At 40.6% G+C, this 132259-nt stretch overlaps 2 protein-coding genes, 1 long non-coding RNA gene and 2 pseudogenes across 4 annotated transcripts; 2 read left to right on the top strand and 3 right to left on the bottom strand.

Annotated features, from left to right (window-relative positions):
- Window positions 1-2121: 2121 nt before the first annotated feature.
- LOC145714919 (centriole and centriolar satellite protein OFD1-like) lies at window positions 2122-34967 on the bottom strand. The gene is given in 17 exon segments (XM_081794450.1): window positions 2122-4014; window positions 4561-4672; window positions 5223-5353; window positions 6541-6730; window positions 7968-8059; window positions 9362-9435; window positions 11993-12112; window positions 13886-13992; window positions 16025-16198; window positions 16732-16868; window positions 18835-18942; window positions 27763-27793; window positions 27881-27949; window positions 29954-30154; window positions 34530-34628; window positions 34805-34847; window positions 34849-34967. Coding segments are annotated over 17 exon segments (2538 nt in total). The 5' UTR covers window positions 34929-34967; the 3' UTR covers window positions 2122-3244.
- Window positions 34968-35073: 106 nt separating this feature from the next.
- LOC145714920 (uncharacterized) lies at window positions 35074-87587 on the top strand. 2 transcript variants are annotated; one of them, XM_081794451.1, is made up of 4 exons: window positions 35074-35392; window positions 73587-73651; window positions 76901-77166; window positions 87493-87587. In XM_081794451.1, the coding sequence occupies exons 1-4, from the start codon at window positions 35384-35386 to the stop codon at window positions 87501-87503; spliced, it is 351 nt and encodes a 116-aa protein (XP_081650577.1). In that variant the 5' UTR covers window positions 35074-35383; the 3' UTR covers window positions 87504-87587. The 2 variants fall into 2 exon arrangements, 1 of the variants encoding a protein (XP_081650577.1); XR_014137057.1 differs by lacking the exons at window positions 35074-35392; window positions 76901-77166 and having other exon boundaries at window positions 73543-73651; window positions 87493-87585.
- Window positions 51401-52030, bottom strand: LOC145714894 (ras-related protein Rab-9A-like; annotated as a pseudogene).
- LOC145714921 (uncharacterized) lies at window positions 85078-87803 on the bottom strand. Its single transcript, XR_014137058.1, has 2 exons — window positions 86758-87803; window positions 85078-85455 (listed from the first exon to the last, which is right to left on the bottom strand). It is a non-coding gene; the product is annotated as an uncharacterized LOC145714921 (long non-coding RNA).
- A 7657-nt stretch (window positions 87804-95460) lies between these two features.
- LOC145715081 (elongation factor 1-alpha 1 pseudogene) lies at window positions 95461-97018 on the top strand (annotated as a pseudogene).
- Window positions 97019-132259: the final 35241 nt, after the last annotated feature.

The following is a 132259-nucleotide window of genomic DNA, read 5'->3' on the forward strand; positions in this document are numbered from 1 at the left end:
AGAGGAGAAAGCAGGAAAAGACCTGACCTCAGCCATAGCAATTTCTTACTTGACACATCCCCAAAGGCAAGGGAATTAAAAGCAAAAATGAACTACTGGGACCTTATGAAGATAAAAAGCTTCTGCACAGCAAAGGAAACAACCAATAAAACTAAAAGGCAACCAACAGAATGGGAAAAGATATTTGCAAATGACATATTGGACAAAGGGCTAGTATCCAAAATCTATAAAGAACTCACCAAACTCCATACCCAAAAAACAAATAATCCAGTGAATAAATGGGCAGAAAACATGCATAGACACTTCTCTCAAGAAGACATCCGGATGGCCAACAGGCACACGAAAAGATGCTCAACGACGCTCCTCATCAGGGAAATACAAATCAAAACCACACTCAGATATCACCTCATGCCAGTCAGAGTGGCCAAAATGAACAAATCAGGAGACTATAGATGCTGGAGAGGATGTGGAGAAACGGGAACCCTCTTGCACTGTTGGTGGGAATGCAAATTGGTGCAGCCACTCTGGAAAACAGTGTGGAGGTTCCTCAAAAAATTAAAAATAGACCTACCCTATGACCCAGCAATAGCACTGCTAGGAATTTACCCAAGGGATACAGGAGTACTGATGCATAGGGGCACTTGTACCCCAATGTTTATAGCACTTAGCTATAAACACTTAGCGTCATACCCACATGCTCACTCACATACTCACATGCTCACTCTCAACAATAGCCAAATTATGGAAAGACCCTAAATGTCCATCAACTGATGAATGGATAAAGAAATTGTGGTTTATATACACAATGGAGTATTACGTGGCAATGAGAAAGAATGAAATATGGCCCTTTGTAGCAACGTGGATGGAACTGGAGAGTGTAATGCTAAGTGAAATAAGCTATACAGAGAAAGACAGATACCATATGGTTTCACTCTTATGTGGATCCTGAGAAACTTTACAGAAACCCATGGGGGAGGGGAAGGAAAAAAAAAAAAGAGGTTAGAGTGGAAGAGAGCCAAAGCATAAGAGACTCTTAAAAACTGAGAATAAACTGAGGGTTGATGGGGGGTGGGAGGGAGGGGAGGGTGGGTGATGGGTATTGAGGAGGGCACCTTTTGGGATGAGCACTGGGTGTTGTATGGAAACCAATATGACAATAAACTTCATATATTGAAAAAAAATAAAAATAAAAAATAAAAAATAAAAATAAATAAAAGTAAAAATAAAATAATTAAAATAAAATAAAAAATAAAATAAAATAAAATAAAAAATTAAAATAAAATAAAATAAAATAAAATATAAAATAAAATAAAATAAAATAAAATAAAATAAAATAAAATAAAATAAAATAAAATAAAATAAAATACTCCCATAGAGCCTAAGGGACAAATTCTTGACATACACCGGTGACTTCAACATATCACCTAAAAGAAACCTCCCCAGCACCCACACCAGTAAGTCAATCAGAATGAAAGCAATTACCAATGCCGTAACTGAGGCTTCTGGTGACAAGGAATAATTCAAACCCAAAGGTGCAAGCACTGAAAATATACAGGGAGAATTATTTCCCCTCTTTATATGAATTTTTATGGCTTGGCAGTGAGCCCAACCAATTATTACTAAAGCCTATGGGCAAAGGCTCAAAGCCAATGTAAGACACTAGGTGAAGCCTGACTCCTTCCCAATCAGATTAGGATGGCACAATGGGTCTATCACTTCTTGAAACATAGCAAGCCCAATGATCTAGATTCATTTCCAATTCTAAGGAAGCCACAGTAAACCCACATCCAGAAAATTATTTTTATGGGAAGATCTCTCAAATTATAAGGATGTACTCCTCCACATTGTGGGGACTTTTCTTACTGTTCAAAAGGCTCTTGAAAGAAATGACATGTGGCCCACCATGAAGATGCTCACCAGACTCAGATTGTATAGTACAATGATTAGCCACAAAGCCAGCTCTCAGTGCCAGACCCTACATACCACCTCATAGACATTAGCCCACCTCAAAAACTATATAGCAAAACTGACAACTTCAAGGTGAAAAGAACAAACCAAGATGATAGAATGATAGATTATAACATATATCTCTCCGTAATAAAGAAACCCACTAGACAACTATCAATAAGAAAATAAATTATTTATATCATGGGCATTATGTGCAACCCAACAACTTGTCATCAGATTATATACATTGTTTTTTCAAACACAAATAGAATATTGACATAAACTACCCACATTATGTTAACAGAAATTCAGTACATTTGTTAAAATATCAACATTTACAGATTACAACAGCTGAATATAGTAAACTTAAATTAGAAATAACAAAAATTTAAATTAAAAAATGTAAACAGGTATATTTTAAGACAGTACAAAACAGATTTCAGTTTATTTATTTTATTTTATTTCAGAGAGAGAGAGAGGACACAAGTAAGCAAGGGGCAGAAAGAGGAGGCTCACATGGAACAGAGCTCATGCTCATAAGGGCAGGGTTTGATGTCACCCACAGTGGGGCATGAGCTCACTAGGAGCAGAGCATGAGGTCACCTGGAGCAAGGCTCAAGGTGAGGAGAGGGGCTCCAGCTCAACCAGAGCCGGGCACATGCTCACCCAAAGCTGGGTTCAAGCTCACGCAGAGCAGGACTAGTGCTCACCAGGAGCAGGGCACAAGCTCAACAAGAATGGGCTTCCAGCTCATCTGAGGCAACACTCATGCCCACTGATGCCACTTTCATTCTCACCAAGAGTGGTACACATGCTCATCTGAGCAGGGCTCTAGCTCAAGTCAAGCAGGGCTCAAGTTCATCTAGGCACAGGACTCAAGCTCACCCTGAGTGAAGTACGAAATAACCAGAAACAGGGTTCAAGGTCACCTGGAACGGGGCATGAAGTCACTCAGAGTGGGAATTGAAGTCACAGGGAGCAGGGCTAGAACTCAACTGGAGCAGGGCTCCAACTCACCTAGAGAGGGGCACAATGTCATCCAGAGCTCAGCACCAGCTCACCCAAAGTGGGGACAAACTGAACTAGAGTGGGGCTTGAGGTCACCAAGAACAGAGGTTGAACGCACCCAGAGCAGGCTTGAGGTCACTTAGAGAGGGGTACCAGCTCAGATGGAATGGGGTTAGAGATCACCTGGAACAGGAACCAAGATCACCCAGAGTTGGTCACATGGGCCCACTCAGGGGGGCTTGAGATCACATAGAACAGGGCATGAGGTCACACAGAGCAGGGCACGAGGTCAGGCAAGTGGGGCTCTAAGTGACCCAGAGGGTGGCTTCTGCTCACCCAGTGCAAAGCTTGTGGTTGCTGGCTCCTTCCTGCTGTCCTGGGCAGCACTCTCCCTCGGTTCAGAGGCCCTCTGAGCACCAGAAGCTTCCAAATGCAGAGCACCCCGCAACCCTCTTGGCAGCTCACCTTCCAGATACGCTTTAGCAAGGAGGCTGCTTTCGGCCTTGGGCAGGGGAGTGGAGGAGAGGCGTCTGGAGGGCATGCCCCTGCACGGCCGCGCCTCAGAAGCGGAAGTGCTGCTCCTGTCCTCCTCAGCGGTGCCTGCCAGAGGCTGTTCAGAGACAGCCGCGTCCTCTGCGGAAGTAGGTCTTCCAGGGGAACTGGAAGTGGCCTTTTTGGGCATTCCTGTCGCGTGCGGGCGTGGTGGGCTCATGGTTGCTGAAGACCTACCCGTGGGGCGTGGATGAACTCTTGGATGGTAAGTTCAGAAAGCTTTCTCCAAACGTTCGGCCTCTTCCTCTAGCTCTTTCACCCTTGCCTTGGTCTTGGCTACAAACTCCAGGTCAGAATCAGGGGAACTACTTCCGGTGCTTGCACTTGGGTCACTTGCAATCCTTGACAGCACCGTGCCTGCCGTCAGCCTTTCCAGTCTGAAAGCATTTTTCAAGAAATCCCCGCTTACATCGTCTCGAGGCACCACTACATTGCCACCCAGTAATCCGCTGATGGACCGATCGAGCAGAGAATTCTTTGGGTTGCGGTACACCTCGTTCTCTAGGGCTATAGGTTACAAAATGACAGTGTGAGAAAGGATGGGAAAAGGTGGAGGATAGAGTTAAAAGAGATCAAGAGCATTACCTTGCAAAAATCAAAGTATTCAGGACAAACTCGCACATTCAACATTTTTGGAAGCTGCAGTCGTGAGTAACATTTATCAAGAGAGTGCATATACCAGTTATGGCTTCACAGGCCTGCTTTCTTCACACAGAGGGGGGAGGGGGAGGGAGAAGGGGGGGATACAGGATCCTAAGCAGGCTCCAGGCTGAGCTGTTGGCACAGAGCCTGACATGGGGCTCGATCCCACAACCACAAGGTCATGACCTGAGCTGAAGTTGCACGCTTAACTGACTGAGCCACCCGGGTGCCCCAAGACAAGAGTTTTACTTCTAAGGTGACACATTTCTATAGCTTTTCCCTACTGTGAGAATTACAACTTCACTGAAGCATCATCATTACGTGTTCACAAGCATCAGAAGCTGCTCGCATTCTCTCTCCCACGTGTGCACCCACACACCCACCCACACACAAGTTAAAGAGGTGTCTAACCCGTCTGGGTTTGTGTCAGTTGCAATTTCAAATCGGCCACCTCTCTCGTTAACCTCTTTACAGAATCTTCGTAATCGAGGATCTGGGCTTTCAGCTGTGCAGAACGTTCAATCTGCCAAGATTTAGAGAAGGAAAAGAAATCAATGTAAAACCAATCACACAGCATACTTCCAAAGGCACAATTCTCTCATTGGGCTGATGTTCTTTGTCGATTTGGCCAATTCTCAGCAGCCAGACACCCATCACCCCCGGGGTCCCGATGAAACAACAACAGAACCCACTAGCAAGTTCCACAGCTCCTTTTTCACTCCTCTCCAACAACAGCTACTCCAGCACAAGAGGCAGACATCAGAAAGAGCATCGATACTGTTGCATCACAGCGGGGGAATCAGGTACTTTTACCAGGGAGCACCAACAGGGATTGGAAAACTGCGTGTTTAGGGGGGTTTACTTTCCTCTCGGTTTTATTACTATGGGGAACCTAAGGTCACACAACAGCTTGACAGTTTTCTCCAAGGACAAAGAACACTGGGGGAGTAATCAGCAGACTGGGGACTCATTTCTGATGCCACCGGCTGACTGGTGCCGGTGTGGCGCACACCGAGTCCCCAGGCCCACAGAGCGGCCCGCCCAGATGCCTGGGTGAGCCAGGCAGTACTCACTTCACTTTGCAGCTGCTTCTGCAGGGCCTGCCTGTGGGTCTTGAACTCCTTATGCTCACATGCAATAGCGTTGTCTGCTTTCTTTAGTTCTTTCTGAAGAGCCACCAGCTCTGGAGAAGGCTGAGCCAGGTCTATGAAGGTAAAAAAGCCTGCTCGTCACCAGCCTCACGTTTTCTCGTTTCACCTAACAAAAGCAGCTCAAGAGGCTTTACGTTGTTCTTCCCTTTGTACACGATAGTAATTTTATTAAGTAGACTAAGAGCAATCTTGACTCACAAACTTCCCAACTAAAGAATTACTTTAAAAAAAGTTTATTTAAGTTTACTTATTTTGAGAGAGAGGCCGAGCACGCGTACGCACACAAGCACTGAGGGACAGAGAGAGAGGGAGAAAGAGAGAATCCCAAATAGGCTCCGCACTGTCAGTGCAGAGCCCGGCACAGGGCTTCCAACTCATGAACTGCAAGATCATGACCTGAGCCAAAATCAAGAGTTAATCACTTAACCGACTGAGCACCCAGATGCCCCAGAACAAAAGAATTTAATGCACGTGACTGCACACTTTACAGCTCTCCAGGATTGTACTCCCAGTAAAAGAATTCTTTCAAATCCAGAAATTAACATGAAAGCTCACCAATCTGCCCTACTATGCACAGAAGGCACAGGAGGAACCTGTCAGAACCTGCCAACGACTGCCCTGACATCCAGTCCGACCTGGGCATCTGTCAGCAGCACTCAGGGTCCAGGCAGAAAGCAGATGGTGTCCCCAGTTCGGGTCATTGGAAGATCCTTTAATAAAGGGACTCACATCGGATGCCACAAAGCCACAAAGGATGGTGTAGTTCCCTGGACTGCCGGGGCCCTGTCCTCACCACTCCTAGGGCCTAGAGGGTCAGGAGGGGAGGAATTCCCAGACCTGGAGAGCGCGAGCAGGTACAGAGCCCTGAGAATCCAAGGCCTGGGCTCCTGCCTGGGCGGGCCCTGGGCTACTTCACAGGAGGAGATGCAGAAGGGATCACAGCCACCTCGACCTCACTCTTTTCTCTCCCTCCAAGCACGGGAGTGTGTCCCCACTGGCCAAACCCAACCAGCATTGAGAGGGAAGGAGAGCCAAGGGCCACCCAAAGAGGCATATTTATACAGTTGAAAACTTGTTAGTGATGCAATTTTGCGGCAGCGAGTGAAAAGAATGTACCTTCAATCCATGAAATTTTAGAAAATCTTCTCAATTGAAGCGTCCCTTACAGGACAGAGAAGTTTTGGAATACTCAGCCAGTATTAATCACAAAGGCATGCCATCCAGACAAAACAAGACTTACGGTTTAGAAGGCGCAAGTTCTCATTTCTGGTCTCTCCCAGCTCTTGTTTAAGTAATTTATTTTGCGCCTGAAGCTCCTGTTTTCCTTGTTTCAGTAGCGAATAGTCACTCATTTCTTTCACCTTTTCATTCAGCAGGTGGTTTTGTTTGCTTATTGCCAAAGACTGGGTTCTGACCGACTCTAACTCAAGCTGGAATCGAAACAGAAACACCTGTATGTGAATGGTGACTTCACACTTCTAAGTAAAAATTGCCAGGCTGCCTGAACACTGAGTGCCACAATTTAATGAAGGTCATCTGACCAAAGTCTGTTTCTCTGCAACAAGACCCGAACTCCAACAACTCTTTTGCCCAAGAGCTGGGGCAGGAGGAAGCTCATCCAACTGCACCTGTGGAAGACCTGGTCCTACCAAGCACTAGCTTGGGGAGTCTGAAGATCCCCATTTTCCAGATGAAACTAAGGGCCCAAAAAGGCAACCCCAGATTGCAACAATACATTTCTTAAATACAAAAGGGTGATATTTCACTAATACACTGTGGTGCTTTCCTCTTCTTAGTGCAAATATAGCTCAAGTGTGAGAAGCCTACAGAATTCTCTAGTAAGTAACTCCTTACAAAATATGTTCTGTATGTAAAATGCTACAAAAATATGTTCTGTGCATAAAATTTAAGTACCTCAAGCTCCGGCTCTGTCCTTCAGATAGCACACAAGTTTTTGTAATGTTTGTTTGCTTTTTTATTTAAGAGAGAGGCAGAGAGAGGGAGACACAGAATCCAAATCAGGCTCCAGGCTCCAAGCTGTCTGCACAGAGTCTGGCACAGGACTTGAACCCACAAACTGTGAGATCATGACCTGCGCCTAAGTTGGACACTTAAACAACTGAGCCAGCCAGGTGTCCCGTAAACACACAACTTAATACAAGTCAAGTAACAATGGCATTTGAAAAGTGCATCTCATCAGGTTTTAAACTGGGAGATCCTGACATCCTGACAGGAATTTTTTCTGCCCTTGATGGCAAGGGAGAAGAGGCTGAGGTAGAAACTAGTGTGTACAAGCCGCATACGACATGCAAAACTTGGCTCCCCCAACTCCCTCCACAACCATGCATGGAGGGAACATCCCAGAGTTTACACATGAGGAGTCTGAGGTCACAGTGCTTGCCCAAAGGCACACAAGCAGAAAGAGAGAGACACAGGATTCAGGCAGGGATTAGGCCCCAAAAGACATCTTCTTCCTATGTTTCCCCAGGAGACTAAGATGGAAACAAAGAACTAGCAAATGAACTGAAGTGCAGCCATCACCTTGAGTCACACGGTAACAAGACCCAACACATCAAGAGGGTAACTTAAGATAAATCACACAGGATTGAAGCTCAAGTTTCATATATTGTCTAATGTCTAAATCAAAAGAAAAGACTTCACAATTACCTCAAGCTCTTTGACACGATTTATACAATGACTGAGTTCTTCCTTTTTTGAATCAATAGCCATCAGCTCCTCTTGCAAACGTATAGCTTTTTCTGAAAGAAAGAGCCAACCAATTAACATCATCGGGTTTTCCTAGTGAATACACAAGTCATTTAATAATTTGTGGCCAGTATGTCAGACCTATGACCATTATTTCATTATCTGAATAGCAGATGTCAAGGTCAAAACAAATCAGCAGGAAGTAGGAAATAAGCTGCGTTACTCAACAGGTAACAGGAAGTTAGTGTAACTGTCAGATATGTAGCAAGCCTCGTCCTGCTGCAGAGAAGTCACCACTTATACCATCGGCTCTGAGCACAGGGCCCACATGCCGACAGGTCGGAATTTCTTTAAAGACAGATTTGTCCATTGTGATTTTGTACTTACTATTTTGTCATTTTCACTTCATCTAACAAGGTCTATGAAGATGTATCATCAAAACCCTAATGTGCCAAATAGGTGATGGCACGGATAACTAAGTATCAGCCTCCACAAATTAGCTGTGGAGGAGCAGACATATACTGGGTGACCTGGCCTGTCAGCATCATGTGCCTAGCCCTGGTTCACTCCCAAGAGTCCACTTGAAATTGTCACTAAAAGTTCTTCTTCTTGTCATCAACAAAGTCCTAGAAATATATTAAGATGTCAAATATCTCAAAGACTGAAAAATTATTCAACTTTCCTACTCCCAAGCTGATGTATACAACAGTTTAAGAGATTATATGTTAAGTAGGGGTGCCTGGGCCACTAAGTTGGTTAAGCATCTGACTCTTGGTTTCAGGTCTGGCCATGATCTCACAGTTCTGTGAGTTCAATCCCCACACTTGCTCAGCACTGATGGGGCAGAGCTTATTTGGGATTTTCTCTGACCATCTCTCTCTCAAAATAAAAAAAAAATTAAAAAAAAAGATTATATGTCAAGTGAAAATATCAAGAAGCATAAAAATACATCAGAAGTAAAAGAAGTAAGAAACTGCATCACAGCGACACAGAAGTTAAAATTTTCCTGAAGTAAAAAATGAAGTGTCTTATGGTTAAGAGTAGTATTTACCAGATAGCAAGAAGTCACTGGCACCTTGTTGATAATCACATCTATCAAAATACACAGAAATAAAGTTGGATAAAACCCTGCTGATAAATCACTAACCTTAGCGAATATACAAATGATTACACATAAAGGTTCACAAAAATGTAGTAAAAAACAGTATTTTTTTATTTTGTAAAATTAACAAAAACCATGTCCTTTTTGCAGTAACACGAAGTGTAAGCAATGGCTTCTTTAGAATACAGAATAGACACTAGGAAGTTAATAGCCTATGTTAGCGTGGAAAAATACAGCTTGCCCCCAGAGTCACCTTTATTCTTCCTTTCATCTTCTATCAGCCTGTTAGTTCTAGCAATATAGTCGTCCTTGAGTTCAAGTTGATATCTGCAAGTCAGAAAAACTAAAATGAGGGGCGCCTGGGTGGCTTAGTGGGTTAAGCGTCCAACTTCAGCTCGGGTCATGATCTCATGATTTGTGAGTTCAAGCCCTCCATTGGGCTCTGTGCTGACAGCTCAGAGCCTGAAGCCTGCTTTGGAATGTGTGTCTCCCTCTCACTCTGCTCCTCCCCTACTCACACTCTGACTCTCTCTCTCTCCCAAAAATAAACATTAAAAAAAAAAGAAAAACTAAAATGAGCTTGTCACTCTCCTGGATGGACTACTATCAATACCCGAGCTTATCTACAGGACCGGGGCACCAAAGGGCACTGAGAGTGACCACGTGCAAACCTCAGGCTCTCTCAAGATGAGAGCCAGGGATCTGAACTCTGAACATGAAAGGTCCAGAGAACTCTGCTGTGACCCTGTAAATTCAATTCTCAAATGCAATCACACAAAATGAAGGGTCCTGTTCTTGTGAGGGAACCAAGGACAATTACTTCCCTGTTGGTCTCAACCGACACAAGGAACTAAATGAAGTTAAATTTCCAGTGTGCATGACAGACTCTAAATCCCAAATGACAACTGAGTCAGTTGGTTATTCACCTCTCCAGTCCTGCAATTCACCTGTCCTGTCTCCCCTCCCTAACAGAAGAACTTCTGCCCTTAGGGGCTGAGTACAGTCCTGAGAGACAACGGCCAACAGCATTAGCACTGAATTAGAGACACCCAAAGGCTCATCTTACAAGCTTAAGCCACCTCCACCAGCTGTTACCAGCTGACTTTCTGGTTCAGAGGTCAGAGAAAGCAGAGAGAGGCACTTGCGTGATATCCTCCCAACTTGAACACTTGCTGAAGCCATGAGTATGCCCAAGGCCAAATGATACCCAACAATTCACTGTATCCATTGCTACACCAAGTTCACATATACAGTTTTCATTTATTTCCCACCATGTAATGACTATAGCTACTTCAGTGTTCACTACTATGTTAGAGGAGTGGACATAAAACCCATCATTTCAAAACTGATACAATGAAAATGGTGCTACTTTTTAACAGAATTTTTTTAAACAATAACCTCCAGGGGTGGCTCAGTTGATTGAGCATCCAACTTTGGCTCAGGTCATGGTCTCCCAGTTCATGAGTTTGAGCCCTGTGCTGGACTCTGTGCTGACAGCTCAGAGCCTAGAGCCTCCTTTGGATTCTGTGTCTTCCTCCCTCTCTCTCTGCCCCTCCCCTGCTTGTGCTCTCTCTCTTTCTCAAAAATAAATAAAAATATTAAAAAAAAAAAAAAAAAAAAAAAAACAGCCTCCAGAAACCTTTGTGGGTACTATGTAATGGCATATCAATGACAAATTATAAGCAAGGCAATAAAAATGAGGCCAATGACTAAGAAACACCCAGGGAAGCTTAGTTGACTCCTCTCTTCACTACACATGCATTTACTCAATCAATATTAACTGAGCACTTATTATGTGCCAGATGTTATACTGTGCACTAGAAAGTTACCATATGGGCTTAATGTCTTTGCATGAAGAGGTTATTCAGTGGGACACAAATTTCAGGCTACAAGAAAGCCACAGTGATCACATTCTCCTTTCCTATATTGTTTTTTGCTTCACAGAATTAACTGGGGTTTTTTTGGATTCTGATTCTGCAGAAGCCTGAAGAAATACAAGGCACATGTTCACTGACAAACACTATCACCAGTAGAAGACCAATGTATAAATCATTAGCTAGCCCCATCTTAGTGTCAGTATAATAAAAGATAACAGAAAGTGATTTTAGGGGTGCCTGGGTGGTTCAGTTGATTTAAGCATCTGACTTCAGCTCAGGTCATGACCTCACGGGTCATGGGTTCAGGCCCTGCATTGGGCTCTGTGCTGAGAGTTCAGAGCCTAGAGCCTGCTATAGATTCTGTGTCTCCCTCTGTCTGCCCCTCTCCCACTCACACTCTGTCCCTCTCTCCCTTTCTCTCTCTTTCAAAAGTAAATAAATATTTAAAAAAATGAAAATAACTTTAATTTCAGTGTTATAGATTCTCATCTGCGCAAACTGAGCAAGTCTTAAAGTCCCCTAAAAATTAAAGCAAACCACATGCCCTCAGGAAGTGTCAGAGAAGCTACAAGTAAGAATGAGGGGTGCCGAGTGGCTCAGTTGGTTGAGCGTCCAGCTTTAGCTCAGATCATGATCTCATGGTTCATGAGTTCGAGCCCTGAGTCAAGCTCTATGCTGACAGCTCAGAACCAGAAGCCTGCTTCAGATTCTGTCTCCTCTTTCTCTGCCCCTCCCCCTGCTTGTGCTGTGTCTCACTCTCTCAAAAATAAACAAACGTTAACATTTTTTTTTTTTTTACATGAGCAGAGAATGCTATTCTCTATATGTACCTTTTCAACCTATCTTAAATACTCACGAGAAAGGCTGGACTACCAAATAAAAACACAGATTTTTTTCAACACCCAATTTTGCCATCAACTGTCAGTCCTATTTACTTCATCAGCGTGGTTGTGTTTCCAGCAACTTAATTCAAACACAGGATTTCTTTAACAAGGCCAAGTAATTACCTGAGCAGCTCATTCTTGAGCTTTTGGTCATAGGTCTCCTCAATATTCTGGACATTCAACTCCCGTTTCCTAAGGGCGTCAGTTGCTCTTTTATTTTTTTCTTCTTGTAGCCACTGAGCCCTGCAATTAGCCAAAGAGAAAGAAAGCAGGTAAAACCCCAACATCTGAAGTAACACATTCAGAGGGAAAAAACACCCTGTGTTTTTAGCTCTACAGGGTAAAACCTTCACATGGCTTCCGTGCTGAGAAGTGAACTGAAAGAGCCAGAAGTCCATCTACTTTACGAACTTAGTTCATTAGCTAGTAGATGGCCTTCTATGGCGGCACCTGGCTAAGGGGAGTGTCAACGTGTGGTGACCAAAATGGTTTCTTACTTTTCTACACTTACAGGAGAGAACCCACACTCAAAAAGGGGGGTACAGGGGACAAAGGGTCACAATCAACTGAGGGGTGAAAGGAGGATGCTTTTAGTTACAAAGCCACAAAGCCAACTTTAGTGTACCTTAAGTGTTTGTTTCTTCTAGACTGTTATTTATAACTGTGAGAGTTAACTGGCCTCTAAAAATTAGAGGTGGAAGATTCATTTTGGGCATCCCTTATCTATTGACTGAAGATGCCAAAAACAGAAGGTAGGTCCATCAGAACCTCCAAATCCGAAGAATGGAGTGCTTTTCGTGGGAAGACCCTCAATCACCTACAAAACCAATTCCAGAGCCGGGAATCAGGTTCACAGGCACTTAGACCAAACCACAGGGATGGGAGGGCTCCCAGCCAAGCATAAAGGCTTGGTGTTAGAGCTCCCTCTGCTGCCCCATCTGTTCAGCAAAGGACGAGTAAATCCATTCACTTCACTTAATGTGCTTACAAGAGAGAAGCAGGGCAAACAGAGGTTAAAGAAGTGGTTACATAATCATGATTATACAATCCAGAATCTGCCCAAACTTTGTCCCTTTTCTTTTCTCTCACATTAGCAAACTGCCACTTGAGAATTTCCAAAGAGAGTAAGGTAGGAAGAAATCAAATGAACGGAACCTACGTAAATAAAAAACATTAAGACAAAGACAAACCTCTTAAATAAAATAGGGTTCCTGGAATATTTCGAGTTTCAAGACGCCAAATGGGAAAGAAAGCTTAATTCCACCCACTACAGACTGGGGAGCTTGCTCTTAATCCCAGCTGAGATTTGAAGGATATATATGTGAGCACTTAGGGAAAGGAACACACACACCAAGAGAAATGGTCTCACCCAGGGGTGCCTGGGTGGCTCAGCGTGCGGCTAAGCGTCCGACTTTGGCTCAGGTCCTAACCGTGCGGTTCAGGAGTTCAAGCCCCTGGTCAGGCTCTGTGCTGACAGCCAAGAGCCCAGAGCCTGCTTCAGATTCTGTCTCCCTCTCTCTCTGCCCCTCCGCAATTGGTACTAAGAAAAAAAACAAACAAACAAACAAACAAAACCCACCACCAGTAGTTTCTTCGCCCAGTAGGAGTTGAGTCGGAGCCACCGTCTTCCCCCTCCCCCGACAGCAGCAGTGCAGGAGAGGGCGGCAGGTCCAGGTATCTGGAATTGTTACTTTGCACACATGCAGCTACTGGATGCGAATGACCGGATGTAAATGAGAAACATGGCATTTGTTCAAGCATTATCAGCTTCTTCAAGTCACGTGTCTGGTCATACTGTAGCCCGATGATGGCGTCTCACTCTGCTTTTCATTCTAATGTGTACCAGTTCATAAGTGAAACCCTAGTCTTTCTCTTCTTTTGTGCCTTTTAAAGCTAGGTGGGATCCCCTTTACAAGTGAACACTCTATTTGGCAGTTAACATCAGACTATTAAGACGCGTATTTAGTTCTTGTGAATCGTCATTCTGAATATCCCAAACGAACACACGTTACTCACAATTCAAAAGCTTCCATTCTTTGTTTCAGCTCTGCTTCTCTGCCTCTTAGCATGTCTATATCTTTGAGGAGAAGTTGTCTTTGAGCATAAATCTCCTTGGTTTCAATCTGTATACAGAAGCATTAGTTTTCAGCAAGCAAGCTAAAGAAGATACAACAGATCCGAACTAATATAGTGCTTCCTCGATTCCAGAGAACTACAGATACTTAGGGTTACAATTTCACTTTCAAGAGGTTCTGATCAGGGTACTCTTTTTGCCTATTTAGCTACCCAAACATGTATTCCGTCCTTCAATGACTGTTCAGTTCCATTATCATATATTCCTAATATTCCTGCTCTATTTATTCTACCTAATGGACATCTCTCAGACACTTAACATTTGGACAAGTGCATCAGCATGAGGAAAATGACACAAAATGTGCATGTAGCAATAAAACTTCCAAAGAATAGATTTCTCTTGGTTCTGTCGTCTGAAAGTTTCAGTTCATAGGTTATTCTGATTCAGGGTTAACAAGCTGAATGAACAGGCCACACTTCCATTTGTGTGTTCACTGAGCAAGGCTTCATGGAGTACCTGGCATGTGTCTAACAGCACACTCAGAGCTAGAGGAAGACGAACAGATAGAGTTCCAATCTTTCCAAAATTCAGTTTAGTCAGGGAAAGAGAGAGAGAGATTATCACACTAGGATGTGATGACTTTTATAACTAAAATACTTCAGGACTGTGGCAGGAACAGCATCTGAGTGAGTCAGGGAAGGCATTACAAGGAAGTGACACAGAAGCTGGATTTTGAAGGCCAAGAGGGTTTCATCAGGGGCACAAGAAGGGCATTGCAAGTGGTGGAATAAAGCCAGGATGCTTGGCATGAGGATGGCCATCTTGTCCAGAGCCTTCAGAGAATCAGCAAACTCAATGAATATTCTGGTCTGGTAACTGATCTGAACTAGTCAGTCACCCATCTTGAGCATGCGGTTGTTAATGTAAACATCATCCAGTCATCTCAAAGACAGTGGTTCCAACATCGATTTTTCTAAGAGCCCCATCAACAGAAATCATACACAAAATCGTATCACATGACTGGGTCTTTCTGAGAAGCCATAAGCAAGGATGGGTGCTGGGAGGGAGTCCTTCAACTTTTGAGGTCTCCACATAGCAGTGGTTCCAGCTGGACACAGGAAACTGTGTCCCAAATCCAGGCTGGTCTAAGACAGCTGCTTGGGAAAGGAAACAGTTTTTCCTGAAAGAGTGGACCCCATCCCTCCTACCACTCCTTGCCCTTTCCACCTCCTGTCCAGTCACTTTCCGGGAAAGATCAAATGACCATTACACAATCCTAGACTCTGATACTCCAGGGACCCTCAACCCCAAGGGCAGCATGCTGCACTTTGTTTCTAGTCTCCACACAACATCTCAACCTGCAGCCCTGTCCTCTGGGCCCACGCTTACTTTTCTGTCAGTGTCCTGACATCTCATCCTGGATGCCTCGGAGACTGGACACAGCCCTGTCTCCCTCCACCCTAGGTTAGTAGTCACCCACCGTCCCCCCTGGCCCCTTTCACTATCCCACCAAACCCCAATGTCCTCAATCCAATAGGCTGCACTTCTCAAGCCAAATAAACTCAGCTCTGTCGGGTCCACTCCCCAAGCGCCTCCTCCCTCGCTAATCTTACAGACTCTACCACACCAACTGCCTACAATCAGTTGGTTCAGTCCACTACAGCTGCAGGCTGCCCGTGTCACAGCCAGGTCCTCCACACAGCTCTGCCACTCCGGCCTGCTTCAGAGGGCTGCTAGGCCCCCAACCCCACGCAGCCATTCCACACTGATCCTCTCCTCAAGGCTGCCCCCCAGCCCTCCGATCTGCCCGAGAGGAGAGAGCATGTTCAGCGGGGAGTTTTGCCCACTCCCAACATGGAAGCTACCACCCGCAGTCCCTTCCTCTCAGCACTCTCAGGGGAGGAAGTCTCCATAACCTTTTCAAGGCCAGTCCTACCACTTGTGCTCTTGACCTCCATCCCTCATACACCTGTAGGGCTTGATCTTGGCTAACCAACTGTCACAACCCACTCTAGGGCCTGAAGCCCATCTACAAACAGCCGCAGGAAATAGACACCCGGCAAAGAATTTTAAAATCTTACCTCTTGGTGCTTCTGAATTCTCTCAAGAGACAACTTTTCCCGAGAAATAAGGGCATCAGATTTTGCTTGAGAAGCTCTCTCCAATTCATTCCGGAACTCAGCCAATTCCCTCTCAGACTTTCTTTTCTCTTCCATTTTAATTTTTGCTATTTCAGTATCTTTAAAATACTTTAACTGCCAATCGATCACAAATTATTGTAAATACCGAAACTATACTAAGAAAATAACTTCTCTCTTCATGGTTAGGTTTAACACTAATGCTCTAAGTAAATATACTTAGTTTAACTCATCTTTAGTTTCATCTCATTCACTGTACCTGTAGGATTCACTCAAAAGACATAAAAAATGACATCGGGTGGAAAGAAAAATCATGTGTAACAGTATATCACATTTGTTAATAAAAATTCTCTATTTTTCCCCCCATACCCAAGATGAAGACACCATAGGACACCTGGGTGGCTCAGTTGGTGAAACATCTTGACTTTTTGATTTCGGCTCAGTTCATGATCTCATGGTTCAGTTCATGATCTCATGGTTCATGAGTTCAAACCCCAAGTCAGGCTCTGTGCTGACAGTGTGGAGCTTGCTTAGGATTCTCTCTTGCCCTCTCTCTGCCCCCTCCCCTGCTTACACTCACTCGCAAAATAAGCTTAAAAAAATTTAAAAAAAGACCTTCAAGACAAGCACAGCAACAAGATACAGCTCACCTTTTGACACATTTCTGCCCGAAGTTGCTGTTCCATTTCTCTCTTATATTCATTTAACTTTACTTCTAAGGATTCTAACTTTGGATGCTGAGGGTAAGCACCTGCAAACTGATCGTCAATAAGCTGAAGCTTCTCCACTGTTAAAACAACATAGGAAATTAGCATAGAGAACTGCAGTCAGTTGAGCAAGAGGCTAGAGCTCTGTTTAAAAGCAGAGTATACTTAGGGGCAACTGGAGGGATGTCTGCCATTTACTTTGAAACCCCACAAAATTAAGATGGATTAACGGATGAGTCGGATAAGCGATCAGGCAAGGAGGACACAAATTTACCAGGTAAGTCTAGGTATACAAGTGTTCACTGTACAACCGTTTCCACCATTCCTTACATCGGAAATTCTCACCATCCAATGTCAGGGGGAAAGAAAGCCAAGAGTGCAACTTAAGTCAGAAAACACTGGCATCTCTTCCCAGACCCTAAATGCCAAGGCAGAGAGTGCTTTTATTGGACTGTGGTTAAAGTCGACTGACATATTCAAAACACGGACCTTAAAATAAATCAAAGATCACGTATTTTGACTCCTCTGCTTTGCAGAGAAGGAAGCAGATGCCTGTGCAGTTTAAGTGAGTCCCATAGGGCTAAGCAACTGTGTAAGGGCAGGACTGGGGCTGCAAGCTCGTCTGTTGCTGGGCTGTCATTCTAGTGCTCTCTCCAGTAGACCCACAGCCCCCACAACAGCTGCGGGCCAGCATCAACCGACCGCAAACCCGGACTTGCAGGATGAGCTCAATCGTGGAGAACACCACCCGCCAAAAAGGATGCACCGGACAAGGCGGCTGACACAAGTAGTTTAAAAAGATTGGCAGCGTCCATCTTTTTAGAGAACTTTCAACAGGTTTTCCATTTACTCTTCTGGGTTTTCCAAATGCTTTACAATTGTGCCGTCCAATACAGGACTCTCTAGCCACATGTGGCCACGGGGTACATGAAATGGGACCAGTTCGAATTGAGAGGTGTTCTAAGTGTAAACACCAGATTTCAAAGATGGAGTATGGAAATTTTATATAAAATAATACCATTAACGTTTTTTGTATCAATTATATGTTGGAATATTTTGGACATACTGGGTTAAATAAAATATATTAAAATAAATTCACCTGTTCCCCCCTGCCCCCACTATGGCTACTAGAAAATTAACCGTTACATATGTGGCTATTATTGGACAGAACCACTCTAGAGTAAGCATGTACCATGTTCCCAATGGAATAAAACGTAGCCCAAAAATAAAGACCTAGTCATACAGTTTAGCTTTTACAAATTATAGACTTCTCTTCTTACATGTTAAAAGTACTCCAGAGGGGACAAGAAGACTCAGGAGGGGCCAAGAAACTGATTAATCACATAATTTTAGACAATTTGGACTCTAGGGGTGCCTGGGTGGCTCAGCTGGTTAAACAGCTGACTTCAGCTCAGGTCATGATCTCCTGGTTTGTAGGTTTGACCCCCAGGTCAGGCTCTGTGGGCTCTGTGGACAGCTAGGAGCCTGGAGCCTGCTTCACATTCTGGGTCTCCCTCTCTCTCTCTCTGCCCGTCTCCTGCTCATGCTGTCTCTCTCTCTTTCTCTCTCAGAAATAAAGAAACATTAAAAAAAAAAAAAAAAAAGAAAAGAAATTTGGACTCTACTATTAGTTCTGACCCAGAAGGAGTGTTTCCAAGTTGTGTTTCCTCTGGGGACCCCCACTTTCTGAGCTCTAAACCAAAGTGATACACGGCTGACTTCTCTAGTTTTCTCCTCAAGGCACGCAGTCAAGGATTTCCTCACTTAGTGGCTATAAATTCAAGTTAGAGGAGACCTAGGGAAGAACCTCCCAGTTGAACCCAACACACAAAGAAGCACTTGGGCCTTCAGAGAGGGGAGGGCAGTGCAGGCGAGCAGTCCTGGCTGCATCCTGTGAGGCTTCCAGAGGAAGCAGTGCGCCTGTGCCCCCTGGGGCTTGCACCCCTCCAGGGCAAGGAACAGACCCACAGTACAGCACATCAGGTCCTTTCCTTCATTTGAGGAGAAAACAGAAACATTAAAATTCTGAAGGAGAGCCACAGTTACCAAGAGAGTCTTTGCTAGGAAATGTTGAACTTGTCTGAGTTCCCACATCACAGCTCTTTCTGGACTGATGATATTCTTTCATTTCTCTTAAAAACTGCATGAGAAAACCTACAAGACACAAAGTGTATGATACAGTTTTGCTGCGTAACTTTTCTCATTCAACCATTGCATCAACCTTGTTTCTATGATCTTGGTTTTTAAACATTCTAGATCTTCTAAGAATAATTTCTTCTTGCAAACGTGACACAAAACCTACGAGCAATAATGAGAAATATTTATCAAACAATGAAAGAATTAGAAACCTATATGGCATGAAATGAAGTCAAAAGGCAAGTGATACACTGGAAAAAAGTATTTGTGAGGATATGGAGACAGAGAAGTAATTTTCATAATATCAAGGAGCTCTTATAAGTCAGAAAAAAATGGAAAAATTAGACAAAACATGGAGAAAGTTTATGCAAAAAAAAGTGTCAGAAAAACATGTCTAAACCAACAAACACTGCACTATTCATGCAATGCAAACTGCTGCAGCTGCTCTGGAAAACAGTGCGGAGGTTCCTCAAAAAACTAGAAATTAAACTACCCTATGACCCAGCAATTGCACTACTAGGCATTTATCCAAACGATACAAAAATGCTGATTCATAGGGGAACATGCACCCCAATGTTTCTAGCAGCACTATCAACAATAGCCACATTATGCAAAAAGCCTATATGTCCATCAATTGATGAATGGATAAAGAAGACGTGGTGTGTGTATCTGTATGTATACGTATATAGTGTATACGAATACACACGTGTATGTACATATGTATGTATGTGGTGTATGTATAGTGTATGTATACATATACACAATGGAATATGACTTGGTGATCAAAAAGAATGAAATCTTGACATTTACAACAACCTGGATGAAACTAGAGTGTATTATGCTAAGCAAAATAAGCAGTCAGAGAAAGACAAATATATAATTTCACTCATGTGGAATTTAAGAAATAAAACAGATGAACACAGGGGAAGGGAAGGAGAAAGAAGATAAAAACAGTTTTTTTTTTTAAAGTTTATTTTGAGAGAGTGGGGCAGGGGCACAGAGAGGTGACAGAAAGAATCCCCAGCAGGCCATGCACTATCACTGTGAACCCAGATGTGGCACTCGAATTCACAAACTGTGAAATTATAACCTTAGCTGAAACCAAGAATCAGATGCTTAACCAACCAAACAAGTGGTCCTAAGGCCACCCAGGAGTCCCAAGACTTTTTTTTTTTAACATTTATTTTTGAGAAAGAGAGACATGGCACAAGTGGGGTGAGGGGCAGAGAGAGGAAGACAGAATCCCAAGGAGGCTCTGCACTGTCAGCACAGAGCCCAACGTGGGGCTGAGTCCCACGACAGTGAGATCCCAACCTTAGCCAAAATCCAGAGTTGACGCTTAACCGAATGAGCCACCCAAGTGCCCCACAATAAGAGACTCTTAAAGACAGACAAATGAATGTTGCTGGAGGGGAGGTGAGTGGGGGGAATGGACTAAATGGGGGATGGGCATTTAGGAAGGTACTTGTTGTGATGAGCACTAGGTGATGTATATAAGTGATGAATCACTGGGTTCCACTCCTGAAATCAATACTACACTGTATGTTAACTAACTTCAATTTAATAAATAAATTAAAAAAAAAAAGACCATATATAAAACACAACTAGCATCATACTCAGTGGTAAAACACTTAGAACTTCTCCTCTAAGATCAGGAAAAACAAGTATGTCCCTCTCATCCCTTTTATTCTACATAGTACTGGAAGTCCTTGCCACAGCCACTGGACAAAAAAACATCCAAATTGGTAAGAATGAAGTAAAACCATCACTATTTGCAGATGACATGATAGCATAATATAGAGAAAACTCCAACGATTCCACCAAAAAAACACTAGCACTGATAAATGAATTCAGTAAAGTCACACAATACAAAAGTAATATACAGAAATCTGTTGCATTCCTATATAGGAACATCATATAAGAATACATAGTGAAGTAGCAATAAAAGAGTGCCATTTATCATTGCACCAAAAAAAAACACAAAAAACAAAAAACAAAAAAACCTAGAAATAAACTTAACCAAGGAGCTGAAAGACCTATACTATGAAAACTCTAAACTACTGATGAAAGAAACTGAGTATAACAAAAAAGAAAATGTTCTGTGCTTATGGACTGAGAGAACCAGTATTGTTAACATGTCCATGCTACCCAAAGCAATCTACAGACTCAATGCAATCTCGATTAAAATATCAAAAGCATTTTTCACAGAACTAGAATAATACTAAAATTTGTATGGAACCACAAGAGATCTCCAAAGAGCCAAAACAACCTTCAGGAAGAAGAACAAAGCTGGAGGTATCACAATTCCTGATTGCAAGATGTATTACAAAGCTGTAGTAATCAAAACAGTAAGGTATGGCATGACAACAGGCATGCAGATGAATGGAACAGAATAGAGAGCCCAGAAATAAACCCACTCGTACATGGTCAATCTAAAACAAAGGAGGCAAGAATATACAACAGGAGGATAAAGTAGTGTCTTCAGCAGATGGTGCTGGGCAAACTGGACTGCTACATGCAAAACAATGAAACTGAGCCACTTTCTTACACCACACACAAAAATAAACTCAAAATGAATAAAGTCCTAAATGTGAGAGCTGAAACCATAAAAATTCCTAGAAAACATAGGCAGAATTATCTTTGACATCAACTGTAGATATGTTTTTCTAGATAGGTCTCCTTAAGCAAAGGAAACAGAAACAACAACAAAAACTGACAGGACTACAAAATAAAGAGCTTCTGCAGAGCAAAGAAAATCATCAACAAAACAAAAAGGCAACCTACTGAATGGCACAAGATATCTGCAAATGATCTATCAAATAAGGGGTTAATATCCAAAATATATAAAGGACTTCTACAATTCAACCCAGAAAACCAATCTGATAAACGAGCAAAGGACCTGAATACACATTTTCCCAAAGATACTCAGATGGCTTAACAGACACATGAAAAGATGTTCAACATTAATGATCATCAGGGAAATGCAAATCAAAACCATAATGAGATATCACCTCCCACCTGTCAGAATGGCTAAAACCAAAACCACAAGAAACTAATGCTGGTGATGATATGGAGAAAAAGAAATCCTCTTGCATGTTGGTAGGAATGCAAACTGGTGCAGCCACTGTGGAAAACAGTATGAAGGCTCCTCAAAAAAATAGGGGTACCTAGGTGGCTCAGTTGATCGAGCATCTGACTCTTGATTTCAGTTCAGGTCATGTTCTCATAGTTGTTGCATCAACCCTCCCACTGAGCTCCATGCTAGGTATGGAGCCTACATGGGATTCTCTCTCCCTCCGTCCCTCCCCGTTCACATGCACATGCTCTAGCTCTCAAAAAAAAAAAAAAAATTAAAAATAGAATTACCATATGATCCAGTAATTCCACTACTGGGTAATTATGCAAACAAAACAAAAACACTAGCTTGAAAAGATATATGCACCCCTATGTTTACAGCAGCATTATTTACAATGAGCGAGATATGGAAGCAATGCAAGTGTCTGTCAACAGATGAATGGATAAAGACGTGGTATGTATGTGTGTGTGCATGCATGCACGGACGGACAGACACACACACAGTTGAATTATCACTCAGCCATAAAAAAGAATGAAATTGGGGCACCTGGGTGGCTCAGTCGGTTGAGCGTCCAACTTGAGCTCAGGTCATGATCTCAAAGCTCTTGAGTTCAAGCCCTGCGATGGGCTCTGTGCTGACAGCTCAGAGCCTGGAGCCTGCTTCAGATTCTGTGTCCCTCTCTCTCTGCCCCTACCCCACTCACACTCTGTCTTTCTCTCCTTCAAAAGTAAACAAACATTAAAAATAAAATAAAATAAAGAATGAAGTCTTGCCATTTACAATAACACCAATGGAACTACAGGGTATAATGCTAAGCACAATGTCAGAGAAAGACAAATATCATAGCACTTTACTACAGTGGAATTTAAGAAATAAATGGAGAAACAAAGAAAAAAGAGACAGACTTAAATACAGAGAACTGGTGGCTGCCAGAGGGGAGGGGGCAAGGGGATGGATACAACAGATAAAGGGGATTGAGAGTACAGTTATGATGAGCACTGAGAAATGTATATAATTGTTGAGCCGTTATATGGCTGGTATATTATTTGAAACTAATAGAACACCATATTAATTACACCTGAATGAAAAGTAACAGTATACTCATTCAATGGAATACACAGCAATTAATATGAACAAACCAATGCTAAAATAGTGTGAATCAAGCTCATAATGTTCAGAGAAAGCCATACTCAAAATTATACTGTAAGATTCCATGTATATAAAGTGTAAAAAACAGGCAATAATAATCTATGGGGCCAGACATCAGAATAGCAATAAAGACTGGGTAATAGGGAAAGTGTAATGATTGGGATGGATACAAGGGGAGCTTCTGGGATGCTGGTATTGTTCTAGTTCTTGTGATGGAAAGTACTTCCTGGGTATATCTATTTTTTGTTGGTTAATAAGCTATGCAATTGTAATTTCTGCATCTTGTATTGTTCTATTTCAGTTACCATTTTATTGAAAAATATGGATATACAACAACATAAAGAGGCTAGGGGAGGAATACCAGGCAGTGGGGGGTGGGGGGGTGGGGGTGGGGGCAGGTGGTAAAGCAGAGAGCACACACAGTTAAGTTCTTCATCTTATACTGGTGTGGTTCATGGTGCCCCAAAACAATTACCCTAGTAACAAAGATTCCTGATCACAGACTCCCCCGTAACAGATAAAATAACAAAAATTTAAAACGTTCCAAAGATTACCAAAATGGGACAGACACAGAGTGAGCAAATGCCATTGGAAGAGCGGCACTGATGGACTTGCTGGACACAGGCTTGCCAAAAACCTTATGTTTGTAAATCCTGCAGTATCTGCCAAGTGCAATCGAGTGGAAATGGAAGAAAGTGAAGTTCGCCTACACTGGAAGTGCTGCCAGGGGAATGCGGAAACAGGCACGTGCCAGGGAGAGGTGCCAGGGTTAGCAATGTTCAGATGCACATGCCCCTCAACCTAGTTACTCCGCTTCTGTAAACACACACAGCTATACTTCCACAGGCACACACAGCGGACTCTACCTGCCAACGGCTTCCGATGGCACAACACAGTACAACAATGAAATCTCCATCAATAGGGGTTAAACACATTCTTTGAAAGTAAGAGTCTGAGTCCACAGTTATAAAGATACATTGGTGAATAAAGTAACTGCCAAACAGTATCTACAATATGATCCCTTTAGGACTAGATGTGTTTTTAATCACATACACAGACTTGCTCATTCACAAACTAAATTCTGGTAAACAAAGTGTTCATTGCAGTTATCAGTGGAAAGGGAGATCAGAGAACATGGCAGCAATTTCCACCTTTCTTTCACTTTACACCTTTCCAAATAGTTTGAAACTTTTTTTAAAACCAGGAGTAGAAATTATTTTAGAAGTTTTTAGTGTTTTGGGGCACCTGGGTGGCCCCACCACTTAAGCATACAACTTCAACTCAGGTTATGATCTTTCAGTTTGTGGGTTCAAGCCCTGCACCAGGCTCTGTGCATCAGCTCAGAGCCTGGAGGCTGCTTCAGATTCTGTGTCTCCCTCTCTCTGTCTGCCCCTCCCCCGCTCATGCTTGGTGGGTGTCTCTCTCATTCTCTCTCAAAAATAAATACACATTAAATAAAAAATTAGAAGCTTTAGTGTCTTAAAACAATTTAAAGACTCTGCTTCTGCATGAATCAAGTTAAAGGCCTCCCCACCCCCTCACCCCTCTTCTGAAGATTTTAAAATCTGGTTTTCACTTCTTCTAAGTAGATGCACACTCCATTCTTTCACATTCATTGCTTGCAGTTCTTTGGCTCATCCACTGATCTTCTCTTGCCCTTTCTTTCAGTTGGCCTGTTCTCTCCTCACACCCTCCTGCTACTGTTATGCTTAGGCATGTCTGCTCTGCCTCTGGAGACAAGGTAGACACACTACAGGAACTTTCTCAGAGATGCTGCAGTAGATAATCTTTCGAGAGGTGCTCCTCTCCCTCACTCACTGTAACAGGGTCACCACTTCACAGGTCTGTGGGACTTCTCACGGACCCTAACTACTTCCACTTCTTTCTCCCTTCCCCATACACAAACCCCTCTGAAAGGATTGCTCTGATCTCCCCATTTATTCAACTGTTCTAGGTTTGACCCTTGGAGGCTCCTTCACAGTGTCTTTGTTTTTTTTATTAAGCATTTACTTATGTGTAGAATTAGAAGATGCTCCAGGCTCTTCTTGTATATTCTCTGCCCTGGTAGTAGAATCGGCCATTACTCCGGGGAGCCCTGGTTCCTATTATTAAAGAACAGTCCTATTATCATAGAAACCAAATTTTAGTGTTCCACACTGGGCACTAGGTGTGCACATTGCTACTAGGATGTCTTTGCTTCTAGGCCCTCTCAGCCTGCAAAAGGTAAGTGAGTGTTCTACAAACCTGTGCAGATACATCGCTATAGACATCTCTATATATTTTCTGCACATGTATGAAGCTAAACCTGAGTTCACAGTGAGGGGTCTAATAAATTCATTATAGCCTCCTCCCCTACCCAACTGTAAAATTGCACTCTAACAGGGATAAACTTGGTTCTCACCCTCTACTCTCCATTGCATTAGTTGTCCAAATCCAGTATCCATGTACAATGGTTTCAGAGCGGTTAACCAGTACCCCCATGAGAACCAGCTATCACTCCACATGCAGTGTCTATATACAGTTTCATTTGCCTTTAGTCATAGAATCTTCATTTCTTACCTCAGTGAGCTCAGCATTGTTTCTTCCCCATCCCCTCCAGGGGGGTTAGGACAGACCATTTTGTCACTGTCTGCAATCCATCCTGGGGGTACCTGACCTCCTAAATTTGCATACATTAAGCTTCATCCTTTGTGCTAGGAGGTTCTACAGGCTCTGACCATTATTGTATCTGGTTGCTATAGACCCTACCACTGTCATAGGAAACACACTCACCTAAGAAATGTCCTGTGCTTTACCTATTCAACCCTTCCACACACCTCCCATCCCTCTAAATCCCTGGCAAGCACCGATCCAGTCAGCAGTTCCATGCTTTGCCCTTTTTCAGAAAATCATATATATGAAATCATACGATATGTACCCTTCACAGATTAGCCCCTTTCACTAACAATATGCGTTTAAAGGTAACTTATATTTTTGCATGGATTCACAGTGCAAAATACCATCATCAAAATACTCACTAGTATTCCATTGTCTGGATGTACCACAACTTCTTTATTCATCCTCTTGCTCAAGAACATTTTGATTATTCCCAATTTCTGGCAATCATAATCAAGTTGCCACAAACATTCCTATTCGGGGATCTACGTGGACCTAAGTTTTCAAGTCAGTAGGGTAAATACCTAGGAGCATCACTGTTGGATGGGAAGAGTATGCTTAGCTTTGTGAGAAAACACCCATCTGTCAGAGTGGTTATACCATTTCTTAAGATCCCTTCAGGCGCCAAGTTTCCTTCCCACAGAGTTAAGCTACAGATACCCACTATATACCTGAGGCCCATGCTCTCCAGTATGACCACTATTCACATGTGGCTACTGAAATTTAACATTCAGTTTGTTAGCCACACTAGCCACATTTCAAACCTTCAACAGCTACACATGGCTAGCTGTATCAGATGCACAGGGATAATCATGTGCTATCACATCAGATGGCACAAGGATAGCCATTCCCATGACTACAGAAAATTTACATGGAACAGTACTGCCTCGGCATATAGAATACAGGATCACTTACCATACTCAACTTCAGTATGGATGCCCTACTTTGCAGGCATTCTAGAAGGTCTTGTGATCTGATTTATTCATCCTCTGCTGACATCACTTTCAAGAGACTAGGCAATTCAGTCACAGACTAATGGTTGGCAGAAAGTAAATACTGAAACGTTTGTGGAACGCTAAGTTGTAAATTAATGCCCGACTGGGGATGTTAGCAATGCTGGCAACAGACAAAATCCAGGGGCACACCAACACGAAAGGGCCATTACCTAATATTACAGGTTATTTAAAAGACCTAAAGACTATGTATTACAGGCAAGTTACCAGCTGAAGTTCATGCTACAAAGTCCGTAGGCAAGTCCAGCCCACAGTCTGTACCCGTGGCAGTTACAGAATGGCCTCTAGGATGGTTCTTATCAAGGCCAAAATTAAAGCAGTTTACCAGGCCCATATCAACACTTAATAAAAAATATTTATGTAACACTTATTACTAATCAGTTATTTCACTCTTTAAGCAAATATTAATAATCTTTAAGTTGTACTTTATAGATTTGTACTTTATAAAGGGGGAGATCTAGGATACAAAGATACCTAGAGCCTTAACATTGTTAGTTTGTGTGTGTGGAAATGTTTCCAACAGTGGGTATCTTTACAAAAAGTAACTTTCAAATCATTTGTTGGGTTCTACAGTGGTAGTGGTTTCTTTTTTGAGTATCTAAGAGCAATTAAGATGACTGAAATTTGGAGAAGTGATCTACATTTGTCAAAACAGATGAATCATTTTATTTATTTAAAAGCTTAGGTATCAGAGCACCTGGCTGGCTCAGTTGGTAGGAGTGTCCCACTCCCGATGTCAGGGTTTTAAGTTTGAGCCCCGTGTTAGGCGTACAGATTACTTAAAAAAATAAAATCTTAAAAAAAAAAAAAAAAAAGGTAAGGTATTGTCACAGCATAGAAAATCAAATTCAAATTAAATTCCCTACTCTTACCCCTCAAGATTATTACGTTCAGAGTTTTACAGTAAAAACTGTTGCTATTTTCGACATATGTGAAGGCTCCTACCTGTTTTGTTTTCATTATCAAATCCTGAAATCTGTTAAAAGAAAATATTTTACCTTTACTCAACGGTTCAGTTATAATTAACAGACCAAAGCAGGTTATAAAAACTAAACAATCCTACCAGTGATTTGTAGAGACTGGATTCAGGGTTGATTTTGAGGAGTTGTAATATATTTTGTATAGTAAATGCCTTAAGGGAAAAAAATTAAGTAGACAGATTTTTACACTGATGTTTAAATGATAAATTATGATGTCCGTAAAGTATAAGAATAATTCTAACAATGTAAAATTGAAGTATTTCCTTATACTACTGATAACAAACATATTCAAGTCACAAGGATAAAATATTTTTCCCAATCACAGAATTAACCTCCAACTATTCATATCAAAGATAACGGGTCTTATAGAAATGGTTAATGCCTTACAGATTACAAACACTCAAATCTGACAAAACAATGAATACATCTGTGAATTCCAGGGTTTATTAAAAATGCAATTTCAATTGCAATAAAGTTTTTAAAATACTACTGCTTCAAAATATAAAGTTTCACTGTCTTTACAATAATGACTAACAAAAGCATATCTAAAATAGTTTTAAACAAACAATTTGGGTAATTATTCTTAATCTGTATTTCTACTACGATACGTATCATTTACTAGGACTTCCCTCAGAACACTGATATGGTTTTCCTTTAAGGAAAATATTCTGCACAGCATTTTATAATAAAAACCTTTAAGTGTATGAGCAGGATTAAGTATTGTTGGAACAGCTATGTAATTGACTTGTTACTCAGGCAATAAGCAAAATTGTGACATGTAATTAGAAACTTAAGGGTACCCAACTGGCTCAGTCAGTAGAACATGTAATTCTTATTCTTGGGATCATGAGTTCAAGCCCCATGTTAGGCACAGAGCTTACTTTAAACAAAAAACCGTGGCACCTGAGTGGCTCAGTTGATTTAGCATCAGACTTCAACTCAAGTCATGATGTCATGCTTCATGCATTCGAGCCCCATGTCAGGCTTTGTGCTCACACCACAGAGCCTGCATGGGATTCTCTGTCTTCCTCTCTCTCTGCTTCCTCCCCTGCCTGTGCTCTCTCTCTCTCAAAAATAAACTTTAAATAAAAAATAACAACAAAAAACAAAAAAACTTAAAAAACTGATACACCAAATAAGAATTCCTAATGTTAATAAAATTTGGTCATTAATGAATACAGCATATTTAAATTTTCTGATACTAATACTGTACTTATTTTGTTCAAACCTCTGAATATAAACTTTTGGACAATTATAAACAAGGTAAAGAGTAAAAACACAGAGAAAACACCAAGAGTCAAACTATGGACTTCAGCAGAGAAGATGTGACCATGTAGGTCCCGTTGCGGAAATGTATGTAATAAAATATGTCACTAGTAGGGGAGGCTGTGCAGGTGTGGAAGCAGGGAGCACATGGGGTATTTTCCTTTCTGCTCAATTTTGCTCTGAACCTCAACCACTCTAAAAAATTAGTCTATTAAAAAAATAGGCAGATTGCTTAAAATAATCAAGCATGACTAGATTTCTCTACCATTCCCATTGAACAGAAAGTAATTAGGAAAGTGGTAAAAATAGGTGTTTTAGTATTTGAGCATTGCACAGGTTTTTAAAAATGATTGTATCCTTCACTACTCTAGTGTAATCCCAGGGAACATAAATATCTGAAGAGACTTTAACTTAGTAAAAAGAGCACACTTCAGAGATCTAGGTTTACTGCCCTTCATCTATATTTACAAATCATGTGACCTTGAGCAAAATATGTCACCTCTGCAGAGGATGGTTCCTCCTCCGCAATGCAGAGGACACCAGCTGTGTCGCCAGTTTGGTGACAAGCTTCCAACAGTCAATGTAAATGGCAACTCTGCATCTTAGCAGACTACATGGATTGGGAAACTAATTCTAGCTCCAAAACATTTAGTGACTCTGCACATCATGATTTTACCCAAGACTAATGGAGCCTCCATGGAATTGGTAACAATAAACCAAGTTTAATACTCCTTTGTTCCATTACAGAACAAACATAGGATGGGAACTCAAAGATGAAGGAGAAATGGACCTAGCTAGCTAAGGAACACTCAGCTATTATGCAGCACTTATTATTACCTAGAAAGAAGCTGTTAACAGAAAACTCAAAAACACAAGAGTAAACACTTTACCTTTTCTTTGGCCAAATGAGTTTCCAGAAAGAAAACAGAAAGTGAATACTCATAGCCACAGCTCTTCATGTGATCTGCCACTAGAGCGTTGGAAACACCTGTTAGAGCGGCACTCCCTTCCACTGTAACAGACTGGGGTTGCAGCTCTCCGTTCAAGACAGGGTGCATCAATTCATGAATCAGCTGCTTCCGGAGTTGTGTCTAGCTCAAACAACCAAAACCAAACAGGAGGGAAAACGTTTTCAGCAGAATTGCTCCACTGGAGGTAGGATTCACCCATGAATTAGAATCCTCATTTCCAGAACAGTTCTAGGTCCAGGACCCAAAGTCAGGAACCTTCCCCTATACTCGGTCTTATCCTGTGACACAAGTAGCCCATGGGGTTCTGGAAAAAGAAACTTGTTTTCACCAGCTTCCGAGCTAAACTGGTGGTTAGCCGGAACACAGGCAGATTCTAACTTCACTTCCCCAGGAGCCCATCTCAGTTTTTAATCAGAATATCAAGTAGAGGAGACAATTCTGCCCATTTCTCACCTCTCTGTGAACTGTTGGGAGGGTCTGAAGTGGAATTCCCAAAAGGGAAATCACATATGCAAGAGAAAGGAGTAAACCCAAAAACTTTTTAAGATGTACTTTCACATACAGTATTTACATCTCAAGACACTGAAGTACAGTAATTTTCTCACATTTTCTAAGCAAGAAAATTATGGTTCAAAGTAGTTCATTTTCTCAAGGTTTTAACACTAACATTATTTATTTGGGTTTTAACAAAATTCCCTAAATTATTCAGACTACTGGGTGTTTACTGGGTGATATTCTGCATATCATCTGGAAACACACAATTGGGCTGAGTTTAAAAGTACGGTGCCTAGGGGCACCTGGGTGGCTCAGTCAGTTGGGCATCTGACATCAGCTCAGGTCATGATCTCACAGTTCATGGGTTTGAGCCCCATGTCGGGCTCTGTGCTGACAGCTCAGAGCCTGGAGCCTGTTTTGGATTCTGTGTCTCCCTGTCTCTCTGCCCCTCTCCCCACCCTGTCTCAAAAATAAATAAACATTAAAAGAAAAGAGTATACCACATAGACTCATGGGGTTCAGCACGAAGTATTATCTAATGAATTCATATTAACAGAATACAAGAAACAAACAGAGTACTTGTACTTCTTTTATCCTTCAGCTCGAGGGTAGAGCAGTAAATCATTACCAGTACAGAACAGGACTATAGAAGTCCCACCATAAAACAAGACATTTATACTCAACAGAATATACATTCCCTGCCTCATCTAGTACAACTCAGTAATGGAGACAAAACGAGAGAAATTATAGCATTCTCCACCAGTAAAATTTAGAGGTGATTTAATTAGATTTATAACATACTGAATAACATATTTAGATCCGACTTACTCTGATGTTTGCTCCCTAGTCTAGCTTGTGAGATACAAGTTTTGACAAAAAGATCAAACCACCAGTTTAATATATTGATTTGCATGTATACTCTAAGTAGAAGTTCTATTAATGGTGAACAAAAACTGAATTTCCTATTTCTCAGAGAAATGAAAGCATACATCCACATAAAAACTTGTAAATATTAGTAGCAACTTTATTAATTACAGTCCCAAACTGCAAACAATCCAAAGTCCACCACTGGGTGAATGGATTAAAAGGAAACATAAACGTCAAAACATAGAGAACTTCCAAAAACACACTGAGTGAAAGCGATATAAAAGATGGCCCCATGTATACACAGTTGTTGCAAACCATCCTGACAGAGCAGATTAGCAGTCACCTGGGGATCAGAGGTGGAAGGAAGGATTGCACTGCAGAGGGAAATGAAATTTTTAGGACGATGGAACCGTAATAACGTATCTCGGTTGTAGGGTGGTTTCATAGATGTTATGTATTCTTTCCAAACTCATTAAGCTGTAAATTTTTAGTAACTATCATTTATTCTACATAAAAGTATGTCATAATAAAATTGATTTAAAAATTGAAAAAAAATAGGTCCAGCTTAAGAAAATGATTTAGGGTAAAATTTAGAGAAGGGACAGAAGGAGAAAGTAAAATAAGGGTAGAAAAAAAAAAGAAAGGGCATTACAACAAACACAAAAGGATGCCATCCAGCACTTGCTGGAAGGAATCACAAAACTGGCTGGGGGCTCTCCAGCAGCCAATGCCAAGAGGAAAATCCATTCAGAATTAATGTTCCTACAAAACAAGTAGATACAATTATTGTGAAGAGACTTGTGAATCCTCCATTCATCTCTCTTAGAAGTTAACAGAGTAGACTCAAAGTAAGGAAAAAGATTTGATAATCTCTAAGAGATCTGACTTTGTACTTCATTGCAAATACAATTTCTTTTCAAACACCTAAATGGAATGTGAATTAGGCCACTAAAAAATTCAAAGGATTTTAAGAATTAAAACCCACTCAGGCCACAGTCATTGAACTGAGAAAATAAAAATGAGCTCAAATTTAGGAAGTAAAAATCTGTCTTGCCATTGGTTAGGCTGGAATAACAGAACCAAAAGCCAGCTGCAAGAAAAGAAACGCTATTTCTCCAGCAGATACACTACATTTGTAAAGTGAACAAGGCTAGCATAATCCTGATACCAATCCCAAACCAGGACAGCTTAAAAAGGGTAAGGATAGATCAGTATCAATTGTAACTGCAAATATGAAATAAAACACCCTCAAATTGAATCCAGAAGTACACTAAACGAAAATATGCCATAGCCAGAAATCCAAGGACCATTCCACATTAGAAAGCGTATTAATGCCTTGTATACAACAAGTAATTCCAAGTGGGTTAAAGATTTAACTGTAAAAAAATAAATAAAGCCTTTTAAAAAACTTAATGAAAAGTGAATATTCATTCTTTTAATGGAGAAGAACTGAGAACAATCAGCAAAAAAAATTTATCAATAGATTTGGCCACATTTAAAAATATAACATTAGGATTTTTAGAACCAGATTAAACTTGAACACCGAGATAAAGTATCACTGCAAAAATCGAACAGAGGTTGTTTCTACTAAAAGACCTCTAATTCATTAAGAAAACATCGCTGGGGGGGGGGGGGGTGGTGATGGGCAAGGAACATGAGTTGCCAACTCACAGAAAACACATGAATACCCAGAAATATGTGCAACCTCATTAACAATCAAAAGAATATTAAAATAAGGATTTTCTGGGGCGCTTTGGTGGCTCAGGCGATTGGGCGTCTGACTCTGGTTCAGGTCATGATCTTCCTTTCCCAGGTTTGAGCCCCAAGTCGGGCTCTGTGCTGAAGGCTCAGAGCCTGGAGCCTGTTTTGGATTCTGTTTCCCTCTCTTTCTGCCCCCCTCCCGCTGATGTTCTTTCTCTCAAAAATAAATATACGTTAAAAAAAGTTTTTAAGAAATAGGGTTTTCTAATGCTTAAAAAATGTCATAACATTGGAGAGCTAAGCATTATCAAATTGCTGGTGGAATATATACTATTACAATCTTTCTAGAGCAAGACCGATATACCAAGAGCCTTAAAAACGGTCATGCTTTTGGGTCAGTAATGCCACTTAACCTATCTTAGGCAAAAAATGAGACATAAAATTGAAGGAATGTGTATAGACCTGGGTATAATGTAAATCTTCAACAGGGGCCTACTATTGTTACACATTCACAGACAAGCCTGGTGTCACTGAAAATAAGGATTTCAGGGACTTTAAAGGATACAGAAATATGTTCACCATATGATATTGAAAGGGAGGGGTGCCTAGCTGGCTCAATCAGAGGGTGAGACTCTGGTTTGTGGGTCTGAACCCTGCATGGGATATAGAGATTACTTAAAAATAAAATCTTAAAAGAAAAAAAAAGATACACAATTGCGAATTAGTTGTTGTACTACAGATGACATTTCTCCATGTCCTTTTTTTTTCTCCATGTTTTTTTTTTTAATTTTTCAGATGAAAGGTTTAAATTACCAAAACAAAGAGGGAGGAAATTTTTTAAAAAGATCACTTTTCCTTAATTTGACATTTTAAATATAAAATATACTTTTGAAATGTACACAATAATTAAAACATGAGCTAATCCTACTCCTTGCTGTTCATACAATGTGTACTAATATTTTCTGCCCAAATATTGATGCATTTCAATCCATTTTAAGGAAGAAATTTCTTATTCCCCAAATTATTCTATGGTAAGGAGTACACTTAATGTTTCCTGTAGAATGCCAAATCCCTCATTCAAGAGGGAGTACTATTACAAAACCACTTAGTCATTCAGGACTTGCAAGCTAGATTTATAAACCAAGTCCAACTTTACCAAAATGTGTTCATTTTATAAAGTTACCCGTACTACCTTAATATCAGTCTGGTAAACCTATTATTTGAATATGCTCTTTTAACACGACTCAAACTCTAAACTATTTTCAAGACTTCTGTTCCAGAACAAAGAGTTTTACAGGAGCAGAAAAATGTAACTCACCAATACAATCTATGTCCTATTTTTAAAACCCAAGATCTGGATGTATTTAAATGGGAACTACCTGCTACAGATTACACTTGGAAAAGTTATGTGACAGACACCTAAAAGGGATACCTTGAGCGTATCCAGTATACCCCGATCCTTAAACATCTGGTATAGCCTTTTTCGCAGTTCATCCTGACTCAACACGTCAGATGTGGGGGGCATGGCGAACTGGAAGAAAGAAAGGTTATGGGTTATCTGGCGTACGAATTTCTGAGAACAGACAAGTGGCCTCCCGGAAAATCCTAAGAGGACAAGCGGGTAGGAGGGGGAAAGAAAGGAGCTATAAGGAAAGCAAACAAGAGACCCCTTTTCCGCCGGTCCCGAGGAGGAGGCAGTGTATGTACCTGAGACATCAGGTGCGGGCTTCGCCCGAACCCCCGCCCCTCCGCCCGTGATGTCTCGGCCGAGTTGACAGCCAGCCCCAGCTGCAGGCTCAGGACGAGGGGAATCCCTGCCTTCTGAGCCCATTCCCTGCCTGGAGGGGGCAGTCGAGAACAAGACAGCTGAACTTTTTACTTCGCTTTCGACTCTAAACCAGCAGAGACGCACTTCCTCTCTCTCCGGTTCTCACGGGTGGGCGGGGTCGCGGATCACGCGTGACTTTCCCACGCAACTGGAGGGCGGGGGCCGGTACTGAGGCTACGAGAGAAAACAAGGTACGACAGGAGTTCGTGGAGCCCAGCGCTGATCCCACCCTTCCCGGACGCCGCCAGACCAAACGGCAGTTACCCAGAGAGTCAAGGCGCAAGCATTTTACCGCGCGCTCCTCTGCCCGGAAGCTACTCCGACATCTCGTGAGATCTCAGCGGCGAGTCTCGCGAGGATTTCCCAGAGCGTTCCCAAAGATGCTGCAGAGCACTGACGGGTCTGTAGAGGGAGCTGAGATGGTGTTTCCGTAATCGGCTTCGCCGGGTGGGTAGGAGATGGAGCAGGTAGGGGCGGGAGCTCCAAAGGACATTTCGGGTCACGCGTGACGCGGGTCTTGGCCCAGTGTCTCCACTCCGCGGGGGGGCATCCGGGCCCGATCTGGTCAGCCCCGGGTCGGCTGAGCTTATCACAGGCCACCCGGCCAGGGCATATCGCGTTTAGGCCGGCAGGCGTCGGCCAGCTCAGGAGCTTGGCTTTGTCTTGCCTTTCACTAAATTCATTCAGCTAACCGGGTTTTGTTTTGTTGTTAACGATACGGTTGTCATTTGGAGCTAGAAAATTAATCGTGGGCACTGTCCTGTGAAAGGAAGAGTTTAGTCCTTTCACCAGCAGCCTGGTATCTCTATTTTAATTGTTAGGAATTGCTCAGTAATATTGACCCAAAGGAGTTTCTACGTGACCTCAAAGGAGCAGCCCAAGGCTCGGCTCTGGAGCGATTTGGAAGGTCTGTCTAGTCCAGAGTTAAGTACGTGGCACTCAAGTAGGGTACTGCCCTTTCCCAAACCCACAGAAGATATGGATAATTGATTACAGCTGTCTCTCCTGCTAGAGCTTTCTTGTCTCCATGTTAAATCAGCACCAGGTCCTGGCAGTCACTACTGGTTAATGAGAACCAGCTCACCAATAGTGACCCATTTGCCATCCCTAGTCGAATCTCTTTTCTTTTAGATAGCATGCATTATATTTGATGGTAAGATCCTGCTGTTTCTCACTCCCCACTCCCAGAAAGTTCTTCCCCTCCCCACCTCAGCTTAAATATCCTTAGTTCCTTCACTAGCTCTTTTTTCCAGAGCATTTCCTTCCAACACAGTTCAGAAATATTTTTATTTCTTCTTTTATTTATTTATTTATTATTTATTTACTTATTTTCTTATTTATTTATGGAGAGAGAATCCCTAGCAGGCTCCACACTGTCAGCACAGACACTGATGTGGGGCTCGAACCCATGAAACCATGAGATCATGACGTGAGCCAAAATCAAAAGTTGGAGGTTTAGCCGACTGGGCCACCTGGCAGCCTCTAAAAAAATTTTTTAATTAAAAAAATCATGCTCTTTGGGGCACCAGGGTAGCAGGTTATCATCCCAGAGTCATGAGGTGGAGCCCCACACGAGAGGTCAGGCTCTGCACAGGGCAAGTAGCCTGCTTAAGATTCTCTCTGTGCCCTTCCCCTGTGCGCAGGCACATTCTCAAAAAAAAAAAAAAAAAAAAAAGGTTGAAAATCATGCTCTTTGAGAAAATTGGTGTTCAGCAGATCTATGTCTTCTGTTATTATGTGCCAGGTGACCTTTCTCCCTGGTTTTTCCTGATTGTAGTGTAAGGTGGCATTTGTTTTTCTTCTTTGACACATTTCCATTCATTTTGCACTTTTGCACTTCTAATGCTAGCCTCACAGATTTGTGGTTTCATTTTTATGTTTATAAAAAAGGGTTGGGGGCCACTAGCTAGGAAGGTTTAAATAATCTCTGCACCTAGTGTTGTACTTGAACTCACATCCCTGAGATCAAGAGTTGTTCACTGCTCAACCGAAGCCAGCCAGGCACCCCATTCATGCCCTAGTTCTTACATCATGTATACACCCTCTCTCAGTTCAGGGTGGTCCAGAGCTTTTTGTTATCACTACGTTAATTTTAGTTGTCCGTCTCGAAAGCAGCTCAGGTCACCATAGCGATCAGTGACAGCTGCTGTTTTTACCCCCAGTGAGAGTCCAGTCTCTGGTCATGGAGGGTTTATTCACAAGTGCCTCAACTTCAGCTTCACACAAAGGTGCAATAATCATTTGACCAGACTTCAGTTAGGCCTCTAGGCCATGAAGTCCTCAGCACTAGAACTTTAAGAGGTTCTTTTCTGCATTGAGTCTAGTTAATCCCAGCCTGCCTCTTGTTCTTGTGTTTTAGCTTTACCTGACCCCGTCTCAGCTGTTGCCCCCATCCACACAGTTCCCCTCTGCAGGCGTGGAGCCCTTAGTATGTGCCAGGCTCTGCTGTAAGCATGAGGGATGTGTGCTGGGAGACAAAAACAGCCTCTGTTCTCTAGATTATCATCCCCAAGTTGCCCCAAGTAGCTTCCCCTTGAGGCACCCCAGTCCACCGGTCTCCCATTCCCCTCCCTTGGGCCTTTCCCACAGTGCTTTGAAAGCTTTGTCCTGTGGTAAACGAACTCCCTTTGTCCTCAGTCTCCCTATAGAGACTTTTTTGCTAGCACTTTGAGCATTTTCTTTTTTCTCATTCCTGCAGGCTTTTCAGCCTTGACATTTGTTTCCTGCTGCCAAACAAATTCTCACCAGTTGAGCGGTTTAAACAACATGAATTTATTCTCTTACAGTTCCGTAGCAGCATAGAAGTCCAGCATAGGCCTCCCTAGGCTGGAATCTAGGTATCCTCAGGGCTGTGCTCCCCTCTGGAGGCTGGCAGGAAGCGTGGCTCTCTTTGTGCTTTCCAACTTCTTGAGGCCGCACGTGTTCCTTGGCTCCTGGCTCTTTCTTCCATCTTCAGCCCCGCCAGCGTGGCGTCTTCATGACCTTCCTTCTGACCTTTCTTGTGGGCCTCTCTTTTCCACTTTTAAAGATCATTGTAGTTATATTGGGTGCACCTGGCTCATCCAGAATCCTTTCCCGATCTTGAAATCAGCTGACGAGTACCCTCAGTTCCACCTGCAGCTTTCATTCCCCTCTGCCCATACATTAGCACCCACAAGTTTTTGAGATTAGGATGTGGAAACCGTGGGGCATGCTGTTCTGACTACCACCGCATGTTCAGAATTGATGTGTTGTTTCATCCCTCATTTTTCCCTTTCTTATTTCCTTTCTTGGCAAATAGACTCATCTTGATATTCTGCTTGATCATCTCAGTCAGGCATTTGGGAACATCCTTGATTCTTGCTGCTTCCTCAGTTCCCCAGTTTAATCCATTGCCAAGTTGTGTGCAGCCTTTACTCCATACCTCGAGACCTAGTCGTCCTTGGAGATGCTTGAAGGGCCCCTGTTTTGGGTGATGGGAAAATCGAGCAGACACCCACACACACACAGGCAGTTGCTTTATTTGTATTACATACTGTAGTTCTAAGTAATACTTGCTTTGTGGATGGAGGGAAGGTGAAAGAGGTTGCAAAGCTTAAAAAAAGTTTCAAATCACTGTTCTAGAGCTACACTGTCCAATACAGTAGCCACTAACCACATGCAGCTATTTAAATTAATTAAATGAAGTTCCAGATTCAGTCTTGCAGACACAGTAGCCACCAGTGGCTACCAAATCAGACGGTGTAGATATAGAACATCCACCCTCCCCCACCAGAAACTTGAGTATATCAGACAGCACAGACTTCTAAAATTCATCTCCCTTTGCCTACCACCTGAACATAATAAGCCTCAAATATTAAAGGAGTAACCTTCCAGTTTTTCCCTGTAGAATCCAGTAGTTAACAGTACTCCTTCAGCTGCTGTGAAATTCTTGGCAGTTCAAGTTCTGCCCAGCGGGACGGTTTGCGACATAACCTTTATGTGGTTATGGTTCCTTCAGTCCCCTTTCCTCACCCTTTACTGACACTCTGCAGGTATAGGAATGAGGCTTAGCTTCCTTCTACGTGTATAGTGTGCTGCTGCTGCTTAAGTGTTCATACTGAAGAAATTAAGCCCTTCCCTTGGCACACTCTAGCCGTGAAACCTATTGCAATTAATGAGATCATTGTCGACTTTGTTAACATTTCCAGCTCCCATCCCCCTGCCCCTTGAGAATTTCTTTCTTTTGAGAATCAGTGCTGATTCTCCTGGTTCTACATAGCTTTTATAGCATTACTGCTTGTGTTTGTTACTGTTACTGTTTAGGTCTTTTTGTCATCTTCCCACTAAGACTTTTTCTGTAAAGTGTCAGATGCTGTCTGTCGCACCTGTCCCACTGTGCCATTCTGTTGTCCAAAGGCAGCCTTAGACCATAATGAAAGGATGGACAAGGCTATTTGGCATGCAGGCTTCAGTGTGCCAACTCCTGCCCCATTGAAATCCCATTGACCTCAGTGTGCCAAAAGAATGTTCCATCTGCCTTGTCTTCCAGTCATGGGCCTTCCAAGTCCAGAGGTAAAAGTGCCAGCTGTGCTTTGATTTCCTTAACAAAGGTTGTGCTCATTAGGAAATATGTTTCAGATGTTCTATATGAATGAGCAGAACTCTCAGTGTGGCTCAATTAGCCCTAGGCTCTGACATTTGTCCGTGAGACTCTCAGGTAACCAGATTGCTGCTCCATGTGGAGGCCGTGTCAGCACACCTCCCTGTGCATATGCTCCTCCATGTTGTTCTAGATCACATTTGCTGAGCATCTCCCATGAGCCAGACATTGTGCCCGATGCTTCACATGCATTAGGTTGTGTAATCCTCAAGGTCTGTTTAAGGGACCTATTATCGTCTATCTCTCCCACCAGGAGGAAACGGACATTGGGAATTTAAGGACACATTATTATTATTATTTGTGGTCACATTATTAAGTGGCAGAGCTAGACCTGAACCTAGTTTTGTCTGATTCCAAAGACCCTGTGCTAAAAGTACATACAGAAATCCTTCCACCCATCTGTCCGTCTGTGCAGATTTTGGTTGTGCTAAAAGCCACAGAAGCATGGATCCTCCCCTGCAACTGCTTCCCCCCACATTCTCTTCATTTTATTTCTTCAGCAAACCTGTTAACCCTAGTTCTAAGACTTCTTAATATCTCAGATGTCTTTCTTTTTGGATTATGATTTCTTTCATCTTTTCTAGAATATAAAATTGTGTCTTCATTTCTTAATGTTTTTTTAAAGATTTTATTTTTAAGTCATCTCTATACTCAACCTGGGGCTTGAACTCACAACTGCAACATCAGGAGTTGCACACTCCATGGACTGAGCCAGCCAGGGGCCACATGTCTTCCTTTCTTCTGAATAATGCAGGAGGAGGCATATCCTAGGCTCTTGCATTCGCAGACTTAGATTTGTAGCATACATACTTCAGATAAGAGGACAAAATCACCCTTTATTCATTTCTCCCATTATTAGTGTTAATAATACTGACTGGTCCATTCCAAGTTTGACCCACCTTACTCTGAATATTCCAAACTTTCTGGTCATGAGGATGTTGTTATTATGATTTTGTATTAGAGGTCTTCCAGTTTCCTTATGAAAATTCAAGTAGTGGATTCTACAGGACATATCACAGCATGTAATTTGTATAGTCAGAAAGCCAAATGTCTATGGCAGTATACTGGAAAACATGACAAGCTTAGTGTTCTCTTCTACAATGTCAGGTTTAAGTAAAAAATTGAATTTTAGACTTCTTGTTATACATTTTTGGTTTTCAGTATGAAGTACTAAAAATGTGTGTTATTTTCATTTAATTAAGAGTTTTATATTGAAGACAATGTCTGGAAGCTTTTACTTTGTAATTTTTGGCCACCACGATAATCCAGTTTTTGAAATGGAGTTTTTGTCAGCTGGAAAAGCAGAATCCAAAGTGCATATGGAAACGTAAACAATAAAGTGCATATGGAACGTAATAAAATCCAAAGTGCATACGGAACATAAACAATAAAGTGTTGTTATGCTGTTGTAATTGTAAGGGTGTGGTGTGATTTTACAGCAGGGGGGAGATCTGAACAGAGGAGGTAGCTGGAATCCGTCACAGTTAAATGAGGCTTGCTCTGCAGTCCCACAGGGTGATAGAAGCCAGCAAGGGACCATCCTCTGAGTCATTTATTCACCCTTAAATCCAACACACACTTGGCACAGAGTAGCAGGATGTCCTGGGTCTCTGCTAGGTCCATTAGTAATCTACATAGTAGATCCATTTACACCTGGGAGGGTTGGAGGACCTTTGCCTCTGTGTCCTCTTGCTGCCTCTGAGACTAGAGCAGTTTTCAGTGACCTTCTGCACCACCTACTGACTGGTGCCCACATGCTGTCCTCCCTGGTGATGCCACCCAACTTCCATGTTGCCAGTAATGCCTCTAAAAAACAAGCTTGGTTCAGGAGGGAACATATTGCCATTCATAGTAAACCTACAGTCTTGAGAATCCCTGTGTCCCTCTCATCTTTCTGTACTTGTCCATGTTGCTAATAAACTGCTGGCAAGCTATGCTGTGTTTCTCCCCAGTTCCAAAATAAGCTTTCATGGCCTTCAAGACAAGAATTGAATTTTGGAATGAATTGTCATGCATAATGTCCAGTGTATGATGCTTTTTTAACTATTTAAATCTTGCCACTAAAATATGTAGAAATTTGTGTTCTCTGTCAGGTGGTTTGTTGCCCCACTATTTTTCCCACATCCATATGAGTGCACTGCTCATTACAACTTCCTGTTGAAGTGTCTCTGTAGCAATGGTTGCCGTGTGGCACTCGGCTGCTTATATAGTTTTGTGGCCTTGTGGTAGGCAGAGCATTTTTCTTTTACATTTTTCTTCTAGTCTCGTGATTGATCATCCATGTAAAGTGACGGAAAACACATCTGTAAGCCAGGCACAAAATAATCTCTTTCTCTAAGGAGTAAATTCGCTTCATCATGGTGATATACTGAGCTGTGCGACAGGGGGAGGGGGGGATTCCAAGGCAACTGGCAGCCCTCCCCCAGCCCAGTCGCAGGAACAGTGTCCACAGCAAGCAGGTAATATTAGGTTGCCTCTCCCAGGTCCCACATAACAGAGCACCACAAACCAGATGGCCTAGAGTAACAGAAGCTCATGGCCTCACTGGTCTGGAGGCTAGAAGTCTGAGAACAAGGTGTAGGCATGGCCAGCGCCCTCTCAACGTGCTAGGGAAGACCTGTTCCAGGCCTCTCTCCTAGCTTCTGGTAGCTCCTTGGCTTGTAGCAGCAGAACTCTTGTCTTCACATGGCCTTTTCCCTATGTGCTTGTCTGTCTCTAAACCCCCTGAGCTGTCTCTAACCCCACCCCACCCTCCCCACCCCCCACTGACCACATCTGCAGTGACTGCCTTTCCAAATATGGCCCACATTCTGAGGTACTGGGGGTGGGGAGGTTAGGACTTCAGCATAAGAATTCAGTTCATCTCATAACAGAAATGTTCTTCGAAAAATCTTTTTGGAAATAGAGAATTTCACAGGAGTAAAACTATTCCAGGTTGAGAATTCCCACTCTGCACCATGGTGGGACAGTACCACCTCCTCTGGTGATGCCCACAAAAAGGACACTCCACTCTGACAGGACTGTATTCTGCTGCTGAGACAGGTGACTGCTCGCAGCCAGGATTGAGCATGGCCTCCTGCCTCTCCCAGGTCCCTTGTCAGGTGAGCTCCATTCACCTGAAAGAGGCCTGTGCTAGGCCTTCAAGAGTGCCACCTCAGCTGTCTCGTGTTCCAGTGCAGCCCTATGTCCCCCAACCCCAGCTGGCCCTGAGACCCATGCCAAGGTCACTTCTCTGTAGCTCTCCTTCACCTCTTCAGCTCCAGCCTACCTCAACTGCTGTTCTTCATCCATAAAAGACACTTAGGTATTTTTTCATGTCTTCTCTAAAAACATGAATGTCTTTAAAATAGAATCTTTTTTGGGGCGCCTGGGTGGCTTGATCGGTTAAGCGTCCGACTTCGGCTCAGGTCATGATCTCACGGTCCGTGAGTTCAAGCCCCGCGTCGGGCTCTGGGCTGAAAGCTCAGAGCCTGGAGCCTGTTTCAGATTCTGTGTCTCCCTCTCTCTCTGCTCCTCACCTGTCCATGCTCTGTCTCTCTGTCTCAAAAATAAATAAACGTTAAAAAAATTTAAAAAATAAAATAAAATAAAATAAAATAAAATAAAATAGAATCTTTTTTTTTTAACTGACTCTTTCTTCACATTCTTCAGTGGTTACTGAATTTGGTAACTTCCTTCTTGCGAAATTAAAAACTTAATCTGTATAGTTTGTTGAGTACATTTTATTTATTAGTTGGCTGTTTCATTTGTTAATTTTTAGATACCAAGTTAAAAATCAGATTGTGATGTGAAAACACTTAAGATCTTTTGTAAATCCCATGACAGAAATAAATGAAGTAAAAGCAGAAAATGCACCCCACCTGCCCCTCAGAAAACTGTGCGTAGAATTTACACAATGAAATGGTGGCGTTCTCAATGCTGTCTGGAAATGTTAATATGCTACTATTCACACTATCATCTAGGATGATCATCGTCACCTGGACCAGTTCATAGCTCCTGCTGCTCTTGACCTCATAGACAAGAACATGTGGCTGTCGAACAACATGTACTTGAAAACTGGACAAGTTCAATGAGTGGTTTATTTCAACTTTTGTTACTGCAGATCATATCCTTACTTTTTTAACGAAGATCTCTGAAGGTTGGGGTAACAAACCTGAACAACATGGGACCTAGATTCCAGACTATGAGTCTGGGGACTTCAGAGTGTCAGGTGGAAATTGCCATTTAGGGAGTTACTTTTATTTTTTTTTTACCAGGAAAAAACCCGACATTTGTGTAATGGATAATTTTAAAACCAAGTCTCCTATAAAACTGAGATTAATCTGAACCAAAAGGTTGATTTTACTTTATTTTGTAGTTATTTTCTAATTTTAAAAATTTATGTTTTCTTTAAGATAAAACTAACCTAACTTCAGACCCAAGTTATTATTTTTCCATCACAAAATACAATGCATGTGACTAAGTGGAAGGATATCCTATCAGCTGAGTATTTTTTATTTCTAAGATTATTAATTATGGTATGTTCTATTACTTTTCAAATCTGATTGTAGAAAGGGATTGCAACGGTGACTGGAAACTGGCCTTTTGCGGTACCTCCTTGACATAATGTGGTTTTCATCTCAGACTAGCTCTGCCCCTGTCAGAGGTAGTCCTGGTAACTTCCCCATCGAGCACATCTTCCCTGACAGGCTAATATGTACAGGAGAGGACTTGTTATTTTTAAATTGGTTTCATTTTCCCCCTTTTGGCACATAGTGTTGATTTCATTAGAGAACCCTAAAAAGAGAAGAAAGCAGGTTACATAGGGAAATTTATTCATAATTTTAATCTAAAATGTTCTCCATCTTCTTTACAAGTAAGTTACAATGCAATGACTATAGATCATAAACTGTTGGAAAGTTTACCAAACAGTCGCTCAAGGAGAGTGATGCCACTTGTATTTCTTGAGCCTTAATTAAAAAAAATAAAATACTAATAAGACGTTGGTGGTTAAACTGCACTGCTACCAGTATGTTCCTAGTAATTTAAATGTTCTATACTTCAACAGGATTTTTTTGCATATTAGCACCATTAATATTCCTAGTCAGAAATAGCAAATAAGAATATTTAGCCCTCTTAATAAAGATGGACAACGTCAAGTGAATTAAGCTATAAAAACTGGCTAACTCCTTTTCCTTATTAGTGATTCCATTTAACAATTTTTTCACCTATATTATGATATACTCATTACACTCTTTGAGAAACTGATCACTTAGCCACGTGTCAAAGTTTTAAAAACTGATGGTTAAAAAAATTACTGCATAAGAGTAACCTAATAGCATTGTGGTATAACTTCTTTTTTTTTAACTGTGAGCATATGGTAGATTTTAGTTTCATGGCCAAAGGGCCTTACTGATTAATCCATATATTTATAATGAATGTGAGAAGATCAGTATTTCAGATGCAGGGTGAATCCTGAAAGTTTGTTTAGGTTATATAGGCAACACTTATCGTACCACCGTTAGCTTAACATAATTACTTCTCAAAACTAAAACCCAAAGACAAAAATTTCCTCAAGGGCACGTTACTGTTTAACAATGGAACATTTTCATGCAGCTTAAAAACGTGATCTTTAGACTTTTGTTTTGGATGTCTTTGATGATTTAATATAAAACATTAAAATGATTTCCTTCTAGAGATTGATGATTCATCAGACTTTTTACTTTGACAAGCTTAACAATACCTTCTTTCCTAGTTCACAATGAATTCATCTTTTGAAACCCATTTTCCTATTTAATCAAGTGCATTTGACAGAAAAGTTCAGTTTCTTGGGAAGAAACACCTTTTAACTTGAGTTAAAAATTTTTAACTTGAGAAAAATTTGGATATAAACAATGTCAGTACAATAGGGTATTCTCAGCAATGTGAACATTATAAGTAACTTGAGTGAATAGCCTGGGAAAGTTTTACCTGTAGCCTAAATTTATGTAAACCTAATGAAATTCCTTAATATTTTAAAACAGAGCATTCAGTTTCTTATGATTATCAATAGATCAGTATTTGCTTGTGAGCAGTGTTATTTATATACTTCCTATAACCTTGAAAATATCTTTATTCTAAAAATTAAGAATGAGCTTTTGACTTTACCCATTCAGATAACTTGACTTTGATGTCACAATCCTGAACCAAATGTCGTTCTCAAGATTTGGTAGACACATTTAAAACTCAGTTTCTGCAGTAGGGAATGAAGTTGACAGCCCATGTATGTGGGCTTTAATACATCTAGAGATGTTGTTATGAAACCACATAGGTAGCATGCATAGCACTGCCCAGGAAGCTGAAGCAAACAATTTTTACAGTGCCAGATACCACATGCCTGCCTCAGTCAAAGACTGGGAATAGTGATTGTGCTATAAATCCAGAAGCCTGGGTCCAGGTCTGTAAATTGGGAGGCCAGGATCAAAGGGACAGGTTATGTTCCTATATTGCCTTTCCCTCAGACAGTAAACTAACAAGTGAACTGGTTGATAGACTAGTAAGAAATTGTGATTGTCAAATTGTTAACAAACAAAAGTTTGTATTACATTAATGTTTGTGTTCTTTACTTTTTAGGCTGTACACCAAGGGGGAGGGGAGGGCTATGCTGTGATAAGTGGGATCTTACTGTAAACTGGTAAGTGTCCACTCAAATACAAATACTGTAACCACATCTGTTCTGTCCAGATTGTGAACACCTACAGAATATTGTTCCATCATGAGTACATGGGCAAGTACTTCTGTTTGGTCTCATATCCTTGTGTGAAGCTGGTACCATGATTTTTTACCCCATCTTTTTATTTGGTTTCTTAAGTAAAGATGTTTGTCCAAGAGTGTGGAGTCTTGTAAGCGCTATTTACCCTGCCACTGCTACTGTTTTGGTCCTCTTTCCCCTAGTGAAAGTTTACAAACTATCTTACCCATTTTATAGAACTCAGATTGCCTCAAACTAGGTGCCATAGCTGTGGGAGCAGAAAGAGGTACTCCCCTGGAAATGCGGAAGTGTGTTCTGCGGTCCTCGCCAGAGAGACCCCATCAGAGACAGAGACAGAGAATGGGGACTTGCTGTCTGTAGTTTGCCCCACCCTTAATTAGCAAATAATTCGGGGAACTGCCACGATGCCTTTTCAGCAGGGGGTTGTAGAGCACTTTGTACACCATGGTCCTTTCCTCCATGCTATGAGGCTGAGATGGGGACAAGGAGCAGAAGTCCTGTTGGAGAGGGTTACTGTAGTCCGGTGTCAGATTGTGTGTGTGGCTGTGTCTTTGAAGGAGATCAAGAGCAACTATAGCCACAAGCGTGGGAGCGGATGCTACCTCAGGTGTGAGCTGCACTAGGAAAGCACGTGGGCCACAAATGGGGAAAAGCAGTGCTGGGCATGTGGATAAGCCAGAACCAGGACTGGGTCAGGGGGAAGACCAGTGGCTGATAGGAAAGCTGAAGAGCCAGCAAAACTTAGATGTGGTAGTAGGTGATGTCAGTGAAGGTTCAGGAAGACAAGAGCAATGGGATGACAAGAGCATGCTAGGCGCGCCACTGAGCAGAACTATGTCAGGAGTAGACCTATAATCTATGTTAATGCCCCAAAGAAAACACACGTCTGATGTCCTCATTTACTGGGATGCTTCACTGTTGCCCACATTTTCCATGTATGTAGAGAGATGCTTGATGTGCTCTGGTTAGGCTCCACCTGAGTCTGAGAAATGTTCTTTTACTTCTCCATCATGTCAGCCTTTCCTGGTTGCTGGCCTAAGGGCAGTGACTTCTCAGCATCCTGTGACAGTACACAGGACTTTTCTACTTCACATTTCACTGCCCATAAGCCACTCGTATTGTGACAGAACTGGTGTCAGGGTGTTAGTATACAAAAGGGGAAAGCTTACGTTTTCACAGAATGTAAAGGTTTTCTCTTAAGATGAGGAACATCCTCAGGGCGCCTGGGTGGCTCAGTCAGTTAAACATCCAACTCTTGATTTCAGCTCAGGTCATGATATCACAGGTTCATGAGTTCAAGCCCCACATCAGGCCCTGTGCTGACAGTACAGAGCCTGCTTGGGATTCTCTCTTTCTGTCCCTCTCCCACACCCTCAATAATGTTTTAAAATTAGACCATATAATGTCTTAAAACATGACCGTCTAGGATGTTGTAACTTCAGCTAGGGAATTTTTCACAGGTGAAAAAACGTTACTTCGTCCATGGAATTGTACTTTTCCAGCCTCCACATTGCACACTGTATTTGCTACACCTGCTTCAAATGTCCATTTGCCTATTCTTCAGGTTCCGTGGTGTGCCTTTTTCTTGTACTAACCGGTCTCAAAGACGTCCCATCAGTGGACACAGAAGCGTAGATGCCCGCTGCCGTGTGGCGAGCAGCGGTACTGCAGCACCAGGGCCCCTCCTCGGGCCCCTTCCCAAACCCGGCCATGTGCACAGTGCCCCCATTTCGCGGGCTTCCCGGGGCTCAGCAGCTGTTGCCAACGTCCTGTCCCCCAGCCCCGCCAGGTCCCCGGCTGCTTTGTTCACCAGCTCTTATTGTTTCGATGTTGCTTGTCTTTGTTTAGGCAACACCAGCCAATCAAAGGACTTTTTACTTTCTTCAAACGGAAGAATCAGATATGCAGCTACCATTTGCCCCTTCTTGAAGAGCTTTTAAGTCAGCTCCTTCTATTTCTGTTTGAAGGCGACGTCTTTCTGTCAGGTTTAGTTCCTCCTCCAAGTTGTCACATGTCAGCACTGTGCTTCGTCAGCCAGCCCCCGGATCCCTTTAAGTCGCGGTGTTAAACTGAAATACTCTCCCTTCCCACCTGTCTTTACACCCTGTAGGTCTGTTCCCTTGCCCATTTTTTGCTTCCCAGCTCTAGACTCTGACCAACTAATCCCTGAATATTCAGCTGAAAAAAGGTTACTGAAAAGCTGCTTAGTTTTTAAAACACCAGCAAAATATTAGTTAAATCTGTACAAACATCAAAACTATACACTATGTAAACACCTACACGTATATATGAGTATTATGGGTTGAATTGTGTCCCCCTCAAAATAAATGTGTTGTGACAGAAATCCCTCAGAATGTGACCGTATTTGGAGACGGGCGATTAAAGAGGCAATTAAGTTAAAATGAGCCCATTAGGGTGGGCCCTAAATCCAATCTGACTCGGGTCCTTGTAAGAGAGGGAAACTTGGACAGAGAGATATGGGGTAGGGAGGGAAGGGTACTGAGCACAGAGGAAGGTTATCTGTAAACCAGAGACTCTAGGAGAAACTAAACCTACCAATACCATGATCTTGGACTTGAAGCTCCCAGAACTGTGAGAAAAATTCCCATTGTTTAGGCCACCCAGGATGCATTTTGTTATGGCAGCCCCAGCAAACTAATACAATATGCTTTTCTTATATACTAAGTATCAAGCTTGATACCCAAGAAACTGACACATGCCACCTCCAAGGACAGGAACTGGGTGGCAAGGTTAGAGATTTTTGTCCCTTATGCCTTGTGATTTTGAAACCATTATGCCTTATGATTTTGAAACATGTGACTCATCTATTCAAAAAATGAACAAGGGGTCCCTGGCAAGCTTAGTTGGTAGAGCATGTGACTCTTGATCTTGGGGTTCTAAGTTCAAGACCCACACTGGGTGTAGAGATCGGTTAAAAATAAAATCTTTTTAAAAATGAAGAAAAAACTTACTCCTAATACCCACTGTTGAACAAGGTATGTGAAACTGGCACTTTCATATGCTACTGCTAGATATCCATCAATAGAGAATGGTTTGAATAAACTCTTAAATATCTGTACAGTTGATAAATGAGCTAGATATACTATAATGGAAATATGTCCACATATATTGAGAGAAAGCAGCGAATCACAAAACCATGGGTTTTAACTGAGAAAAAAAGCAAATCCCCTAGACAAAAAACAAAAGGAAGAATATATCATATACAGTAATTTGTTAATGGTGGATTTCTTTTTTTTTTCCTTTTTTTTTATGGAGGATTAATTTTGGGAGGGGGGAATTTTTTTTTAAGAGCACTTTTTTTTTAATGTTTATTTGTTTTTGAGAGAGGCAGAGTGTGAGCAGGGGAGGGACAGAAAGAGAATGGGACACAGAATCCAAAGCGCTCTCCAGACTCCGAGCTGTCAGCACAGAGGCCAACGTGGGGTTCGAACTCATGAACCATGAATTCATGACCTTAGCCTAAATCAGGGCGCTTAACAGACTGGGCCATCTAGGCACCGGGAGGGGAGGGGTGGGGGGGCATTTTTTATAAGTAAAAAAAACTACAACTGTCTCTTAGCTGAGAAAATGGAGAGATTTAATCCTCTCAAATTCAAAATCTTAAAATGTTTTGCTTAGAGCCAATTTGTTAGGAAATTAGATTTTCAAAAGCTTAGCTTACTGAATGATGATGGCTCCCAATGAGTAGCGCACGACAGCCCTGCCCGGGCAGGTCCCCTGATGACCCCCAGCAGGTGAGCTGGCCTCCGGAAGACGGCAGAGGCACAAACGGCGCAGCATATGAACTCTATCCACGAAGACTGAGAGCTGCTCGATCAGTTAAGTCCAAGGATGAAAAAATCTCCTTGAGAGCAAATCCCTACACAACGTTCAGTGATGGAGAAGGCACTGAGAGGCTAAGAGAAAAATTACCAGGTGTACTCACAACTGCAAAGAAAAGATCTTTCCCCTCCCCCGCCATTCCCGAAACCAGCCAGGGCGCTCCGGGTGGTAGTCTGACATAAAGGCGGGAACCAATCAAGTTCTGCTGAATGGTTTGAAATAAAGGCGAACCAATCAAGTTCTTCTGAGCGTTCAAATTTAAATGTCAACCTATAACAACTCTGTAATCTCAAAAAGATCCCTAACTTGTTTGTGCCTGTCTATAAAAGAAGCTGTAAGATCCTTGCTCGGGGCCTCTTGCCTCACCAGCAACGAGTACGTGGAGGACTGGGTTCGAACCTGCAATAAACGACCCTTGCCGCTTGGCTTTGGCTCTGGACTCTGGTGGTTTGTTTTCGGGGGTCTCTCGAATCGGGGCATATCAGCACTAAATACGCGACCAAACAAAAGATGTCTTCATTTACCCTCACACAAAGGACAAACAAGCCTTAGGATTTCCTCCAAGAGTGACAAAGTGCGCTTCTGTGTTGGGGTGGGGTTGGGGGCTCACATGTGGCACGCAAATGACGAGTGGTTGGTTACCAGTGAGCCCGACTGTGATGTGGAGAAGGAACATGTGAAACACTTAACCATTACTGTGCTAGATGTTAACTGACATGCATTTAAATAAAATTTAAAAAATAATAAAAATATGAACACCTCAGTGATTTTAAAGAGAATGAAGAAGTCATGAAATAACTGCAACGCAAATGCATTTGATTTTCATCTTTAATACTGAACATTATTGCTTTAGGGAATATTTCTGCCTCAACCAGGAATTGACTGCTAATTACATAAAATATACACATAAAAAAGTAGTTCTCCATTTTCCCAGGGGGGGAAAAAACACCAGTAACTTCTAGAATATTCAAGTGTTTTGTTGTAATCATAATTAAAGTCTCGATCATCTCATTTATTTGCTCTGTAACTTACGTATTTAAATTAAACGTTATTAGACAACCATTACCAATTACAAGTGTAAGGTGCCACTACTGAGTAAATTGATTCTTCCAGGAGTGGATGGATCGATCCCTCCTCCCACCCACTAACGAAGCAGCAACATGGTTAGTTTAATTTTGTAAGTGGATTGTCCGTTGCTGCGAACGCTAATTCTCATCCCCAGCCCGTGTTTTCCTGTAGGTGAGGGAGTTGGTTACACCGCACCAGTGACCTCCCTAACGATCAACAGCAGGACAAGCTAGGCTTGGGCTTGCGGTGCAGACTGACGGTGTTGGTCTGGATCAGGTGGTCTGACCTATCCTCGATGGCAAGCACTCTTCGAACTGCTTCCTCAAAGGCTGCCGCGACATTCGTGGCATCTTTTGCACTTGTTTCAAAGTAAGGATCGTCGCCGTTGTCCTTGCACCAGGCTTGGGCTTCCTCGGTGGACACCTGCCGTTCGCTTGTCAATCTTGTTACCCAAAATCACAAAAGGAAAGCTTTCGGGCTCTTTCACGTCTGCGTAGTAGATGACTACTTTCTTCCAGTTACTCAAGTTCTGGAAGCTTTGAGAATCATCCACACTAAAAGTGAGCAGGCAACAGTCAGAACCTCGGTAAAACAGCGTCCTCGGGCTTCTGAATCTCTCTTGACCGGCCGTGTCCCAAATCTGCATGGGAACAAAATGTCCATCCACCTCCAAATCTTTATTTAAAAATTCCACGCCTATTGTATGGAAGAGCTGGGTATCAAATTTATTGGTCACATATCTGTTCACCAGAGAGCTCTTCCCAACTCCACCATCTCCAAGGGTAATCACTTTAAAAAGCAACGATTTTCCTGCCATTATGACTCTCAAGATCTTTGACTTCAGAACCCTGTAAAATAAAAAGGCACCATTACATTCCTTCCGACCTGCACGTTGCCACGCACAAGCGGACAGATGTCTGCATGAGGGAAACTGAACGCAGAGTCCCCACTCCTTTCTGCACAGAAAGTCATCGGGTAGCAAGAGCGGTCACTACTGAGTGCTCAAGCGCGTACCAGGCACAGCCCTACTGCTGCTCCCTAAGGCAGTGAGGGCTTGTTCTTCCCCAGCCCCTTAGGTCACAGTTGACAGAGGCAAACACTCGAAGCCACTGTCACCCCAAAGACCTTGCTCTCAACCATTCCCCACTCCTCACTTTAAGCCCTGCCACCGCGTGTTAGATGCAGGAGACCGAAGCAGGCAGGTGTCTGTAATAATTTCAAACACCCCTTTACTGGCACAGTGACAGTTTTGCTGATGGCTTTCATCTTGTGCCAGGAGTTTCCTCAATAACCTTTCCTTTCCCTCTTCCACTGCTATAACCATAGGAACTGGTAATCAGGAAACAAGAGACAGAAGCAGATGATGCTGCTGTGAACAAAAATAAGCCAATGACTGAGTAAATGGACTCCATTGTCTTCATTGGGAATGCTAAAATTGTCAGCAGGACTTTTTTTTTTAAGTTTTTTATTTTGAGAGAGATAGAGACATTGCAAGTTGGGGAAGGGCGGGAGGGGGGCGGGGGTGAGAGAGAGAGAATCCTTGCCAGCCAAGAGCCTGACACCAGGCTTGAACTCATGAAACTGTAAGATCATGACCTGAGTCGAAACCAAGAGTTGGACCCTTAATGACTGAGCCACTCAGGTGCCACCAGCAATGGAATTTTTTTTGGAGACAGACAGAGAGAGAGAGAGAGAGAGAGAGAGAGAACTTCATATGAGCAGGGAACAGGTCCTCCAGAGCGGAGCTCCAGGTCAAGCTGACTGGGGCCCCAGATCACCCCGGCGCGGGGCGGGGGGAGGGTTGCACAAGGACACACAACTGCCAGAGTCCAGCTCCAGCAGGTCCAGGGGTTCCTGAAGGATGAATGGCGTCGGGGAAAAAGTGAAAAAAAACTAAAAATAAAACAAAAATAAAAATGAACACAGACAACAGCAGTATGTTGAACTGCCTGCTTTATTGTTGCAAACATGGCATTATATATTTGTTAGCAATTTCCTTGTAGTGTACATCATCTATGTTTTCTGGCATTACCTAATTCCAAAAATGTTCCTATGTGTAATCACCCTTTAAGAAAAACATGGTTTTTTTTCTCATAACATTCCCTCCTGGCCTTTGCTTATTGATTAATTTCTTACATTATTTTCATTATGTATCTATGTTTATCTATAATCTATAAAGCATTTGCTTTGCTGTTTTCATGAAAGGTCACCTATCTATCAACACCTGAAGTGGAACAGTTACAGGGACATGACCTCTTAGTTGTTTCTCTGAACGACTTGTGGCTTGAGAACAAAAGGGCTCACCTCAGTGGGAGGTGCCAGGAGGGGGCCAAGAGGGCCTTAGGAACCCATGCCTTATGCATTCTTAGAGAAACAATGCACCTAGGAACTAATGAACCATTCTGTACCTTAAACGACTAGGTTCAATCATCATCTGGAATGCCTCCTGGAGGCCAAGTGGGCCCAGGGGTTGGAGTAACTTGTGCCCATAGATACACTCCTTAGTTACCAGAGTGGGGCTTTCAAATCCATTTGTTCCTTCCTTGCCTGAGAAATATATGAAGATATCCTTCCATTACGTAGAGGAGCCTTTATAGGGGGTGGCAAGGGCTAAATGTAGGGCCGCACAATTTTCTTGTGGAAACTTATTTTCTTTCCCCAACAGTTCTTTCCCACAGGGCCTGTCATGGGCAATTTCCCAACAGACAATTCCCCAGGTACTTTTATTAAGGCCAAATTACCTAAAAGCAGGAGTACAGGAAGCTTCACTGTTGGTGGGCTGCCCTGCAGTCACCAATCCGTCCACTACCTGGGCCATGCCATCAGGCTGGTTGGATAGCTTGGATTCTGGCACACAACAGTTGGCACGAACTCACCCAGAGCTTCAGAGGCATTCACTAGAAGTGGGGCACCAGCCATGTGGATCAGGACTTGAGTTCCCCCTGGTGTGGGGCAAGGTCTCACTGAGAAGGGAAGCAGGTCATCAGAGAGGGGCACGGGGTTAGCTGGAGTGGGCTTACCGATCCCCTGGAGCAGGGCTTGAACTCACCAGGAGCAGGACTCCATGTCCCTTGGAACATAACTTGAGCTACCTGCAGAGGGACACGAGGTCACAGCAAGCGCCACTCGAAGGTCCCTGCAGCAGAGCACAGAATCATAAAGAGAGGGGCCCTTGGTAATGTGAAGAAGACGCAAGCTCACTTGCAGGGCACCTGGAGCTCACCTGGACAGTGGCCCTCGCTCACAGAGAAAGGGACATGTGCTCAGCAGAAGTGGGGCTGGGGCAAAACCCGAGTGGGGTCTGAGGCCACATAGAGAGTGAGACAAGCTCACCAAGACAGAGTCTTGAGATCACCTGGCATGAGGTCACCCAGAGCATAACACAGGCTCATCAAAACTGGGCTCACACTCACCTGGGGATGGCTACCTCTCACTCTGAGAAAGGCTTTAGTACACCCAAAGTGTGGCATGAGCTCACCAGGTGTGGGGGTCAAGGTCACCCAGAGCAGGGAAGAAGGCATATCAAGCCGAGCTCATTTCAATTGGAGACAGGCACAAGGTCACCCAGAACATGGGCTGAACTCAAGCGTGGCTCGAGTGCACCTGGAGTGAAGCACGAGGTCATGTGGAGCTAAAAACAAGTTCACTGGGAGTGGGATTCAAGGTCACCCCAAACTAGGCTTTGCTCAACTGCAGTGGGACACAAGATTATTCATTAGGAGCCGAGCTAGAGATCACCCAGTATTGGTCTGGAGGTTCTGCTGAGTGGGGCACAAGGTCACACAGAAGAGGGCACGTGCTCACGAGAAGTGGGACTGGTGCAAAATCTGAGCAGCGCCTGAGGTCACCTGGAGCAAGACAAACTCACCAGAGAAGGTCTCGTGCTCAACTGGAGAGGGGCTCCAGGTCACTGGGAAAAGTATCCATGCTTAAGCAAAAAGGGGCTTGAGATTGCCCAGAGTGGAGCATGTTGACACCCCGAGCGGGGCTGGTGCTCTGGTGCTCACCTGGAGTGGAGCATGAACTCACCCTAAGTGGAGCTCATGGTCACCCGGAGGGTGGTATGAGGTCACACGGAGCAAGGTCTGTATTTCGCCAGAGGGCTGCTGGAGCTCACTCAGAATGGGGATTGAGCTCATCCAGAGCAGGACTCAAGCCCACCAGGAGCAGGACTCATGCTCACTGGGAGCGGGACTTGAGCTCAAAAGACAATGAATCAAAGGACATGAGTTCAAACATACCAGGGCATGAGGTCTCCTGAACCAGGGCTCATATTTAGCTTTTGTAGGCCCACTCTAACTCAGTGTGGGGCTCATGCCCACCCATAACTGGGCTTGTGCTTACCCTGAGAGGGGTTTGTGCTCACCCTGAGCAGGTCACAAGTTTAACTGGACCAGGATAGAAGTCACCCAGAGCAGGTTTATCGGTGACCCAGAGCAGGGCACAAGGTCACACAATGTAGGGCATGAGCTCACAAGCAGTGGGGCATGACTCAACCGGAGTAGAGCAGAAACTTACCTTAATGGAGTCTGAGCTCATACAGAGCAGGTTATGAGCTCACCTGAATTAGGACACAAGCCCATTAGATATGGGACTTCAGGTTATTTGGAATAGTGCTTCAGCTCACCTGCAGCTGGGCTTGAGGTCACCTAGAGCAGGGCACAAGGTCACTGAGAACAGCACAGGAACTTACCTGCAGCAGAACTTGTGTTCACCCAGAGCGGGGCTCGAGGTCACTAGGAGCAGGGCACGAGGTCACATGCAGCAGGGCACAAGATCACATAGAGCAGGGCTTGTGTTTACCAGGAGTGAGCTAGAGATCATTCAGAGCAAGACTGAAGCTCACCCCAGATCAGGGCTTGAGTTCACCCAGAGCAGGCTTGAAGTCACCCAGAGTGTAGCTCAAGGGCTGGTACTCACACAGAGCAGGCTCATGCTAACCTGGAGCAGGGTTCATGCTCACACAAAGTGGGAATAGACCTCATCCAATGAGCGACTCAAACTCACAAACCGTGAGATCATACCTGAGTCAAAGTCAGATGCTTAAACAATTGAGCCTGAGATTTCATATTAAAAGTATCAATTTCTAAAAAAAAATTTCCTAGTCCAAATCATTAAAATTCCATTTTAAAGAATCTCAACTCTAAGAAGTACCATATGAGTTGTCTTCCCTTCTCTCTTGGTAAATATGAAGAGGGGGCATTTAGCAGACATTAATGCCAAGTACTTAATCTTTGAAAACCCTACAATGTTTACATTTGATATCTTAACTTACATAGATTTAAGTTATATACGTCTGATATCTGAGACAAAAATACAGATTTACTAATCTTGTACCTTACATTTCCTTTTGCATATCTTCAGCTGAAAATTCAAGAGTGGTAATTTCCGTTTATTAACAGCAACAAAAATGAAAACTGAAAAAAATGTTTATTACTCAGAGTTGGTATACTAATTTTTATGTAAATGATTCTTAATGTAGTAGTGTTTAAAGTACTGTTCTTAAAATGACTTAGTTGGTGAAATGTTATCAATTATGAAAAAATAAAATATAATTAAAAAATAGATATACTCTATCTCTAAATTCAACAATTGTGCATATCTTGCTGTCTCTGGGTTAACTCAATGTATAACTATATAATTATTGTGTGCAGAGTCTTTAGAAAATTCCTAAATTATTGTATAAAGACAACCCCTTATCTCTTTTTTTTTTGTCTTAAATATGAACTTTATTATTTTTTTAAATTTTTTAATATATGAAATTTGCTGTCAAATTGGTTTCCATACAACACCCAGTGCTCATCCCAAAAGGTGCCCTCCTCAATACCCATCACCCACCCTGCCCTCCCTCCCACCCTGCCCTCCCTCCCACCCCCCATCAACCCTCAGTTTGTTCTCAGTTTTTAACAGTCTCTTATGCTTTGGCTCTCTCCCACTCTAGCCTCTTTTTTTTTTTTTTTCCTTCCCCTGCCCCATGGGTTTCTGTTATGTTTCTCAGGATCCACATAAGAGTGAAACCATATGGTATCTGTCTTTCTCTGTATGGCTTATTTCACTTAGCATCACACTCTCCAGTTCCATCCATGTTGCTACAAAAGGCCATATTTCATTTTTTCTCATTGCCACGTAGTATTCCATTGTGTATATAAACTACAATTTCTTTATCCATTCATCAGTTGATGGACATTTAGGCTCTTTCCATAATTTGGCTATTGTTGAGAGTGCCGCTATAAACATTGGGGTACAGGTTCCCCTATGCATCAGTACTCCTGTATCTCTTGGGTAAATTCCTAGCAGTGCTATTGCTGGGTCATAGGGTAGGTCTATTTTTAATTTTCTGAGGAACCTCCACACTGCTTTCCAGAGCGGCTGCACCAATTTGCATTCCCACCAACAGTGCAAGAGGGTTCCTGTTTCTCCACATCCTCTCCAGCATCTGTAGTCTCCTGATTTCTTCATTTTGGCCACTCTGACTGGCGTGAGGTGATATCTGAGTGTGGTTTTGATTTGTATTTCCCTGATAAGGAGCGACGTTGAACATCTTTTCATGTGCCTGTTGGCCATCCGGATGTCTTCTTTAGAGAAGTGTCTATTCATGTTTTCTGCCCATTTCTTCACTGGGTTATTTGTTTTTCGGGTGTGGAGTTTGATGAGCTCTTTATAGATTTTGGATACTAGCCCTTTGTCCGATGTGTCATTTGCAAATATCTTTTCCCATTCCGTTGGTTGCCTTTTAGTTTTGTTGGTTGTTTCCTTTGCTGTGCAGAAGCTTTTTATCTTCATAAGGTCCCAGTAATTCACTTTTGCTTTTAATTCCCTTGCCTTTGGGGATGTGCCGAGTAAGAGATTGCTACGGCTGAGGTCAGAGATGTCTTTTCCTGCTTTCTCCTCTAAGGTTTTGATGGTTTCCTGTCTCACATTCAGGTCCTTTATCCATTTTGAGTTTATTTTTGTGAATGGTGTGAGAAAGTGGTCTAGTTTCAACCTTCTGCATGTTGCTGTCCAGTTCTCCCAGCACCATTTGTTAAAGAGACTGTCTTTTTTCCATTGGATGTTCTTTCCTGCTTTGTCAAAGATGAGTTGGCCATACGTTTGTGGGTCTAGTTCTGGGGTTTCTATTCTATTCCATTGGTCTATGTGTCTGTTTTTATGCCAATACCATGCTGACTTGATGATGACAGCTTTGTAGTAGAGGCTAAAGTCTGGGATTGTGATGCCTCCTGCTTTGGTCTTCTTCTTCAAAATTACTTTGGCTGTTCGGGGCCTTTTGTGGTTCCATATGAATTTTAGGATTGCTTGTTCTAGTTTCGAGAAGAATGCTGGTGCAATTTTGATTGGGATTGCATTGAATGTGTAGATAGCTTTGGGTAGTATTGACATTTTGACAATATTTATTCTTCCAATCCATGAGCAGGGAATGTCTTTCCATTTCTTTATATCTTCTTCAATTACCTGCATAAGCTTTCTATAGTTTTCAGCATACAGATCTTTTACATCTTTGGTTAGATTTATTCCTAGGTATTTTATGCTTCTTGGTGCAATTGTGAATGGGATCAGTTTCTTCATTTGTCTTTCTGTTGCTTCATTGTTAGTGTATAAGAATGCAACTGATTTCTGCACATTGATTTTGTATCCTGCAACTTTGCTGAATTCATGTATCAGTTCTAGCAGACTTTTGGTGGAGTCTATCGGATTTTCCATGTATAATATCATGTCATCTGCAAAAAGCGAAAGCTTGACTTCATCTTTGCCAATTTTGATGCCTTTGATTTCCTTTTGTTGTCTGATTGCTGATGCTAGAACTTCCAGCACTATGTTAAACAAGAGCGGTGACAGTGGGCATCCCTGTCGTGTTCCTGATCTCAGGGAAAAAGCTCTCAGTTTTTCCCCGTTGAGGATGATGTTAGCTGTGGGCTTTTCATAAATGGCCTTTATAATCTTTAAGTATGTTCCTTCTATCCCGACTTTCTCAAGGGTTTTTATTAAGAAAGGGTGCTGGATTTTGTCAAAGGCCTTTTCTGCATCGATTGACAGGATCATATGGTTCTTCTCTTTTTTTTTGTTAATGTGATGTATCACGTTGATCGATTTGCGAATGTTGAACCAGCCCTGCATCCCAGGAATGAATCCCACTTGATCATGGTGAATAATTCTTTTTATATGCTGTTGAATTCGATTAGCTAGTATCTTATTAAGAATTTTTGCATCCATATTCATCAGGGATATTGGCCTGTAGTTCTCTTTTTTTACTGGGTCTCTGTCTGGTTTAGGAATCAAAGTAATACTGGCTTCATAGAATGAGTCTGGAAGTTTTCCTTCCCTTTCTATTTCTTGGAATAGCTTGAGAAGGATAGGTATTATCTCTGCTTTAAATGTCTGGTAGAACTCCCCTGGGAAGCCATCTGGTCCTGGACTCTTATTTGTTGGGAGATTTTTGATGACCGATTCAATTTCTTCGCTGGTTATGGGTCTGTTCAAGCTTTCTATTTCCTCCTGATTGAGTTTTGGAAGAGTGTGGGTGTTTAGAAATTTGTCCATTTCTTCCAGGTTGTCCAATTTGCTGGCATATAATTTTTCATAGTATTCCCTGATAATTGTTTGTATCTCTGAGGGATTGGTTGTAATCATTCCATTTTCATTCATGATTTTATCTATTTGGGTCATCTCCCTTTTCTTTTTGAGAAGCCTGGCTAGAGGTTTGTCAATTTTGTTTATTTTTTCAAAAAACCAACTCTTGGTTTCGTTGATCTGCTCTACAGTTTTTTTAGATTCTATATTGTTTATTTCTGCTCTGATCTTTATTATTTCTCTTCTTCTGCTGGGTTTAGGCTGCCTTTGCTGTTCTGCTTCTATTTCCTTTAGGTGTGCTGTTAGATTTTGTATTTGGGATTTTTCTTGTTTCTTGAGATAGGCCTGGATTGCAATGTATTTTCCTCTCAGGACTGCCTTCGCTGCATCCCAAAGCGTTTGGATTGTTGTATTTTCATTTTCGTTTGTTTCCATGTATATTTTAATTTCTTCTCTAATTGCCTGGTTGACCCACTCATTCGTTAGTAGGGTGTTCTTTAACCTCCATGCTTTTGGAGGTTTTCCAGACTTTTTCCTGTGGTTGATTTCAAGCTTCATAGCATTGTGGTCTGAAAGTATGCATGGTATAATTTCAATTCTTGTAAACTTATGAAGGGCTGTTTTGTGACCCAGTATATGATCTATCTTGGAGAATGTTCCATGTGCACTCGAGAAGAAAGTATATTCTGTTGCTTTGGGATGCAGAGTTCTAAATATATCTGTCAAGTCCATCTGATCCAATGTATCATTCAGGGCCCTTGTTTCTTTATTGACTGTGTGTCTAGATGATCTATCCATTTCTGTAAGTGGGGTGTTAAGGTCCCCTGCAATGACCACATTCTTATCAATGAGGTTGCTTATGTTTATGAGTAATTGTTTTATATATCTGGGGGCTCGGGTATTTGGCGCATAGACATTTATAATAGTTAGCTCTTCCTGGTGGATAGACCCTGTGATTATTATATAATGCCCTTCTTCATCTCTTGTTACAGCCTTTAATTTAAAGTCTAGTTTGTCTGATATAAGTATGGCTACTCCAGCTTTCTTTTGGCTTCCAGGAGCATGATAAATAGTTCTCCATCCCCTCACTCTCAATCTAAAGGTGTCCCCAGATCTAAAATGAGTCTCTTGTAGACAGCAAATAGATGGGTCTTGCTTTTTATCCATTCTGATACCCTATGTCTTTTAGTTGGCGCATTTAATCCATTTACATTCAGTGTTATTATAGAAAGATATGGGTTTAGAGTCATTGTGATGTCTGTATGTTTTATGCTTGTAGTGATGTCTCTGGTACTTTGTCTCACAGGATCCCCCTTAGGATCTCTTGTAGGGCTGGTTTCGTGGTGACAAATTCCTTCAGTTTTTGTTTGTTTGGGAAGACCTTTATCTCTCCTTCTATTCTAAATGACAGACTTGCTGGATAAAGGATTCTCGGCTGCATATTTTTTCTGTTTAGCACACTGTAGATATCGTGCCAAGCCTTTCTGGCCTGCCAAGTTTCAAAGGAGAGATCAGTCACGAGTCTTATAGGTCTCCCTTTATATGTGAGGGCACGTTTATCCCTTGCTGCTTTCAGAATTTTCTCTTTATCCTTGTATTTTGCCAGTTTCACTATGATATGTCGTGCAGAAGATCGATTCAAGTTACGTCTGAAGGGAGTTCTCTGTGCCTCTTGGATTTCAATGCCTTTTTCCTTCCCCAGTTCAGGGAAGTTCTCAGCTATAATTTGTTCAAGTACCCCTTCAGCACCTTTCCCTCTCTCTTCCTCCTCTGGGATACCAATTATGCGTATATTATTTTTTTTTAGTGTATCACTTAGTTCTCTAATTTTCCCCTCATACTCCTGGATTTTTTTATCTCTCTTTCTTTCAGCTTCCTCTTTCTCCATAACTTTATCTTCTAGTTCACCTATTCTCTCCTCTGCCTCTTCAAGCCGAGCCATCGTGGATTCCATTTTGTTTTACATTTCGTTTAAAGCGTTTTTCAACTCCTCGTGACTGTTCCTTAGTCCCTCGATCTTTGTGGCAAGAGATTCTCTGCTGTCCTGTATACTGTTTTCAAGCCCAGCGATTAATTTTATGACTATTATTCTAAATTCACTTTCTGTTATATTATTTAAATCCTTTTTGATCAGTTCATTAGCTGTTGTTATTTCCTGGAGATTCTTCTGAGGGGAATTCTTCCGTTTGGTCATTTTGGAGAGTCCCTTGCGTGGTGGGGACCTGCAGTGCACTTCCCCTGTGCTGTGGTGTATAACTGGAGTTAGTGGGCGGGGCCGCAGTCCGACCCGATGTCTGCCCCCAGCCCACTGCTGGGGCCACAGTCAGACTGGTGTGTGCCTTCTCTTCCCCTCTCCTAGGGGCGGGCTTCACTGTGGGGTGGCGTGTCCCGTCTGGGCTACTTGCACACTGTCAGGCTTGTGTTGCTGGGGATCTGGCGTATTAGCTGGGGTGGGTAGGCAAGGTGCACGGGGGGGTGGAGGGGCAGGCTTAGCTCGCTTCTCCTTAGGTGATCCACTTCAGGAGGAGCCCTGTGGCAGCGGGAGGGAGTCAGATCCGCTGCCGGAGGTTTGGCTTCGCAGAAGCACAGAGTTGGGTGTTTGCGCGGAGCGAGCAAGTTCCCTGGCAGGAACTGGTTCCCTTTGGGATTTTGGCTGGGGGATGGGCAGGGGAGATGGCGCTGGCGCCTTTGTTCCCCGCCAAGCTGAGCTCTGCCCAAGTCTGTTACCTGTTTTCTTGATAACTGGTTACCATTTGTTCTACTTCAAGTAATTTTACTCTTTTCCTTAAACTACAGATTCCAGCATATATTGAATGAACATTCCATGGTTGTACTTTGTAGACAGTTTCTTCATTGCTATGTTTATTGGTTTAATTGTCACAAGCTTAATTTAAAGACATTGTATTACCTGTGGATCCGTTTGTCAACTAGAAATGCTCCTTCATTTCACTTACAATTCATAATCTGTGCAAGCTGAGAAGCCTATATCAATAGTAATTTGTTAATTTTGTCATGTTAAAACTAACTAAAAATGACAACTACAGTCAGAATCATAATTATCAAATGAGAAAGAATGACGACTCATGACATATAAAGATTGAACTGAACTGAAGTTCCCCTCCCTAGGCCCAACTTTCATACCTTTTCAAAATTTGTTAAAAGGGGTGATGGTATTAAAAACAAAATAATTCCAGGAAAATGTTTTCTGTGCATTCAGGAACACCATGTGTTACAAATATTAATTTAACACAAAATTAAAATGACTTAAGATCTGGCTATACCAATTCCATGTTACCCAAAAAACTACTGGATGCAGATTGTTATTTAAGTCTGAGATTCATTGCCAATAATATATAAACTTAAACATTCTTATTAAATTCAAAGCAAGAAAAAAAAACAATCAATACTAATATTCAACTATCTGCTGTCAACAAGAGACTGATTTTAGCTTTAAACAAACACATCTGAAAGTAAAGTGCTGGAAAATAATAGTCCACAAAAATATAACCGAAAAAGAGCAGGAGTGACCATTCTTACATAAAATACGTAAAAATTTGTAAAGAGAAAAAAGGTCATTAAAAATGATAAGGGGATTGATTCCTTGTGAGATTATAATTATAAATATGTATATTTCCAACACTGGAGCAACGAAATATGTAAAGCAAATAATATATCTGAAGGAAGAATTAGAAGGCAATGTAATAGTAGTAGGTATGTTAGTAGCCACTTTTTAACAATGGATAGATCATCCAGACAGCAAATAAAGACTGGACTTGAAAAACACAATAGACCAAATGGACCCAAAAGACATATGCCAAAGAGTCTGTCAAGTAGTAGCAGAATGCAGGGGTCCTGGGTGGCTCAGTTGGTTAAGCGTCTGACTTTGGCTCAGGTCATGATCTCAACGTTTGTGGGTTTGAGCCCCGTGTTGGGCTCTGTGCTGACAGCTCACAGCCTGGAGCCTGCTTTGGATTCTGTGTCTTCCTCTTTCTCTGCCCCTCCCTCGTTCACACTCTTTATCACTCAAAAAGAAACATTTAAAAAATAGTAGCAGAATACATATTCTTCTCAATCATACACAAAACAGGTCATATGTTAGGACATAAACCAAATTTTGAAAATTTAAGAAAATTAAAGCCCATATCAAATATCTTTTTGACTGCAATGGTATGAAACTGGAAATCCATCATAATAAAACTGGAAAATTCATAAACATGTGGAAAGTAAGCAACAGATTCCTAAACAACCAATGAGTCAGTAAGAAATCAATGGGGAAAACAAAAAAGTGTCTTGAGCAAATGAAAATGAAAATACAAGAAACCAAAATTTACTGGATACAGCAAAAGCAGTATTTAGAGTAAAGCTGTACCGCTGGGAGCCTGAGACAATGGCAGAGTGTGAGGATCCTAAGCTCACCTCATCCCCCTGATACATCTAACCCAGAAAATGACTCAAAGCCCCAGAACAGTCTTTCCAGTTAATCGCAGAGGAGGCCATATCAGAAAACAGTAGGAGGGTCAGATAACCCATTAGGAACCAAATCTCTGTCAAGACTAATTGCAAATAGGGATAACAGAAGCACAGAGAAGGGAAAGGAAGGGACCTCACTCAAAGCCCCCAAGACTTGAGTAACCTGCAGTCAGAAGACCAGTACATAATATTTGGCTTTGAAAACCAGTAGGACTTAACTGCTTGAGTTTTTACAAGCAGGGTGACTTAACTCCAGATACTTTAAAACTCAGCGCACTTGGCTCTTAGAGAACTGGAGGGTGACTGGAATCCCTACCCAGGAAAAGACAGCAAAACAAACAACACTGTTGAGACACAGCATAGAGGCAGCAGTTTCAAAAGTTCCTGGGGTACGTGGGAAAGTTTTTTTGCTAATCTCAGGACATGCCCCATTCCACATGCGGCCCTTCACAGTGGTGCCTGACAGCAGGCAGCCCCAAGAGTGACCACTACTCCAAAGTCACTCCTGCCTTGGGGAGAGGTAAAGCTAACCAGACATGGTTCGGTTCTATGACAGCCCCAATAGAGGACTCACAGGCAGACATCTGGTCTGACTGCCACAAAGGGAGCCACTGCATATGAGTAGGCTGAAGGCAAACACAGCTCAGCTACAGGAGTAGGGTGCATGCAACAAACACAGAAGACACCCCCTGTAGTGCCAGGGTGATCAGGGCGCATCAAACTGCAGGGCACTACAGGACCTGTTCTTCATAAGACCCCTACTTTCAAGAGTAGGAGATGGAGCTGACTTTCCTAACACAGAGAAACAGACACAAAGAGTGAGACAAAATGAGGAGACAGAGGAATATGATCCAAGTGAAACAATAGGACAAAACCATAGTAAAAGTGCTAGCTGGCCCAGAGATGAGAATATGCCTCACAGAGAATTCAAAGTAATGGTAAGAAAGATAACCAATGGATTTGAGAAAAGAGTGGAGGACACTAGTCAGAGCTCCAACAAAGAGAGAGAACATATAAAAAAAAAAATAACCAATCAGAGATAAGAACTCAGTGAAATTAAAAAAATAAATAAATAAACTAGAGGAAATCGATGGCAAATTACAGGAAGCAGAAGATGGATTCACAAGCTGAAAGACAGTAAAGCAACACAGAAAGCAACCAAGCTGGACCCAAATCAAAGACAGGAAGAAGAAGAATAGGTTAAGGGAACTCAGGGACACCATCACACGTAACAACATTTGCATTATGGGATCCCAGAAGGAAAAGAGAGAGAAAGGGAACATAAAACTGAAGGAAGCAGAAATCCTGAGTCATACTCAAAAGCTAACATCATACTCAACCAGGAGACACTGAGGGTTTTGTTGTTGTTGTTGTTGCTGCTGTTGTTATTGTTGTTGTTGTTGTCGTCATTTTGTAAAGTCAGTAAAAAGATCAGGATGTCCAATGTCACCACTTTTATCCAACAAAGTACTGAAAATACTAACCAAAGCAATTGGGCAAGAAAATGAGATAAAGGCATGTAAGTTGGTAAGGAAGAAGTAACTTTCCCTATTTGCAGATGACACGATGTGATGACACAGAAAACCCTAAATATTCCTCCCCCCCCAAAAAAAAACCTATTAAAACTAGTAAATGAATTCAGCAAAGTCACAGAATACAAATTGATATACAGACATCTGTTGCATACTATACACTAATAATGAAGCACTGGAAAAAGAAAACAAGAAAACAGTCACATCTACAAGGCACCAAGAATAATAAAATATCTAGGAATAAAGAAGAGGTAAAAGACCAGTACTCCCAAAACTATAACGTATTGGTGAAAAGAAACTGAAGGAATCACAAACAAATGTAAAGATATTCCATGTTTACAGAGTAGAAAACCAATGTGGTTAACAGGTCTATACTATCCAACGCAATCTACAGATCTAAAGCAATCCCTATCAAAGTACCAACAGAACTAAAGCAACTAACCCTAAAGTTTGTACTGAACCACAAAAGACCCAAATAACCAAAACAGTCTTGAAAAGAAGAATAAACTGAAGGTATCAGAATCCTAGATTTCAAGATACACTACAAAGTTACATTAATCAAAATAGTGTGGTAATGGCACAAAACAGATGCATAGATCAATGGAAAAGAATAGAAACTCGGGAGATAAATCCATGCTTTTAGGGTCAATGTAACTTATGACAAAGGAGGCAAGAATATACAATAGGAAAAGGACAGTCTCTTCAACAAGTGGTGTTGGGGGGTGCACCTTGCTGGCTCAGTTAATACAGCATGCAACTTTGGGTGCAGAGATTACTTAAAATAAAATCTTTTCTCCCTCCCTCCCTCCCTCCCTCCCTCCCTCCCTCCCTCCCTCCCTTCCTTCCTTTTTTTTAAATGGGGTTGGATACAGTGGATAGCAACATGCACAAAAAAGAAAAAAGAAACTAGACCACTTTCTTATACCATACAGAAAAAAACAAAACTCTAAACGAATTAAGATCTAAATGTGAGATCTGAAACTGTAAAATTCCTATAAGAAAACATAGCTAGTAATGTCTTTGACATTAGCCATAGAAATATTTTTTCTAGGGATGTCTCCTTTAGCAAGGGAAACAAAAGCAAAATTAAGCTATTGGGATTACACCAAAGTAAAAATGTTTTACACAGCTAAAGAAAGTGTCCATAAAGAAAAAGGTAACCTACTGAATGGGAGAATATATTTAACAAAACATATGCAATAAAAGGTTAATATCCAAACATATAAAGAACTTATAAATATGACCTCAGAAAGAGTAACAGCCCAATTAAAAATAGGCAAGGAATCTAAATAGAAATTTTTGTGAAGACTACATTATAGATGGCAATATATAGAAATATGTGAAGATGCTCAACATCACTCATCATCAGGGAACTTCAAATCAAAACCATGATGAGATATCACCATTAAAGTTAACAATCCAGGGAACAGATGCTGGTGAGCATGTGGAGAAAGGGGAACCCTCTTGCACTGCTGGTGGGAATGCAAACTGGTGTAGACACTCTGGAAAATAGTATCAAGGTTCCTCAAAAAGTCAAAAATAGAATGACCCTATGACCTAGAAACTGCACTACTAGGTATTTACCCAAAGAATACGAAAATACTGATTTGAAGGGACACATGCAACCTGAAATTTATAGCAACATTATCTACAATAATAACTAAATTATGGAAAGAGCCCAATGTCCATTGACTGATAAATGGATAAAGAAGATATGGTATACATATACAATGAAATATTACTCAGTCATTAAAAAAAGAATGAATCTTGCCACTTGTAACAATGTGAATAGAGCTATAGACTATTATGCTAAGCAAAATAAGTCAGTCAGAGAAAAACTAATACTGTATGGTGTCAGTCACATGTGGAATTTAAGAAACAAAACAAATGAACACAGCAAGGAAGAGACTGAAAGAGAGTGGCAAACCAAGAATCAGACTCTTAACTCTAAAGAACAAACTGATGATTACCAGATGGGAGGAGTGTGGGGAATGAGTGAAAAAGATGATGGGGATTAAGGAGTGCACTTGGTGTGATGAGCACTGAGTTGTGTGTAGAATTGTTGAATCATTAGATAGTATACCTGAAACGAATATAACACTGTATGTTAACTGACTGCAATTTAAATATTAAATTTTAAGGAATTTAAAAATTACTTGAAACTGTAATAGTTCTAGAAGAAAACACAGAAAAATGCTTCTTAAGACCGGCAGTGATTTTTTTTGGATATGACAAAATAGCAAAAGCAACAAAAGCAAAATAAATTAAAAAAAAAAAAAAAAAGGGATTTTCTCAAACTAAAAACTCTCCTTAGTAAGGGAAACAAAGAGACAGCCTTCAGAATGGGAAAATACATGCTAAGCATATATCTGATAAGGAGTTAATATCCAAAATATAGAAAGAACTCAAACAACTCATCAGCAAGAAAATAACCCAAGTAGAAATAATGGATAAAGGATCTGAATAGACATTTTCCAAAGACACACAATGGCCAACAATAGTGTGAAAAGATTTTCAACATCACCAACCATCATGGAAATGCAAATGAAAGCAATATTTTAAACATAATTTATTGTCAAATTGGTTTCCGTACGAAAACAGACACATAAACCAATGGAATGGAAGAGAGACCCCAGAATTGGGCCCACAAATGTATGGTCAACTAATCTTTGACAAAGCATGAAAACAATATATTTTCACCTACCATTGTTAGATGGGCCACTGTGAAAAAGGTAAGTATTGACAAAGATGTATAAAGCAAAGAGTACCTTTGTGCACTATTAATGGCAATGTAGATTTGTACAGCCATTATGAAAACACTGAAGGTAACTCAAAAAGCAACTATCATAGGAAACACTCAGAAATTTCTTCTGAGTATATTTCTAGAGGGAATGAAATCATCATGTGCACTCCTGCAGGAGATACCTGCACTCCTATATCACTGCAGTATTATTCACAATAGTCACACAACGAACACAACCTAAGTATCTACTGATGAATAAGTAGATAACGAAAATGTGGAATATTAGTCAGCCTTAGAAAAGAAGGCAGTGTTATCCTTTGAGACAATATGGATGAAACTGGAGGACATTATGCAAGTGATATGTCAAAGACTGAAAAATAATTCCTGTGTGCTCTCATTTATAAGTGAAATTCTAAAAACCAAATCTTAACAGGCAGAGAGTATAATTGTTTTTACCAGGAAACAGGGGACAGGGGAAAGGAAAACATGTTGGTGAAAGGATACAAGATTCTGTCTTCACAGGATAAATAAGTTCAGGATATCTAATGTGCAACAGGATGACTACAGATAATACCGTATTTCATACTTGATATGCTATGTATTGGTTTGTATACCTAAAATTTGCTGAGTGTAGATCTTAATTGTTCTCTCTTTAACACTCACAAAAGTTAATTAACTATGTGGGTGATGTTAATTAGCTTGAATGTGGTAATTATTTCCCAATGTGTATGTATATGAAAACACCATATTGTATACCTTAGGCTTATTTATCAGTTATCGCTCAGTAAACCCAAAAGACAAAAGATGCACCAGAGAGCTCACTCACTCTCTCTGCTTCTTCATATACCAATGAAAAGCCATGTGAGATCATAGTGAAAAGGCAGTCATCTACAAGCTAGAGAGGCCTCACCACAAAACAATACAGCTGACACCATGGTCATGGACTTACAGCCTCCTGCCCTGTGAGAAAATAAATGTCTGTTATTTAAGCCATCTAGTCTGTTATTTTGTTATCACAGCCAGAGTAGACTAATACAACATGTCAACAGAGCATTTTTCATTTTCGTTCACACTTCATTTTGCAAAATAACATTTCTGATTTTACTTATTTACATGTCTACCTAAATGGCATTTTGAAAAGTGTACTATAGGAGACATATCACCAGCAAGCACTGAAAGGAAAAGAAGTACAAAGTGAAGAGATGTGTTTGGAGTTTCAAAATTGTACTGAAAGAAAATATGCAGCTGTACACATCCATATATTTTATTAAAAGCTCTCAGCTATTATTTATTCAAACATTGTTTCTGTCTCTTTCTCTTTCCTCTTCTTCTGGGACTTCTATTTTGCATATTGATGTAGTCCCTTGGCTACTTTACTTTAGTTCATTTTTTATTTTCTTCCATTTTTCAGACTAGCTAATAGCAAGGGACCTACTACCTCCAAGTTCACTGATTCTCTATACTGCTTATTCAAATGTGATGACAAGCTCCTTAAGTGAACTTTTCAGTTTATGCCCTTTTTGCCAGCATGACATCTTCTTGGTTTCTTTTTGTAATTTATGTATCTTTACTGGCATTCATAATTTATCATAGTATTGTTTTGCTATTTTCATTTATCTCTTTGAGGACATAGTTGACTTAAAATCTTTCTCTAGAAATTCCAGTATCTGAGCTTCCTGTAGTTTGCATCCCTTTTTTGTATGACATAATTTTTGTTTCTTTGTACAGCAGGTTTATTTTATGTTAAAAACTGGATATTGTGAATATGATAATGTGAATCTTTTTTTTTTTTTTTTTTTTTTTTTTAATATATGAAATTTACTGTCAAATTGGTTTCCATACAACACCCAGTGCTCATCCCAAAAGGTGCCCTCCTCAATACCCATCACCCACCCTCCACTCCCTCCCACCCTGCCCTCCCTCCCACCCCCCATCAACCCTCAGTTTGTTCTCAGTTTTTAACAGTCTCTTATGCTTTGGCTCTCTCCCACTCTAACCTCTTTTTTTTTTTTTTTTCCTTCCCCTCCCCCATGGGTTTCTGTTACATTTCTCAGGATCCACATAAGAGTGAAACCATATGGTATCTGTCTTTCTCTGTATGGCTTATTTCACTTAGCATCACACTCTCCAGTTCCATCCATGTTGCTACAAAAGGCCATATTTCATTTTTTCTCATTGCCACGTAGTATTCCATTGTGTATATAAACCACAATTTCTTTATCCATTCATCAGTTGATGGACATTTAGGCTCTTTCCATAATTTGGCTATTGTTGAGAGTGCTGCTATAAACATTGGGGTACAGGTGCCCCTATGCATCAGTACTCCTGTATCCCTTGGATAAATTCCTAGCAGTGCTATTGCTGGGTCATAGGGTAGGTCTATTTTTAATTTTCTGAGGAACCTCCACACTGCTTTCCAGAGCGGCTGCACCAATTTGCATTCCCACCAACAGTGCAAGAGGGTTCCCGTTTCTCCACATCCTCTCCAGCATCTATAGTCTCCTGATTTCTTCATTTTGGCCACTCTGACTGGCGTGAGGTGGTATCTGAGTGTGGTTTTGATTTGTATTTCCCTGATAAGGAGCGACGTTGAACATCTTTTCATGTGCCTGTTGGCCATCCGGATGTCTTCTTTAGAGAAGTGTCTATTCATGTTTTCTGCCCATTTCTTCACTGGGTTATTTGTTTTTCGGGTGTGGAGTTTGATGAGCTCTTTATAGATTTTGGATACTAGCCCTTTGTCCGATGTGTCATTTGCAAATATCTTTTCCCATTCCGTTGGTTGCCTTTTAGTTTTGTTGGTTGTTTCCTTTGCTGTGCAGAAGCTTTTTATCTTCATAAGGTCCCAGTAATTCACTTTTGCTTTTAATTCCCTTGCCTTTGGGGATGTGCCGAGTAAGAGATTGCTACGGCTGAGGTCAGAGAGGTCTTTTCCTGCTTTCTCCTCTAAGGTTTTGATGGTTTCCTGTCTCACATTCAGGTCCTTTATCCATTTTGAGTTTATTTTTGTGAGTGGTGTGAGAAAGTGGTCTAGTTTCAACCTTCTGCATGTTGCTGTCCAGTTCTCCCAGCACCATTTGTTAAAGAGACTGTCTTTTTTCCATTGGATGTTCTTTCCTGCTTTGTCAAAGATGAGTTGGCCATACGTTTGTGGGTCTAGTTCTGGGGTTTCTATTCTATTCCATTGGTCTATGTGTCTGTTTTTATGCCAATACCATGCTGTCTTGATGATGACAGCTTTGTAGTAGAGGCTAAAGTCTGGGATTGTGATGCCTCCTGCTTTGGTCTTCTTCTTCAAAATTACTTTGGCTATTCGGGGCCTTTTGTGGTTCCATATGAATTTTAGGATTGCTTGTTCTAGTTTCGAGAAGAATGCTGGTGCAATTTTGATTGGGATTGCATTGAATGTGTAGATAGCTTTGGGTAGTATTGACATTTTGACAATATTTATTCTTCCAATCCATGAGCAGGGAATGTCTTTCCATTTCTTTATATCTTCTTCAATTACCTGCATAAGCTTTCTATAGTTTTCAGCATACAGATCTTTTACATCTTTGGTTAGATTTATTCCTAGGTATTTTATGCTTCTTGGTGCAATTGTGAATGGGATCAGTTTCTTCATTTGTCTTTCTGTTGCTTCATTGTTAGTGTATAAGAATGCAACTGATTTCTGCACATTGATTTTGTATCCTGCAACTTTGCTGAATTCATGTATCAGTTCTAGCAGACTTTTATGATTACAACCAATCCCTCAGAGATACAAACAATTATCAGGGAATACTATGAAAAATTATATGCCAGCAAATTGGACAACCTGGAAGAAATGGACAAATTTCTAAACACCCACACTCTTCCAAAACTCAATCAGGAGGAAATAGAAAGCTTGAACAGACCCATAACCAGCGAAGAAATTGAATCGGTCATCAAAAATCTCCCAACAAATAAGAGTCCAGGACCAGATGGCTTCCCAGGGGAGTTCTACCAGACATTTAAAGCAGAGATAATACCTATCCTTCTCAAGCTATTCCAAGAAATAGAAAGGGAAGGAAAACTTCCAGACTCATTCTATGAAGCCAGTATTACTTTGATTCCTAAACCAGACAGAGACCCAGTAAAAAAAGAGAACTACAGGCCAATATCCCTGATGAATATGGATGCAAAAATTCTTAATAAGATACTAGCTAATCGAATTCAACAGCATATAAAAAGAATTATTCACCATGATCAAGTGGGATTCATTCCTGGGATGCAGGGCTGGTTCAACATTCGCAAATCGATCAACGTGATACATCACATTAACAAAAAAAAAGAGAAGAACCATATGATCCTGTCAATCGATGCAGAAAAGGCCTTTGACAAAATCCAGCACCCTTTCTTAATAAAAACCCTTGAGAAAGTCGGGATAGAAGGAACATACTTAAAGATCATAAAGGCCATTTATGAAAAGCCCACAGCTAACATCATCCTCAACGGGGAAAAACTGAGAGCTTTTTCCCTGAGATCAGGAACACGACAGGGATGCCCACTGTCACCGCTGCTGTTTAACATAGTGCTGGAAGTTCTAGCCTCAGCAATCAGACAACAAAAGGAAATCAAAGGCATCAAAATTGGCAAAGATGAAGTCAAGCTTTCGCTTTTTGCAGATGACATGATATTATACATGGAAAATCCGATAGACTCCACCAAAAGTATGATAATGTGAATCTAATAGAAACAGATTCTCTGCCCTCTGCAGGGTTTTTTCTGTTGTTGCTGCTGCTTATTCAGGGTTGTTGATTCTTTGAGGAACTGCTTCGCCAGGCTGCCCATGACTCTGCATTAGATTTCACTTTCCAGGTTTTCCTAGTTATTTTGTTGTTGTTGTTCTATGCTCTACTATCTTTTGCCTGAGATGCAGGTTGCGAGTATCTTTGTCTTTAGGCGCTTGCAACAAATGCCACCTCACAGTGTACCCTGCCCTACTCTTAGATGGGCAAAACAAAGGTAAGGAGACCCTTGAGCTGATCCCTAAGGGAATCCACAAACAAGTCAAAACAGGAAAGTACAATTCTTTAACACTAAGATCCATATTTCTCGTTTGCACCAGAACTTGCAACAGGAATTTTATCTCCATTGCTGCCACTACACTGTAGATTGGATGTCTATAGACAGGTTAAGTTAAAAAGTCACGTGCTTTCTTACCAAAAATCAATAGCTTTTTTATTCATTAAAGGTTCTATGGTATTTTGGGGTTTTTATTAGATTCAGGCTACATAAAACCCAATTCTGATGGTTTTTCTTTCCCAGTTCAATTACTGCTTTATTGGAAGTGTGGAATTTGGGAATTCCCTACCCCATGATATTTGGTTATATGTCTCCTTAACAACCTAATGAATTTTTTATTTAACCTAGTGAAGTTTACTGATGTTACAGACACTTTTTGAAATTTATTTTTGTCTAGCAAGGTTTTATTCTACACTCTTTTTATCTTATTCTGCACTATTTTATCAAAATAATTGACTATAAATGTACATGCTGTGAGGATTACGAAGAAGACTAGGAACTGCCTTCTTAATTACAGATGAGAACAGAGAACCCAAAAAAGCCATTCTTATGGTAAAGGTGGTAGATTAAGGGGAAATACTAGATATTTTCTATTTCTGCAGCAAAAAAAAAGTCCATCTAGAATTAATGTTAGCTAGCCAAATGGATATTAGGCTCTTTACAATTATAGTAACTATTCCTAAGCCTTGGAGAGGAGTGTCTAAGTGATAGACCAAAAGTTTTCCTGCAACAGAACTCAAGAGAATGCAGCAGAAATCCCTTCTATAGAAACATAAGGAATATAGATCTATGAAGTTAGTCCTCCTTACTTATTATGGTTTTACTTTAAAAATATTATCAGGAAAAAAAATTAAATTAAAAAAAATATTATTAGGGTATGCCAATGAACTTTATTTATTTTCAAAGAAATGTTAATGACCTTGAGGAATTTTCATATTACACTGGTGGAAAGTAGAATACAAGATGTCGTTTTCATAACAAACTAATTATTATGTCCCTTCTTGAATTGCAGATTTTATATTAAAATGCCGATAACTATAAATTTAATTCAAAATTTTTATAGCACTAGAAATTAGTAATTTTAACCCAAAGTCTAATATATATTGGACAGATTTTTTTCATTATTTAAAACTCAGTCACTTAATACAGGGGACATACAGGAAAATAGAAATCTGAAAATAGAAAATACCCTTTTTGTATCTTTCCTTTTATTAAAAAAAAAAAAAAAAAGAAGTACAATCAGTCTACTTGCTTATTGGGTAGGATATTTATAAGATAGTTACAACATTTCATTTGCTGTCTGCAAATAAAATCCAGTATTTCTGCACTTGATAGAAATAGTGTTTAAAATATACAAAGATAAATTCCTAGTTACAGTAGATTCTGCAAACTGAATATCATATCCTCCCCAAATGCCTTTTATACTTTAAAATATATACACACACACATTTCAATATATAAGATATAAAATATTCATGTTTTATATACACAAACATTTTGAGACATATATGTGGCTCTCAACTACAATTTCATTAGAGACTAATCTGTCTTGCAGTCTCAAAATGGAAATTAGTACTAACGACCATTAGTGCAGCAAAAAAATATATTTCTATTCCACCACTATTATTGGTAAATAATAGAATTAAGTTATTATATCAATTAAAAGATAATAACAAACATTTGCAAACTTTAAAAATTTCCGCACTACATAAAAAAAGAATTATTTCTAAAAATCATTATTAATATTAGTTTTTATACTATTTCACCCAACTCAAGTTTAGAAGGGATAAGAATACACCCTTAAATATCTTACAAGAAGCTTGAATAAAAAACTGCAGGATTAAATAAACATTTAATATGAATTCATCTGAAACTCAACCAAAATCTTTTTTTATAAATATTCTACAAAATTAGTAGTTAGAAACGTAATACCAAAATTATACTTTTTGTTAAACATTTATTGAAAACTTACTGTCTCTTAGAAGCTTAGTTATAAATTGTGTATATACCAGTAACTAAGATTCAAATGGTTCCTCTTTTAACAAAGCTATAGTTAAGGAAAGAAATTAACAAAGCAGAAATGTCTTAGATTATTTAAAAAAATAATAATAATCCTGGGCACTTTCAGAATTTAAAAAGGTAACACAGAAGTAGAAAATAATTAAAATCTTGATACTTTCATTCAGAAGCATGGGATAATGGCATCAACTAAATTGTAGAAACAGAAATGGAGAAAAATTAATGACACAAATTGATAACAGCTGAAACGTAAAAGAAATGAGGGAAAGAATGTTTTAGATAGATAATATAAGAACTTATAGAAAAATGGTAGCAAAGGGATGAATTTGAGGAGTATAGTGATGTTCATTGGAACTTCCTACTTTCTCTTGAGAAGCTCGTGAGGTGAGTACTCACAGATGTTAACTAAATTTATTGTGCTTATTATATAAATTTATTATATTTTGCAATATATACAAATAGGTAATCATTATATGTACACCTGAATCTAATATAATGTTGTATGTCAACTATATCTCATTTAAAAAAAAAAAAAAAGAAAGAAAGAAACTCAAGAGGAAAAAAAGGATAGCAGACATTTGATATGTAGTTCAGGGACCTAATGATGAATAGATTTGAATGATCACTTTGGAATGATACATGAAGAAAGAAAAGGGACCTCTGTCTGAATCACTGAGTACTCTAACAACTAGAGGTCTATAGGATAAGAACAAAGGATACTGATATGTTAGTAGAAAAATCAAATAAAAGTGGAATGGCATAACCTAAAGTCAAATAATATTTCAGAATGGATGATGGAGTCAGTTTTACAAAATGCACCTAATAGGTTTGGCAATGTGTGGCAAGTGAAAACGAAATTTAGTAACAAGGAGGTATGACATCAGGTACCAACCAGTAGGGCAAAAGCTTGAATAAGGAAGAGTTACAAAGAGAAAAAAAAGAAAATACCTTAAAAGGCTCAATGCATTCAAATCGTGTTATTAAGACAAATGAAGAAATAAGTGCAAGTGGGATATCTAGGACTGAGTAAGCATGCACAAAAAAAAAAAAAAAAATAGAGAAAATAATCCCGTAGGTAGAAAAAAAAACGATGCAGCAAGCAAATAATAAGTAAGCAAATAAAGATCTTAAGCTATTAAATTTGAAGCAAACCTGAAGGGAATAAGCTTTAGACAGAAATAGAAAGACTATTTACAAAGGCAGAAGATGTACAGTTTTGGTGGTGATTTCTCAGGAAAAAAGAAACAAAAGAATTATGAATTAGGAAGTTGTCAGTGATGTCAGCAACATGCCAAATAAGAAAGCCCTCAACGTTAACAATTTGGCATCCATCCACAGACAAAAACATCCTCATAAGAACTTCTGGATTCAAGTAAGAAATTATTACACCGAAGGAGTGACTGAGAAGAGCCCAAGGATGGGAAAAGCATTTTTGACACAGCAGGTTTGCATCTGGATGGCTGATTTGCTGATTGCTGTCCTGGCTATGACCCCCAGAAGCTCTCTTCCGTGGAGGATTCAGTTACAACTGTGTTTTGTTCTGGTCCTGTCACCAACACCTCATGCCAAGGGTTCCAAGAGGAGTCAGCCCACCTGTGCATCAGGTAATTGACATACAGACTTTGGTCCTGATTGTAGACATAAAAATAGCCTATGAACCAGCGCCAGGCCGTGTTGGCCATGTCTGGGACGTACTGGAGCTACGTCCACCCAACTCAGTCAGACTGTTTTTGTGAAAGGGTCCAATGGCTGGGTTAAAGCATGTCCCAGTCAGTCTGTAAACACTCTTGCTGTTACAGGAACCTAGAAAGAGACATTCCCATCTGCATCCCTAGAGATCCTGAAAGGACACTACTTGCAGCTCCAGACCCTCTAATCTTGGTCAGGGATTACTTCAGCCCACCCAGTGACATGGCAGAGGACACACCATCTGTCCTTCCAGCAAAGATCTACACACTGCAAGCTGTGCTGTAGAAGTTGAGATAGCCCTTTGGTTCAGATCCAGTCCCTCCCAGCCATGGTCTAAAACCAACCCCGTCCTGCCAAGAACATGCACTAACCAGAGAGCAGACCTCCCAGAAGCCTGGTGAGAGCCATACTCATCTGCATACCTGGTTGTAGGCCCACTGTTTGAAGTCCTAACTGTGGACCCTGAGTGGACCCTTTCCCAGCACCATGCCACTGAACAACCTACTTGAGGTATGTCATCCACTCATGCATCATAATGGGTCCAAGCTCATCTTAACCCCTCACAGCAAGCCTGCCAACCATGAACCCAGTGCTGACCTTGCAATAGCCTTAACTGGCTCCAGTGCAGAACAACTACAATTTCAGAAGAAATCCCATCAGTTGGGGACAGGACAGGCAAAAGTTCTTACCTGCTAATACCAGTCTAGAAAGGTTGTAAGAGGTATCTACTCTTTCACATGTATACATACCAATAAAAGGCTACATGGGTCACAAATACCCAGTCACATAAGACAAAAGAAAGTAATAAATCTCCATTTGCTGAACTCAAAGAAATGGAGGTATATACTTTCCTGTCAAATAATTCAAATAATCAACTTTTAAGAAACAGAATGAAATCCAACAGGCAGAAAACTAAATGAAATCAGGAAAACAATACATAAAAAAATGAGAAGTATTGTATTTTGTAATAAAATTATTATAAAGATCATTAAAAGCCGTTGTTTCTTAATAAATAGAAACCATTTTTTAAAAAGCAGCCCACAGAAATCCTGGAACTGAACAATACAATCACAAAAGTGAAATATTCATTAGGGCTTCATAGAAGAGTAGAACATGCAGAAGAAATCAGCAAAATGAAACAAAGACTGTGTGAAAAATCTCGAAAGTGGAAACAAGTTAAAAGAGTGAAGAAAACCTACTTGAATTACGGGACGCCATAGAGTAAACAAACCCATCACATCATGGGATTCAGAAGGAGAAGACGATAAGAAAGGGATGGAAACTCACTTCAAGACAATACCTGAAAACTTCCCAAATCTTGAAATAGATATAGGAAGCTCGAAGGACCCTAAAGAAGATTACTGTTCAACACACAATTATCAAAATATTAACTCATGGGAAGTAATTTTGAAAGCAGCAAGGAAAACACGAGCCATTACATACTGATCAGACTATCAGTGGGTTTTGTCTGGAACAAAATAGTAGGCCAGGCCAAAGTGGGAAACACTCAAAGTGCTAAAAGAATTAACACTGACAAACAAAAATAATCTACTCAGCAAAACTGTACTTCAGAAATAAAGATGAGCTAATATTCTTCTCAAGTGCTTACAGAATATTCCCAGGATAGATCACATGTTGGGTCGCAACGCAAGCCGTAACAAATTTACAAGAGTAAATCACATGTACTACCTTTATTAACCACAATGTTCTGAAACTTGAAATCAATAATGAGTAAAACTGAAAATGTCCTAATACATAAAATTAAACATACCACTGAACAGTGGATCAAAGAAGTCCAAAGAGCCATCTGAAAGTATCCTTGGATAAACAGAAATGAAAATAGAACATGTCACAATTTTTAGAATATAGCAAACGTAGCTCCAAAAGAGAATTTGGGGGCAATAAATGCCTATATAAAGAAAAAAAATGTCAAATAAACAACGTATCTTTATACCTCAAAGACTAGGGGGAAAACTTTAAGCCCACAGAGTAGAAGGAAGAAAATAATGATTAGAGCAGTAATAATTAAATAGAGACTACAACAACAATTACAAAATACAGGTCCAAGAGTTTGTTTTGGTGAAAAATAATAAAATTGACAAACATATAGCTAGACAACCATGAAAAAAATAAATTCAATAGATAAGATTTTAAGTTAAAGAAGAAAAACCGCAACTGAAACCAGACCAACACAAGTTATCATATAGAGACAACTATGAATAATTATACCCTAACAAATTGTGTGACTTAAGAAACTAAAAAAATCCCCCCAAATACATAACCAACCAAGACTGAGTCATGAAGAAATAAAATACATGAGAAGATCAATACCACCTTAAGAGCTTGAAGCAGTACTCAAAACCCTCCCTTTAAAAAAGTCCTAAAACAGATAGTTTCACTGGTGAACTCTATCAAACCCTGAAAAAAGAATTACCACCAATCTTTAATAAACTCTTCTCAAAAAGTGAAGAGGAGTGAACGCTTCCAAGTGTTATAAGGCCAGCATAACCTGATACCAAAGTCAGGTAAAGATACAACCAGAAAAGAAAACTACAGGCTAATCCCTGAAAATACAGATACAATGATTCTCAACAAATTTAACCAAACCTAACTCAACAGCACATTAAAGGGATCATACACAGTAATCAAATGGGATAGCTCCTTGGAATGCAAAGGTAGTTTAATATTATAAATGCATAAAATTGACACACACACAAGTAGAATGCAGAAGTGTTTGTTTGACAGATCAAACTTTCTGATGAGCCCTGTGTGTTAATTATTCTTCAAAAAAGGTTTACAGATTTGGCAACGATTTTTTTTGGATATGATACCAGAAACACAAGCAACAAAAGCAAACATGAACAGGTGAGGCTATATCACACTAAAAAGCTTCTGCACACAGACTTCAACAGAGTGAAAAATAATGAGAATGAGAGAAAATGGTAGCCAACCATATATCAGATACAGGATTAATATCCCAAACATACAAAGAACCTACACAACTCAACAGCAAAAAAATCAATTAATCTGATTAAAAAGTGGGCCAAAGACCTTATTAGATTTTTTTTCTGTAGAAGATAGATAAATGGCCAGCAGGTACATGAACAGATATTCAATACAGCTAATCATCAAATACAAGTCAAAACCACAGGGAGATATTACCTTGCACATGTTAGAATATCAGTTATCAAAAAGAGATAACAAGTCTTGACAAACAATGTGGATAAAAAGGAACCCATGAGGACTGCTGGTGGGAATGTAGCTTGGTAGAACTGTTTCCCATTGTGGGAAAACATCATAGAGATTTCTCAAAAAAAAAAAAAAATCATATAATGTAGAAGTCCCACTTCAGGGTATATATATAAAGGCAATTAAATCACTATCTTAAAGGGATGTCTGCCCCACCCCCACCATGTTCATTCCATTATTATTCTCAATAGGCAATGAATGAAACTACCTAAGTTCATTCATGGTTAAACAGAGTAAGAAATGTGATATATATACACACACAATGGATATTACTGAGTCATAAAAAAGGTATTCCTGCAATTTGTGACAACATGGAATAAGCTTGTGAGCATTACATTAAGCGCAATAAGTCGGAGAGAGAAAGATAATGTATGATTTCACTTATACACGAAATCTAAAAATGCCTAAGCCATAGAAACAGAAATTAGATTCATGGTTGACAAGTGTAGGGGAAGGGAAAAGGGTGTAAATGTTGGTGAAAGAGTGCAAACTTCCCATGATAGGATGTATGAATTCCAGGGATCTAATGTACAGAATAGCGACATAACAATCTAGTGTAACATAACTTAATGATACAGTTAACAGTATGTGTTGCATACTTCAATGTTGCTAAGACAGGAAATCTTCTATGTTTTCACTGTACACGCACAAAATTGGTAATTATGAGAGGTAATGGACATATTAACTAACCAGTGGTAATCATCTTAATATATATGTATATAAAATCATTACATTGCGCACCTTAAACCTACACAATGTTATATGTCAATTATATCTTAATAAAAATGGGGACATGCATAGAGACTTTGGTGTAAGAACTGAAACTGTCAAACTCCTTGAGAAAACAGGGAACAAGCTTCTTGATATTCACCTTGGGAATGATTTCTTAATTATGATATCAAAAGATCAGGTAACAAAATAAAAAATAAGTTGAAGTTAAACTGACAATCTTCTGCATAGTAAATGGCACAATTAACAAAATGAAAAGGCAACCTACAGGATGATATACTTACAAGCCATATATGTGATAAAAGGCTAACACCCAGTATATAAGGAACTCCAAAAACTCAACAGCAAAAATGCCAATAACCCAATAAAGAAATGGTCAGAGGAACTGAGTAGACATTTCTCCAAAGAAAAATTTAGCCAATGGATACAGGGAAAACTGCTCAACATTATTAGTCATCAGGGAAATATAAATCAAAGCCACAATGAGCTATTACATCATAGTGGTTAGACTGGCCGTTATCAAAAACACAAGAACTAACAAGTAAGTGTTGGCAAGGAAAACAGAACACTTACGCGCTGTGGGTGGGAATGTAAATTGGTGAGAAAACAGTATAGAAGTTCCTCAGATATTTTTGAATGGAACTATTGTATGATCCAGAAAATCTCCTTTGGCTATTTATCTGAAGGAAACAAAAACAGACTCTAAAAGGTATTTGGACCTCCATTTTCACTGATGGATGAATGGATAAAAAAAAATTGTATATGAGTCAGTCATAAGAGAGAAGAAAATCCTGCCATTTGCAACACAGATGAAACTTGAGGGCATCATATTAGGTAAAATAAGTCATACAGGTAAAAATAAACATTGTGTGACCTCATATTTATGTGCAATCTAAAAAAAAAACAGCAGATACACAGCTGCAGAACAGAATTTGGTTGCCACTGGCTGAGGGCTGAGAGAAGTGAGGAGATATTCATCAAAGATATTCATGTAGTTAAAGATGAGCAAGTTCTGGGGATCTAACATTCAGCATGTCTATAGTTGACAATACTGTATCATATACGTGGAAGTTATTAAAAGAGTAGATCTTACAGCACATGCTGCAAAAACTGTGATTATCTGAGGTGGTGAAGGTATTAAATAACCTAACCATGCTAATCATTTTGTAACATACAGGTGTATCAAATCATCACTTTTAATACTTTAAAGTCACACAATGTTATATGTGCATTTCGATAAAGCCAGGAAAAATTAAAATAGAGAAGAAAAAGAAGCTTATTGTCTCCATTTTTTGGTAGAGAACATATAAATTACTGGATTTTCAAATCACATTAATCTTTAGAGTTCTTGATCCCAAAAGCTATTGCTTTCCCAAGAATAAAGGAAACAAAGCAGTCAAAAGGATATATAAGTTTTACTAATGTTCAATGTACATTACGGCAAGCCTATTTTTATCTTAATTCATTCGGACACGACCTTTTCTTTTCATGTTTTAAGACATTCAATATAGTACAGCTCTTTTTATAAAGTTCTTTTTGGTATAGCTGAAGACCATCAGCTAGCTACCTTGAACTAATATAAGTAATATCCTCACAAATAAGGTGTCTCTTTCTGGTTGTTCTTATCTTAAAAACAATACAAAGTGAAACCTGTTTTAATACCAGTCTTGAAGGGTTAATGTTCACAAAGAACAATGTGCTAGGCTGTAAACACTCTTGCCCTAATTAAAGACACATGTTCTAAAGACATACTAGATGAAAACAGATGTTTATTTGTCCTACTATGTCTCGGACATAGTAGGATTTTTTACTTTGGTGTGCTAATTCTGTAATTAGAGTTGAGAAGGTAAACATTTGTACTTACTTGAACATACTGATAGCATTCAAAGTACTATAGATTCACAGAAGAAAAATCAGTTTTATTAGCAACTGCTTACAAGCTTAGCCTTTATAGAAAGAATATGTACTATGGCTGATCATTGGGAGTATCTTAATAAAGGTCACATTTAGTATGTTTCCTCATTTTTCTATGGCAGTCCATTTCTTAATGAATACCATACCCTCTTAAATGAAAAATACCCAGTCTGACTCCAGAGTGATGGTAAATTATCAGCTGCTTATTTTTGTTCACTTAACTGACTTTTTTGTAGACTTTATGTAAAATTATGCTTTAGGAAGATTTTCAGTGTGTTCTGGTAATAGAGAGAGAGGGAGAGGGAGAGAATCCCAAGCAGTCTCCGCACTGTCAGTGCACAGCCCAGTGCGGAGCTTGAACTCACCAATAGTGAGATCATGACCTGAGTTGAAGTCCAGCACTTAATTAACTGAGCCCCCCAGACTCTCCAGCTGCATTTCTATACAACAATGAAACAGCAGAAAAAGAAATAAAAGAATCTATCGCATTTATAATTTCACCAAAACAATAAGATACCTAGGAGTAAACCTAACCAAAGGGTAAAATTACAGAACACCTCTGAAAGAAGTTAAGAGGACCCAAAGAAATGGGGGGAAATTCTATGGTTGATGATTTGGAAAAACAAACATTGTTCATATGTCTATACTACACACAGAAATCTAGAAATTTCATGCAAACTCTATCAAAACACCAGCAGCATTTTTCACAGAGTTAGAACAAAAAAAAATGTTACCACAAAAAGCCCCAAACAGCCAAAGCAATCCTGGAAAAGACAGACAAAGTGGGAGGCATACAAGTCTGGATTTCAAGATATATTACAAAGTTGTAGTCATCAAGACACTATGATACGGGCATAAAATAGAAAACCCAGAAGTGGACCCACAACTTAATGGTCAGTTCATCTTCGATAAAACATATCTAGTGCCAAAAACACAATCTCTTTAGGAAATGGCGCTGGCAAAATTGGACAGTGACATGAAGAGCAAAACTAGACCAACTTTCTTACACCATCTATAAAAATAAACTCAAAGTGGACGAAAGACCTAAGTGTGAGTCAGGAAACTATTAAAATCCTAGTGGAAGGGCACCTGGGTGGCTCAGTCAGTTGGGCATCTGACTTTGGCTGAGGTCATTGTCTCGTGGTTCATGAGTTCGAGCCCCACGTCAGGCTCTGTGCTGACAGCTCAGAGCCTGGAGCCTGCTTCGAATTCTGTGTCTCCTTCTCTCTCTGCACCCCCTACCTCCCCGCCTCAAAAATAAATAAACACTAAAAAAAATTTTTTTAAATAATAATAATAATAAAAAAATCCTACTGGAGTACACAAGCAGCAACCTCTTTGATCTCAACCTAAGCAAGTTCTTATTAGACACATTGCCAGAGGCAAGGGAAACAAAAGCAAAAATGAACTATTGTTACCCGATCAACATAAAAAGTTTCTGCACAGCGAAGGAAACAGTCAACAAAACTAAAAGGCAACTGATGGCATGGGAGAAGATATTTGCAAATGGGAGAAGATGTTGGATAAAGGGTTGGTACCCAAAATCTATAAAGAACTTTATTAAATCTACAAAGAACTTTATTAAAGTCAACAAACAAATAATCCAGTTAAGAAACGGGAAAAAGACATGAGTAGACACTTTTCCAACGAAGACATCCAGATGCACAACAGACACATGAAAAGATGCTCAACATCACTCATCATAGGAAAATACAAGTCAAAACCACAATGAGATACCTCTTCACACCTGTTCGAATGGCTAAAATGAACAACAGAGGAAACAATAGATGTGACAAGGTTTCAGAGAAAGGGAGAACCCTCCTTACACTGTTGGTAGAAAAGCAAATTGCTACAGCCACTCTAGACAATAGTGTCAGGGTCCACAAAAAGTTAAAAATAGAATTACCCTACAATCCAGCAATTGCACTACTAGGTATTTACCCAAAGGATACAAAATGCTGATTCGAACGGGTACATGCTCCCATTGTTTATAGCATTATCAACATTAGCCAAACCATGGAGAGAGCCCAAGTGTCTATCGACTGATGAATGGATAAAGAAGATAAAGAAGTGGATAAAGAATAAAGAAATGGATAAAGAAGTGTGTATCAGAAAGAATGAAATCTTAGGGGTACCTGGGTGGCTCAGTCAGTTGAGCATCCGACTCTGCTCAGGTCATGATCTCAGGGTTGGTGGGTTCGAACCCTGCATCAGGCTCTGTGCTAACAGCTAAGAGCCTGGAGCCTACTTTGGATTCTGTGTCTCCCTCATTCTCTGCCACTCCCATGCTCACACTCTGTTGCCCTCTGTCTCTGAAAAAATAAAATGTTGAAAAAAATTTTTTAGAATGAATGAAATCTTGGATTTGCAATGATGTGGATGGAGCCAGAGTATGTTAAGCTAAGCAAAATAAGTCATTCAGAGAAAGACAAATACCACGTGATTTCATTCATACGTGGAATTTAGGAAACAAAACCAATGACCGTATGGGAAGAGGCAGGAAAGAGAGAGGCGGGGAAGCAAACCATAAGTGACTCCTAAAGATAGAGAACAACCTGAGGGTTGATGGAGGGAGGCGGTGGGGTGGGCTAGCTGGATGATGAATATTACGGAGGGCATCTGTTGTGATGAGCACTGAGTTTAGTGATGAATCACTAAATTCTACTCCTTAAACCAATATTACACCGTATTATTGTGTTATACTATATATTAACTAACAAGAATTTAAATTAAAAAATAAATTTAAAGAAAATTTTGAGAAAAATGAGATATGTTTATGAAATATATATTAAGCCCCTAATAGATGCTACCTTTTATTGTTACTATCGTTTTAAAATGTTTGTAGAGTTTTATGGTGAATATGTTTTTACTTTTTGTTGTTTATGCATGGCCCTTTTTTTTTTTAAAGTGATATAGTCAACCAAACCTAAATCAGCTCAAATAAATGAATGCCCCCAAATCACTTAGTATTGTTGCCTGATTAACATTTTGACAATGGGGTCTTTTTTAGTACATTTGAAAACCCAAACTGTAAAGCTGGCTAAAATTAATTCCATAAAAATGATCATTTTCATGCAAATCATCATAGTAAACAAAAGTGATTTGGAAACTGACTGCCTAATTGTATATTAGTATGCCAGTTTCAGCTACATTTCAAAGATGTCTTAAGAATCTACAATTAAATATTAGATGTCATCAAAATACGTGGCAAATTTACAATGTTGTTTTTCATGATGTTTCTCTGTCACCATTTCTCATTCCATTATTCTATCCGTTAGGTAAGGTTATGTTTTACTCATAATTATTTAAAATAAAAATCCTAATGGATGACTTTTTAAAAAATGATAAAGACCAACATGTGAATAAGTGCATTTAAAAAACAGAAGAAACAACTGACTTGTTCCTATCTGTATTTTTTCAAAACTATCATTAACTTAAAATTGATGGCTACCACATACTAATAATTTCAAGTGTATGAAAACTAAGCAAAACTAAAAGGGGAAAATTCTCACTAAAGGAATAATAATTAATACATCCTTAAACTTGTTTACATAATATTCGCATTCAATTTGCTTATCTGAAACAGTGGACAAAAAATATTTACTATCACTTACCTCACAATAGGTCCTAAAAGCAGAAGATGCCCCAAAAGTAATGCAGCCATATTCCTGGTCAAATCCTTCTCGAAAAACATAAGGGTAACTTGATCCAAAACTGCTCCCACAATAATGAAGCCAATGGTAAATGACATCCAGAATTTGTCATTATTCTTTCAATAAATATCAAACATATACAAGGCAGAAGCAGCCTCACCACAGTACAGAACAGTTGAGAAGAGAATGCCAAATGGAAAGGTTGTATGAGGGCTGTGGCCAAGGACCATTCCTTCTTCCAGAGATGGAATTTCACCTGCTCTTTCTTCATCAGGCCTTTCAAACACTGTCTCCATTCTGGAGGTCCTGGCAGTCAAAACTCTTCCTCTAAGTTAATCCAGTATAGTTTAGTATCCAATCCAAATAGATGCTGTACAATTCAATATTCACAGAAAATGTGCAAGATGTAAATGCATCACTGATCATAAGAGAATTATTTTGGTTTAAGAAATGTTGACCTGAATTGAATTTATTATTATTATTATTATTATTATTATTATTATTATTATTATTTATTATTATTCAGAATACTATTCAGAATATTATTCTTCAGAAAACAATGATGCACACAAATAGTCAATCACACTTCTATGAGTCATAAAATCACCTGTTAACATCCGTATGATACCCTTACCTCTAAGAAGTATGCAAGAACAATTCATTTCTCATGACTTTTTTTCTTTTTGTGCCTTTCAGCCAATGTCTAAAACTGAAGACATCCCCCCAAAATAAACGGCACAGATCTATCCTGAATCCACTCATAATAACACTAAGAAAACTATCCAACAGATATTCCTGATCAAGGAGACACAAAATGGGAAGCCCTTTTAGTTCATTTACTTTAGACTTTGGTCATTTTCCACTTGAAATCCTATTTCTTTGTTTGGTTCGACTCTATGGAAATCAAGAATTTTAATTTTAAAATTAACCCTAAGATTTATATAATAATTGGTATTTTAAGATTAATTAAATATTTGGAAAATTATCAATTCATGTTACAATTTAAAATTGTAGCTTTCAAGGCAATACTAAGAAGTCTCAACTCTCTTTCTGGAAAGTGAAAAGTTTATTTTAAATTGTATTTGAACAAAGTATAAGAGAAATAATACTGATATACTGTGAAGGAGAATTAACATCAACTCTTTCAGAAGAGATATAAAAAAAAATGAAAAAGAATAGAATGAAAGGTAATAAATCAAAGTAAATATTAGAAGAGACATTTTATAATGGACATTGTTTCTAGGGGCGCCTGGGTGGCTCAGTCAGTTAAGCGGCCGACTTCGGCTCAGGTCATGATCTCACGGTCCATGAGTTCGAGCCCCGTGTTGGGCTCTGTGCTGACAGCTTAGAGCCTGGAGTCTGTTTCAAATTCTGTGTCTCCCTCTCTCTCTGACCCTCCCCCATTCATGCTCTGTCTCTCTCTGTCTCAAAAATAAATAAATGTTAAAAAAATTTTTTTAAGAAAAAAGAAACATTGTTTCTAATTAAAAATTATTACTAATGAAATGAGAACCCACAGATTGAATTTTAAAACTCAATGCAAGTCTCTACAGAGATGATTTTTATCACCTAGAGGCTGTTGCTTGTCTGTTAAAATAAATAATAAGAAAACTGAAGCTGGAAGAAAAAAAAACGAAAGAAAACTGAAAGTATTAATAAGAGAAATGGGAAGACAAGAAGTGTTATCTATTTTATTTTAACTTGGCAAAACTTTTATTATCCTTTAGAAAGAAAGTTCACAGGGTTCCTAGGTGGCTCAGTTGGTTAAGTGTCCAACTTTGGCTCAAGTCATGACCTCACAGTTTGTGAGTCTGAGCCCATGTCAGGCTCTGTGCTGACAGCTCAGAGCCTGGAGCCTGCTTCAGATTCTATGTCTCCCTCTCATTCTGACCCTCCCCCACTTTACACTCTTTCTCTGTCTGTCTCTCTCTCAAGAATAAATAAACATTTAAAAAAAAAACTTAGAAGGAAAATTCTCAGAATTTTGTCCTAGAATGTGTGTTCACAATTAAATTATACAAGAAAGTTTCCCTAAGAGAAACTATTATAATATGGCTTTTGTCTTCTAATATTATTTTCCGTAGCCAATATTATTTTGCTGTTACATTAGCCTGTTCTCCTTACCTTTTAATTGTAAGACGAGTAAATTATTCCTTCTTCAGATCTTCAATACGAAGTTTAGTATACTTTTCTCTTTGGAATCTAGATATTCTTCCAAGTATTCAGTAATATCATACTATATTTTTTTAAATATCTTTATGAAAAATTATTTGGAATTGTTGCCATTTCTTAAATTTTTTTGCATTGTCCTTATTCCCATAAATTATTACAAATACATTTCACTCCAATCCTTCAGATTATGCTATAGAATACGTAATTCCCTGATTTCTCTTCTTTGTTACTCTGATCTAAATCAAACCTTTATTTATACTTATTTATTCCTTTATGACTATTTCTTTTCCTTTGTCCTCTAGGATACAACCAGTCAATTTAAGTACTCTTTTCCTGTCTTGTATTATTTACTTCATTCCTCTCTCATTGCTTTTATTGGCCTGTAAATCCTTTAAGAAAAGGCACAATCCAAAGCCAAACTTGTATCTTAAGATATTGGCCTTGTCCTCTCCTTTAGTTGCAAGATTTCTACACTTTGTTCTTATTATATGCATTGCATCAACTCTTGTTTCTTCCTAAGTTTTATTCCCAAAATACTTATTATACTTCTTTCTCAAAGGCTTCCAGCGATTAACTCCTAGGTTTGAAATATTCTTCTAACTTCTATTCATTTGAAAATTGTCACCTCCTAACACCCCAAACTTCTGCCCCGTTAAATGGGGGCTCTGTCGGAAGGTAGCTGTGGCAATCCCCCAGATTCCGGTGCACCGCTGGCAGCGTCTGCGAGCTGTGTTTGGGGAAGGGCTTCTCTCCCTGCTCTGTTATCCCTCTCTAGTGGCAGCCAGACTGCAGCCACACGCGCCACAAAAGCCAGAGGCTGGAGAGCCCCGCGGAAGCATTCCCAATGAGAAACGCCGTGGGTTTAACCACTGCGAGTTAATGGTCAGGGCTTGGGAATTCCTGGCTTTCATCAACTAATCATTTATGAACCCCACCTACTGCTATTAATCATGCCAGGGACTGATACAGAGGGCTTTATGTACTAACTAAAAATTGAGAAAGAGTATAAGACACACATCTTTCTAAAAATCTAATTTATTGTCAAATTGGTTTACATAGGACACCCAGTGCTCATCCCAATTGCCCTCCTCAATGCCCATCACCCACTTTCCCCTCCCCCCCACACCCCATCAACCTTCAGTTCCTTCTCAGTATTTAACACTCTCTATGGTTTGCCTCTCTCCTTCTCTGTTTGTAACTATATTTTCCCCCTTCCCTTCCCCACTGGTCTTCTGTTATGTTTCTCAGGATCCACATATGAATGAAAACATTTGGTATTTGTCTTTCTCTGACTGACTTATTTCACTCAGCATAATACCCTCCAGTTCAGTCCATGTTGCTACAAATGGCCAGATTTCATTTTTTCTCATTGCCAAGTAGTATTCCATTGTATATATAAACCACAATTTCTTTATCCATTCATCAGTTGATGGACATCTAGGCTTTTTCCATAATTTGGCTATTATTGAAAGTGCTGCTATAAACATTGGGGTAAAAGTGCCCCTATGCATCAGTACTCCTGTATCCCTTGGGTAAATTCCTAGCAGTGGTATTGCTGGGTCATAGGGTAGATCTATTTTTAATTTTTTGAGGTACCTCCACACTGTTTTCCAGATTGGCTGCACCAGTTTGCATTCCTACCAACAGTGCAAGAACTTTCCCATTTCTCCACATCCTCGCCAGCATCTGTTGTTTCCTGGGTTGTTAATGTTAGCCACTTTGACTGGTGTTAGGTGGTATCTCATTGTGGTTTGCATTCATATTTCCCTGATGATGAGTGATGCTGAGCATCTTTTCATGTCTCTCTTGGCCATCTGGATGTCTTCTTTGGAAAAGCGTCTGTTCATGTCTTCTGCCCATTTTTTCACTGGATTATTTGTTTTTCAGGTGTGGAGTTTGGTGAGATCTTTATAGATTCTGGACACTAGCTGTTTATGCAATATGTCATTTGCAAATATATTTCCCACTCTGTTGGTTGCCTTTTAATTTTGTTGATTGTCTACTTCACAGTGCAGAAGATTTTTATCTTGATGAGGTCCCAATAGTTCATTTTTGCTTTTAATTCCCTTACTTTGGAGATGTGTCAAGCAAGAAATTGCTGTGGCTGAGGTCAGAGAGGTTTTTTCCTGCTTTCTCCTCTAGGTTTTTGATGGTTTCCTGTCTCACATTTAGCTCTTTCATTGCCGGAACTCAAGCTATCCAACCAGCCTGATGGCAGCGCCCAACTGGTGGATGGATCGGGACTGCATGGCAGCCCACTGAAAGTGAAGCTTCTTGTTCTCCTGCTTTTATGTAATTTGGCCTTAGCATTGGTCAGGGCAGCCCCCCTACCAGTGAAAGTACCTGGGGATTTGTCATTTGGGAAATTGCCCATGACAGGCCCCCCAGGAAAAGAACCATCAGGGAAAGAAATAAGATTCCACAGGGAAACTATGCAGCCCTACATCCAGCCCTTGCCACCCCCTATGAAGACTCCTCTACCTAAAGGAAGGATAGCCCCATATATTTCCCAACCAAGGAGAGGACAAATGGGTTCGAAAGCCCCACTCCGACAACAAAGGAATGTATCATATCTATGGATACAAGTGACTCCGACCCCTAGGCCCACTTGGCCCCCATGGAGGCATTCCAGATTATGATTGGACCTGGCGGGTTAAGGTACAGAATGGTTCATTAGTTCCTAGTATACATTGTCTCTCTGGGAGCGCATAGGCATGGGTTCCCAGGGCCCTCTTGGCTCCCTCCCAGCACCCCAGACCAAAGAGAATACTTTTGTTCCTTACACCACAAATGATTCAAAGAAACAATTAAGAAGTCATGTCCCTGTAAATGTTCCACTTGAGGTGTTAAGAGATAGATGACCTTTCATGAAAATAGCAAAGCAAATGCTTTATAGACTATACATAAACGTGGATACATAAGGAAAGTAGTATGAAGAAATTAATCAATAAGGAAAGGGCAGGAGGGAACGTTACAAGAAAATAACTATGTTGTCCATTAATGGGTGATTACAGAAAGGAACGTTTTTAGAATTAGCTAATGCCGAGAAACATAGATAACGCACACTACAAGAAAATTGCTAACAAATATAATGCCACGTTTGCCACAATAAAGCGGCCAGTCTAACACGCTGCTGTTGTCTGTGTCCATTTGTTATTTTCGCCGATGCCGTTCATCCTTCAGGAACCCCTGGACCTGCTGGGGCTGGACCCCGGCATTTCACCAATTTGAAAAAAAGTTTTTATAGCACTTATTTATTTTTGAGACACAAAGAGAGGCAGAGCATGAGCAGGGGAGGGGGAGAGAGAGACACACACAGAACGAAGCAGGCACAGAGCCTGATGTAGGGCTTGAACCCACAAACTGCAAGACCATGACCTGAGACCATGACATGGGTCAGAGTCTCAACTGACTGAGCCACCCAGACACCCAGCTCTTTCATCTATTTTAAGTTTATTCTAAATTCTTGTTCTGTTATACTGCTTAAACTGGTTCTGATCAATTCATTAGCTGTCAGTACTTTCTGGAATTGTTTTTGAGATGAATTCTTCCATTTCGTCATTTTGGCTAGTTTTCTGTCCCTTATGTGTTATAAAAGCTTGTGTGCTCTGCACCTGCGAGCACTGCTATATTAAAGGAAGGTCATACACGGTCCAGGGTCTGGCCCTTCAGGAGGTGTGTTTTCAGGGATTGTTACTCACTGTCTGTGACTTTGGTTATTTTATTACCCGCTTCGTAGTGATTTTTTGGACCCTCCACCAGATGTGCTTTGATTTGTTCCTTGGAGTAGCCCTGTAAAGGAAAACAGACAAACAGGAGACAAAAACATGCAAAGACACAAACAAATAAACAAAAACAAAACCTAAAGACTAAAAACAAAACAAAACAAAAAACACAAAACACCAACTACAAGTAAAGAAGAGGGTAGAGATGGGGCTGAAGGAAGAGCACATACAAAGAAATGACGGGGGGGGGGGGGCCGGAAGGGGGAAATAAACATTGACTAGGCAGAGAGATTAAAAGGCTTAAACCAGAGAGAGAGAAAGGAAAATAAAGAAGGAGGCAGGCAAATGAAACGAAGATACAGTTACCCAGACAGAGAAACTATATGGCTTGATTATTCCAGAGACAGAGAAAGGAGTGTAAAGAAGGAGGTGTAGAACATGTATCAAGACAATGGATTAAATATGTCTGTTTAGACAGACCAATAACCAGAGTAATCAGTCTAGGGGAGGGAAGAGATAAAGGGGAGAAATGGGGGAGGAGGGGGGAGAGAATATATCTATATATCCAGAATTGACCTAGAGTTAATCCAGGCAATGCTGCATAGCTTGTCAGGAGTAGGTGTCCACAGGGTCTGTGCTGCTCCTGTGGATAGCAGTTACCCAGTGCAAAGGGGTCGTGGTTTGGTGTGGTCTGTACCCACCTCCACTATGGGGGAAGGGGGAGATCCCTGAGGCCCGCCTTGGTTGGGGGGGGAGGAATGGTGATTTCCCAGTCTCTTTTCCACAGGGCCGGACCTGGTGGACATCATTTGAGTCATCCTCACTGTGCCAAGGGCACAGATGGGAGGGTCCTTCTTGCTCTGCCAACTCCCTGACCCTGCGCTTGGCTAGGATTCAAAGTCCAGCTCCGTGTGCTCTGGAGCTGGGGAAGCGCCTCTCAGTGTGGCCCGATATGTGGTCCCGGCTGGCTTTGTCTGTGCCACCGCACTACAGGGAGGACCAATTTCTATTGCAGACTGAGAGCTGCTGCCCTCGTCCTGGGCCCCACGGGGTGGCGGACGCAGGCAGGCCTTGTCTTTTCCTACAGCACTCCAGGGAAAGGCTGCCTTATCCTCCTGCAGACTGCGCCCTTGGCCCAGCCACTGCTCCAGGAGGTGGTGGACACAGACAGGTTCTGTGTTGTCATGCAGCCCCCCAGGGAAGGAACCGCTTTCTCCAGCTGAAGGCTGAGCCTCTGACCTACAACCGCACTCAGGCCTGGCTCCCCTTCTCCCCAGGTGTGCGAACAGAGAGCTGGCCCCAGTTGGAAGAAAGCCCCGCAGTTAGAGATCAGAGCTCTCTTAGTCTTATTTCGAGGTCTTTCTCCTGTCCAGATACAGTCCTGCACTTCCCTAGCCACTCTTTCTCTTCCCTTTGTCTCTCTGCAGAAGGGGGTCCCTCCTCTCCATGCCCACAGGCCTTTTTTTTATCTCCCCCAGTTCTCAGCTACCCACCTTATCTTTCTTCCAGCTTTCCCACTTTCTTCCTGGTAGATTCAGCCTCTTTTCCTCCCAGGCTGCTCCCAGGTCTGACTTTGGCTTTTACATTTCTTTGAGAGACACAGGATGTATATATGGATCCCCCTATTTTTTCGCCATGTTGGAACTCCCTCATTGGGTTCTCTTAATCTATTCTCATTTTTTATTATTCTTTTTTCTTTTTACTGCTCAGCTCGTTGCTTTTTATACCCTATCTTCCAGCTCACTGATCCATTGTTCTTCGCCATCTAATCTATATTAATTCCCTCTAGTGTATTTTTCATGTTCAGTTATCATATTATTCATTGGTTCTTTCTTGTATTTTCTGCCTCTTTGGTGAAGATCACACTGAGCCCATATCCTCTTCATTCTGGTGACTATTTGTGGCCACTACCTTGAATTTTAAAATCAGGCATATTGCTTACCTGCTTTTCATTTTCCTTCTTTTGCTGAGTTTTTCTTTCATTTCCTCCATATTGCTCTGACTCATAATTTTATCTGTATCTCTGTGTTTGTGTCTATGTATTAGGTAGGTCAGCTAATATCTTAAAAGTAATGACCTGTGTAGAAGTCCTTGGTGCACAATTTAGTCCTTGTGTAGAAGTCCTTGTGATGTAGCACAATCTTTTCTGGTCCCCAGAATCATTTGCTCCATATGCTTCCCACTTGTGGGTTGTGTGTGCCCATCTGTTTTTCTGAATCATAATCACCTTCAGTCCAGTACTCTGCAGATGCGCTTTGCCTGCTGTGGGTACACTCAGCACATTTTGCTCTGACGCTGGTGGAAAGTCTTCCTGCAGCAGACACAGGCTCATTGGCAGGCAGGGGCACTCTCAGAGTAGCTGCCTGTAATTAGTTTCTCTGACCCAGCTTCAGGTGCAGGTATTATAGCCCTGCTAGCGTGGGGAGTATTTTTTCCCCTCCCCATAGTAGAAGTCACTTCGAATGGCCACAAGTTCCATCTAGCCTAGGAACAAGCCAGAGATTGTGGGAAGGAGCCCCTTGGAATGATGTCTACCAAGGTTGGAAGTTTGGGTAGGGTAGATCTGTGTGGGGTGAGGTTTTGCAAGCATGTATCTATCTAGTCTGGTGAAGGGAACGAGAAATGGGTTCTACCAACATTTTTGTTTTCGAAGAAATTTGTGAATTCCTAACCTCCAACACACATTCTAAAATTAGTCAGTAGCTTTTTCGCAATGGGTTTGCCACCAGAACACAGGTGTCGTGAAAACCACTGCTAAACCTAAACCAAAGTGGGAAAGGAAAAGACTCATATCAACATCGTCGTCATTGGACATGTAGATTTGGGCAAGTCTACCACTACTGGTCATCTGATCTACAAATGTGGTGGGATCGACAAAAGAACTATCGAAAAATTTGACGAGGAGGCTGCTGAGATGGGAAAGGGCTCCTTCAAGTATGCCTGGGTCTTGGATAAACTGAAAGACAAACGTGAATGTGGTATCACCATTGATATCTCCCTGTGGAAATTCGAGACCAGCAAGTACTATGTGACCATCATTGATGCCCCAGGACACAGAGACTTTATCAAAAATATGATTACAGGCACATCTCAGGCTGACTGTGCTGTCCTGATCGTTGCTGCTGGTGTTGGCGAATTTGAAGCAGGTATCTCCAAGAATGGTCAGACCTGTGAGCATGCCCTTCTGGCTTACACACTGGGTGTAAAACAACTTATTGTCAGTGTTAACAAAATGGATTCCACTGAGCCACCCTACAGCCAGAAGAGATACGAGGAAATCGTTAAGGAAGTCAGCACCTACATTAAGAAAATTGGCTGCAACCCCGACACCGTAGCATTTGTGCCAATTTCTGGTTGGAATGGTGACAACATGCTGGAGCCAAGTGCTAATATGCCTGGGTTCAAGGGATGGAAAGTCACCCGTAAAGATGGCAATGCCAGTGGAACCGCACTGCTTGAAGCTCTGGATTGCATTCTGCCACCTATTCGTCCAACTGACAAGCCCTTGCGTCTGGCCCTCCAGGATGTCTACAAAATTGGTGGTATTGGTACTGTCCCTGTGGGTCGAGTGGAGACCGGTGTTCTTAAACCAGGCATGGTGGTCACTTTTGCTCCAGTCAATGTTACAACTGAAGTAAAGTATGTTGAAATGTACCATGAAGCTTTGAGTGAGGCTCTACCTGGGGACAACATGGGCTTCAATGTCAAGAACGTATCTGTCAAAGATGTTCATCGTGGCAATGTGCTGGTGATAGCAAAAATGACCCACCAATGGAAGCAGCTGGCTTCACAGCTCAGGTGATTATCCTGAACCATCCAGGCCAAATCAGTGCTGGATATGCACCTGTGCTGGACTGTCACACAGCTCACATTGCCTGCAAGTTTGCTGAGCTGAAGAAGAAGATTGACCATCGTTCCAGAAAAAAGCTGGAAGATGGTCCCAAGTTCTTAAAATCTGGTGATGCTGCCATCGTTGATATGGTTCCTGGCAAGCCTATGTGTATTGAGAGCTTCTCTGACTATCCTCCTCTGGGCCGTTTTGCTGTTTGTGACATGAGACAGACGGTTGCTGGGGGTGTCATCAAAGCAGTGGACAAGAAGGCAGCTGGAGCTGGCAAGGTCACCAAGTCTTCCAGAAAGCTCAGAAGGCTAAATGAATATTATCCCCAATACCTGCCACCCCAGTCTTAATCAGTGGTGGAAGAACCGTCTCAGAACTGTTTGTGTCAATTGGCCATTTAAGTTTAATATTAAAAGACTGGTTAATGATAACAATGCATCATAAAACCTTCAGAAGGAAAGGAGAATGTTTTGTGAACCATTTTTTTTTCTTGTGAGCAGCAGTTTTAAGTTATTAGTTTTAAAATCAGTACTTTTTAATGGAAACAACTTTGACCAAAAATCTGTCACAGAATTTTGAGACCCATTAAAACAAAAGTTTAATGAGAAATAAATAAATAAATAAATAAATAAATAAATAAATAAATAAATAAAATTAGTCAGTAAAACTCCTTTATGTGAACCCCATACGGTTTTATATTGCTGCTTCTTTTCTGGGCCTTAGGTTGGATTATTTATTTTATGGTGGCTTCCTAGGGCAAGGACTTGGTTTCTTATCCATCTCCACCTCACCCAGAGTTAAGCCTGCTGAATTTTAAAGCTCTTGGAGTTAAACCCCATTATTTTTCAAAGGCACACATAATAAGCATTTGTGTTCTCAGTGTGTGGTAGGGTACTCTCCCTAAGGAGATAGAAAAAAAGAAAAAAGAAAGAAAACTTCAAGGTAACCTGGCTATGGGCCTACACGACAACATCCCTCATGACCTTTTAAACTGAGACTACTTAATCAGACTGCATGTTTGTGTGTGTCACCATATATGGGAGAAAAAGAAATAGAAAATGTATAAAAAAATTATGCATGTGACATTTGGTTCATCGGGTATGAACCCAGCTGAGCAGTGCTGACACCAATAAAGTTGCTTCCTGGGAATTAAAAAAGCCTGGGTGTCACAACTCTGTGCAAAAATCCTGCTACATGGCTTAGGGGCTTGTGTCCAGTATCCAGAGACGGTGCATTTCCACCTCCTTTGCTACCGGGATGTGAGCCTCAGAGGGCCGGGACAAGTGACCTTGTCTGGCACCAATGGACTGCTTGATCTATGGGAGATTAACCCTCTTGACATAGCAGGGCAAGGACACTGTGTGCGCTAACAGAACCCGTGAAGCCCAGGGACCAACTCAAGGAGCACCACCCATCACACTGGTAACAACCAGGTTCGTTTTGGCAAGCCTGCCCCTAAGAGGCAGAAGGGAAGTCTGTTCACCTCCCAGTTTCCCTGGTAGTTTCACAAGGGACGAGGAACAAAGCCGCAACTCTAAGGTGCTAAAGGCAGGGTGGTGGGCTGGAGTTGTGTCAATGTGTGTGAATGAGATGGACAACGGGAAGTTTCCAATCTGACCAAGGGCTGAGGCAAGTGTTGAGTCCTGATCCACAGTTCTGTGGCAATGCCATTCGGTTTAAGGCAGAGTCAGACTTCCTCAGGAGTCTGATCTGGTTCAGGGATTGATATTGAACCTGTCAAAGCTAAGAGGCAGCTGAAATATCTCTGAGAGGAGATCAGCCAGAAACAGACAAGCGAATGTACCTCCTCTCCAAACTAATCTCCCCTCCTTCCTTTTTCTCTCATGTGCATAAAGTGGTCTGTTAGGGAGAGAAAATGGATGGAAAGCCTAGCAAACCAACTCCCCTAGGGTGTATGTTGAGAAATTTCAAAAAGGAATATTCAGGAAATTATTGTGTAAAATTAACTCCCGGAAAGCCTTGGACATTCTGTGAAATTGATTGACCATCATTTGGGGTAGGCTGGATCCCTGAGGGCTCACTTGATAAGGAACTAGTTGGCCAAGTGTTCAGGGTCATTGCGGGGGCCCAGGTCACTGACCAATTTCCTTACTGACTGCTGGCAAGACCTGGTCCTATCCCGACTTATCTCTGTATCGACAAGAGCTGTAAAGTTAGGATGGCTCAGGACATGGCTTCCTCCAAATACGGGCCAGAAATCAAAAAGTCCCAAATCTTGTCAGGAAAAGGTTAAATATCTTGGCTTCCACCTATCCGAGGGGCAGCACCAACTCAGCCCAGAGAGAAAGCAAGCCATTGGTCCAGAGAGAAAGCAAGCCATTTGCTTGACAACCCAACACTAGGTTGGGGAGTTTGTCTGGGCTGCAGGTTTCTGTAGGATCTGGATACCTTACTTTTCAGTCCTGACAAAACCCCTCTATGAGGGGGGGGATAGAGGAAACCCCTGATGTGGGTATCAGTAACGCAGAAGGCCTTCGAAGAAATAAGGCAAGCCATTATTAATGCCCCTTGTTTAGGGCTCCCAGACACGACCAAGGCTTTCTTTCTGTATGTCCATGAGCACACTGGCTGGTATTGCAGTGGGAGTCCTAACTCAGATGTTGGGATCATGGCATGCCCAGTGGCATATCTCTCCAACTTAACTCACTGGCCCAAGGCTGGCACCCCCCTGCCTATAGGCACTGGAAGCCATGGCCCTCCTGGTATCTGAAGACTGACAAGTTAACTATGAGACAGGAATTGACAGTCTGAGTGCCACATTCAGTATTGACATTAGTGGAGTAAAAGGGACAATACTGGCTAACCAACGCCAGGATGGTCATATATCAGGGAATGCTATGTGAGAAGCCACATGTTCACCCAGAAGTAGTGCGAACCCTGAACCCCACAACCCTACTGTCTGTCGGGCTGGGCCAGCCAGACCTTGACTGCAATGGAGTCATGGATGAGTAGTTCTCCAGCCCACCAGACTTGAGGGATCAGGAATATTTCAATGAAGGTAGCAGTTTTGTAATGAGGGGAGAGCTTCTTGTAGGTTATTTCATCACTGAAGCAAGGCCCCTGCCAAAGGGACTTCAGCACAAAAGGCAGAGCTAATTGCTCTAATCGGAGCCCTCCAGCTGGTGGCAGGGATACGTGTTAATATATGCACAGACTAAATATGCCGTCATACCCTCCATGTACATGGGGCCTTTAGATAAAGAGAAGAGTCTAATAAACTCAGTATGGAAGGATATAAAATATGGTAAGGAAATCCTTGAACTCTTAGATGCTGTGTGGGTCCCTAAAAGTGTGGCAGTTATGCATTGCCAGTGACATCAAAGGGGAGACACCACAGCTGCATGGGGAAACTATAAGGCAGACCAAGAAGCAAAGCTAGCAGCTTCCAAAGGAGCAGTGGAATCAGTGACTGTAACCACTGCATTGTTTCCTAACCTACTGGCAGAACAGGACCCTAATTACTCTCTAAGTACTTGGTTTAACACTGAAAATGGAAGCTGCTTCCCAGGTGGATGGTGGAAATTTGAAGACAGCTGAGTGGCAATTTCTGAGACCCTGGTTCCAGCCTTTGTCAAGCGGTTCAATCAGGAAACTCAAATTGGCCAGACAACCCTTGAGACGATGTTAAGCTGATATTTCTACATCCCTTGACTATCCAGAATAGCTGAGGTTGTATGTGAGCAATGTGAAACGTGTGCCCAGAATAATCCACATCAAGGACCCAAGGCCACTCCTGGGGTACAGAGTGCTGGGGAGCCCCAGTTGAAAATGTGATGATGGACTTCATGGAGCTCCCCCGGGCTCGAGTTTGTAAATATCTGTTGGTCTTCATGTGTACTTTTTCAGGATGTAGTGGAAGTCTTCCCTACTTGAACAAAAAAGGCATATGAAGTGGTCTGACTTCTTCTAAAGGAAATTATCACATTATTTGGGTCCCTACCACTGTGGGTTCAGATAATGGGCCAGTGTTCATGGCTGAGGTGGTGCAGCTGATGGCAAGAGGGCTAAAGATCATCTGAAAGTTACATACTGCTTACCGACTCAATGACAAATGCATGTGTGAGGAAAACAGTTTATATACCTATACACCCGAGTTTTTATGCCCCAATTAAAGCTGTGTTCCATGGGCTACTTGGGGGAAAAAGAGGCACAAGAGCACTCCTTCAGAAGAGGGCTGTTACATCAGGTTATCAGTCAAAAGTCTGTAGCCCTGTTAATTTCACCATCATTGACCCAGGAGAGTATAGTGGCCATGGAGCACCCAAATTGGCATCCAAATTTATGGGCGGGGCAGAGACCAGGGACTGTGCTATATTTCAAGAGAGTCAATACCACCCATCCAACCATGTCCCATCAAGTCTTTCACTCCTTCTATGAAAAAATAAGAAGTACCACCCCCCATTTCAGTCTTAACAAGGAACTTGTTTCTAGCCCTGGTAGAGACTGTAGCCCAGACCCTAAAGATGTGTTCATGCTACGTATGTGGGGGAACCAACATGGAGGATCAAGAACCATGGGAGGCCTGGAAATTAGATTCCTGCAAGCTTTATAATGAACAAAATACCCCAGTTCCACTACAAAGATTTGGCTGCTCAAAACCTCAATCATTGGGAAGAACTGTCTTGCCTGGTGGGGAAAAAAGTTCACCATCCCTGTTGGAAACTTAACATGCATAGCCAAAGGTTTTATCATTCAACCATCTGGGAAACCCAATGATGGGAGTCCCTAGGTCACCTTGAGCCAGACCCTCATCCCTTGTCTAACTTCTCTCAGCTCTGAGAGGCCTCGGACAACATTGATGCAGCCATCGAATGGCAGGCCCCAGGTGAGCTACACTGGATATATGGAAAAAACAACTTATACAGTACTTCCTTCAGGCTGGACAGGGTCATGTGTGCTGTGGACTATTCATCCCATCTTTCTTCCTGCTCCCACTTGCAAGCAGAAACATCTGGGAATTAAAATGTACAGAGATAGGGAGACTCAAAGAAAGTGGTGTGCTTTGCAAATTGGCAAGTGGAAAGATGATGAGTGGCCTCAAGAGTGTTTTAGGGCTACTACACTCCCATTACATGCTAAACCACATAATTAGACTACAAACATTTATAGAAATTATAACCAACGAAACTGCCACAGCTCTTACTTACTAGCCGAGCAACAACCCAAAATGTGCAATGCCATCTATCAAAATCATTTGGCCTTAGATTATCTGCTTCCTTCTGAGGGAAGTGTTTGTGGAAAATTTAATGTGAACAACTGCTGCCTACAGATAGATGATGAGGGAAAAGTCATAGAGAAGATGACAGATTGAATGAGAAAGGTTGCTCATGTCCCAGTTCAGACCTGGAATGGTAGAAACCCCAGAGAATATTTTGAGGATGGTTTTCAACCCTTGGGGGATTCAAAACCCTCATGGAAATTATCCTCCTAATTTGGGGAGGGTGCTTCCTCTTACCCTGCTTAGCTCCCCCTGGTTGTATAGTCTGTCTCCGGTCTCACTGAAGCCATGGTTGAAATAAAGATGGTCACTCACGTAATGATGTTATGGAAATATAAACCTCTAAACCAAGATGATGCTCTTTGACCCAAAATGGAGAGGTTCAGCATCAAAGGGGGGAATGTGATAGGGTCCTCTCCCCAAGGAGAGAGAAAAAGGGAGAGAAAATTTCAAGGTACCCTGCCTATGCACCTACATGACAACATCCCTCATGACCTTGTAAATAGAAACTACTTAATCAGACTACATGTTTGTGTGCCTTACCACATATGGGAGAAAAAAAATAGAAAATGTATTTTAAAAAAAACTATGCCATGTGATGTTTGGTGCTCAATTCTTTGGGTAACAACACAACTGAGTGGTGTTGGCACAAATATAGTTGCTTTCTGGAAATTAAAAAGCCTTGGTGTCATGACTCTCTGTGTGAGAATCCTGCTAAAGTGCAGTTCCCCACGGTCATGGTGTCTGCTGTGGGTCTGCTCTTCTTGGTTCTTCATGTTTGTGGTGCCCTTCCTGTTTATAGTTAGTCTCACAAAGGGTTTGGGTCCAAACAGTGTCCCAACCCTTTTCAATAGGCCTCCTCTGTATGATTAACCATGGAGGGTCTGTTTCACCACTCTTTAGGTTATTTTCAGAGTGTCACAAATGTAGCTGTTATCCAGATGTATCTGTGAAATACAGTGAGTTCAGGATCCTTCTTTTCTGTCATCTTTCCAAAACACAAACTATATTTCACTTCATCTTAAGCACAAATAACTGAGATACAGATATTTTTCCTAACCTGTTTTTGTTTTGAAGAAACTGATTTCACCTGGTCAGTCAGTGGTAGGACCCAAATTCAAACAGAGAACCTGTCTAGTTATTTTTTTAAGCAGCTGTGAAGTCTGCTGATACTGCAGTTTATTTTTCAAATTTGCTATCTAGATTTCTGAGCTATCTCGCTCAGTATTTATGTCTTCAAGTACTAACAACTCTATGTATACTTAACCAGGCCCAACGTGCAACATTTATAGACAAGGAACTTAATTCTCTGTCATCCTTCAAAGGTCATCTGTGACTGGAATATATCTGTTAATCTTATAGAACAACAGTACCTGCCTATGTTAAGGTAGTTGGTCCCACACCCCAATGTTTATAGGAGTATTATCAACCATAGCCAATTTTACAAATTAGTTTTGTGTCAAGTTTTCATTAAGCAAGTCTATCAGCACCATTTCCAAGTGTATCCTCACCTCATGTCTCTGTGTCACATTTGGTAATTATCACATTTCAAACTTTTCCTTGTTATTATATTTATTATGGTGATTTTTGATCAGTGATTTTTGATGTTACTACTAATCAGTTGATCCTTGAACAACACAGGTTTGAGCTGTGTGAGTCCACCTATTTGTGAATTTTTTAAAGATTAAAACTGTACTGTAAATTTATGTTCCTTTCCTTATGATTTTATTAATAACATTTTCTTTAATGTATGTTATTGTAAAAATATAGTGTATAACACATAGAGCACAAACTGAGGGTTAATCAATTTTTTATGTCATCAGTAAGCCTGCTAGTCAACAGTAGTCTATTACCAGTTAATTTTTGGTGGAGTCAAAAGTTATGCATGGATTTTCAGCTGCACAGGTGGTGGCACCCCTAACACCATGTTGTCCAAGGGTCACTGTAATTGTTTTAGAGCATAACCAACAGTGCCCATATAAGGTGGTGACCTTCATCAATGACCCCTGGCCTCTAAATATTCAAGTGAAAGGAAGAGTGGCTCATCTCATCTAAAATCAAAAGCTAGAAGTGATTAAATTTAATGAGAAAGTCATGAGGAAAGACAGGCTGAATTCTAGGCCTCGTGCACAAAACACTTAGCTAGTTTACAAATGCAGGAAAGGTTCCTAAAAGCAATTAAAGTGCTATCACAGTGAACATATTAATGATAAGCAAAGCAGCCTCTTTGCTGATATGAAGAAAATGTTAGTGATATGGATAGAAGATCAAACCAGTCACAATATTCCCTTAAACCAAGGCCTAATTAAGAGCAATGCCCTAACTCCTCAATTCTGTGAAGGCTGAAAGAGGTGAGGAAGCTGCAGAAGACAAGTCTAAAGGTAGCTGATTGCTCATGAGGAAAGAATCTGTATTCATAACATAAAATTGTAGAATGAAGGAGCAAACCCTGCTTCAAATTATCCAGAAGATCTAGCTAAGATTATTAATGGAAGTGGCTATACTTAATGACATATTTTCAGTATAGACAAAACAATGTTCTCCTGAAAGAAGATGCCAGCTAGAACTTTCATAACTAGAGAGAAGAAGTCAATGCCTGGCTTCAAAGCTTCAACAGATAGGATGACTCTCTTGCTGAGGGCTAACATAGCTGATGATTTTAATGACTCATTGACCATTCTAAAAATCCAATAGGTGTCAAGAATTATGCCAAGTCAGGGGGCCTAGGTGACTCAGTTGGTTTAAGCATCTAACTTCAGTTCAGGTCATGATCTCCTGGTTCATGAGTTTGAGCCCCACATCAGGCTCTGTGCTGACAGCTCACAAACTGGAGCCTTTTTCTAATTCTGTGTCTCCCTCTCTTTATGCCTCTCTCCAACTCATGCACTGTCTCTGTCTTCAAGAAATAAATAAATGTTAAAAAAAAAAGTTTAAGAAAGAATTATGCCAAGTCTACTTTGCCTGTGTTCTATCAATGGAAAATCAAAACCTAGATGAGAGCCCTTCTATTTACAACATGGCTGACTATTGTAAGCTCACAGTTAAGAGGAACCACTTAGAGAAGAGATATTCAAAAATATCTCTTAGAGGGGAGGAGCCAAGATGGCGGAACAGCATGGAAGCTTTTTGTGTGTCTCATGTCCATGAAATACAACCAGACCAACACTAAACCATCCTATACACCTAGAAAACTGATTGAAAGATTAACACAACAATCTGCACAACCTGAACAACAGAATTCAGCAGGTATGCAACATGAAGAGCTAAACTTGGGGAGCAAGAAGCCCCTAAAGGTAGGGAATCCCTTTTGTAGGCAGAGAGAGGACAGAGACTGGGCACAGGGGGAGCATATGGGAAAAACACCCAACCCCAAAAGCAGCTGGATGAAAGTGGAAAATTGGAAACAGCTGCAGGGACTAAACTAAAAAGGGAGAAAGGAGAAAGGAGAGGGTTTAAATTCCATTAAGACTGTAAACAAGGGGAGCACAAAGGCTGCAACTCCGCAGCTCGATACCTGGCAGTGCTCTGGTGGGAAAGATGAATCCCAGGAACAGCATGGGGTCCAGGAGGTTCTCAGCCCACACGGGGAAAAGCGGTTCCACTGCTGGAAGTACATTTGGTAGAGACTGTTGAAGCCACCTGGTCCCACCAAACCCCAGAAGGCAGCCACATTCGCTGGTGCTGGGGCAAGGTTGTTGAGGGTAAAGCCTGGTGCCAGATGTGTGTTGTGATTTTCCATGATCTCTGAAACGCTGATGCTATACACTGTCTTATGATCTTTTGGGGGGTGGGCTAGCACCTGGTAACAGTCTCAGGCACTGGCAACAGTGGGGTCCAGCGGCTGTTCCTGGGTGCAGATGACATTCAGCCATTGCTCATTCGGCCATTGCTCATTTGGCCATTGCTCAGTGAGACCCTCCTGCAGAGGGGTGGAATGGGTCAAAGCCACAATCCTTCAGAAGTAAGGGGACAGGGAAAACAACCACATCTGAGACAAAACTCAGGAGAGAAGTACTGCCTGGGGCCTGGTCACGGAAAGTGAAAGAGCAGGGGGTGGACGAGAGCTGAAGACAGAGGACAGGTGCGCGATTGCTGATCCAGGAGAACAGACTCGGTGGCTGGGTGGCACCATTTTTCACCACACCAACGCATGTGCATGCACACCAACAAGCACCACAACAATCCACTCCAGTAGGCTAGCAGCGCCATCTAGTGGAGAGAGGAGCTGTTACACCAAAGCCCTGCCCAACTGGGCCAACTTCACTCTTCAGAACACAAACCTCACTGCTAGATTAATTTATGGACTATAAAGAGCTACATTGACCTCTAGGGGAAAACGAAGCAATTTCAGTCGTACTTCAAGCTGTTAGCAGGTTCATCTATTCAATTTTTTTCTCTTTTCCTTTTTTTTTTTTTTTTTACAATTCTTTACTTTTTCTTGAATACAGAAAGAGAAAAAACTCATTTTTATTTTCAATTTTTATTAAAAATATCTCTCTTTAATTTTTATTACTATATTTTTTACTTTTGTGTAAATTTTTTCAAATTCTACTTTACTTCCATCATTTTATTTTAGTATACTTCAGTGTACTCACCTTTTCAAATTTTCAAACAATTTCCTTTTCTTTTCTTTTTCTTTTTTCTTTTTCATTTATTTTCTTTTTCTTGAGTGTAAAAAGAGAAAAATTTCATTTTTACTTTCAATTTCTTTTCAAAATATTTTCGTTCAATTTTTACTACTATATTTTTTGCTTTTATGTAAATGTTTTCAAATTCTATCTTACTCCCATCATTTTATTTCAGTCTACTACGGTGTATTCACTTTTTCAAATTTTCAAATGATTTCTCTTTTTTTGTCCTTTCTTTTCTTTTTTCTTTTTCTATCTTTTTTCTCTTTTTGTTTCTTTTATTTTTTCTTAAATACAGAAAATTTTTTAATTCATATTTCTTTTTAATTTTTATTAAAAATATTTTTCTATAATTTTTTCTACTATATTCTCTACTTTGTGTATTTTAGTCTACTTACGTGTAATCATTTTTTCAAATTCTCAATTTCCTCTTTTTTCTCTCCCCCCTTGTTTTGTTTTGTTTTGTTTTGTTTTATTTTGTTTCTCTAATCTGTCAAACCACTTTCTACACCCAGACCAAAACACACCTAGGATCTAGCATCATCTATTCGATTTGTGTGTGTGTGTGTGTGTGTGTGTGTGTGTGTGTGTTTTTAATTTTTAATTTTAACTTTTTTAATTTCAATTTTTCTACCTCATTAATTCCTTTTATCCCTTCAAAATGACAAAACAAAGGATTTCACCCCAAAAGAAAGAGCACAAAGAAATGACAGCCAGGGATTTAACTAACACAGACACAAGCAAGATGTCTGCACCAGAATTTAGAATCACAATAATAAGAATACTAGCTGGAGTCGAAAATAGACTAGGGGCGCCTGGGTGGCTCGGTCGGTTAAGCGTCTGACTTCAGCTCAGGTCATGATCTCACGGTCCGTGAGTTCGAGCCCCGCGTGGGGCTCTGTGCTGACCGCTCAGAGCCTGGAGCCTGTTTCAGATTCTGTGTCTCCCTCTCTCTCTGCCCTCCCCTGTTCATGCTCTGTCTCTCTCTGTCTCAAAAACAAATAAACATTAAAAAAAATGTTTTAAAGAAAATAAAATAGATTAGAATCCCTTTCTTCATAGATAAAAGAAGTAAAAAATAGCCAGAATGAAATTAAAAATTCGATATCTGAGCTGCAATCACGGATGGATGCAGCGGCGGCAAGGATGGATGAGGCAGAACAGAGAATCAGCAATATAGAGGACAAACTTATAGAGAATAATGAAGCAAAAACAAAGAGGGAGATTAAGGAAAACAAAAGAGCATGATTTAAGAATTAGAGAAATCAGTGACTTATGAAAAAGGAACAACATCAGAATCATAGGGGTCCCAGAGGAGGAAGAGAGAGAAATAGGGGTAGAAGGTTTATGTGAGCAAATCAGAGTGGAAAACTTTCCTAACCTGGGGAAAGACACAGACATCAAAATCCAGAAAGCACAGAGGACCCCCATTAGATTCAACAAAAACCGACCATCAACAAGGCATATCATAGTCAAATTCACAAAATACTCAGGTAAGGAGAGAATCATGAAAGCACCAAGGGGGAAAAAGTCCCTAACCTACAAGGGAAGACAGATCAGGTTTGCAGCAGACCTATCCACAGAAACTTGGCAGGCCAGAAAGGAGTGGCAGGATATATTCAGTGTGCTGAATCAGAAAAATATGCAGCCAAGAATTCTTTATCCAGCAAGACTGTCATTCAAAATAGAAGGAGAAATAAAAATTTTCCCAGACAAATAAAAATTAAAGGAGTTTGTGACCACTAAACCAGCCCTGCAAGAAATATTAAGGGGGACTCTCTGACAGGAGAAAAGATGAAAATATATATATATATAAACAAATAAATACCAAAAGCAACAAAAGATTAGAAAGGACCAGAGAACACCACCAGAAATTCCAACTCTACAAGCATCATAATGGCAATGAATTCATATCTTTCAGTACTCACTCTAAACATCAATGGATTCAATGCTCCAATCAAAAGACATAGGGCAACAGAATGGATAAGAAAACAAAACCCATCTATATATTGTTTACAAGAGACCCACTTTAGACCTAAAGACACCTACAGATTGAAAATAAGGGGATGGAGAACCATGTATCATGCTAATGGTCAACAAAAGAAAGCCAGAGTAGCCATACTTATATCAGAAAATCTAGACTTTAAAAATATCTCCTACAAGACAAAACAGATGAACATAAGGGAAGGGAAACAAAATTAATACAAAAACAGGGAGGGGGACAAAACAGAAGAGACTCATGAATATGGAGAACAAACTAGGGTTGCTGGAGGGGTTGTGGGAGGGGGGATGGACTAAATGGGTAAGGAGCATTAAGGAATCTACTCCTGAAATCATTGTTTCACTATATGCTAAGTAATTTGGATGTAAATTTTAAAAAATAAAAAACTAAATTACAAAAAATCGCTTAGAGCTACTTAGAGAAGTAATATTCAAAATATTACGTTATGTGCATTAGATTAACCTTGTTTTCATGCCTGCCAACAACATCTGTTCTGCAGCCACTGTGTCAAAGAGTAATTTCAACTTTCAAGTCTTACTACTTAAGACATAGATTTCTTAAGGCCACAGCTGCACTGCAATAGATTATTATTCCTCTAATGAATGCGGGCAAGCTAAATTGAAAATCTGTTGGAAAAGATCCATCATTCTAGATTCCAGTAAGAATGTTCATAGGGGCGCCTGGGTGGCTCAGTCGGTTGAGCGCCCGACTTCATCTCAGGTCATGACCTCGCGGTCTGTGAGTACGAGCTCTGCGTCAGGCTCTGTGCTGACAGCTCAGAGCCTGGAGCCTGTTTCCAATTCTGTGTCTGCCTCTCTCTCTCTGTCCCTCCCCTGCTCATGCTCTCTCTCTCTCTCTCTCTCTCTCTCTCTGTGTCAAAAATAAATAAACATTTTTTAAAAAAGAATGTTCATGATTCATGGCAGAGATCATGAACAGGAGCTGGAAGAAGTTGATTCCAACCCTCATGAATGACTTTATGGGATTTAAGATTTTTTTTAACCTTTGTTTATTTTTGAGAGACAGACACAGATGGAGCATGAGTGGGGGAAAGACAGAGCAAGAGGGAGACACAGAATCTGAAGCAGGCTCCAGGCTCCCAGCTGTCAGCACAGAGCCTGACTTGGGGCTCAAACTCACAGACCACAAGTTCATGACCTAAGCTGAAGTTGGACACGCAACAGACCAGGCCACCCAGACACCTTGATTTAAGACTTTAAGTTTGAAAATTAAGTGCAGATTTGGTGTAAATAGGAATACACTAGAGTTACTAGTGGAGCCCAAAGATGGGAGTGAATTGCCACAATCTCATAACAAAACCTGAACAGATGAAGTATTACTTCTTAGGGATGAGCAAAGAAAGTGGTCTCTTATGACTGAATCTGTCCTGGTGAAGATGTTCTGAAGGTTGTTGAAATGACAACAGAGGATTTATAATATTATATAAATACAATTGATAAAGCAGCATCAGGGTTAGAGAGGGTTGGCTTTAACTTTGAAAGACTTTCTGTGGATAAATGTTATCAAAGAGCATTGTATGCTACAGAGAAATCATGACTGAAAAAAAAAAAAAGGGGACAACTGATCCATCAAACTTCATAGTTGTATTATTTTGAGAAATTGTCACAGCCACCCTGACCTTCAGCAACCCCACCCTGATCTGTCAGCAGCCATCAAAAGAGAAGGAAGATCATGCACCAGGAAAAATACTATGACTCACTGAAAGTTCAGATGACAGTTAGCATTTTTTAAAATTTAACATTTTTATTCGCAAAGTTTTTAAAAATATTTATTTATTTTCAGAGACAAAGAGAGAGCAAACAGGGGAGGGGCAGAGGGAGAGAGAGAGAATCTTAAGCAGGGTCCATGCTCAGCACAGAGCCCAAAGTGGCGCTCAATCCCATGACCATGGGATCATGAACTGAGACAAAATTAAGAATCAGATCCTTAACCAATGGAGTCACCCAGGTGCCCTGAAATAAGATATTTTTTAATTAAGCTATGTACATCATACTTTAGATACAATGCTCTTACATATTTAGTAGACTACTGTATAATATAAACATAATTTTTATATGCACTGAGAAGCCAAATGAGTTGGCCAGTTGATCTGGAACTAAACCTGCAATATCTCCAAACTATGCCTGTATTAGTTAGAGATGAGCTGCTAAAGATCTTACAACACATATGACAGCCCCCAAACAATGGAACACTAATTTAAATTTTAAATATTGTATATTTCAAGAGGTCTACAATAATTAAGAATTGCCTTTATAATTAGAAAAAGTAAAAAAAAAAAATTGTACCTTACTCCATAGGAGAAATATTCTCATAATAATTTGATTTTAAGCCATAAATATAAATACTTTTTCTAACTGACTTCGATGCAATTTGCATTGGAACTTACTCTTAATCTTCATCCAGAAATACAAAAAATTATAAATTGTGACTGTGCTATGTCTGTCTCAGTCTTTTTGTGTGTACTTCATTCCTTCTTGATTCATAACTTCTCATGGTAATTGGTATGTACAAAATCTGCCCTGAGGTTTGATTCTTAAAATCTCTGACTCTTGCTTGCTCTAATTAGCTTTCCAGCACTTTTATCCTTTATAGACTCTGTATGTTTTTAGAATGACAGCTGCTTTCTAAAACTTAATGACAAATCCATGAATTGGTTTTCAAGTTTTATAGTCAACTGGAAAAAGAAAAAAAAAAATCTCTGTTTAGAGAAATAAATCAAAATATGATCAAATCTTGACAATGTTTAAATATGCCAACAGAAACATAGCTAACACAATGAGAGACATGGCGAGGGGTGGGGGGAGGTGGAAGAGGGCAGGGGGTGGAAAGAATGAAAAGCAGCAGGACTAATCCTCTCAGCTGCTCAGTTGGAGTTCCCTACAAGACAGGGACAGTCAGTATCAAACCCCCGGCTAATGGGGAAAAGTACCAGGTGTGGGGTTATTGGGAAAACATACAAGGAAGAGCTGCCTAAATCTGCAAGAGGAAACTGAAATAAAAGTTTAAGTACCCGCAAGATGATTAACTTTGCCTTCAACATTTACTTTGTTTAAAGTATGATTGGTTTCTTGTTTTAAGTATCTTTTTTTTTAAGGCTTCCTTGTCTCTCATTTCTTACTACATGATCCCATTCTCCATGCCCTAGCGTCAGTAGTCTTCTCCCATTCCCTCCTTTCTACATGCTGTTTCTACTGCCTCTTTTCCTGCATAGGTCCCAGGAAAGTGCTCAAAATTTGAGCATTTTTCCCCAGGAAATCCATCTCTTACCTCCCTACTAGGTCAAATGCAAATTGACAATTTCATGGCACCATCCACCTCTGCTTCCTAGTACCTGCCACAATTGCAATTTTACTTCACATGTGAATATATGATGCATGTTTTTCTCCTCCATGTGACATGGCTATAGTACAAGTAAGTTCAAATGTGCTGACTAATAAATGAAAAAAGTTTTTTTTTTTTTTTAATGTTTATTTTTGAGAGGGACAGAGTGTGAGCAGGTGAGGGGCAGAGAGAGAGGGAGACACAGAATCCAAAGCAGGCTCCAGGCTCTGAGCTGTCAGCACAGAGCCTGACGTGGTGCTCAAACTTATGAAGTGTGAGGTCATGAAAATTGTGAGGCTACCCAAAATATGTAAGTCTTTTGAACATAAAGTTCCAAAATTCATGTCCCATTTCCTCCTTCCCAAGACTCTATTCCTAAAATAATAGTCTGCCTTTTCTCCTGCATCATCAGTATCTCCCTTTCAACCAATATTTTACACTGCCTCATTTTCTTGCTCTCCTCCTTGGTAAAACCTTTTAGAAGAGCATCTATACTGGCCTGCAACTACAGTTAGGGTTCATGCAGAGCAGCTCTGGGAGGACCAAGTATGGCTGACTTGTACTTTATCTTCACTGCTTACATTTGGCTTCCTCAGAAGACTCTGTTTATTTATTTGTTTTACTTTATATGTATGAATGTGTGTTTGTGTGGCCCCCAAACACCTTGTAGCTGGATAGTGACTTCCAAACTTGCAGTATGTATGGATGTAGGTGAGTGGAATTATATATGTATGTGGGTATATGTGTTTATGTACATGTATATGTACATATATGCAAATATACATTATGCATATATATATAAGTAATCAAGTTGTTAACATATAATAAATAAATTTTATTAATTTATAATTAAATTAATTGTATTAATATAGTTTGTCATTATTATGTATAGCATTTTGGAACATTCAATGTTTTTCTTGTGGGTGTCTCATCTCAATAAGATTTGATCATGAGAAAAAAGATTTTATTCCTTGACTGGAATACTAACCCCTGACTAACCTAACTTCTTTGGAGGCTTTGTTTCTCTTCCAGGCCAAACCATCTAGTACCCATGCCTCCTCACCACAGGTGCTATGAATAGTCATGTCCCTGTGTGTAGAAGGAGGACTCTGAGGGGGGAGTGGGAGATGAGTGTCATAGTACACCCAGTGACTTTGACAGAAACTATTGACTGTATAGGCCTTTTCACCCACTGCATTCTGTCTTTTGCTGAACACCCAGCTCTTGTCTCCTTGCCCCTCCTATTTTTTTTTCTTATTTCTCTTTCTCCTCAGTTTTTGTTATTATTGCTGTTTGTTTCCATTTCCCCCAATTCCCATTAACCCCAGGCTGACAACATGCATCAGGTGGCAGTTTTCCTATCTTAGCCATTCTCCATGCTGATCTGGCTATAGAATGAGGTGGGCATCTTTCCCAGGCTTTCTGAGGACAGAGCCAGAGCCTGTCTTTGTCTTGGATGGAATTTTCCCAGCCTTTCTGCTATCCCAAAGGGTGAGACTGAGTAATGTCAATTGGTCCCTAGGACCAACAGTCCATGTTTCCTGTGAGCATCTTCTCAGAGTAGCCAGTGGGTAAAGCCCAGACAACTATTCATGGCCATTCAGGTTAACTAATTAAGAAGCACAGCTAGTGACCACTCTGTGATATGAATTAATGAGTTATTTCGTACAAGGGACCTTTAAAGTCTCTCTCTGCCCATGACATGCCATACAGGAAGGAGTTCCCACTCTTGGGGATACCCAGATTAAATTTATGTCTCTAAGGGTAACTGGCATTCACTTGGTACAATCGGTTGGGAATGCTTGTAAAAAGATAGGCTCCTGACCTCCTGAACCAAAAAGGACTTATCTACCAAGGAATATGGATTTTAACAAGTTCTTGGGAAACTACTACTTAGAGTACGGGCCACCAGCAGCCTTGGCCTCAGAAGGAGCTTATTAGAAATGTAAATAAACAGCCTCATCTCAACCTCTGGAATAAGACACTCTGGAGGTGCAATCCAAAGCTCTTGGAGAGTCTGATCCTGCTCCTGTTGGAATGGATTTGGACAATACCTTAAAATGTCCTTGTCAGCACTTAACTGAAATAGTGGACTAGTGTTTATTGAAGGTCTTGATTGTGGTCACTCTATTAACTGATACAGTTCCAACAGTTAGTGAGAGCAATTTCTAAGGGTCCCTTTAATGAGCACTTCACTGTTATATGCAAATCACATGGATTATTTTATTGAGTTCTCAGGACAATCCCATGAGCAATAAATTTGTTAGATTATCCCTAGTATACATCTTCATCCCCAGATGAAGAAAGAGGCAACTTGGCACATAAGTAATTTTCCCACACTCACATAGATAATACATCATGGAGAGCCATGTGAACAAGCCCTTTGACTAAAGTCACACTGAGAATGTCTTTATTATGGTCTCTCTATGGATCCTTTCTATTTCAATTGGAACAATCCTCCTCAAATTTCAGTACACATTAGAATTATCTGGAGTGCTTCTTAAAACACAGACTTAAAGGATAGTGATATCACTAAAATGGAGACATATAACATAACGTTGTTCACAAAACAACCAACAATTATTCATGGACAAGACACAACTGAGAGAATCCTAGAATATGCAGGCGAGGCTTAAGTACCTCCCTGCAACCCAGAGACCATGACAGACTGCATTAGAAGGGTCAGAGGAAGGGCTACATGCTGACCTCATTGTCCCTCCCCCAGGCCAGTACAGCACTGTGAGGAGAAGTCTCACTGAGCCACAGTTCGTCCAGTGAGAAAAGAGAACCCAGGGTGGAAAACAGCCCCAGCCTTCTCCCCACTGCCAGCACTGTGGGTTATTTTTGTGGGAGCCACTATTCTGACCTCATACCATGAAGACTGCAGAGTGCTGCCGCTGGGAATCTGACTGTGATAGACAACGGGGAGGAACCCCAACAACTGGCACAGGGATCTTGACAGACTGAGTTCATACCTGCAGTGTCCACATAATATTCCCAACATTTGCTCATCTGAAGAATCAAGTTGGAGGTGCACTATGATCCAGGAACTCACCAGGGTAGAGGTCTGTGTGACTCGGTTCCTAAAACAGAGTCTTTTTGACCCCAGAGCCAGGTCAACCCTCCACAAACAAGTGATGGGGCATACTGACCCAACCCGACCAGAAAGTTGGGTCAAAAACACTTCGAAGCAGCATAGGCAGCAATACCAAAGAGAAAAGTAGAGCAAGCATTGCTGATCATCTGCAGAGCCAAGCCAGAAACCCCTCTAGCTAGGGAACTGGAAGTTCAGGTCAGCTTGAATCAACACATAAAAAACCTTGCAAGCCTTGCACCCAACTGTCCCTCCCTGTCATGGCAGGGAAACTAACTTTTGACCCCATCCATTGCTGAATACAGTCTTCAGCCCTTCTGACTAGGGCACCAAACCAAAGCACATGGCAAGCTACATCCAACATCTGTACTTATAGTGGCACATGAACACATAATACAGCCAAGGACTTTCCCCATCTGCAGAGCCATAGCACTGTCTCCCATCTGGCCAGGGAATTCAGTGCACAGTCTTGCCTGACTGGGGTCCCCAAACAATAAGCCATGAAGGCTTTGGAACCTAGTATGCAGCTATGATGGGACCAGGAAGCTAATTCATAGTCCCAACCACTACTGAATATAATACTACTCCTGGCAAGGTAGAAAGCCTGACCAGAGGATCCAGGCAAAATAAGAGACCACTATACAGGAAGTGAGTCAGCAGTCCTACCCAACTGATCTCAATGAGCTACACACATCCCCCAACCTCAGAACCCAGGCACTATCCTTGTCCTTGTAGACCCTGACAGCAAACCCACAAGTCCAAGGTTGTTACCAACTGATACAACCAAAAACGCAAAGTAAGTAGACTGGTGAAGAACAGTGTCTGCCAAAGTGACCTTATAAAGTCAGGAAGAGGAGAGTGCTTATGCAAACGTGTAGATATCAATGCAAGAATGAAGAATCATGAAAAATTAGGTAAATATGACACCCACCAAAGGAAACTAATACATCTCCAATAACTGACCCTAAAGAAATGCAGATCAATAAACTGTAAAAGAAATTAGAATAAACCTCATAAAGCAAGAACACAGAAATATATAACTAAACCAAGTTGTGAAAACAATGAATTTTAAAACAATAACTTCAACAAAGAAATAGAAGCCATCAAACAACAGAAATCCTAGAGCTGGAAAAAAAAAATTACTAAAGACTTCAGTAGTGAACTTCAGAAGTGAACCTAATGATGCAAAAAAATAAGCCAATGATCTAAGAAACTGGACACTTGAAATTATCCAGAGAAGCAACAACAACAACAACAAAAAACCCCAACAAATAACCATAATCATAGAGTCAGGATTTAAAAAGAATCAAGAAAGCCTAGGGGACTTTTGGGCACCATCAAAAGAAGCAATATCCACATTATAGAAATTCCAGAAGGAGAAGTAAGAAAAAGTGACAGTATATTTAAAGCAATAATGACTGAAAACTTCTCAAATGTGGGGAAAGAAATGGTTCTCCATCTAGATCCTTGAGGCCCAAAGAATCCCAGATAGGTTGAACCCAAATAGGATTACTCTGAGATTCATTATAATTAAACCATCGGAAGCTAAAGACAAAGAATTACAAAAGCAGCAAAGGAAAGAGACAAGTTCATATAGGGAAGCCCCATAAGACTATCAGTGGACTTCTCAACAGACATTTTTCAGGCCAGGAGTGAGTGGAATAATATATTCAAAATATTGAAAGAAACAAAAACATACCAACCAAGACTTCTATGCCCAGCAAAGCTGTCCCTCAGAAATGAAGCCATGAAAAAGAGTCCTGAACAAACAAAAGCTAAGGGAGTTCATCACCACTACACACCTTACAAGAAAGGCAAATGTTAGTTCTTTGAGTCCAAGTGACAGGATACAAATTTACATTACAAAAACATAACAAGGTAGAGTAAAACTCACTGATAATGGTAAATATACAAAGTTAGATCCTATAATATTCTAATGGTAGTGAAAATTCTCTTTAACTCCTGCTCAAAATTTTAAAAAGTGAACATAGTAAAGGAAAAATACCTACAACAATCTGTTATAACATATAGAATGGAAATATATTTCCATTCTATATGAAATAATATATATGTATTAAAATCTAAAGTGAATAACCTAAAAGCAAGGGGGAAGAGAAGCAGAACTGTAAAAGTAAGAATGCTATCAAACCTAAACTGTTATCAGTTTAAAATAGGGTGTTGTAATTTTCAATTATTTTACATAAGCCTCACCATCATCCCAAGAAAAAACTGATAATTATACAAAAGGACATGATAAATGAGTGAAAGCATAACGATACCGAGACATTGCCGCGCGCGCACGTACACACACACACACACACACACACACACACACACACACACACAAAGTCAACAGGATACTAAGCAAGAACTAATGGATCTACAAAGAAGACAAAAACAATTTTTTAAAAGGCTAAATAATAAGTTATCTATCAAAAATTTTATATTTACATAGATTAAATTCTCCAATCAAAAGACACAGAATGTGAGCTGTAGCAGGAGGCTCACACAAAGAGTCATGACACCTAGGCTTATCTTTCCAGGAAGCAATTTTATTCGTGCTGATACGGGCTCAGTTGAGTTCATACCCAAAGAAGCACTTCTGCATCTGCTTAATCTAGATCATTATTGTGAAGTGACTATTGGATATCTGCAAGAAATATGTAATGCCTTTGGGTGAAACTCATACTGACACTGAAGTATAGATGTTTTCACATTCATTTCACAAGTAAAGCAGGCCCAACCTTAGTTGGTACTTGGTATTTTATTTTATAATCACTTGATAATCAGAATATGAGATCTCAGAAACTCCTCAATGTAAAGTCTTCAATTCCTTAACTAGCTACATTGTTTTAGTATGTAGACTATCAAAGGTTAACCTTGAGACCTTTCACTTTCTCATGAATTCCCCGGGGCCAGGAGTTGATTTTTACAAATAAACTTCTCTGTACCAGGGAGTATGCAAGTGACTTGGATTTTACTGTATGGTCCTAGAAACAAGAAACAGAAAAAAAATGAACAGAAAACATGCAATTTGTGAATCTCTTTCTGAGCCAGAACAAGAAATCTTGTCATCATTTGCTGCTTTATTAGACTCAGAGTCTCCTGGGTCTGATTCCTCCTGATTTTATATTCTCATCTCTAAACCATTTCAGATATGCAGGGAGATATCTAATCCAACTTCACTAATCCAGACCACCAAAACCCTTCAATGACTTCCTAAGACAGCAGGGATGATGATGTCTGAAATTCTCTACTATAACATTTACCCTGATCAATTAACCTACTAGCAGACTCCTTAGCTTGTACTGCTAGACTCAAGATTCTCTTTATCTATTGCTGTTTAGCAAATCACTCCAAAGCTTGAACAGCTTAAACTACTACCATTTATGTGTCTCACAGACCTAAGTTAGGCAGAGCTCAGCAAGGAAGACTGCTTTTGATTTCATGTGGTGACATCTGAGGCAGGTGACAGTAGAGGGCCCCCTTTTAAGAAGGCTTACTGACATGAGTGCTAGGTTGGTGCTTACTAACTGATGCCTGGAGCTTGTTTAGGAATCTCGGTTATTTTTCCTGTAGATTTCTCCATGGGGCTGCTTGAGCTTCTTTATAGCATGGAAACTGGATTTCAAGATAGAGCACTCCAAAATGCAAAGCACACCTCGCCAACCTGGTTTTCAAAGTTTGCACATCATCTCTTCTGTCATATTCAATAATCAGGCAGCCCCAGATTGAAGGGAGAGGGACACAGTATTAAAGGAAATCAGTGACACTCTTTGAGCACAATGTTAGAATATCACATTGTTAAGGGGCACCTGGGTGGCTCAGTCAGTTGAGTGTCTGGCTTCGGCTCAGGTCATGATCTCACAGTTTGAGGGTTCGATCCCCGCATCGGGCTCTGCGCTGACAGCTTAGATCCTGGAGCCTGCTTCGAATTCTGTGTCTCCCTCTCTCTCTGCTCCTCCCCCATTCATGCTCTGTCTCTCTCTCTCTCTCCTTCAAAAATAAGTAAAAACATTTAAAAATTTTTTTTCAAAAGAATATCACATTGTTAAAATGTCTATGCTACCCAAAGCAATCTACATGTTAGTGGAATTTCTATCAAAACACCAACAGCATTTTTCACATAACTACAACAATTTTAAGAATTGTATGGAACCACAAAAGATAGCAAATAGCCAAAGCAATCTTGAAAAAGAGAAGCAAAACTGGAGGCATCACAATTCCAGGCTTCAAGTTATATTACAAACTGCAGTCGTCAAGATGATATGGTACTGGCACAAAAACAGACACAAAGACCAATGGAATAGTACAGGAAACTCAGAAATGAAACCACAACTATGTGGTCAAACAGTCTTCAACAAAGCAGGAAATAATATCCAATGGGGAAAAAGATAGTCTCTTCAACTAACAGTGTTGGGACAACTGGACGGTGAGATGCAAAAGAATGAAACTAGAACACTTTCTTACACTGCACACAAAAATAAATTCAGAATGGTTAAAAGACCTAAATAGATATAGGAAACCATAAAAGTTGTAGAAGGGAACACAGGCTATCACTCCTTTGGCATCGGCCATAGCAACATCTTTCTAGATACGTTGTCTGAGGCAAGGAAAAAGCAAAAATAAACTATTGAGACTTCATCAAAATAAGAAACTTCTGCACAGTGAAGGAAACAACAAAACTAAAAAGCAAGCTATCAAATGGAAAAGATATTTTCAAATGACAAACATGATAAAGGGCTAGTACCTAAAATATATAAAGAATTTATAAATCTCAACACCCAAAAAATAAATAACCCAATTAAACAATAGACAGAAGACAGGAACACGTAATTCTCACAGAAGACTTCTAGATCACCAACAGATACATGAAAAATGCCCATCATTGCTCATCATCAGAAAAATACATATCAAAACAACAATGAGATGCCATCTTCCACTTGTCACATGGCTAATGTAAACAACACAAGAATCAGAGAGTGTGGTCCACGTGGTAGAGAAGTAGGTCCCTCATCCCAAACACAGCAGTATTGAGGTCAGAAGACTTGTAATTCCAGGAATCTGGATACAGAGTGACATAAACCTCTCCAGGGGCACAGGGTGACAACTGACAGGCCATAGGTGTGTGATTGCAAACTGGGAAAGATAAAATGGGCAGCACAGGCATGGAGGCAAGGAATCCCCTTCTGTGGAGAGAAACAGGAAGAGAAAGAGAGGCTGTGGAAGTATAGGGTTGTATTTGGACAAAAGAAAAACCATGGACTGGGGATCAGAAAAAAAAAAAAAACAGAGAAAGATCCAATTTCTAACTACAGGGCTTTCTCCAGACTGGGGCCAGCTGCTCTGTTCATGCACCTGGGGAGGCGGGGAGCCAGTCCCCAGGCTCTGTAACTAGCTCAGAGGTGCAGTCTGCAGTCAGAGAAAGCAATCTCCTCCCTTGAGTGCTGTGGGAAGAAGGTATATACCCATTCTGAGGACAAAAATCTGTGCCTGCTCTGGCCATCCAGAAGCCCTTTATTGTCAGGGTGGAATGGCACTACCCAAGAAGGCACAAAGAGCAGGATCTTTTAAGACATTGGAGTTAGAATCCAAGCTAAGCACCAGAGAAGCACAGGAGATGTGGAGTGGGACAAACCAACTCCTTCCCACACTCACGGCCCTGTGAGGAGTCAGAGGCCCTTAGAGGGAAGGGTGGAGAGGCACTTCTCCACAACCAGGGCACACAGAGTGAGATCTGTATGTTGAAAACTATAGAAACCCTATGAGGTAAATTGAAAGACACAAAGATATGGATAAACATTCCAACCTTCTGGATTGGAAGAATAAATATTATTAAAATGTTAATACTGGAGGAGAGAGAAGATGGCGGCGTAGGAGGACGCTGGGCTCACCGCGCATCCTGCTGATCACTTAGATTCCACCTACACCTGCCTAAATAACCCAGAAAACCGCCAGAGGATTAGCAGAACGGAGTCTCCGGAGCCAAGCGCAGACGAGAGGCTCACGGAAGAGGGTAGGAAGGGCGGCGAGGCGGTGCGCGCTCCACGGACTGGCGGGAGGGAGCCAGGGCGGAGGGGCGGCTCGCCAGCCAAGCAGAGCCCCCGAGTCTGGCTGGCAAAAGCGGAGGGGCCGGACGGACTGTGTTCCGACAGCAAGCGCGACTTAGCGTCTGGGAGGTCATAAGTTAACAGCTCTGCTCGGAAAGCGGGAAGGCTGGAGGACAAAGGGAGGGAGAGCTGCTGAGCCCCCGGACGGCAGAGCTCAGCTTGGCGGGGAACAAAGGCGCCAGCGCCATCTCCCCCGCCCATCCCCCAGCCAAAATCCCAAAGGGAACCAGTTCCTGACAGGGAACTTGCTGGCTCCGTGCAAACACCCAACTCTGTGTTTCTGCGGAGCCAAACCTCCGGCAGCGGATCTGACTCCCTCCCGCTGCCACAGGGCTCCTCCTGAAGTGGATCACCTAAGGAGAAGCGAGCTAAGCCTGCCCCTCCAGCCCCCGTGCACCTTGCCTACCCACCCCAGCTAATACGCCAGATCCCCAGCAACACAAGCCTGGCAGTGTGCAAGTAGCCCAGACGGGACACGCCACCCCACAGTGAATCCCGCCCCTAGGAGAGGGGAAGAGAAGGCACACACCAGTCTGACTGTGGCCCCAGCAGAGGGCTGGGGGCAGACATCGGGTCGGACTGCGGCCCCGCCCACTAACTCCAGTTATACACCACAGCACTGGGGAAGTGACCTGCAGGTCCACACAACTCCAGGGACTCTCCAAAATGACCAAACGGAAGAATTCCCCTCAGAAGAATCTCCAGGAAATAACAAGAGCTAATGAACTGATCAAAAAGGATTTAAATGATATAACAGAAAGTGAATTTAGAATAATAGTCATAAAATTAATCACTGGGCTTGAAAACAGTATAGAGGACAGCAGAGAATCTCTTGCCACAGAGATCAAGGGACTAAGGAACAGTCACGAGGAGCTGAAAAGTGCTTTAAACGAAATGCAAAACAAAATGGAAATCACGACGGCTCGGCTTGAAGAGGCAGAGGAGAGAATAGGTGAACTAGAAGATAAAGTTATGGAAAAAGAGGAAGCTGAGAGAAAGAGAGATAAGAAAATCCAGGAGTATGAGGGGAAAACTAGAGAACTAAGTGATACACTAAAAAGAAATAATATACACATAATTGGTATCCCAGAGGAGGAAGAGAGAGGGAAAGGTGCTGAAGGGGTACTTGAAGAAATTATAGCTGAGAACTTCCCTGACCTGGGGAAGGAAAAAGGCATTGAAATCCAAGAGGCACAGAGAACTCCCTTCAGATGTAACTTGAATCGATCTTCTGCACGACATATCATAGTGAAACTGGCAAAATACAAGGATAAAGAGAAAATTCTGAAAGCAGCAAGGGATAAACATGCCCTCACATATAAAGGGAGACCTATAAGACTCGTGAGTGGTCTCTCCTTTGAAACTTGGCAGGCCAGAAAGGATTGGCACGATATCTTCAGTGTGCTAAACAGAAAAAATATGCAGCCGAGAATCCTTTATCCAGCAAGTCTGTCATTTAGAATAGAAGGAGAGATAAAGGTCTTCCCAAACAAACAAAAACTGAAGGAATTTGTCACCACGAAACCAGCCCTACAAGAGATCCTAAGGGGGATCCTGTGAGACAAAGTACCAGAGACATCACTACAAGCATAAAACATACAGACATCACAATGACTCTAAACCCGTATCTTTCTATAATAACACTGAATGTAAATGGATTAAATGCACCAACCAAAAGACATAGGGTATCAGAATGGATAAAAAAACAAGACCCATCTATTTGCTGTCTACAAGAGACTCATTTTAGATCTGAGGACGCCTTTAGATTGAGAGTGAGGGGATGGAGAACTATTTATCATGCTACCGGAAGCCAAAAGAAAGCTGGAGAAGCCATACTTATATCAGAACTAGACTTTAAATTAAAGGCTGTAACAAGAGATGAAGAAGGGCATTATATAATAATTACAGGATCTATCCATCAGGAAGAGCTAACAATTATGTCTATGTGCCAAATACAGGAGCCCCCAAATATATAAAACAATTACTCATAAACATAAGCAACCTTATTGATAAGAATGTGGTAATTGCAGGGAATTTTAACACCCCACTTACAGAAATGGATAGATCATCTAGACACATGGTCAATAAAGAAACAAGGGCCCTGAATGATACATTGGATCAGATGGACTTGACAGATATATTTAGAACTCTGCATCCCAAAGCAACAGAATATACTTTCTTCTCGAGTGCACATGGAACATTCTCCAAGATAGATCACATACTGGGTCACAACACAGCCCTTCATAAGTTTACAAGAATTGAAATTATACCATGCATACTTTCAGACCACAATGCTATGAAGCTTGAAATCAACCACAGGAGAAAGTCTGGAAAACCTCCAAAAGCATGGAGGTTAAAGAACACCCTACTAACTAATGAGTGGGTCAACCAGGCAATTAGAGAAAAAATTAAAAAATATATGGAAACAAACAAAAATGAAAATACAACAATCCAAACGCTTTGGGACACAGCGAAGGCAGTCCTGAGAGGAAAATACATTGCAATCCAGGCCTATCTCAAGAAACAAGAAAAATCCCAAATACAAAATCTAACAGCACACCTAAAGGAAATAGAAGCAGAACAGCAAAGGCAGCCTAAACCCAGCAGAAGAAGAGAAATAATAAAGATCAGAACAGAAATAAACAATATAGAATCTAAAAAAACTGTAGTGCAGATCAACGAAACCAAGAGTTGGTTTTTTGAAAAATAAACAAAATTGATAAGCCTCTAGCCAGGCTTCTCAAAAAGAAAAGGGAGAGGACCCAAATAGATAAAATCATGAATGAAAATGGAATTATTACAACCAATCCCTCAGAGATACAAACAATTATCAGGGAATACTATGAAAAATTATATGCCAACAAATTGGACAACCTGGAAGAAATGGACAAATTCCTAAACACCCACACTCTTCCAAAACTCAATCAGGAGGAAATAGAAAGCTTGAACAGACCCATAACCAGCGAAGAAATTGAATTGGTTATCAAAAATCTCCCAACAAATAAGAGTCCAGGACCAGATGGCTTCCCAGGGGAGTTCTATCAGATGTTTAAAGCAGAGATAATACCTATCCTTCTCAAGCTATTCCAAGAAATAGAAAGGGAAGGAAAACTTCCAGACTCATTCTATGAAGCCAGTATTACTTTGATTCCTAAACCAGACAGACACCCAGTAAAAAAAGAGAACTACAGGCCAATATCCCTGATGAATATGGATGCAAAAATTCTCAATAAGATACTAGCAAATAGAATTCAACAGCATATAAAGAGAATTATTCACCATGATCAAGTGGGATTCATTCCTGGTTTGCAGGGCTGGTTCAACATTCGCAAATCAATCAACGTGATACATCACATTAATAAAAAAAAAAGAGAAGAACCATATGATCCTGTCAATCGATGCAGACAAGGCCTATGACAAAATCCAGCACCCTTTCTTAATAAAAACCTTGAGAAAGTTGGGATAGAAGGAACATACTTAAACATCATAAAAGCCATTTATGAAAAGCCCACATCTAACATCATCCTCAATGGGGAAAAACTGAGAGCTTTTTCCCTGAGGTCAGGAACACGACAGGGATGCCCACTGTCACCGCTGTTGTTTAACATAGTGTTGGAAGTTCTAGCATCAGCAATCAGACAGCAAAAGGAAATCAAAGGCATCAAAATTGGCAAAGATGAAGTCAAGCTTTTGCTTTTTGCAGATGACATGATATTATACATGGAAAATCCGATAGACTCCACCAAAAGTCTGCTACAACTGATACATGAATTCAGCAAAGTTTCAGGATACAAAATCAGTGTACAGAAATCAGTTGCATTCTTATACACTAACAATGAAGCAACAGAAAGACAAATAAAGAAACTGACCCCGTTCACAATTGCACCAAGATGCATAAAATACCTAGGAATAAATCTAACCAAAGATGTAAAAGATCTGTATGCTGAAAACTATAGAAAGCTTATGAAGGAAATTGAAGAAGATATAAAGAAATGGAAAGACATTCCCTGCTCATGGATTGGAAGAATAAATATTGTCAAAATGTCAATACTACCCAAAGCTATCTAGACATTCAATGCAATCCCAATCAAAATTGCACCAGCATTCTTCTTGAAACTAGAACAAGCCATCCTAAAATTCATATGGAACCACAAAAGGCCCCGAACAGCCAAAGTAATTTTGAAGAAGAAGACCAAAGCAGGAGGCATCACAATCCCAGACTTTAGCCTCTACTACAAAGCTGTCATCATCAAGACAGCATGGTATTGGCATAAAAACAGACACATAGACCAATGGAATAGAATAGAAACCCCAGAACTAGACCCACAAACGTATGGCCAACTCATCTTTGACAAAGCAGGAAAGAACATCCAATGGAAAAAAGACAGTCTCTTTAACAAATGGTGCTGGGAGAACTGGACAGCAACATGCAGAAGATTGAAACTAGACCACTTTCTCACACCATTCACAAAAATAAACTCAAAATGGAGAATGTGAGACAGGAAACCATCAAAACCCTAGAGGAGAAAGCAGGAAAAGACCTCTCTGACCTTAGCCGTAGCAATCTCTTACTCGACACATCCCCAAAGGCAAGGGAATTAAAAGCAAAAGTGAATTACTGGGACCTTATGAAGATAAAAAGCTTCTGCACAGCAAAAGAAACAACCAACAAAACTAAAAGGCAACCAACGGAATGGGAAAAGATATTTGCAAATGACATATCAGACAAGGGACTAGTATCCAAAATCTATAAAGAGCTCACCGAACTCCACACCTGAAAAACAAATAACCCAGTGAAGAAATGGGCAGAAAACATGAATAGACACTTCTCTAAAGAAGACATCCGGATGGCCAACAGGCACATGAAAAGATGTTCAACATCGCTCCTTATCAGGGAAATACAAATCAAAACCACACTCAGATATCACCTCACGCCAGTCAGAGTGGCCAAAATGAACAAATCAGGAGACTATAGATGCTGGAGAGGATGTGGAGAAACGGGAACCCTCTTGCACTGTTGGTGGGAATGCAAATTGGTGCAGCCGCTCTGGAAAGCAGTGTGGAGATTCCTCAGAAAATTAAAAATAGACCTACCCTATGATCCAGCAATAGCACTGCTAGGAATTTACCCAAGGGATACAGGAGTACTGATGCATAGGGGCACTTGTACCCCAACGTTTAGAGTAGCACTTTCAACAATAGCCAAATTATGGAAAGAGCCTAAATGTCCATCAACTGATGAATGGATAAAGAAATTGTGGTTTATATACACAATGGAATACTACGTGGCAATGAGAAAGAATGAAATATGGTCTTTTGTAGCAACGTGGATGGAAGTGGAGAGTGTGATGCTAAGTGAAATAAGCCATACAGAGAAAGACAAATACCATATGGTTTCACTCTTATGCGGATCCTGAGAAACTTAACAGAAACCCATGGGGGAGGGGAAGGAAAAAAAAAAAAAAAAGAGGTTAGAGTGGGAGAGAGCCAAAGCATAAGAGACTGTTAAAAACTGAGAACAAACTGAGGGTTGATGGGGGGTGGGAGGGAGTGGAGGGTGGGTGATGGGTATTGAGGAGGGCACCTTTTGGGATGAGCACTGGGTGTTGTATGGAAACCAATTTGACAATAAATTTCATATATTAATTTAAAAAAAAAGAAAAGAAAAGAAAATGTTAATACTACCCGAAGCAATCTACACATTCAATGCAATCTCAATCAAAATGGCACCAGCATTTTTCTCAAAGCTAGAACAAACAGTGCTAAAATTTGTATGGAACCACAAAAGACCCAAAATAGCCAAAGTAATTTTGAAGAAGACTAAAGCAGGAGGCATCAAAATCCCAGACTTTAGCCTCTACTACAAAGTTGTAATCATCAAGACAGTACAGTATTGGCACAAAAACAGGCCATAGGCAATGGAATATAATAGAGAACCCAGAATTGGTCCCACAATGTATGGCCAACTAATATTTGACAAAGCATGAAAGATCATCTGATGGAAAAAAAGACAGTGTCTAGCAAATGGTGCTGGAAGAACTGGACAGCAACATGCAGAAGAATGAAACTAGACCACTTTCTTACCCCATACACAAAAATAAACTCAAAATAGATGAAAGACCTAAATATGAAACAGGAAACCATCAAAACCCTACAGGAGAAAGCAGACAAGAAGCTCTTTGAGCTCAGCTGCAGCAATTTCTTGCTTGACATGTCTCCAAAGCAAGGGAATTAAAGCAAAAATGAACTACTGGGACCTTATCAAGATAAAAAGCTTCACTGCAAAGGAAACAATCTACAAAACTAAAAAGAAATTGATGAAATGGGAAAAGATATTTGCAAATGACATATTGGATAAAGATTTAATATCCAAAGTCTATAAAGAACTTACCAAACTTAACACCCAAAAAACAATCCAGTGAAGAAATGGGCAAAAAACATAAATACACACTTCTCCAAAGAAGACATCCAGATGGCCAACCGACACATGAAAAGATGCTTAACATCACTCATCATCAGGGAAATACAAATTGAAACCACATTGAGATAACACCTCACGCCAGTCAGAGTAGCTAAAATGAACAACTCAGGAAATAACAGATGCTGGTGAGGATGTGGAGAAACGAGAACCCTCTGGCACTGATGGTGGGAATGCAAACTGGTGCAGCCTGTCTGTAAAACAGTGTGAAGACTCCTCAAAAAATTAAAAATAGAACTACCTTACACCCAGAAATAGTGTTACTAGGAATTTTCCCAAAGGAAACAGGAGTGCTGATTCATAGGGGAACATGTACGCCAATGTTTATAGCAGCACTTTCAACAATAGCCAAATTATGGTAAGAGTCCAAATGTCCACTGGCTCCTGAATGTTTATAGAAGATGTGGTGTGTGTGTGTGTGTGTGTGTGTGTGTGTGTGTGTGTATGTATGTATGTATGTGTGAGTGTATATATATATGTGTGTGTGTGTGTGTGTGTGTGTGTGTGTGTGTGTGTGTGTGTGTACACAACATGGAATATTACTCAGCAATCAAAAAGAATGAAATCTTGCCATTTGCAGCAACGTGAATGGAACTGGAGGGTATTATGTTTAAGAGAGATAAGTCAGTCAGAGAAAGATAGACATCATATGTTTTCACTCATATGTGGATCTTGAGAAACTTAACAGAAAACCATGAGGGAAGTAAGGTGGGGGGGGGGATATTTGTAAAGAGAGAGGGAAGGAGGCAAACCATAAGAGATTCTTAAATACAGAGAACAAACTGCGGGTTGATGGGGTGGTGGAAGAGAGGGGAAATGGGTGATGGGCATTGAAGAGGGCACTTGTTGGGATGAGTACTGGGTGTTGTATGTAAGTGATAAATCATGGGAGTCTACCCCTAAAACCAAAAGCACACTGTATACATTGTATGTTAGCCAACTTGACAAGAAAGAGTATTTTTTAAAAGTGTGATACACACACACACACACACACACACACACACACACACACTGCACATTAGCCATTAAAAAGGATGAAATCTTGCCATTAACAAAAACATGAGTGGATCACAGGGTATAATACTAAGTGAAATAAGTCAGTCAGAGAAAGACAAAACTGTATGATTTTACTCATATGTGGAATATCAGAAACAAACAAAGCACAAAAAAGACGACCAACAACAAAAAAACAGATATTTAACTATAGAGAACAACCTTGTGGTTATAAGATGGGAGGTGAGTGGGGATGGGTGAAATAGGTGATGGGGATTATGAATACATTGGTTTGATGAATTCACGAATCACAAGATCATGACCTAAGCTGAAGTCGGATGCTCAACTGACTAAGCCACCCAGTCACTCCATCTATTCACATTTTAAAAAAGAGTGCCTTTATCTTGATGAACACTTATAGAATTATTGAATCATTATATTGTACCTCCAAAATTAATACAACACTGTATGTTAATTATAGTTGAGTTTAAAAAAGGAAGATGTCAGACGAGAACAAATACCATATTAATTCACTTACATTTATAATATAAAAACAAAAACAAGGACAAACCTACCTCATAGATAAAAACAGAAAATTGGTGATTGACATAGGTGGAATTTCAGGGTAGGCAAAAGGGCAGAAAGGGGGCAAAAGGTATAATTGTTCATTCATCATATAAATAAATAATTAGGAGTAATATATACCATGGTAACTAGAGTTAATATTATATAATTGAAAGTTGGTAAAAGGTAAATAAAAATTATAATCAGAATAAAATAAAATTTATGTAACTGTGACAGATATTAACTAGACTTGTCATAATCACTTTGCAGTATGTACAAATATTAAATAATCATGCTTGAAACTTATTTCATTTAGTATAAATATTAGGATTAAACAAACCACAGAATCAAATGACTACTACACTGAAAAGTAGAAAACATTGCTGAAAGACATTTTAAAGAAAAATAAAAGGAAATACATCTTACGTTCATGATTTTTAAGACTTACTAGTACTAAACTGCCCACACTACCCAAATCAATATAGAGATTTAACACAATCCCTATCATAATCATGGCATTTTTGGTAGACATGTAAAAACAGGCCCATCAGAAGGAAGCCAGGGTACATATGGAAACAATAGTTAGGAATAAAACACAATGATCTTGGTAATAGTCTTATCTTATTAGCTGTCAGTTGGCATAGAAAAAAAAGTAGGCATGTCTGTGAAGGATTTAGGAGATACCACCCACAGCGTGTTGTGATGTATCACAATGGACAATCAAGGAGAAAATTGTGGACAGGGTGGATCTCAGGTTATTTGACTTGTGAAACTGAATGGATGTTGATACCATTCCTTATAAGAACACAAGTTCTAGGAGAGATAAAAATGACTTTTTTTTTTTAAACGTTTATTGATTTTTGAGACAGAGAGAGAGACACAGCATGAGCAGGGGAGGGGCAGAGAGAGAGGGAGACACAGAATCGGAAGCAGGCTCCAGGCTCCGAGCCATCAGCCCAGAGCCCGACATAGGGCTTGAACTCACCGACCGCGAGATCGTGACCTGAGCCGAAGTCGGACGCCTAACCGACTAAGCCACCCAGGCGCCCCTAAAAATGACTTTTAATCATGATTTTAAGTTTGACCATCCAGTGATGGGCTTATAAGTGATAACTGAGCCATGGTCATGGATGATATTGTGTAGGATAGGATGTCATTTAAAAAAAGAGAGAGAGAGAGGATCTGGACTGAGCCTTAAGAAGCTACTTTATTTGATGGAAGACAGAACTGAAGAGAATAAGTGGTCAGAGAGGTAGGAGGAAAACTGTGACAGCAAAGTGTTTAGAAATCAAGACAGGTAGATATGTCAAATATCTTCTATAGGACATCAGTGAAAATGGCAAGGTAGGAAGCTCCAAGGACCCATTCCTTGAATGAAGCAATGAATAAGCTGTCAGAAACTGAAAATCAACTTTTATAGTACTCTGGAATCAAAGAGAGAAGTTACATCAACCAGTTGGTACTTAATGAAGAAAATAATGACTAAATTTAGGTAGGAGGGCATTATGGTGTGTTGCTTTCCTCCCTATCATTCTCCATTTCTAAGCCAGGTGGTCTGTACTTTGTTATAGTTTGCTTATGCCAGAGGGTCCATGAGACTTTGTTATCAAAGAATTATGGTTGTGTATTTTTATCTGTCTGATAATACCTTGAGAGATCAGCTGTTTTGGCCCCCTTGGAACACTCCCAGGCTGTAACAATCTCCTAGGTGGCATTTAAAAAATATTTAAAGACATGTATCATCTGTAGATATGTGTTCCATCACTCAGGACATTTACTGTTGTCACAAGGATTCATTACAGTCTAACCTTTTATTTACCAACATTTATACATATTTATTTCAATACATAGTTTTAAACATATCCCACCTCAATGTTACACAATTCCTAATACCATAAAATATACACTTCCTTCCCAAAAGAAGATAATCCAATAATCAGTCTTTTAAATTACTGTTGAGAGAAGACTACAATGGACTTTCCATATATAAAAACTGATGACCCATAATCTGCAGCAAAGATTGTGGTTATGGTTGTGGTTGTAGTTTCCACAACCAGCCCAGAAAACCAATTCATTACCTATACTAACCAGTCTAGGAAGCCAGGTTGCTATCTATGTCATCTTGTAGATAGTCAGATCACTGTCTCTAGGAACCAGCTGGGGAAGCCAAATAATAACCCTTAAAATAATTGACCCCAAAATACTCAAGACTTGATTAGTAATTGAATTTCTGTAATTTTAGTCCCTTCTTTGTTTCCAACTTGGGTGCAAATAGAGGAAGCAAGATGTACACCCCTAGCCAAATATATAAAATCTCCTCTTCTCAGTAACCAGCTCACAGCACTACCATGCCAACAGCCTCCAATCAGAGTGCATAAAACCTTCCCGTTTTTTCACCTTGAAGGATCCTGCTCCTTTGCTTGTCTTTAACTATTTGCCAAAATACAAGTGATGGTGGTGCCTTATTTGTTATAGCAAGCTCTGAGTAAATAACCTTTGTTTATTTTCATTTTGTTGATGTTTGGCCATCTGTGGTACCCTTAAAGACCCTTATGCCTTGCTACCCATAGTTTGTTGAGACCATAACAGTAGGCCAGCACCTCGTCTGAACTTCATACTCTTTGTGTTGATTTCCTTGGCCATTTATTCTCATTTAGTAATTCATCCCTGCTTCACATTTTTTGTCATCCTTAGTAGAATCAGGCTATTGCTTTGCTGTCTTTTGTTATTGTTTTCTGTTGTGCAGTCGAAACCTGTTGTTTGTTATGAGAAGAAAACTTAAAGGCATATAGACCCTATGAATCTGTTATTCAAGCAGGTCTTAAAGGCATATAGACCCTATGAATCTGTTGTTCAAGCAGGTCTCTTAGACTTGTGAGTGGGCAGTTCTCAATAGACTAGTATTGACTTGAGAATTGTCCTGTGTCACTAATAAATCCAAGTGAGATGCATTCTTCTTGTTTCTCAATTTTGTGATCTGAGAAATTGGCTTTGATTAAAAGGGAGCATACCCTTTGGCTTTCTGTCTTCCATCCTGTGAAAATAGATAACAAAAATCTCTCTATTCAGATCAATGGTGTTCTGAAGTAAGGAAAAAACACCTCAGATACTGCCATGCTTTTAAACATTCAAGGTGAATCAACTATAAATATAGATGGTAATCCTCACGAATTCCTAGTAGATATGGATGCTATTCTTTCTACATTTAACCCTATCACCTCTTCCTCTGAGTAAACATACCACATACATAGAAGGTAATTCAAATAACTCATAGA

This window comes from Panthera onca, chromosome Y (assembly GCF_046562875.1).
Source record: "Panthera onca isolate mPanOnc1 chromosome Y, mPanOnc1 haplotype 2, whole genome shotgun sequence".
Taxonomy (NCBI): Eukaryota; Metazoa; Chordata; class Mammalia; order Carnivora; family Felidae; genus Panthera; species Panthera onca.

Excerpts from the sequence above, each read along its gene's own strand:
- LOC145714920 (XM_081794451.1), top strand. Across the intron at positions 73,652-76,900 it reads GATTGGATGTCTATAGACAG|ACAAAAACATCCTCATAAGA; the intron begins GTTAAGTTAAAA and ends ATCCATCCACAG.